General features: G+C 42.9%; 3 protein-coding genes, 1 long non-coding RNA gene and 2 pseudogenes across 10 annotated transcripts; 2 read left to right on the top strand and 4 right to left on the bottom strand.

Annotated features, from left to right (window-relative positions):
• The first annotated feature begins 9527 nt into the window (after positions 1-9527).
• LOC120847417 lies at positions 9528-10346 on the top strand. Its single transcript, XM_042291355.1, has one exon. It carries the CDS (start codon positions 9528-9530, stop codon positions 10344-10346), a length of 819 nt encoding a protein of 272 aa, XP_042147289.1.
• Positions 10347-21367: 11021 nt separating this feature from the next.
• LOC120847421 lies at positions 21368-21899 on the top strand (annotated as a pseudogene).
• A 10778-nt stretch (positions 21900-32677) lies between these two features.
• LOC121836728 lies at positions 32678-37747 on the bottom strand. The gene is made up of 3 exons (XR_006077960.1): positions 37600-37747; positions 36299-36392; positions 32678-35433 (listed from the first exon to the last, which is right to left on the bottom strand). It is a non-coding gene; the product is annotated as an uncharacterized LOC121836728 (long non-coding RNA).
• Positions 37748-37828: 81 nt separating this feature from the next.
• Positions 37829-58205, bottom strand: LOC121832923. Of its 6 annotated transcripts, none has more exons than XR_006077957.1 (7): positions 57902-58205; positions 50720-50815; positions 50575-50648; positions 42272-42340; positions 42034-42184; positions 40551-40649; positions 37829-39587 (listed from the first exon to the last, which is right to left on the bottom strand). XR_006077957.1 is itself a non-coding variant. In XM_042291833.1 (4 exons), exons 1-4 carry the CDS (start codon positions 58115-58117, stop codon positions 40625-40627), a joined length of 411 nt encoding a protein of 136 aa, XP_042147767.1. In that variant the 5' UTR covers positions 58118-58205; the 3' UTR covers positions 40385-40624. The 6 variants fall into 6 exon arrangements, 1 of the variants encoding a protein (XP_042147767.1); XR_006077958.1 differs by having other exon boundaries at positions 37837-37921; XR_006077955.1 differs by lacking the exon at positions 37829-39587 and having other exon boundaries at positions 40385-40649.
• Positions 58206-58915: 710 nt separating this feature from the next.
• LOC115330235 (MFS-type transporter SLC18B1) lies at positions 58916-108660 on the bottom strand. 2 transcript variants are annotated; one of them, XM_040504095.2, is made up of 14 exons: positions 108492-108636; positions 88059-88381; positions 84628-84723; positions 82719-82792; positions 82250-82397; positions 81619-81687; positions 81440-81539; positions 81113-81279; positions 80889-80987; positions 79053-79141; positions 75936-76031; positions 72188-72265; positions 72008-72101; positions 58916-59131 (listed from the first exon to the last, which is right to left on the bottom strand). In XM_040504095.2, exons 2-14 carry the CDS (start codon positions 88344-88346, stop codon positions 59126-59128), a joined length of 1404 nt encoding a protein of 467 aa, XP_040360029.2. In that variant the 5' UTR covers positions 88347-88381; positions 108492-108636; the 3' UTR covers positions 58916-59125. The 2 variants fall into 2 exon arrangements, with proteins under 2 accessions (XP_040360029.2, XP_029847860.3); XM_029992000.4 differs by lacking the exon at positions 58916-59131 and adding an exon at positions 69087-71309 and having other exon boundaries at positions 108492-108660.
• On the bottom strand, positions 96194-117501 carry LOC121836455 (annotated as a pseudogene).
• Positions 117502-118052: the final 551 nt, after the last annotated feature.

Genomic DNA, 118052 nt, shown 5'->3' on the forward strand with positions numbered 1-118052 from the left:
TTATGGATAAGCATAACTATTTATGAAGGACCGGTGGTATCAGTATAATTATACGAATGACCCTTTTCAGAGTGCTACTCACCGATTATGTTTCCTCTCGAATATCTAACTCGCAATATTTTTCCGCAACCGTGCCCAAGCGCAGCATATGACGACACAACATCAAGCCGTGTTCGTTTTCAAGGAGGATTGCGCGTTGCCAGCTCAGCACCTGTTTCGCTAACTATATACTCACATTGGCGGTTGCTCAGGGGGGCTCATTTTTTGTTGTCGTTGTTTTGTGTCTAATGTAACGTTGCTATGCGTCATTCCGAAGCTGCGCACTGGTGCGTTTCCCGCTCGGAGTAGAACAGGAGCACTCTAATGATGATTTCGTCGGCGGCCTTGTCTTCTGGTTTGGCGTGCGTACTGCATGCTATAGAGGTAGAGGTACGAACGATGACGCATGCTTGTAGAACGCAGCCTGTGAATAAGATTGCTGTCGATGTCTGCGGCTTGGCACGGGGTGGCGCGACTCTTCTACCCATACTCGCAAAAATAATCGCACCGTAGATACTGATCTCTGGTCTGGTTGACGTACTGCCTAGCGATTTCAAGAGTTCGCGCCACCGCGAAGTAACCCTACGCGCGAAGGTTTAAGATAATGCAGCGGAAGATCCCCAGGGAGACTGTACAGGGAGACTTCACAAGAGCACCAGACTGCGAGGATTGTTCCTCGTCTTCGGCCCTATCTTAACGAAATACAAAGTTAGTGTTCTTAGCAACCGTTTCAGACCAGTTTAACTCGGAGTTTGGAACAAACCCAGATGCTATAGGGTGTTCTATCGTCGCTGACAGCTTAATGCACACGGTGCGGGACTGGTCTGCGTTGTGATATCAGCCGATAGAACACCGAAGAATGAATCCTAAAGCTAAATACGTGAACATAGTCGCACATAAACACACGACGTGAACATAAGGTCAGGCCCTGCGCTTCTTAAACTGTCAAAGTATAACACCACATTTCTTTTTTTGATACCGGGGCTTTATTGTTTCCGGCACGCTATGAAGTACCTCTACATTCTGCACCTGCCATGGCCCACATCTCTAAGCCACAATTTCTTTAAAAAAAATGCAAGCGATTGATAAAAACGGCAAATAAATAAAAGGCCAAAACCAGTATCGAAATTTCCCCACACATTCCGGTGTCGGGACCTGTCAACTTGTTGGAAAATTTGCAGGTCGAACAGGCAGCCGAAAAAGGAGACAATATAGTCGGTGAGAGTTAAGAGTTCAAGGAAAGCTTCTCCCATCGTTTTTCACTTGCTAAGGGAGAAGGAGGTGGGTGGAACTTCTCCAGAACTCTTAACCTGTGATCGACTGTTATCCCACTTAAGGCGCGTTCATACTTGCGAGTCGCAGCGGTCGCGTGAGAACTTTGATGCCACCGAGTGACGGTTGCAACTGCGACCTCTTCGGAGTGTGGCTCTCACACCTATTTTTTGAATTGGTCACTCACTTGCGGAATGGCTGAGGCAATCAGCGGCACCTCAGAGGTGACGTCTGGCGTGTCAAGTTCGTTTACATTCGTCATTGCCGCATTTCTGCGGGAGATACAGCCAACATGTCCACCGATCGCCCCGGTTCGCGGTAGCGGCCATGAAGGTCTCCGCGGTGGCTTGGATCAATGCAATTAAAAAGATAACTGCCCAGTTTTTAAAATATTTATTAGCGCACCGATTTCAATGAATTTCCGAAAAGAACTCAGCCTGGCACGAAATTTGTTCCACTTTTGGCTTTACAGGTGCACTTCGCGACAAAGCTATAGTGCGAACACGACTTTTGTGCCTTTTTGCATTTTACTTCGAAAGCTCACTTGCGGGCATCCCAACTTACAGCTTAGTCTAGTACCCCAAATGAGCACTTTCCACCGCTATAGTAGTTTTGATGACAGTCCTAGATACTGAGAGAACAGAGAAAACCTGCGACGGCTTGTTTGCGCTAACAGTGTTGCGGAGTGTACGCAACATATCACGGATGTTCGAGTGATCGCACGTCGATGTAGCGATTGTGATTTTATTGTATTGTTCCGAAAGACCCAGTTCAATACTACGAGTTTTCCTCTTACGGCTATAGCAACAGATGCGTAACTGTGCAAAAAAAAAACAAAAAAAGAAACGAGAAAGCATCAAAATGCGAACCCTTACTAACGCGGAGAGAACGGAATCGACGGCGGCTCCCGAGAGGTTTGCCTTTGGAGACACGACTTAGCGCTGTTGGCGGTCGCGAGCTATATGGACATGGGTTGTCGCTCGTCGGTTGTTGCATGTTGCTATCGCTGCTAGACCTCGGGCGACTGCTACGAGTGGAAAGTGTGAAGTAGCCTCCTTTTTTTGAGTCACAGGTGTGAATGATGCTTTATTGTTTCGTGCTGTTGAGCCAGTGATGGAATGAAATTTTACATACTTCATTTCACATCGGAGAGCTTTTTGTAATCCCATAAGAACAAGTTATACCGCACAAAGAGCGAACCTGTACCCAAAGGTTTTCGTCACTTTTTTTGTGTTGACCGCAGAGATTTTTGGTTAGGAAAACCGGGAAGATTACAGGTGCCTTATGTGGATTTTGCTTAAGATAATGACATCAGACTAGTCTAGAAGAGGTGTTGTCGTTTATGTTTTGCTCAAGAATGGGTGAAAGGGGTCACCCGGCATGAAGTCTTCGCATTACGCAGTTTTAGCTTGGCGTTTCTGCGAGCTCCTGGCCACTCTTCGGCTCCTGTATAACTTTGTATTTTTCCACTGAGCGCGTGCAGTCAGATTTTATCGATGATTCCCCAACACGTATACAGGCTTCCATAGATGTATCTATAGGAAGCCAGAGCCGTATATAGGCAGAGTTTTGTCAATGCGAGGGGCGGGTAGAGCCAGAGCGCGCACGAGACGCAGATAGAGGGCTGATATGCTCTCTTGGCCAACCAGAAGCCGAAAATAATTAGCTAGCGGTGATAGCGAGAAACAGTTTTAATACGTGCGTAAGAGTTAATTATAGTAACTGCTCATGGTTGAAAATATGATACACGTGATATTTCGATTATGCTCATGCAAAAACTTTTAAAAAACGAATGGGCCGCTCGAACTCGGTTTTGATCGGAAAGAGTCTGACCGGTCGTACGACAAATTCTCGGCCCTCGGCGCCTGGCTTACGAATTACGTCGATCTTGCTGCTAGTCGCGCAAGCTTTTTATATCTTTTATATTTATATATATATCTTCCACCGTGATTTTGCACGACTCTGATGGAAGCATCACCTGCACCTTGTTTTCAGTCACCGAGGGTTACTCCGACGCACTTATTATTTTGTTTCCCGCGAAGAATAATACCCGCCAGGGTATTATTCACGTCTTCTGGTTGGCCACATTCGAATTTGTGAAGACGCTTTGGAAAGTGCCTAGCCGGCTTTCGGCCAATGGTGCCTCCTCATTCGCCTCCTGTACTTCCCAATGAATGGCCAAACACTCTATATATACGGCTCTGCTGGACGCGGCGACCAGACCCGTCGATACTGGGAGAGTATGGCATTATTTTGAACCTGCCGACAGTCTAGAAACCATGACCAGATATCCGGCAACCAAGAGTTTCCCCAGCCATACTGAATCACGAACCACACTGGAGCAGCCACCCCATGTCTTCAGTGTCGTGTCATTGCACTGAAAGGGTCTCTCGTTAACGTAAGCGCCTTTGGCTCTTTCCACGCACTCAATGCGAAGGGCAAGTTCGTCTGCTTCTTGCGCAGGGGGTAGCGGTGACGTCAGAACGCCGAGCCCTGATTGGCTGATCGCGACCCCCTATCTGAGCGTCGTCTGCTCTTTTGCAACGTCGTCTGCTCGCAGCGTCGTCTGCGTCTGCCGTACCTTTCCTGCGACTTTCGGAAGTGCAGAGGCCAGATTCACGAAACGATCTTACGCCAGAAATGTGCGTAAGACAAAACTTAAGAACAAATTCGTATTCACGAAACGAAATTTTCGTAAGTTTTGCGCAGGTTACGACGAAATCCTACGACAGCTCCGAAGCTGTCTTACGCACTTCTTACGATAAAATCAGCATGGCCGACAGTGTCTCGGTCGCGACGACCCACGGACGTTTATTTTTCTACGTGTGCTTCTCACGCGTCCCGACTTCAAGCAGCAAGAAAAAAAGTACTTGAAACAGACCACGACGAACAAGAACGCTGGATCCACAAACAGCCGGGAAATGCTCGAACGGCCACGATTCCACTGAACGTGACCAAGCGAGATCAGAAGTTAGGCCTAGCAGGCACTCCGCGACTCAGCGACCGTCTGCCCACGAACGGCTGGCGTACTAAATGGAATATGCCCGCGCGACCCCTGTGAACCCTTCCCGTGTTATACTTTGATCGCTGACCTCAATTTTAGATTAAGAGGTCAATTTCTTCCTCTTGTTATCTCCTTGTTTCCCGAGGCAACGGTGACTCTCGCCGGTGAAATAGGGGTGAATCTCCGACAGACGCAAGAAAGGTAAAGCAGCCATCGCTTTGACTAACTGACTTAAAGCAGACGACGTTAACTGCGCCAACCCGCCGACGCCGTTAAAGAGTGAAGGATCTCGCCGCACACGAAAAGAGGGAAAAATTATTGGGGAGGGAACTTGCGGACACTAACACGGTCACCTCTCGGTTCTTAGCAAATAAACCTCGGCGCTTCGGGACACCTCGCCAGTGAGTCCTTTGACTTCCCTCATTGATGCGCGTCTGCTAGTTGTTAGACAAAAACAACGTACCGCTCGAGTTATTTCATTTGCCATTCCTGAAAGGCGAAGTCGAGCTCGCTCGTAAAGACCTGCACTTCCGAAAGTCGCAGGAAAGGTAAGACAGACGCAGACGACGTTGCGAGCAGACGACATTGCAAAGGAGCAGACAACGCTCAGATAGGGGGTCGCGATCAGCCAATCAGGGCTCGGCGTTCTGACGTCACCGCTACTTCCTTTCTTATGCGCAGAAGACAAAAATGAGCCCACTTGCCGAATTACGCAAGCATCAAAAATAATACCAAGAACGTAGGTGGACGCGCAGCGCATGCTGGCGTCTTCAGCGCTAACTGTTCTAAAACATAAAATCTAAAATAATTGGCACTTTGCACGTGCGTTCCACGGGCGCTTTTTTTTTGGTTATTTACTTCGTATCCTTTTCTATGGGGAAGGCGAGCATGATCAGCGCGTGTAACTACGTTCCCAAAATTCTTTTTTTATGTTTGGGTAATTTAGCGAAAGGTCTATGGGCCTCCTGCGTTGGCCAGGGGGTGCTGCGAAAAGAGACTTGTTATGACTTGTTTTGGGTAGTACAAACTTTAACGTCTCAAACTGTCACGCATGCCGAAGCGTGCCTGCTCTGGTGCGGTGATCATGATGCAAATAGAAAGAAACAACAAAAAATCAAACGCTCTAAGAGCGTGAGCCAAGAGATTCCCATTCACGCGTTCCAAAGTAGACATGAAAAAGAAAGAACAATGAAAGCGTCGCGACACAGGTGTCCTGACGTCACCACCCAGAGAGAAGAGACGCGTACCCTAGCGGTGGTATCATGAATTCGGCACTTTGATTATCTTGCGGCGTTGAGTCTGGCCGATTTCTGGCGTCCAAAGGTTTTTTTTTTTTTTTTTTTTTGTTCTTCAGCACCACGCAGAATTAAAAAAATACTCAACTGACGGGCCATAAGTAGTGCGAGGGTCAATCAGGTGAACTTGTACTACCCAAAATGAGGGCGCTGCAGTTTGTTCAAAGCTTCAGCGCAGGAGGCCTATTGTTTAATTCCCTTTCCTTCTCTAGAAAATTACTTTTCTATATTCCCTATATGGAGAGGTCCCGGGTTCGATACCCGGACCAGGCGGAATTTTTCGGTCGCGAACCAGTCACCTAGCTGTGTTTGGAGATTGGTGTTTGTCCTTTGTCCCTCTTGTTCCCCTTCTCCAGGGATTATTTTCGTCATTCTTGTCCAGCTCGCTTGCACCTTTGCATTTAATTGCATTATGATCATAACTATATTCCCATTACCACTACAGTTCAACACTGTGGATGATTGCATGCACGCACGCAATCATCAATGGATGAGCGATTGAAGGAACAAATGCATTAACGGGTACTCCACCGGTTTTTTCATTGTCTCCGATTTGCTTGAAATTTCGCTAAACTAACCAACAAACATTACTAAAATATTATCCCAAATATTAGGTCAAAATATTGTTTTTTCGCGAAGTTATTGAATTTACAGTTTTGGTCTTCACCATGTTTTTCAAACTGAAAGTCTCTACTGGCAACAACAACAAAGTGTCGTCAGTGGAAGGCAGGGGTTAACTTTTTGGACTACAGAAGTTGTTCCCAACGGATTTGAAGCAGTTTCTTGATGTCAAATGAGTGCTTTGGAAGCTCGCTCCCGTATCCGCGCTCCAGCGCGGAAGAAATGATTGGCATATTTATTTTTGACTACTCGCTCGACTGGCAAGCCTGCCTGCCACTGACGTCACGGCACTGAAAAGTGCGCGAATATTTGAATATTGGTTTTTGCTCCATTTTCATTTCCCGATTTCACAATACCTATTATGAATTTCGCGATGCTAAATAGCATACCGGAAAGGCTAAAGGTCGGGGAGTCAGAAAATATCGTTAGTTGAGGTAGCTCAAAAAATCGGTGGAGTACACCTTTAATGCCAGCAATATCAAAGGGTACGGTCGTGCCGGCGACGTCTTTTGCGTATGTGAGTGTGTTTGTAACCCCTTTTTGCCCCCTCTACCCTCCAGCCACTCCACATCCCCCAATCTGCCACAACCGGAGTAAGCTACGCCTCTCTGCTCTGAGAGAGCCATTTTGGTATTCCCCGCCTTCTTTTACGACACCCGTCTTTTTTTTTGTGATGCAAACACGCGTCACAAATCAGCAAAGAATGCACGATAAGCGTGTCACCTCACCTCACACCGGAGAGATGTGTCTTGGCGCTCTTTTTGGAATCATTGTCAGAATATACGGCTGTTTGTAGGAGCTGCGCCGAACAGCGTGCAGTCCGCGAAAAACCCAAAACGACTTCTCTCCATAACGGCCGCCGCGAGCGGACGGAAAACCGGTCGACGCTGGTCGACGTACATGTAGGCTCTCCGGGTACGCAACAGCACACCGAGGCGGCCTTCACGTCCCGTGATATCACGTCGTCGTCCACGCCTCCTGTGAGAGCTTTGAGGCGAGAGAAGGAACTGTCGCGGCGCTTTCTCCGTGGCTATACATACGATCGGTGCCAGCTCAGTCAACGACTCTAGTCGTTTAAATATATATGTTTAAAATTAAGGTTAAAACGACCCTTCCTCGGCATGGGGGCAGATATAGAGAAGAGGAAGAAGTCGAAGTAAACCATTTACCAAAGCTGGGTCGTCCTGTTCCTTTCCCCTACGAGCGCTCTCAGGGGTATGCTCCCCACCATATAGACAATGTTGTCGTAGACAAACTCGGTGAATGCGTGCATTTTTGACGTAGAACTACCTCTTTCTCCGCGCTTGGTAGGGTCTGCAAAGCTAGGAGGTTGATCTTACAAAAGCGTGGTCGCGGAAGTGACGTCACAGGAATAACATCGCCCAGAAGCGCGCACGGCGCACGCGAGTCTTTTCTTCTGCTGCCTTGCTCTTTTGCTCGCTTCAACGCGACGCACTCCTGTCTTATTGAAACGGCGATAGACGCCTCTCTGGCAGCCGCTATACCACAATATTCGCTCATCGCTCAGGTAAGAGGCCGAGCTCGCATAATCTGCGGCACGGTCAGTTCACGGGACTCTCTCGCGCGACTCGACGAAGCCTTAACCCCCCTGTCATTTTATGTGTCACCTAAAGTCACAGGATCCTGGGAAAGTAGCGAAAAGCTCCCCGTATGGTCGCCATCTTCGCTCATGAAATACAGAAAGTTCGTCAATCTCTCTGTCCTTGGGAAGCCAGTCTAAATTCGTGATGGGCAGCTTTAAACACCCATTTACAAGGTAGACAACAACAAACAAGATGGCGGATTCCTGTTGCCATATCCGTTTGCGGTTGCCGGGTGTTGTCTGCGTTTTCATATATGGGTCTCCCGCAGTGATGAGCGCGTATTATTCAAGTTTATTTATGATTAGTAAAGCTCGTTGCGAGCAAACATTGACGTGTCCACGTTCATCGGCCCGCTTGAAACGTTCTACCCAACGAATTCAGGAGTGTTGAATGAACAGCGACGTTTGTACCCGTAAGTGTCCTGACTCGAGACGAGTTATCACGCTGTGAGGAACTACGTCCATACGACCGCAAGGGAACACCCATTCATACAGTTTCTCCTGCAATAGTTACGATAGGAACTTACAGGCACATCCGTGCATCGTATATCGCACGCAAGGCTGCTCCTCGATATATTTGCCACGCAGCAAGGACGTCCCGGTGACGCGCAGTTGTAACCGCTACTACGTATACGTCAGTGGACCTTTACTCGAGCTTGGTACATAAAGCACGGCTACGAGGTAACGAATTTGGTGATTACTATAGAACGAGACATATGAAGCACGGATGTCTCTGTAGTGTCTCGACGTAACGTCAACGGGCGCACTCAAACTTCAGGCACCCTGCTGTGTGAATCTAGGTGTGCCATCAATCCCCACCCCTGCCCGTTTCGATCTGGATGAACATGGTACCGGCGTGCGGTCGTGTGCACGTTGAAGACACCACGCTAGGGGTTGTACTCCACTGGCTAAAATTCTCATCTACAGCTGGGAGACAAGTCGCCCGTTGAGGCATACTAAGTGTTAGGCTGTATAAACATACACACACCCCAATTATTTTTTCTAGATGTGCCAGCCGAGAAACAGATCGAGCGTGGGAGTTCTGTCACGTAACTGCAAAACAGAAAGTTAGCAAGACGTAGGATGTTTGGATTCTTGCGGAACACTGGCCAGTTGCACTCTCCTTTCCGGCCACTACGTATTGCGTGGGCGTTGCACAATTAGTTACTTTCGTATAGTATATTTTTGTTGAAAGTTACAAATGCCTGGGATTATAAAGCGCACATATTCCCGCATTAATAGACCCAATTAAAAATTTAAAAAAACTACAAAGCCGTCATTACTTGATAACCTCATACGCTGAAGAAGGAGAGGGCTCGGCGTCCACGCAGCGAGCAAGATCCTCAAATTCACCTTGTTCATCACGTAGATGCTGCCGTGGCTCTTCTGCCAGTCTGAAACCGCAAGGCAGTTCTACGTGCCACGACATGACGCAGCTGACACGGCTCCCATCCTACTCGGCAGCCAAGATTGGCTACCGACCATTTCGCCCACATCGACGTCATCAGCGGCTGGGCTATTTAACCATCAACGGGACCTGCACGATCTGAGAGGGCTCGGCGTCCACGCAGCGAGCAAGATGCTCAAATTCACCTTGTTCATCACGCAGGTTAGTTATACAACGAACCTACATGAGTTCCGTAGCGATTGTAGTTTTTTGTTAGTCCTGCCGAGCCCTCAAAAGTTTCGTGAAATGCTGTATTATTATTGGTACGTTGTAACGTTGGGCTGTAAATTGCGACTGTTACTCTCAGGAGACGTAGAGGAAAACCCTGGGCCTGACGAAAATGTCGAAGAAATGCTTCGTCAGATATTGTCTAATCAAAGTGGCATTGCCGAGGACATTAAGGAAATTAGATCAGACCAAGAGAATATGAAAGCTAACCAGTCACGTCTCGAGAATAGCATAAAGGAGATTAACAATAAAATCAATACACTTGAAAACACAATGAAAACAGTACAAGGATTGAATGGAAACGTGATAACAATTAACAAGAAGATTCAAAGTTTAGAAGAAACGATTAAACATCAGAACGATCGACTGATTGACTTCAAAAATCGATGCCGTAGAAACAACCTGATAATATACGGACTGCCAGAAGAAGATAAAGAGAGCGAAGATGATTTGAAACAGAAGGTGATAAAAGAATTGTTTGACGTTAAGCTTGGTGTTCAAGTCATGTCTCTCGAGCGGATCCACAGATTAGGATACAAACGAAACGAATCATGCCGGCCAGTTATCACGAAGCTGTTTAACTTCAACGAAAAGCTGTCCGTGTTGAAGAACTGCAAAAAGTTGAAAGGAACGACTATCAGCGTCAGCAGCGATTATGCCAAGGAAACCAGAGAAAAAAGAAAAAAGCTATGGAACAGCGCCTCAACGAACAGGGTGGATGGGGATGACGTGTTTCTAGTCCACGATAAACTTAAAATCAATAATCAGACATATGAATGGGACCCGAAGCAGGATCAAGGCGTAGTTGTAAGAAACCGCGGTGAACGGGGTAAGTGACAAAAAAAAAAAAAAAAGCAAGAATACGCACCGGTCGAACTCTGAGTAATCAATTTAAACGCACGAAGTATATTAAACAAAGTCACTGACCTAGAAAGCGTATTTCTCTGTCACGCACCACATATACTCATTATAACAGAAACATGGCTTACTCCCGACGTAACGAGCGACTGTGTCATCTCACCTAATTACAAATTAATAAGAAAGGATAGGGGCTCTTGGGGAGGAGGTGTCGCTACTGCTGTTAAGAGTGATTTACATTGTATTGTCTTAGAACATTGTTTGGATGAGGGGTTTTTTTGTAAAATAAAGTATTGTGACTTATCTTTTCTTGTTGTTGCGGCATATCGTACCCCGAACAGCCCCGTTAATTTTCAAGAAGATCTCGATCTGATACTCCATAAATACGTTAATGACAACACGAGAGTACTTTTGGCGGGTGATTTTAATTTGCCTTCTGTTAATTGGGAACTTTTGCAAGCTAGAAGTGTGGACAAAGTGAATGGCGAAAAGATGCTCGAGATTGCCTTCAGCCACAGCATTACCCAAATAGTAAAAGAATTCACTCGAGTAACTGACACTAGTCAATCAGTGTTGGACTTAGCTTTGTAAGTGATAATATTAGTGAATATAAAGTGTTTGTGGCTGATGGCATATCTAATCATAAGATGGTTTTGTTTTTTTATAAATTGTGACAAAAAAATCTACGACTTCAGTACCAAGCAAGTTTACGTACAAGGACTATGAAGGGGCCGACGACACAAGCATTCTTGATCATTTGGAAATATCATTCAACTCCTTCGAGTTATTGTGTATTGTGGTGATGTTCAGCGTGCATGGAATTACTTCAAGGACACAGTTTCTCCTTGCATCGATAAATACGTACCCAATAGAGTGAAAAAGCCGAGGAGAAATAATCCTTGGATCACAAGAAACATAATACACATTAAACGAAAATTGAAAAGATGTAGAAAAAAGAAGAATTTAAGTGTTAGCATACGGCAGCTAAGCCAACAACTTAAAGAAATGGTAAAACAGTCAAAACATAATTACCTTTCAGTAGCTGTTCATAACTTCCTAAGTAACTACCCCCCAAAATTCTGGCGATACCTGAACCCCAAAAAAGAAAATATTGAACGAATCACCCTGGACGGAAAGGTAGTAACAGATACCACCGTTCTTGCAAATAGTTTTAACCTGTTTCTTCAGTCAGTATTTACACGCGAGACACCACAGGGTAACTTGTAAAACATGACTAAAACAAAGGCAGGACAGAATGTCGGTGATAGAGAAACAGGGCCAGGGATAGATCGAATAAGTGATACCGTACCCCCCCCCCCCCCCCCATGCCGCAACTGACAACAACAAAAGAAGGAATTCTGTCAAAACTGTTAGACCTCGACACAAAGAGAGCATGTGGTCCAGATAAGATACCGACTACTTTTTTCAAGAGGTATGCCGAATGGATTTTGTTTCATTTACATTGTTTATTTGTAAGTTCCTTACAGTCATCCCAGCTTCCCTCTGATTGGCGGTGTGCACGTGTTGTCCCGATCTTTAAAACGGGCGATAGACTGGCCATCGGCAACTACCCAAGCAGCACGTTGTGAATGGGCTATCGCTGGCAAGTGTACTATGGCCAACCAGATTTTCGATGGCCCAAGCTTGGCCAAAGTGCTCGGCAATAGAAGTGTTTTCGTCCTCGTCTGGTGACTTGCCATTCACTTTATGCCAGTCGCTGGCCATTCACTTTAGGCCAGTGACTGGCCATTCACCCTTGTCCAGTGGCTGGCCATTCACCTTTGGCCAGTGACTGGCCATTCACATTAGGCCAGTGACTAGCCATTCACTTTAGGCCAGTGACTTGCCATTCACCTTTGGCCAGTCACTTTCGGCCAGCCACTGGCCACTGACTTCCGGCCAGTCACTAGCCGAAAGTGGCTGTAGTTATACACTTAATACATAATTTATCACAGACTGCCTCAGTGTTCCTCAGAAGACTGTCAAGAGTTTCAGGAGGTCATGTTTTATAACTCAACCCCAGAAACTCTTACATAGTAATGACACGCGAAGCTGCTGCAAGGCTGCTCAATATGTATTGGACTTTTTGAGTACTAAGTCTTACGACGCTGGTTGCGACCACCATTCCAGTCGTCGTAGGTTCAGGGATGGTATGTTGTCCCACCTTAAGATCCCCCGGTAGTGCAGCAGTAAAAAAAAATAAAAAGAAGTAACTTTAGGTGAAGGGACAGTGCAACAATAGAGAGTTTTATTAGATCGTTCCGATGCCTCCGATAGTCCCGATAACGATACCATACAGGTGCAAGGGAGGCGGTGGCGGAGTATCGGGTATCGTTATCGGAGTCATGGGAGCGATCTACTAAAACTCTCTACTGTTCAGTTACAATATTTTTCACTTTACACACGCTTACTGGCACTAATGGGAAAGAGAAGCCTTGAGTACACAGTAAAGGTTTTTACACACTTAAGGGTGTAAATCACTTTGTCCCTGGGCTAACACCCTTATGGCGTTCAGGCAAGCACCCTTCACAAAGGGTGCTTGCTGACACCCTTGGTGAAGGGTGCTTGGCATGAAATGGGCACCTGCTGGGGTGGCCCAGTGGATGCTGGGCCACCCCAGCCAATCTGGCGCCGGGAGAGTATCATGCGACGTTTTGGTTACGTGGAGTTCAAGGTCACATGACGCTCTCTCGACGCTGGATTGGCTGGTAGCGTCCGCCGCGCTCGGACGAAGGGTGAAATGAAGTATAGACCCCAGTGAACATTTCATTGGAATGTGTCCAATACACATGTCAAGACTTGTAAATTGTACGAAAACCATATATGGTGTTGCATATTCTTATATTATTCTTATATGATTTATAGCTTATCATGTTTACTGAACACATTTAAACTTTTTTCACTTAGAGGGATTGCCACATCACCACATGATAAAGAAATAATGAGTCACACTAAACACAACTCACTTCATGAAAAAGTAATACAAAAGAGCTCCTTGCAAGCCACATCATAACCCCGTGGGCACTTGGGAAGTGTTACGGCACCCCCTTTCTCGAACTCTAAGTGAGCAAGCAGTGGCCCCAAGCATCGCACTGCACGGCTGAACCATTGTGAACATCATGGTCTGCCACAAACGAAGCATGTAAAGCTTTCCTGCTTGGAGATCAAGTGACATGTTTTGTTCGTCTCAGAGGATTGCAGGCAACACACTTCGCTTATCACTTGTCTCCTACGCGCATATGTTTACTAATTGGAAGCAGGGTAGAGGGGGTTGGTTTAGCCCTTGACTGAACCACAGCAGTATTTCATTATGACATCAATTAGAATGTGTTAAATTGAAAATTTATTGAACCTTGAGAAATGGAAAATACAATGTACGCCATTCCATGAAATAAAGAATGCTATCTGCAAACATGTAATGAAAAATATTACAGAATGAACTTGCACTCTAGGGCAAAAAGCAAACGTTTCATAGAAGACGCTATCCTCTTGCTCACGTACAAAGAAAATTATAAAGTTCTGGAAGACGACTATGGATAATGAACTCGTACAGCTAAATTCTAAGTACCTCGTCTACAGGAGGTCAGCATTAGTTATCACAGAAAGTGCCCAACATTTAAATAAATAAAAAGAAAACATGCCTCCAGAAAACCTTCTATCATTTGTTCTGGAAGCAAAATAAAAATCAACCTGATAATACTGGCGAGAAAAGTGGATTATACACTTTTAAAACGGCTCACAAAACATCTCTTCAACCACATACCTTTCTGCAAACTTTGTTCAAAAATTTAATTACGACTGTCCTTGGATTGGTGTCGCTCAAGCCAAGGAAAATCCTCTCCAGAGCAACCAGTGTGTTGGAGGCCTTGCATTCGTACTGGATGCTGAAAAGCCAATATGCTGCCAACAACATGCACAGCCCCTCTTCTGCATTAAAAACGGAGAACAAGCGCTCACGATCCTCAAGAAGGTGAAGAAAGTCTGCATCGTCCAGCTCTTGCTTGTTGTAGAGGACACATGGTGCCGGTGGGGTGTTCTCGTCCTGCGTTAGGTAAAAGGATAAAGCAAAACATATTTTAATGTAGAAGGCCAAAACATGTTTGCTCTTGTCAACTGCTATTGTTCACTGCAGTTAAGGCCATGAGCATCAGCCTCCACACAGGCATACAGTGCTTATGTTGGAACAAGTAACCGGCATCTGCAGCAATGTAAAACGAATGAAGAATTACAATCGGGGCAACATCACAACATGCAAGCATTGCGATGTAATCTTAGGGGCACTTGTGAGTATCTCTATTTCTGTACCGAAATGCATTTCCGAAACCTATTTGTGTTTCAGCAGCAAAATACTTTTGCGATGTATTATGATACGCTGCTAGACTTATGTATCTTGTTACATTTATTGTTAGAAATGAGCTGACAGGTTTGGAGATAAAAAAAAAGCCACTGAAAAATCCGACGCATCACTGGTTCATTTTGGCAATGAGTGATTTTTTGCTTTGCTCTCACTTTTAACTTCTACAGCGGCCGGTTTTCTTTCTGCTGACAGCAGTCTTCCTGTGTACATTTGCGGTTATTGTATGGGTAAGAGGCCACCAACAAATGCACAGATGAGAAACAATATGTCTAAAAGAAGAAGGCAAAAAGCAGGGACGTTTGGGCAGACACGTTTTGTCAGGCGGTGTCATCGGTCGCCAGCGTTCATTGGGTGCGATGGTGGGTTCTTTTCGGTATCAGCGAACATAGCCAAGGGAAGTCAAGTTGCGAAAAAAAGGGACAAACACCGACAGAAGGCGGGGAGCTTAGGTGCTACAATCTATGTTTGCCACAGACGCGCCCTTCTCACCTCGCCACCCTGCATTTATGACCCGTAGAGAGCTGCCGACTGACCATAACGGTACATGCTAATATTTGTCCCTTGGACAATATTAATTTTTTTTTTTGCCTCCTCCTCTACACTGAAAAACCCAAAGGTAAAGGTTACAGAAAACAGCCAACATAAAAATGTTTCGCATGTAACTGTAGAAATCAATTTTCAAGAGCTACATTTTAAGTACAGTCGCCGGCCATATGAACTCCCCCGTCCAAACACCAACCGGTGCAGCAAAAATCCAGCATGCAGCGTGTCGATGTTGACGGCTGCGGTTTTCAACGGTGGAGGGGGTGATTACACATTAAAAGGTGCTCGTGATAATATATTTCTACAGCTATCTATGATACATTGTTGCGTCTGCACCTCAATGCACCCCTCGAATCCGTGACAGACAAAAGTGTTCTGACAAAATCTACAATGAGCTGTCTGCGTCAAGAGAAGAGTAATCTCGGTGGCCCAAAAGGTAACCTGCGGCTGCTGGATGACTTTATGTAAACGGACCCAGAATTCACGGGCTTGGAGAGAGGTGCAGAAACTATGTGACATTCAACTGAAAAGTTAATAAGCTCAAATTATTATCCATTTTAAGCCAAAATTCATGATTCGCACATGCCTATTATTTTCACAATGAAGCCAAAGGCGAACCAAGTAGTAATCCGTTGATTTATTGCCGAATAGAATACACTTTGAGTACCAAACTGGATGCTTTGCTTATGTTTAGAAGGTTGCATAGACAAATGCAATACTTAATTATGTGAAAAGCAAAGTTTTGTAACAATTATGTGCATGATTACATTCTACAAGTCGTTTTACGTGTATACACTCTGCACAGCATTCTATTTGAAAGCTAACAAAATTTAAAAAAAAAAGGCCGTGAGAGTTCTGTCGATGTCTTCACTGCGTGTTCGTGGGACTCGGCGGACATTAGTAAAGGGGATAACTGTCACAGTACGTTGACTAATTGACCAAAATCTGTTAGCTTTGCAATTCATGGCTTTATGGACCATGTTACAACTGCAGTGTTAAAAGCCAGTCAATATTAAAGGCTATCCCTATTTAAACCATTCACAAAAAGCCAAGCGGCTTGAAGGTATTCATTGTCCAACTTTTGCGTTTTTAATGTCGGATGCCAAAACCGTGCTCAGCTTGAGCTCAAGTTTTCGTGCCGTTAATAATGGGCAGAAGAGTCCCCAGTCATACCAGGTACGTCGTCACTATCTCGACAGTGTGTCCTTGGCGGAAGCATCGGCGTCATACTTCCAGGATAGTGAAGGTGCGTTCGAAGCAACCAGGTCCGCACGACATCCTGAGGCCTTCTGAGCGCAAGATTTTGGAATTGGGCGACGAAAAGGCAGATTTTTATCACTGAATATTTCGAAACTTGTTGCCATTCGCAAATTGTGTCAATTGTGTTAGTCTTTAATATTCACTGCCTTTGAAACTAGAATTGAAACATACCCCATAAAACCATTATTAAAAATGTTGGTTAATTAATTTTGAGTAACATACTGCTAAGGGTTTTCCCCTTATGTAATGTCCTCTGAGCCCCACAAACACACATTGAAGTCAACATCCAAGTAACACTCACGCCGTTTTCTTTTTTTTGTTTTTTACTTTGTTTGAATCAAAATAGAAAGCTTTGTATTTATGTATATATAAATATAATAAATACCGGGTGCATGTGCATGCAGCCGAGCACCATCGCACTATAGAGGTCCACTTCTTTCTGAAGTAAAACTGGGTCAAACGGACAAGGCCAGTTTTACATAAACCCCCAGCACTGCATGTACCAATGACTGCCAAACATGATTGCTCACCTCATAGAACACTCTGCGCGGCTTGAAGATAGCGGCTTGCGGTCTTTGACGGTGAGTCTACTCGCTTGGTGCAGCAATAAATTCAATACCGCTTGCCATATCCCACAATTAACTAAGAAAAGCCAGTAATACATAAGTCTACAGCACGACATGTCCCAAGGACCGCTAGAAATTCTCGTTCGACTCATAGAACACTTCACGCGACAAAACCATGCGTTAAGGACCGATTGAACTTAGTATAAATGTTGCAGAAAAATAAGGATATGTATTCAGCTGTGTCAAAACACGTGATCTAATGTAATAATTGTGTGGCCTTAAAGGGGTAGGGAAACGAAATTTCAGCGCTCATTTCCTAGCTTGAATGTGTTGCATGTTGCACCCTAACCTCAAAATGACCAGTCTTCCGTTGAAAGGCACAAGAAAACTAATTTTAAAGCTAAATAAACAATCTCTCAATGTGCACCCGGTGGATGCATGCGGAGCCTATTTGGGAGGTAATCTAGCAACACTGAGGAACTTGCTACGTAGTCGTGACGTAGCAGATTCCTTCGGAGCAGCGCCGCTCTTTGGAATTTCAACATTTTCTTTCTTAGCTTTCCTTCTGGCTCAACTCACAAATCGCGCATTGTACCAGACGGTCCAAGAAGACGGAAAAGAAACATTCCCCTCATTCTCGGACCTTCGTTCGTGCAACCGGAAACAGCCATTCTCCCCCTAGAAGATTAGCCCGTTGCTCAAAACTCGAACAAAAGTTGCTTTCCCCAACCCATTCAGCTCTAAGCTGACAGTGCCGAGGAAGCTACGTGCTCCTTGGGCCAACCCACGTGTGCCAGCCACACGCTTGTAACGCCACACGTACTTCGAACGGCTCGGTTGTAACGCGCTGATGCTATTGACACCACCACAACGCTTGCAACGCCACCAAGGGTAAAGCTCATAACCACGCCTGCCTTGCTACTCCACGAACGCGGAAAATCTTTTCTTTCTGTTTTTGTTTGCGCCGGATATCCCATGACGCATCGCGCTCTCCGTTCGCTTCTCTTCGAGCGCTTGCTCGAGTGCACCGTTTGGAACGAAAAATATAGCCAGTCGTTCAAAATACAAACGTGCGATTATCATTTACGGTTATTATCCGTCATGCTTGACTAACTTCCGAACGAAATTTGAATATTTAGATTTTTGTTTCCGTACCCCTTTAAAGAACACAACTGTGATGATGAATGAATGAATGATGATGATGAAATAATTTTGACGAAAGAGAGTGACCACAAGTGTATACTGAAAGAATCACTAACAATGATCAAACCTAGAAATCTATTAGTGTTTTCCCTGTGTTTTGCCATCGAGTGGAAGAAGTTTCTTGGCCTATATTTTTGTTCGAAACAGGTGTGATGCGTCCGTCTGTTTTTTTAAATCTTGATGTTGTGCATATTTTTTATTTCCTAGGTTGAAAGCTCAAGGCATTCCCTGTTGTTTGTTCAATCACATTTACCCAAATGTTAGTAGGTTGCTTTTTTATGTTTGCTGTCCTTGGGTATGTCAGGGGTTGTGAACAGTAAAACGCTGTAAGGCCCAGGAAGGAATTTCCTTTGTAAAGTGGTGGCAAGCAGAAGAGAAATTGTAAAGACTGACTTCATGTCTTCCCCTACGTTTTCTTTTTTGGGTCGCCTATTCATTTTTTGCCCATTAATATTCAGCTGTGTTTGATACTTCTCTGCGTTTGTGCCATCCTTCAGAGAATCTGTATTTAATAAATTATGTGTTTAGCCTGTTTAGCTAGCTTACACCCTCGTTTTTGTTTATTAATAAATGACTAGGATTCAACTGCAAGCACGGTGTTGATTCATACTAATAAATAGCAGCATACTATTATTGACTAGTGCTGATGATTGGACTAGTTAGTAGCCAATTATTGAAAAGAAATCATGAAGAATATGGGAACGGAGGATATGAACACAACACAGCGCTGTGTTGATCTCCTCCTTCTTGTCGGTGCCATTCACATTCCATTTTTTTAATAACACATTTATTAATATTTTTCTGCTTGGTATCATCTGCATTTGGGTTTACTGGAACGACCCACCTGCTATTGCGTTCACTTTAGGGCAGCTCCCCCCTCCTCATGGTGCCATCGTTCAGGAAGTGCAAGGCGGGTGTCACTCTCACTCTTGTGGTTCAGTTCCCCAGGTTCCCATGTGTTTCAAGCTGCTAGCCAAACTGAGTCAGGCTCTCCAGCCCTGCTGGAAATGTCAATTCCACCCTTTTAGACGTAGACACCCATATTTTGCATGTACGTGAAAGAAGCTCTAACAGAGAGGAAACAAAATGATTGGCCTTTTTTTAATGCATCCTTTTCTTTTGCTGAGAACATACATAAACGTTACACGCTATTGTACATACAGTGGTGCGGCTTAATTTAGGAAGAGCACTTTTTTTCACATAACTTTTATATAAAGAAAAAACTCAATATAATAGGTCGGGCATAAATGGTTGCTATGAACTGCCCTATACGTTTACACATTACCTGATATCATCAAAAGAGTAGAGTAGCATATGGCTGCACTGCACTAATTACGACTTCGTAACCGATTAATAGTTGGCATTTATTTGTTTATTACTATTGGCTATTATTCTTTGACAGGAACAATAACCGGGCGAGTTGGTACGGTGGTAGTCTTAGAACTCCATCAAATATTCAGGTTTGACGTTAGTTAATTTTTTCCGCCTTTTTTTCATGTTTTTGCTTTTTCTAGCTGCTCTGATTTTTGTAAGGGCTTTCGCCACTACTAAAAAACGTGACATCTAAACTCCTTTTATTTTTTGCATCACACAATCGTAAACGTAAAAAGTGTGCCAGTTCGGTAAACGCGAAGAGACCTAATTTCCGAGGGTAAAAGCTCTAAAAACAACGGACAAGTAAAAGAAACGAACAACACAGGGCGTTGTTTGTCTGTTGTTTTCAGCGCTTTTACCCTCGAAAATATGACGAAGAGACCGCGCGTCTCTACGTCACAGGCATTAGCTTATGCAAAAAATCATGCTGCATGCTCGCTCTTGTAACGTTTTTCTTGCTCCCACTTTATGAAACAAATCGGTGGCGAGCGGCTGTTAGGACAAGACGTCAGAACTAGCATGACCTGTGATTAACACTTTGGGACGGCGACTGAATGCTTGAACTGCCGTCAGACGGCACCTGAACGCTCCGCACAAGCGTCGTCGGACGAGCGCCGCACGACGGCGCCCAGAACATGCCCACGGTTCCGCCGCACGGGAATCTTTCTCACACTGCGGAGCGAGCCACAGGTTTTGAAGAGGTTACGCTCTTTTCAAATAACGAAATAACACAGGGCAGATGCATAGTTAGAATCAAGCATAGCTTAGCAAGCACACGGTACACGACAAAGTTTGAAACAGCAGCCCACTTCGCAGAAACAAAAGAAAGTTGCTTACCGGCGTTTGCACGAGTCGTGCATGGGCGGTTCTGAACTTACGGGCGTTGGCAAGACGCAGCGTCTCCCAGCTCTCAATCGTCGATTGCTATTCTTGAACACGGTATTCGTGAGGAAGATATCTAAAATATCCACTAAAACGGTTAAAACGTAAAAAAAAGGAGATTTCCGAAACCTCTTAAATTCAACGACCATTCAACCGAGCCCAACGGAAGCTGATTGCAATAGCGATTGCCTTGCGCAGTCTTCAAGAGTTTCTTTTCATTTTTATTTATTGCTATTTTTTTAGAACGATGCTAAGCGAATTATTATTATATTAGTAACAATAAAAATGTCCTTAGAATAATAATGTAAAACATTACAAAAATTGAGTAAATCTTAGGTTTTGTTTATACTTTAGGTTGTTTCTTTTTTGTGTAAACCGAAACCGAAACTAACTTAAGCAACGTTTCCTTCGTCGTAATTGTTTGCGTGTGTGTGCGTGTATGGCGCGTGCGTGCTTGTGCGCGCGCGTGTGGATGCGTCCGCGTGCATGCGTGTGTGCGTCTCTGGTTGAGCGTGCGTGTGCGTCTGCGCGCGGGCGTGGGTTTGCGCGTGTGCATGCGTGTGTACGTGCGTGCGCGCGTATATGAGTGCGACTGCGAGCGCGCAAGAGTCTGTTTGTGCGTTCTATTGCACTGCGCCCGCAAGAAGAACAATTGGATGTCCCTGGACACTGTTAAAACACTAACATATTATTAGTATTATTATTACGGGTGCTCTCAGCCTTTTTACGGCAAACAAAAGTATCTCCGATGTAAAGAGTGCGGAAAACGCTGGCACAAGAAGTGTGTCATGCTTCCAGACAGCGAGGTTGGACGAATGATGACTGGGGTAAGCCCATTTATATGCAACGACTGCATCACCGTCGAGCACACGCATAGTCCTAGCTCGGACGGAGCTAGGCCTGACGACGAGCAGGACTCACCCTGCCCGGACCGGCTCGGCGAGGTCGCCGCGACTTCGGTGGCTGTTCTCCGAGACCTGCTGGCCGACGCCTTGAACGGCATCTCTTTCCTGACGGACCAGATGACGGCTGTGAGGGAGGAGAATGCTCGCCTTCGCAGCGAGCTGACGAGGAGCTCCGAAATTCACTCGGTCATGTTGCGCAACATCCAGACGGAGCTACGAGACCTCCGGCATCGCCCGAGCTACGTCGGGGTACCCCCGCCTTCCGCTGCCGTGGCGGGCCGCCATGATCTGAATGCTTCCGTGCTGGGAGGAGGGGGAGCCGCCCCATTCCCCAAGGGGAAATCGACCTCGACGGTGTCTGAAGAACCTGTTTCCTTCAGCGAGGCGTGCGCCGTGACTCCTCGTTCGCCCCCCGAGCATCAACGTGACCAGAGCCGGTTAACCTTGAGCGGCAGAGCCTTCCGCGAGACGACGACGGAGTTGCTGACGGGCGTTCCCTCCGTTGCCGCTTCGGCGACGCGGGCAGAGGGGGCCGAGGGGGCCGGTGGCTCAGCTGCTCACAGCAACCGAGACGAGGGAGGAGATAGGGGAGAGACCGGTCCACTGGCCCGTGGCCGCTCAGCGGCTCAGCCTGGCTTACCGGAATACAGTGCGAGAAAGGTCCCTGGACTTCGTTCCCCCGGCTCCATTCCCCAGCGGCCATTCTTTAAGGGAAGTTCTAAGAATGGAGGAATTACCGCCGTATCGGTGTCTGTGCGACATTCCAGAGCTGTCTTCGTGACACGTCTGGACGCCAACTGTTCTTCGGCGGACGTCAGAGAACATCTCGGACGATTCCTTGGCCCAAAGGAGCTTCGATGCACAAAGCTGAAGACACGCTATGGTGGGTACTCTTCATTCCACGTCGCTGCTGTGGACGACGACATTGAGGCATTGTTTGACCCGAACATCTGGCCGGAGGGCTGCCTCTTCAGGGAATTTCAGGGTCGGCTGACGGGAAGCCGCGTGCATGATGAGAATGAACATATAGAGTGATCCCCAACCATCTTGCCTGGAAATGACTAGCACGCACATTTACTATCAAAACGTTCGCGGCCTTCGTACTAAGGCCAGTGACTTCTTTTCTAATGCTATATGTACTGACTTTTCTATATTTTGTATAACGGAAACCTGGTTATGCCCAGAAATACTGTCTGGGGAGTATTTTTCGTCGGATTTCCTTGTGCATCGCAGTGACCGTGATTTATCTCGCGGAAAGAAAACGGGAGGCGGTGTCTTGATGGCAATCGATGGGTCTTTGAAGTGCACCAGGCGCGCCGATTTAGAGACTTATTCGGAATCTGTGTGGGTAGAGCTGGAGTGTGATAATCGAGAACGCGTTCTGATAGGTACTTTTTATTTTCCTCCATACATTGAACCCGAGGAGTTTAATGATTGTCTCCTTGGAATTGAGGATATAGCAGACAAACTGGGTGAATGCAAACTATTAGTAATTGGCGATTTTAATGTACCAGGTGTGTGCTGGGAAACTCACAGTGCTGTTTCAAGTAATTATTACGGTGCAAAGAAGGCCGGTCATCTTGTTGACTTTGCCTCTTTCATGGCCCTGAATCAGTTCAGCAGGGTTAAAAATAGTAAAGGCGCTATGCTTGACCTTTGTTTCTCAAACATTGATAACGTTTCTGTAACAAAGAGTGAATTTCCTTTAGTACCGACAGACAAATATCACCCTGCACTTGAGGTGGCTATAACCTTGAATGTACCTGTCAGCCGTATACCGGCTGCTAGTCTCACTTACCTAGACAAACTGCATAACTTCGCTGCTGGTGACTATGTGGGATTATATAACCACTTTTCTACGTTCGACTGGTCCCCTATCCTGCAATCATCTGACGTCAATTACCAGGTTCTTCAATTCACCACGGCGGTGCAGGAGGGAATGGATCATTACATTCCTCTAAAGAAGCATACCAATTCAAAATTTCCCTCGTGGTTTTCTCCGTATTTAAAAAAGTTGCTGAAGAAAAAAGCTTCTCTCATCGCAAATTTAAAAAGACTGGCAGTCTCAGGTGGGAGGCTGAGTTCGTTCATTATAGACGCCTATGTAAGCAACATCAGAGGATTGATCATAAGATATATGTGGAGTCAGTGGAGTCCGAATTGAGGAGAAACCCAAGAAAACTCTACCGACATGTTCGTTCTCGAGGAGGAAAATTGATACATCCTGATATTATACTTAATGAGGAGAATGTGACCACATCCAGTGTATGCGATATATTCGCGCGTCATTTCAGTTCTGTATATAAACACAATAGGAGTGGGTACCAACAGCCGCCATCCCCTAGCGTGAACGAATCCATTTCCTCCCTGCCTGTGGATGAGGGAATGATTCAGGAATGCATAAAAAAACTGAGGCCTACCATGTCCACAGGTCACGATGGTATTCCAGCAACACTTGTAAAAGCATTTCACGAAATTTTTACGCCCATCCTTTATGATACTTTCAACAACTCCTTAAGAGCAGGAGTGTTCCCTGATATGTGGAGGAAGTCAGTCGTAGTCCCAGTCTACAAGTCTGGAAGTCGTACCACTGCATCAAACTACAGGCCAGTGTCTCTGCTGTGTACATTTTCGAAGCTTTTCGAAATGGTGGTCCACAAAACATTGTCCTTTCGTTTAAAAAATGTATTAAGTTCCAACCAACACGGATTTGTAGCAGGACGCTCGACAACAACAAATTTGATTTCATTTATGTCCATTGCATCCAAAGTTGTGTGCCAAAGAGGCCAGCTCGACGTGGTCTACTTTGATCTGAGTAAGGCGTTTGATGTGGTTGACCATGACATTCTTTTATCAAAACTTTGTGGTATTGGTGTCTGTGGAAAGCTACACAACTGGTTTCAGAATTATTTGTCTAATAGAACATGTGTTGCTCGTGCGAACGGCGCGTATTCTTTTACGTACACGGCCACGTCTGGGGTACCTCAGGGATCAGTTCTGGGCCCGCTTCTTTTTTCTATTTTTGTGAACGATGTGTGTAGGCAGATTGTAAACTCGTCTTTTTTGCAATATGCTGATGATATTAAGATATTTAAGGAGATTAGAACTATCTCAGATTGCAAGTTTCTACAAGAGGACATAAACTCATTTAGCAAATGGTGTTCACTGAACGGTCTCCTACTAAACAGCTCGAAAACCAAGGTCATGTCCTATAGTCGCAAAACGCAAACGACGTGTTTCCCTTACAGTGTTCGCTCAGACGTATTGTGCCGTTCTAGTGAAGTGCGGGACTTGGGAGTGCTTTTTGACTCCTCCTTGAGATTTGATAGCCATGTGGCTCGTATAAGTACCTGCGCCTTGCGCGCGCTCGGTATCGTTTGTCGAACGACTAGAGTATTTAAAAACCCCACAACGTTTGTAACCCTGTACCGCTCTTTGACAAGGTCTCAACTCGAATATGCATCTCCTGTATGGAATGGCAGTTGTAAGACTATCCTCCTAAGGCTGGAGCGAGTGCAAAACAAATTTTTATCTATTTATCGATATCGATATCTGCGAGATGAAACATCTCTATCAAAGGGTAACAATGTATTGGACGTCCTACAAATGAACAGCTTATATCACCGTCGAGAAAAGGCAGATCTGGTTTTCCTTTTCAAAGTCCTTCATGGTATGGCCGACTGTTCAGAACTGCTTTCACAGATATCTTTGCGAGTTCCTCGGACAGCGACCCGTTTGACAACGTCTTTTTACTCTCCTCGAACGTTAAATATCTTGGACCCGATGTTTCGTATGTGTCGGGCATATAATGGCATTGGAAGTGATCTTGATATTTTTTGTGTGACTGAATTTGTCAGATCTCTCAGATTCTTGTATGGGTCTCTCTGAACCTGTCGGTGATTGTGATGTTATTATATATTATTTTAAGAAGGTATATTCGTTGTTGTGGTAGTCTTCCTACTCTGCGTTCGGACCCTGTGTTCCGTTCTTTCCTTGTTGTGTATATCGTATCTTTGTGTCAGCATGCGTTATACGTATCATATCATTTACTCAATGTTTTGAGTTTTTTATGTTTTTTTCCTACTTTTTTGTAGTGTGTAAGTTTCGGTGTGCCAGCACCAAGACCGCGTGGTCGTTCCTGGACACCTAATAAAAATTATTCTTGATTCTTGATTCTTGATTATTTTTATTATTATTATTGTTGTTGTTGTTGTTGTTATTGAAACATAGCCCTGAGTCTTTAGACACAGGGCCCTAAACTTTTCTATAGCTGGCTGTAGCTGTATCTATAAATTTCTAAGGCCGACCATGCAAAGCTACAGGGGGTGATAGCCTGCCATTGAATTTCCCATAGACGACCATAGACCATTTTTGTATGGGATGTCTCGGACTGATTTATTATGGGATTTGCCTCTTTATGTGCGTGAGTTTTTTGCATGTCACCATATTCTCAAATGAATATTTTACTCAGGTTGACATGGTCATGTGACAGGTTGTAGCAGCATGTCATGAATATTTGTCGCACATTTTCACTATATTTTGATTTCATGTTGCCAGATATAAACTCGAGACTAACTGATTTTTTTACTGTACACTTCCATCAATAAATATTTGTAAAAAATGCTAGTATAGAGCATTTCACCCTACTTTGCAATTTCTGAGCATGGAGTGATTTGTAAGAAAATGAAATATGAACTGATATATAAAATTTTGATTGCAAAGATAAAAAATGTACGCAAAAGAGGCACTTTATTATCAGCTATTTGCATGAATTACAACTGACATTATAAAAAACTAGACTGCTAACAACTGTTGCTTTTCAAGCAGAAATCTTACCTGTACATTATGGATAGAGCCATATATAAGCTTTGCAAAACCATTTCACATTATTTATTTAGCACCCTCTTCTACACCCTTCTCACATTCTTCACTAAATGTAGGGTGTAACACGAAACAGCACCCTTTTCGTTAAAATTATGAGGTTGTATTCCTAGTTTTTAGGGTGTTAAAAGGGTGTAGCCGAGGATGTAAGTTGCTACCACACCCCTTTTACACCCTTAAAGGTGTAAAAAAATTTACTGTGTAGTACGGCCGAGCATCACTGGCGCCAATCACCACGATAGCGTCAATAGCGTCAGGGCGTTGCCCACCACCCGCCAACAACCACGTTGTTAACAACAAAACCAGCGTTCTGCACATCTAGGTCGAGATGTTCATTTTCTTTTTTCTTTTACGTGTGGTTCAATTTTGAACGTTTCCGTCGCGGTTTTAACCGAAGCTGTTGGCTTTCGTTGGCTCAGGAAATCAGTATCCTAGCACCTATATAAAACATTACTGAGACTAGCTTAAGTTTAATCAATGAGAGACGTCTTGTTTAGGCTCTTCCAAAACACAAAGCCTGAAATATCCAATCTTATCCGATTCAAGCACAAGCTGATCGGGAAGCGTGGCTAGCGTGGCAGTTTACTAAGCTGAGTGCATTGATACACCTATAGGTTTTTAAGGTAGAGAAGGGGGCTTATGGTCGGTGTACAAGTATACACTGGCTGGGTAACGGAGGGCGCGTCTTCCAGGAAAGGGGAGCATGCGCGCCCGATACCGCTGTGCCGCGCCCAATACCGCTGTGCCGCGCAGCGACACAGCGGTATTGTTAGCGCGAAAATGACGTGGGCGCTGTTTTCGTATTTTATTTTCATAGAACAACGACAGGCACAATATCTTTCCACTTCTGGCAATGTTCCAAATGAACATATCACACGACAGTGCTAGTCTAACGAAAAAAAAACTAAATAAAACGGTGGTCGTTTGCTTGCGCTAACAGTGTTCGCGCGATGCGCGCACTAATATCCAGCCAACCACTCGCTCATGATGCTTCTCTCGCTGCCCGTCGTTATGCCAAAGTTTCGTCAATGCGATGAAAGTTTAGATTATGGGTGTCCCTGCGGCGAAACTGAAAATCAGCCCTTTTGGCCAAACACTTGCTGGCCGTGTTCATGTCCCCGGCGGCCAAGTTGAAAATCAGTACTTCTGGCCAAACACTCGCCGGCCGTGTTTATATTTCCGGCGGCCAAGCTGAAAATCAGCAGTGCTGGCCAAACACTTGCCGGCCGTGTTTATGTCTCCGGTAGCCAAGCTGAAAATCAGCACTGCTGGCCAAACACTCGCCGGCCATGTTTATGTTTCCGGCGGCCAAGCTGAAAATCAGCACTACTGGCCAAACACTTGCCGGCCGTGTTTATGTCTCCGGCGGCCAAACTGAAAATCAGCACTTCTGGCCAAACACTTGCCAGCCGTGTTTATGTTCCCGGCGGCCGCGTTGAAAATCAGCACTGCTGGCCAAACACTTGCCGGCCGTGTTTATGTCTCCGGCGGCCAGGCTGAAAATCAGCACTTCTGGCCAGGCGCTTGCCGGCAGTGTTTATGTCTCCGGCGGACAAGCTAAAAACAACTAGTTTGTGGCCGGACTCTTGCCGGCCTTGTTTATGTCTCCGGTGGCCAAGCACTTAAAGTGGCCAAGCTGTCCAGACACTGGCCAACCGTCGGCCGATCGAAATTCACTTTCTTGTGCTGCTTGGGTACAGGCCAATTTTTAACAGCTGTAGCATGTAAAGTCATGGAGCGTATAATAGCAAAACACATATTTCATCGCCTTGAAACTAACAAGTTGCTTTATTCCGATCAGCATGGGTTCCGGTCTGGACTTTCGACAATAACACAGCTGTTTGAGGTAACCTATGACATAGCTTCCACACTTAATGTTAAACAACAGGTTGATGTTGTTTGTATAGACTTTTCTAAAGCTTTTGATCGCGTGCCTCACAGGAAACTAATATTAAAGCTTAAAACAATCGGAATTCACTACACGATTACCGGATGAATAGAGTCATATCTAACTAATAGAAGCCCAGTATGTAGAAATTAACGGCCACGCCTCAAACCTTCTTCCAGTTTACTCGGGCGTGCCCCAAGGTTCTGTCTTGGGGCCGTTGCTGTTCTTAATATATATAAATGACATAGTACATGGCACTCCATCAGACATTCATATAAAGCTCTTCGCCGATGACTGTAATATTTACTCAGCTGTTAATTACTCCGATCGACAAACTTCCCTAAATGAATATCGTAAACGCATTAAAGAATGGTGTGACAAATGGGATATGAAAATAAACTACACAAAGTCCGTGTATTGCCATATCACTAAGAAACGAAGCGTTTTGCCATTTAAATACTGCATTGGAGACATAGAATTGAGCAATGTAGAGCACTTTAAGTACCTTGGTGTCTCGTTTTCCAAAGACCTAACTTGGACCAAGCATATTGACACCGTCTGCACATCGGCATATAAAAAGCTTTGTTTTTGAGACACAAGTTAAAACATACAACTATAGAGATCAAGACGGTTGCTTATAAAACATACGTTAGGCCCATCTTGGAATGTGGTAGTGTCGTCTGGGATCCTTATACAAAAAAAGACATTGATAGGCTAGAAAAGGTCCAGCGACAAGCTGCGCGCTTTATTCACTCTAACTACAGACAGACAGCATCCCCAACGGAAATGCTCAGAGCTAGTACTATAGAACCTCTGCATATAAGGCGAGAAGTCGCACGTCTGAAATTGCTTTATTTAATGATCAACGACAAACTAAATTTAAGCCCGAATAAGTACGTTCTCCCATCCAGCTCAAAACGATCAAGTAGATTGAATCATACAAAAACATGTCAAACTTATAAAAGCCGAATAGATACCTTTAGAGAGTCTTCCTTTGTAAAAACTATTGAGGCTTGGAATTCCTTGCCCAATGATGTAAATTTGGAAACTGTGTCCTCCTTTGAAGATTCCAGTGCAAAGCTGTTAACATAATGAGAGCTTAAAGTGATGTCCTTTAAGTGTGCAATTTGTAATAATTATGTGGGTTAATTTGTTCAATTTGTTTATTTGTTTAGAGGGCCAAGGTTGTGCATTGTTGTCCCTGCTTGTTCGAACAGCAGTGTCTGCTAGATTGACAATTTCATATGCTTGCGTTTTTTGTTTTTTTTATGTGTCATCACAACGATGGATACTCTCCCTGTAATAGCCCTGAAGAGAGGGCTGACAGTATTTTCAAATGAATAAATAAATAAATAATACCTTTGATGTGCATATGAAAATTTCTTGGCCAGCCAGACTCCGCGTCCCATTTCGTCGATGAAATGATAATTCATTTCGCACTTTACGTTTCGTTGTAACGGCTGCGTTCTGTCAATAAAACAGGCTCGCATAGCCGTCCACGTTCCACGGGCACGACGACGATGTTCATCACGCGGGAAAGAAAACAAAATTACTTTCGGGGTTTGGTTCACAACTTCTCACGATCTGATGGTGCATCGGTAAGCACATTGAAAGGCGTTTAGGTGGAATTCCCCTACGCACAGCAACACCGAAAGCACTCTGACACAAGAGAAAAATCTTATAAACAAGAACACGTTCATTCCGAAACCGGAAATCATTTAGGCAACAGGGTGCTCGGATGAGACACAACCGGAAGTCGGCAAAAATAGGTGTATGGAGATGTTTCTTGTATGCCGAGGTTTTGCTATCCTCACACCGGCGAAACAAGCGTACATCTTCCCAGACTTGTACACTTTACTAAAAACTAGTAAGGAATTACATTTACAATTACTCAAGGCTAAATTGTAATTTATTACAATTACAATTACCCTTCCACGAAAGTAAGTGACCGTTACCCCAAAGCGTTATCCGTTACTTTGGTGGCGTTACTTTCAACAATATTGCCTTCAATTAAGAAACAAAGGGAAGGGGGTTATTCAAGTTCTTATTGTTGCAACCGGTTCCATTTGCGCACAGGCGGCGGCGGAGTATCGGGTATCGTTAATGGAGTCATCGGACCGATCGACTAAAATTCTCCATTTTCGAAATCGCAAAGCTGTAGAAGTCATCATACATATAGCCAAAACTAGAATAAGAATTGATTTATGTCCATCTTACTATACCGGCATATATTGCCAGACAATAGCAAAACATAGCTGTAACAGTAAGGTGATAATTAAATTGTAAGTAAGCTTTAGCTCGATATTCTTCTTCCTTTGGTTCTGAACAGGTCGAGCCTCGGTTGAGACGTTGGTGAATAAAAAAGTTTTCAGTAAATAAACATAAGTAATCGAAAAAAGGGACACTCATAACAACAATTAATTAGAAGGTCGGTTAAAAAAATGCAATGTAAACGCACGTTTGCCGTGTGCACCTTTCTTGGTGCCGCCCAAAAACGAACGGAGCACGAATCGACTGCAGTTTACTCCGGTGTTCTCCAGATAGACGTCCGCTGATGCCACGGGCAGCGAAGGGCAGAGTACTAAATGAGCCGCGCTATGGCCCCACTCTCGAGTTTCACTCTCTCCTCAAGCCCAGGATATCAAGTCTACGTCAGCCACTATTGTGTTTATTTGTAAAAATATCTGCTTTATATAAGATGCGTCCTGCTGGGGAGAAAACAGGAAGAGGAAGAAAGGAAGACTATTACCATTGTCGAAGTGCTCTCAAAAAGGTGACTCACAAAAATGGTGACTGAGACGCAGATAACCTAGCTGGAATTCACAAATAAAGCGGGCAAACTCTAGATTTTTGGACTACAAAAAAAGTAAGCAGCTTTTAAAACCGGGTAAAAAAAGGTGAAAGAAACAGAAAAAAAAAAGACATCTTGTTTTCGAGAAGATGATAAATGTGCAGGGGGGGGGGGGGGGGGGGGGGCAACGAACGAGGATGCTTCTGGCAATAGCACCTTCACATCTTAGGGAGTTTTCGTAGATCGTTTTCGCCGTCCCGCAACCTCCTCCGCAACCCGCTACGATACCCGGAACTCTACAGTTAAGGCTATCGGCGCGCAGGCGCAGTAGGAACTTCTTGGTCGCGGCGGGCTTAGTGGAGGGGGAAACATAGTCTACGAAAACTCCCTAGTATCACAGCTCTTTCCGTGGATTTTAGGGTATACGGAGCGTTGTCTGGTGTTGTGACATAATGAAAATAGTTGTAGTCATTATAAACGAGAAGAACATCTTGTCTGTGCAGTTACCGTCTGGAGCTTTTCGAAGAGGTACACAATCACTTCGCGTCCTTCTCTCCCCGTTTTCGATCACAAAAAAAAAAGGACTAAAAAAACCGGATATAACTTGCCGCCCCCTCCCCCTTCTTTTCGTGTTTTTTTTTTGTAGAAATGTTTAATTGTTTTCTTTTTTTTACATTGTTGTTACGGTCTACAAAAAATAGATTCAGGGGCTTGGTGTCGCAAACAAAAAAGGCTTTGCGGAACTCAAGGGTGCCAAGCCTCCCTTTGCGCCTGAGTGTCACTGCGCTCGACTTTACCGAAAAACAAAAAAAAACAACCCTTCCTTTAGAACGGGAAGGGGGGGGGGGGGGTCGCTCCTAAAAAAAAAGGTAACGGATTACAAGGAATCAGTTACGTAAAAAATGTAACGGTATTACATTAAAATTACTCTAGAAAATATGTAATTATTCCGTTACTAAATTACTGATAAAAGTAAGGGATTACAAGTAATTTCGTTACTTGTAACGGATTACCTACAAGTCTGCATCTTCCTATAAGGAGCATTCACTGGGCGCCATATTTGTGGGTGCTGTCTAGAGCGCACGCTCAGAACGAGCCCACAATTATAGGCTGCTAAGACCGGCAATCTTGAGGGTGCGGAATGCACGTTTCAAAAGAACTGTGGAAGCTCGCCATCAGCACGCACTCAGCAGTCGCCCACACAGCTATGGCCGCCAGTGAATACTTCCTATACGCACCACATGCAGTGAGTTTAAAGATAATTTTCTTTTCTTCCTATACGCAAGAAGAACAATGCCAGTGTAAGAAATCTGTAAAGATATGAGTGATTGATAAGTTGAATGCATACACAGTGCCAAAGAAGAGTATAATGGCTAGGAACGCCTTCAGTACGATGATGCTCCATGGCGATCTTGGTGCGACTTATTTAGAACAACCTTCTCTAAATAGAATTAAGAGAGCGTGTTGGTTAAACATCTTGGTATGCGAACGCAAAAAGAGACAAGGGACACAGAAAAACACGTCAGACAGGGACAGCGTTCAAATATCAACAACTTTATTCTCTCTTCCGGTGTGCATAGCACGCTTGATCTTGACAGCGCCACTGCCGGCTCAAGGCCACGCTCATCTCTCCTCCCCCCCCCCCCCCCCCCCCCCCGACGCTCCCTATCTCGTTCTCGAGAAACCCTTCCTCCTTTCTGCTCAAATTAAGGGATTTGTGGCTCACATTGTTGTCGCTTCTCAGTGTGAAGAAGGCCTCGACCACTTCCCGTCCCGACCGGTCAGGGTGTTTTTTGGCAGCTGCCGCATCGTTGAAGGTGAGCCTGCATCCCTTCTTCGAAGATACTAAGGAGCCTAAATGGCAACTGCCATGGCAACGGACACCGATCAGCCTATGACCTTGCGAGGATTTAGTAGACTGAATCTGTTTGTGTCCAGCTAGCAGGCAGGGAAGACAATGGCGCTACTTTTCCAGGATCCTGTGACTTTAGTGCCACCCCCACGTAGTTCTATAGAAATTTATGCTACATAGTACACCTATGCACCTACAATAATTTTTCTCGTTATTAAATCACGTTATGCACAACTTGAGGGTGATCGGAGATGTCCAAATTAACGAGATATCACTTACATTATGGACAACTCAGTGGGAGGGGAGGGGGGGGGGCAGGGGCAAAGGAGTGGGAGGTGACGGAGAAGTCCTTATTAACAAGACGTCACTGTATGCACTTGCTTGTGAATTTAAAGTAATTATTATGCTGCTTTTACCAGGACCTGCACCGTTTACAGCTGTTGGCTATGAGATTACCATAGACGACACGCGACCTCTGTGACCAAACAGATGTAGGGAACGTACAAGCGTGGTCCGCTACGCACCGAAATGTGTTACAGCATGATTGCTTTGTGAAAAACCGAAGCGCTTAAATACATTAAAAAAGAAATAAACACGTCGCAGAATTTTGTGTTCATTTTTGTACGATCTCTACGACATATGGGAGACGTGAAATGACAAGTGACGAGGGGTGACTGTTGGAATAAACTTGAACGAAGACGGCGTACACATATGGTGCCCTGGTTTCCAGAAAGAACCATCTAGAGACTGCTTGCAACCTTTTTACTTCAATATGGCTAGAATATTTCAAGATCTGTCGTGATCATTCTTGACATGTTCGAAAGCGTACATTCTTTGCACGAAACATGAACATATATCCTAGCCCATGTACTGTCGCAACGTTAAAGCGGCAATAAATCCGGGTTCCAGTGGACCAACTTTTAGAAGGTAAAAGGCTAGATGCGTAAAAAAAAGGACTCAGCGCGATATATTTTTGCATCATATGGGCTCTATCTTAAAGAAGTCTAGTATGCAAAAGTAAATTTAGAAAATAATAAAAAATGTGGGATTGGCTATTAGCTACCAACAGAGGTACCTATAGAGTAGCCAAAGGGTTATCTCAACAGCGTCGGCGTTCTCAAAGAGGCGCCAAACCTAGTAGCGCGGTACCCACATCCCCGCGGCAATCTCGACGTCGTTTAGGGCTACATTACCGCGGGTCGGTTCGATAATTTTCCTCTTTCGGTGCCAATGATTGACTACTTTGTCTCACTCTCTCGAATATAGCGGAAGAGAGGGCACACGTACCAGAGTAAGAACAGAGTCCAAGAGCATACTACAATGTTCTTATCCAAAATGCCCCCCGCGTCGGCAAGGTAAGAAAAGGTCCATACCTGCCACACACGGGGTTCTGGAGAGCCAAGATCGGGGAAGCATCGGAGAAAGCGCCGATACACGTCCTATCTCTTTCGCGGTCACCGGACGAGTCCCCCTCCCGAAAGCGGGAAAACAAGAGACGAAAACTCTTCGCCTGTCAGCAGTGCTCCACATCCGAGTGGGGGAACGGAAAGCGGTCCCCCCGGGAAAGAGTGATAGGAGGGCCGTCCAAGACAGGATTCTGCGCTTCACGAACAGGTCGGAGCTCACGGCGAATGAGTCCGAGCGTTCCAAGCCGCGGCAGTTATCGCAGCCATTGGGGAAGGGAGATCACAAGAATCCCCACAAAGATTCCGCTAAATCGGTTGGAGGATCTGCACTGCAGCTTCTAACAAGCACTAACCTGAACAGGGAAGGAGTTCGAGAAAGTTCAATATCTGTAATTTAAACTAAATTAATAAATCAGGTTCTCTGGTGTAGCTTCATAATAGAATAGCCGAGACTGAAGAAAAACCAAAGAAACAAACAGACAAACATCTCAAAACTCAAGTCTCAGTCACCGGAATACGGTCATGAACAAGTTATGGATGTTAAGCTTGAGGTCTTTAGTTAATCTGGATATGAATTCAAATGTTTTTAGATATGATTTCGGCTCTCAGAAATGATTACCATTACTCAGGGATAATGGTTTATTTGGGAGTAAGGAAGAGTCCGCGTTCAGTGTCCACGCCAAACACGGTCGATTTATTTTCTTTTCATGTGTAACTTCTAGTCACGTATGCAGTTCACGTTACAACTGGGCACCTGTCACATATGACAAGGGCCGTCATTCACGCGACGCAATTTCTCTAGGTCTAATCGTAGGAAACAAAAGATGCGCGAAAAGATGAGCTTTCATTTGCTAGTTCAAGGCATGATGTGAACAGGTTTTAGAGCGAATCTTCAGCGTGTGTCTTCATTGTTAATAACTTGTATGCCTTTTCGTATTCATATCTGCAATGTACACGCAGAGCGCCCTTAGTTTATTTGTTTTATTCAGAAATTGATAAATATGTCGGTGACTCGATGGCGGACGTTGCCGTATTTTGGATCACCCCGGGAATTTCATTATACCCGGCTAACAACCGTTCGTTTTCAGGGTCGTTTCCGATTGCTGCTTTTGATGCGAGGATTGCACAACTGATCAGAAGAACCGCTTGAACAAGAGTCTGAAAATAAAGTAATTAATTTGATAAACCATTTCGCCCTGAGCGTTATGTAGGTTTCAAATAGAGCAGACGTAAACAAAGCGTCGTCGTGGGAATAAAACGCACAACAGCATGTTTCCAAATATTATCCTGCGATCGCAGCTTACTGTTCTGCAGAAGCTCAAAACGTGCGTGCGTCCGTATTCCCACACACTACTTGAAATTAGTTACTGGAATGTGCAATAAACAATTTTTTTTTAATAATGGCACCGAAAACGAACGTCTCCCTGGAAAGTAAAATTTCGGCTTTACCAGGAAGCATGACATGATAACATCATGCTCTGTGTCACATATGATTTAAGTTTTAATCCCAATGGTGACTCCGAGCTCATGATTTTTCAAGCTCCCTGTATGTATTTCAGTGATTAGTTCTGTGCTTGCTCTATGAAAACAAATATCAGCGTGTGTTTTTGAGGTATATTTTCTACTTAAATTGCGTTCTTGCTGTGCTTTCTACATTCCCTGGGCTGTAATATCCAACTGTCCAATTTCGTTCCTTGAACAAGATTAGCTAATAGAAAGCATTTGCCGCAGCATTAATACAATATTGCGGAGTATTAATAAGACGCGGCGCTTTGGCAGCGCGAAAAGATACCCCATACGTTTCTAATTCATCTTTGGTTCCCCAACAGAGCAAGCTAAAATGCCGCAGCACTAACGGTACATATTGCAATATTAATATATATATATATATTAAACAGGTGATGTCACCCGTCATTATACAAAGAACTGACAAGGACTCAAACAGGACTGAAACAAGTTGAGCAGCGCCTGCAATTTTGAACTTAATCTCCAAATGGTTATATCAGATGGAAAAAAATCTTACCCAAAGCGAAAGGAGTGCGAACATGAACGTAGATCCATTTCGGTAGCCGTAAGCTGTCACAAGGTATCCAGCAATGGGAGGTGTTATTGTGCCACTGTGAATTATCCAAAAACAGGTATTAAGTTCATACTACCATAGCAAGGTACATTAACTGCTATTAATTCACCCAATATATCATGCAGACATGAAAAAGAACGAATTTCTCGAAAATTTATAATGTTAATTTTGTCTCATAGCGAACTTCGTAATCTTTGTATACATCAAACATTATTTTTATAACTTAATGGTTTTTTTTCCATAAAAATATGGTACATTTTTGTCAAATACAGTACGTGTATTCGGATGCGTTTGTCAACAATTCAGACATGCTTAGTGTTTAATGGAACGTTGGTCAAACATTTCCTTGTAAAAACTAATCGTCGGAAAAGGGGAAAAAATGGCGCCGGGTTTGTTATTGCCGAGTGTTCACGCTAGTAGAAAACATCACGGTTTGGATTATGATTTTACTTTGTTTTGCACAAATAACTTTTTTTTTCAGCGAAATTAAAAAATACATATAATTAGAGATTTTCTGAACATCATCGCAATATTTGGAGCGCGTAGAAAGCCTGGGGAAGCGCGAATTACCGTTCGTGCAATATGCGCGAAGATCACGGGGCGAAAATGTGGGTGGTAAGAAACAAAGAAACATACCAAAAACCGAGCGGGAGCGTCGAAGTCGGATGCATTCTCAAGACCCCCAAAAGTGAAGCCCGTTCTCCAAACTGTTCTCAAATTGACTTATTTAGTTATTTCTCATGATGCCAAGCAAGTTCGCAATTGAAAGTATGCTTTGTACTAACTAAAAAGGTAATTGTTATAAACTAATTAGTAACCTAATTACCCTGAACACTGTGTACAGAGTACAGACTACGTACAGACACGGCTAGCGTGATCATGCAAGCAATCGCCGTGTTTTTAAATTTTATTTTCGTGGAATTGAAATGCTATAATCAACCCGTGTATGGAAAAGTACCCGCTCCGGGCACCCCATTTATCTGGTTAAATATTAAGCTCGCCAATACTCTAGATGAATAAAATACGAAAACAAAAGTGAAAGGAACAAACGCTGATGTCGTGTAGTGCTGTGCCGAGCAGTGTAGATAATTAGGCCCTTTGCAGTCACTAAACCGGTAACAATTATATTCTACAGCGATGCGTAGTTTTCACACAAAGATGCTTGACCCGACACCGGTGTTTGGTAAAACATCCTGTGTAATTCTCCAGGTTTCGGTTCTGAAAGTTAGTGAAAACTACTTTACCCTATGAGCAAAAATACGCTGACGAAACTGTAGACAAATACTTTGGTCCTGTCATTGTCTGGGTAGCCTGCCCTCTCTCTGTAAAAGAGAAAAACCGTGTAAACGTTTGAGAGGACGCCGGCACAGGTTCTTTTTCTAGCACGATGTAGCAAGGAGCGGTCAAATTAAACAGAAAGAAGAGATTAACACGGTTTTAGCCTGTAAACCGTATAGGAACGATACTTGCATGACATCTTTGAGTGAGAGTGTGAAGAATCCGACAAATATAAATGCCATGCCGCTTCCCATCAGCAACTGTCCAGCGCTGATAAGTGCCACGCTTCTAAAATATATAAAACAAAGCTGTAATCTTACCCTATGCGGAAGATTCAAGTTTTACTTTAACATTATTACTCTTTTTTTTTTTTTAGAGCACAGCTCTTAGGTGCCCGTTTTCGGCTTGAGCGGCGTCACCGTCGGAGTTGGCGTCGGCGTAAACGCGCGGTGTATTATGGGTAACGTCCCAAAGTGCACCGTGCTGAAACGGCGCGTGACGACGCGCATTTCACGCTTGAAAGGGGGAGGGGAGGAGGGGAGGGTACGGATGAAGAAGAGGGTCATACGCTCCCATCAGTACCCTCTCCTCCTCCTCCTCAAAAACTGCGCTCTAAATTGGCGTTACTGGAAGTTGTAAACTTTTTTAATTTTTTCATTGTGTTTTCATAAGCAGTGTGAGGAAGAGAAAGTTTATTATTAATAAAAGTTCTGATTGCATGTATTTTTTACATACACTTATTTTTGTTGGCCGGAGAACTATACGCTTATGGGGCCTCGTGGAACTATGCATCACAGTAGTCTAGCGATGAAACATTTAGAACCGTTATCTTAGAATAGAAAGTAGGTAAGGCGCTACCTACGATAGGTTGTCCTCACACGTGTACTATTTAATAAAGCTTCCGTCGTACAGGCTCCTCTACCACAATGGGCAATTTACCTTACTAGAATTTATGTTTGGGCAAGTATTTTTAGGGTCCACGGTGAAAACAGCGCAAAAAAGAAAGAACAGAAAGGAAAAAAGAAGGGGCAAGACCAAGCGCCGAAAATGTATGTCAGATTGAATCTTAGGAGACAACTTTACTCTGGTGAACACAAAACGGCGCGCCTTTTTGCATAAATATATCGCAGTGTTTCATGTAAATACCCTGTGTATTCTTGTCAATAATCTGTTGCTGTGAGTTGTAATTAATTTGTTGTTTTGGCCGGCCAAAAGAGAAGAGTAATACGTTATTATTCCTTTATCCTCGTTATTACTTTATATCAAGTACTTGCAATCTGGAATATTCTGCTTTGAAGTTTAAAATTCAGACCACACTTTATGTAATATTTTTATCAAAGGAGGATGAGCGGTTAGATAAGCGAATTTGTAGAAGTTGGCGTGTATCGAGTTTCATTGCGTCATGCCCATAATTACGTAGTAGACGTTCAAGAAAGGAGAAAAGGTGATGCTAGTGGCAAGATACATTCTGCCGTTTATTTAACAAGTGCTTAAGTTGTTAGTACCACCAGGATAATCCACAAACCCCTAGTATTAAATACATTTACACAACAAAATAACCTGTGCCTGCCTATCTCAAAGATTACTTTAATTTATCGTTTAAAAACCGATAAAAGTCGCTTTTGCGGACACCACAGAGTCGGTTATATACTATATTGAATATGCGACTGCTAAAGTGGTCATTCCGACAGAGCACTAAATATTAAAAAAAAGTTTTCAAATAATGATAAAGTACTAGCATTCTAAATATTGCATTAGTATTTCTTCGCTTTTATTTATCGAAGTACCATTGTGGTTTATGATTTAAATAAAATTTGTAAGTGTTTAATATAATCAAATATTACGCATTTTGCTTGGACACCTACGGTTGGAATGGCAGAAACGGTGCAGGCCCTACGAGCAAGAATGCCAGGGCACTCAGGATATAGCCCGCAAATATGGTTGTTGTCTCCATCTGTTTTTGCGCCCAATAAAAGAAAACTAACTTAATTGAATACATGTTTGCAACACAGTTGATTTTATACACAAAATTTTGCTTATATTCCCCTAGTTTACCTCATGGGAAGTATGGGAAGAAATCATCCGCCTATGCAGATTTGAGTCCCCATTCGTTTGCTGCTGATATGCCGTAATGTCTGTCATGTGTATGAAAAAGGCTGAAATTTGATCAGCAACTTAACTTAATTCAGCTTATTAAATACCGGACATTCTGAGACAATTTTAAAAGTCGAACTACAGTCCCTGTATGATAAAGGGAAGGGAATGAGTTTAAATAACCGAGTGTCGACAGGCAGGGGAAACGTCATCTTTTACATCTCTGCTTCAATGGTCAGTAGAATGGAAAAACAAAATCGTTTAACCTGCGGCGTCGGCGACGGCCACTTGATCACTGCCGGTATACTACGACCTCAATACCATTGGCGTTAAAGATTGTTCACTTAAGAAACTTTGAAGATTGTGGTCGTAACGGGCGTTAGATTGTTGGACGTCAGTACGATTTGTGTATCAAACGAGACTCTTACAACATTTCATCGTAAAACAGGGAATGAATCTCACGCTGACGTTTAATTGCAGGGTGAAACATTCGCTTAGAATTGGGAGCAACAATGTCAAATTTAATACATTAACGAACCAGCACAATTATGTGCCAAAGTAAATTTAATATTTCATTTAGAGGTTTCCGTGTTTTTGTTTTTTTATAATTGAGCGAAAGTCAAGCGTTCCCTTGCGCTCCAAATTTTTTTTCTTCTGGAATATTTAGGCAGTAAAACTACCTGGACAATGAACGACGTCTTCTTTTTATGAGATATATTTATTTTTACTTTTTCTTAAATATGTTTAATGGCAACGAAGCACTAGCAGTGTGGACATAATTATTAAGAAAAAAGTAATTGCTTAAAATTAGAAGTGGGCTTACCTCGTGTGATGCCAAGAATCCTGCAAGCAAGGACGCTAGAGAATACCCACCTGAATTACAGGTAAATACGGCTCCTACGTTTTCATTCGTTGAATTGAACTGAAAGAAATAGATATACCGTTTTGAACAAGAGTGAAGTTTTTGAACGAACAGGAAAGCTGTCAAAGCTGGTAGGAATATTTTGCAAGAAAACTTTTGGAAAGCATCAAAGTGGCAGAAAAAGTTCTACTAAAATACAGTTTCTTGGTAAGTTTTTTTTATCTAAAATATAAGTTACCAATTGACCTTTTCAAAAGCTTCGTTCGCAAGAAGAAAATTTGCGATATTTTGAATATAACTTTTTTGCGTTACCGGTGTGTTTAGGATTTAATATATACATAACATTCAGTACCTGAGAAAGATAGGGTTCTAGAGTGGTGTCGTTGTAGCTGTCGATGACCCAAACCAGTGAAATATTTGCCATGTTCACGAGAAACATGGGGTCAATCAGAAGCTTGTAATAATTGATGCTGTCTCCGATGTTGGGAAGCGAAGAGTCGTTTTCTGAATTTGGCATGGAGTTTATAAAATAAAAAAATGACACATGTTTGTATCACAGTTTTAAACTTTAAGTAGTGATATTTATGACAATAAATTACCTGACGCTTCAAACTTTAACCACTTAAATAAGTTAAACGCATGTCAGCGTTGTGCGTGAAGCTTCCTTCGTCCAGGCTATTTTTTTTTAATTCCCAATGACCCAGCAATCTTTAACCAAGCATTTATATACCCCCTACCCTGCTGTAAAGGATCGCTGTCAGTCATAGTTTAGTATTATGTAGTTTGGGGTGGTTCAATGGGATGTCAGGCGCAAAAAATGCCTTGATCATTTTGATACGCAGTAGTGAGGCCTGAAGCACGCAACGAAATGGCGTGTAAGTCTTGGCTTCATATTCTTTGATTTCCGCCTTTTGTGCAGACTAAACGTTTCTGAGATTTATTTTACATGGAAATTTTATAGGTATTCTAGGTTAACGTAAATCTCCTGTGAACCAGTGTGGGCACATCAAGGCAGACTTACCTCATACTGTTTAACCATTTTAAGTCTAGGATTGAAACACTTAAAGACCGGGTTGACTTACGGGACCACCGTATTATAACTGTTTTTCGTTCTATGTATCGCTGACACTCAATAACTGACAAGCTGTTTATTTTATTTTAATTTAGCACCCTCGCAAGTCGCACGCAGCACAGATAAAACGAGACGCGTTTAAAACACACACCGTTTATTTATTTTGTTTTTAATTGGCTGACCTTTAACACGAACGAGTCAGTACTCAATCTTCAATTAAGTGCCTCTGGCAGCAGCTCCGCGACATGTTAATTTGAATTTTTTTTTTTTGTCATTGGTAGAACCCCCCTTTATGAGTGATAATCCCAACTCACATGTAAGTAGTAACTTTTACGTAAAACGAAACGAAAAATATTAGGCTACCCTTATTACCTTCGTGACGCCCTTGGTCGCTGCTGTCAATAGATGAGGCAGGGGATTCGACATTGTTCCGTTCAGTGACTTCATGCGGTTCCGTTATAAATGGCAGTGCTAAGAGGAGACCTATACCGCACGCGTAGTAGGACGTTGGTAATTTCCACAACTGTGAAAGCAAAGATATCAAGTTTACGTAAAGATGTGTCTTGGCCAAAAAAAAAAAAAACGAATATCGTTATTTTGTTAGACCTACATCAGTGACGACACCGCCAGCGAGCTGACCGCAAATGTTTCCTAATCCTGACGCCGCTTCGAGCAAGCCCTAAGAAATTTGAAAGGAAAGTGTCAGTGCAAAAACAGACCGGTTTGAAAACCCTTTGTTGCATAGTGTCCAGTGGACAAAGTTATTTAATTTTTAAATAAAATGCCAGGCCGTATAATACCTGTACGGATGATGTCCACTTCAGTGGACGTATGTGTTTTCGATACTCATACATGGCGCCACCATTCCACTGGTGTTGATATATTCAGCGGCCAAGGCGGCTACTTCCACAAATTCCTGGTAAGGCACGCGCATCCTAGCAAAAGCGTCGTAAACTGTTGCAAAAGCTTATTACTCCTCTGTTAAACATTTCCATGCCTTCGAGGAAGTCTTGAGGTGTAATCTATATAAATATGACTGTTAAATAAGTCTCCATTGATCAGTAATTTATCTATTTGTGGCTTGTCCACTCTTGTGGACACCATGAACAGCAGTATTATGGGGCTGTGTGCTACGCACAAATTGTTTTTCTTTTTGGTCAGCAGCGCTGTAAATACACTGGAATGGTCCAAGTTTCTGTTGGAATGAATAAGGTGCCATAATTCTACATATTCCAAAAAATAAATACTATATTATTTTTTTTATGGGCAAACACTCTGCTACTAAATTGCCCTTGAGGGGAACAGACATCGACGCTTTATTGGATATTCCACTATCTGACTCAGAAATCAATGTCCTACTTAAAGACGGTCTGCCGTCAAGAAGTGGTGATGATCTTTAGAGAGCGAGTTGATGACATCAATTATGCCGTAAAGGATAATGATCAAGGCAGGTGTGATAATAGCTCAGAAGATGCCAGCGGATGCCAGCCAAAGTGATGACAGTGATGAAGATGATCGCTACATATAAACCTGCCCTTACAAGAACGGGTCTCAACATTCTTGTTAATTTCTTTGGACTTCTTATTGACTTTCCGCGATCCTACTGAATTTCTTTATAAACGCACTCTGTTTCGACTATTGTCAAAAAACTTTCAAAAGAAAAAATATCGAATTTTTTGTAGACTTATTTATAAAAAAATTAAAAAGAACTTGTAAAGACGTTTTTCCGTAGGTTATTTTCTAAAAAAAATTCAAAAGGAAAAACAATAGATTTTGTTTTGTAGACTTATTTATCGTGTTTTTGTAGGTTATTTTCTAGAAAATAAAAAGAAAGCTTATTGACATTATTTATTTATATTATTTTATAAAAAGAGACATTTTTTTATTATTTTATTTGGTCTGCGGTCGTGTGCGGGGTCCGATATGACGGATGTTTTTTTTTTTTTACTTTTTATTGAAATGTGTTGATTTCTTGTTCACTCTGATTACTTTCTTTTGACTGACTTCCTGTTGACATAGTCAACAGAAAGTTTGTTGATTCTGTGCTGAAACTTGTTTTATGATTTTCTTCTGCCTGAGTCAAAAGAAAAGCTATTGACTTTCTATTAACTCTACGTTGGATCTTTTTCTGTTGACTTCCTGTTGAAAGTGTTATCAGAAATACCACAGACGTTCTGTTTACTTCGTGTTCAAATTATTCAGTTGACTTTCTGTAGCCAGTGTCAAAAGAAAAGCTACAGACTTTCTGCTGACTTTTTATTGAACATAATACATCTTGACTAAATGTCAAAAGTCACTAAGTTTCTCAATAGTCTCTGACAAGTTGAGAACCGTAGGGAGGAGCTTCCGTTCTACTGCCTCCAGCGCGAGCCTTCTATCCTTGACAACTCTTCGACGTCTCGCGCCCCTCGAGCTCGACTGCGCAGTCAATGCACGACGGAAGGCATGGGGCGCGTGCTGGAGGCCAGGCGTTCGACAAACATGCCCAGCCGTTCTCACTTTGTAAATGACTATCATGGCATGATTGACCCTATTCAAGGAAGAGCAAAATAACTATTTTAAACTGGAGCGACCGCCTTGACTGGCTTCGTCCTGATTGGTGCTATGCAGAGAAGCGATAACATTCGTTCTATGAGCCGTTTTTGTGGATGTTGTTTTAGCGACTACGCGAAATTATTATTAGTTGTACCAATGCTTTTTAGTAAGAGATAGAGTCTACGAACTTCGAAACACTGTTTTCCCTTTGACAGACTTTCGAGAAGGAGACCGGAGACTTGGAAACTTAGTAAGTGCTGAGGTGGTCACCGGCCAAATGATTATCTTCAATATGTAGGCTATATAAGGCTCTGGTGCTGTCAACAGGACTGTGTTTCTGGTGTTGAGTGCTTAACGTTGTTTGTGCTTGTTTACATTCCTTATTTGTGGGATGTGTATGTGCCAAAAAGGACAATTTCCTAACGAAAGTCAAAAATATATCTAGAAGATTGAGTGTTTTTTTTAACGTTAATCTGCGGTTCCGTCAAAGGGAATTCAACAAAATTTATGTAAGAAGGAATTCTAAAGAATGTATGTAAGAAGGAATTCTAAGAACTTTAAGTGGCCAATTTTAACTAGGAGTTAAATGAGTTGTCAAAACAAAGTCTAAAAAACATTAAAAAAAAGTTTAAAAAGAAATTCAATACAACTCCAGAAAATTTTCAACAAAAATTCAAAAGAATTTAACTACAGATTTTTTTCGCCACCAAGATAAAGACGTCGAGTTCAAAAAGAAAACCCAAAGTTATGGTCATTTGACGAAAGGGATCTTGTTCCCCCAGTGCATGCTGTCCACTGTAGTGGATGTTCTGTAATTAATAAACCAAATTCCTGAAAGTTAAGAAAAAGAAATCCTCGGTCTCAACTCAATACCAATGGTTGCAAAAACGCAAAATTTTATGATTTGCAAGGATGTTTTTGAAGTATGCAACAAAGGCTTAATCCTACGCCATACCTCGGCAAACCTCACTCATGAGGGCCCTCACTCACCCTCACTCACCCTCACCTTCACAGCTGAGGTGAGGGTGAGTGAGTTTCTGAATCAGTAAAATTCGTGAGTGTGAGGATGAGTGAGGGCCGTGAGGGCGGTGAGTGCGTGAGGGGCGTGTGGGGTGTGAGAGCCATGAGTGCGTGAGGGGCGTGAGGGCGGTGAGTGGCGTGAGGACGGTGAGTGGCGTGAGGGCCATGAGTGCGTGAAGGTATGAGGGCCGTGAGGGCGGTGAGTGCGTGAGGGTCACGAGTGCGTGCGGGTGTGAGGGCCGTGAGGGCGGTGAGTGTGTGAGTGACGTGAGGGCCATGAATGCGTGAGGGGCGTGAGGGCGGTGAGTGCGTGAGGGTATGAGGGCCGTGAGGGCGGTGAGTGCGTGAGGGGTGTGAGGGTCATGAGTGCGTGAGCGTGTGAGGGCCGTGAGGGCGGTGAGTGTGTGAGTGACGTGAGGGCCATGAATGCGTGTGGAGCGTGAGGGCCATGAGTGCGTGAGGGTATGAGGGCCGTGAGGGCGGTGAGTGCGTGAGGGGTGTGAGGGTCATGAGTGCGTGAGCGTGTGAGGGCCGTGAGGGCGGTGAGTGTGTGAGTGACGTGAGGGCCATGAATGCGTGAGGGGCGTGAGGGCGGTGAGTGCGTGAGGTCCTCTTCAGACGGAGCAACTTTTTCAGCAATTTTGGTGTTGCTGGTGAGTTGTTCCCTAGCTTTTTCTAGGCGGACACGAATTGCTGAGATCGGGTCCGGCTCGAAACAAACGAGCAACTCGGAGCAATTCGAAGACGTCTGAAGCGGCTGTATCCAATCAGGGACGCGATATTTTCACGTGATACCTCGTGCCGGTGATGATGACAACAAAGGACTTGGTTCTGGTTTAAAAATTTTTTTTTTTTGGAAATACACTGTTTCAGAAAGATGCATTAGTATTCTCAACGATATTTAAATGCACAAAAACACGTTTATAGCGCGTAATTGTGTGTCTAAATAGTGCAAGAAAAATAAAATTTCATGATGATGACAGCAAATAATGAGTGAGGGGCGTGAAGGCCGTGAGGTTGAGTGAGGGTGAGTGGCTGAGGGTGAGTGTGAATGTGAGAATGAGGGTGAGTGAGGGGCTGAAGGTGAGTGTAGCTGTGAGGGTGAGGGTGAGCGAGGGGCTTAGGTGAGTGTGGCTGTGGGGGTGAGGGTGAGTGAGGGCGACCTAAAATGCCGACGTCTGTCCTACGCAACCATTTGTATCGTGTGTCTTCTGGACAAAAATTAAAAAAAAATTGCAGCGACCGGTATTTACAAAGTCTCACAATGGATGAAATGCAGTATTTTAGGAGTGATCGTTTAGAATTATTTAGAAGACATTAAAGCACCATTTCGGGGACATTAAAGCGCCGTTTCTTTATTTTAGTCGAATTCCCCAATACTTTGAGTGGAGACGCTAAATTTAGCCGGGAAACTTAGTCGGCACATGGGTTATGTGACGTGACATCAATTTTCGCGCTGAATATAGCGGGGAAACTGAATATATATATATGTATATATATAGATATATATATAGATCACTTGAACGTCAGGAAATGTGACGTCACTTTACCCGCAAAAAATAGCATATACACTGAATTAAACTGAATTTGAGTATTGGTAACGTTTCGGCCGGTAACGCGACATGAATTTTTCTGCTAAATTTAGCGGGGAAACTTAATCTGTGTATAGATCACGGGATGTCGGCTCAAGTGACATCAATTTACGTCGTATTCCCTAAACACAAATTTAGTTTCCCGCTAAATTTAACAGAAAAAGCACGGATGGACGGACGGACATTCAAAATATTGCAATTGGGGGTTCCGTAAAAAAACATCTAATGCTTAAAAAAAAGTGAGGGAAGCAGGATTTGCCTGAATAGCATATCTCCAAATACACATAAATACACAAAACGTCCGTAAAAAACAAAAAAGAAAAAGCGAACTACTTTTGTTTTGTTTTTGTTTTGCAGAGGTACATTTAAAACCTCAGAAAACTGAGCTTCCCCTTGAACGTAGCGCTAGGGGTTGAGAAATGATGGCACCTTCTAACAATATTCGCATCTACTGGTTGATCTTAAAATATATAGCTCATTTTGGGCAAATGTTGAAGAAAATAAATACCATGCAAAGCCTGCGAATATACAAATGCGAATATCGTCTCCTGCAAAAAAAAAAAGTAAAAGAAAACGAATGTTATTTTTTAGTTAAACATTTTATGAAAAAAAAAAAAAAAAAGTGTTCTGCCTTTGAGCTAGGTGCGGTAGAGCTTCGAAGCTTCGGCATCTTTCTCAGCCGTATTGTCCCGGAAACGAAACCGGTGTTGTGAATCGGCAAACTAGAAATATATGCGAAAGCACACCGGTGTTTTTAATATGCTGTACTGCGCGCAAGTTCGTGTGCTCTTCGCGTACCTCGTGCGCTTGTTTAACCTCCACATGCGCCCACGTACTTTTCTTTCCCCCGACCTCAACCAATGACGGCGCGCGCTTGACTGCCTCGTCGTCGAGCGTTCTCTAGGCGCTTTCTAAAGGGTGTCTGAAATACTGAGGCTGAACCTAAAATAGATCGTAATAATCGGCACCTGCACGTAGCATGATAAAATTTTCGCCGAAGGTAAATTTCGCAGGTGGGCTTTACCCTGTAAAATTGCAAAGCGTAGCTCCCTTTCTGTAAAAAATAGGTCCAAAAAGCTTTCCAGGGTCAATGGCAGACAGCGACGCAGACGACCGTGGTCTATTAAAATGAACATAATTCTCTTGCAATGTACAAGTTTGTTTAGGAAAGAAATCAGGACAATGATAGCAAAATTGGAAGTAACAGAAAATAAAAGAAAACGCTGGTGCATAACGACGGCGCTCTTGCTGCCGACGGGTTTCGTTTACGCACCTTCTGCTTTCTTTCGCTGGTCGGCTACACCTTCCTACTCTGATCCCGACGCCATCTATCAATACGTGCGCTAAACGCGCCCCACCACTCAACTCGGTCGTCTGCGTCGCCGTCCGCCGTTGACCCTAGCAAGTTATTTGGCCCTATTTTCTTCAGAAAGGAAGCTACGCTTTGTAATATTTTAAGGTAAAACCAAGTTGTTAAATTCCAACTTTAACAAAAAGTTTAGATTGCTACGTGCAGGCGACAATTTTTATGGCCCGTTTTAGATGCAGCCTCGGTAATTCAGACGCCCTATATTTGCCCTTTGATTGGAGTGACCATGCTTACTTTCCGATGCGCTAAATATGCGTTTTTGAAACACTTGCTCTCCGTATAGTCACTGATATCTTAAGAAGCAAAGGGCGTAACGAGTCCCGATCATCGATAATTGCCACTTCGCAGCCAGTGAGAGTCTGTCATTAGCCGATAAGAATGCCGAAGAACGTGTCAAAAAGCAGCAAGGGTGACCATACTAAGTCACACGCTGAGTTTTCTAAGGTGTCAGTGGCGAAAGCTATCTGCTAAAATAAATTTCTGGGACTTCACTATCCGGCAAAACGCGGAGAAAGCGAATTACAGTGAGTAATAGTATATGATACCATGAAATCATAAAGCTCAGAATTTGAAAATATATGAAAATAAAAACATGTGCGCAGAGAACAACGAGCATGGGAAACATTATGCCGAACAACATCACATGTTTTCAAATCTAATCGTATTATAATCATTGTCAATCGTTAGGGTTCTTGTTTTGTTCACCGCGATTAGCTGTCTCCGTGTACTACTGAGAAATAAATTCATAGTTTTTTTTCTTTCAGAGCGGGGCCTTCAGACATTGAACAGTATTCGTAAGGTACATATAGAAATCAACTTACAACAAAAAGGCTTCGGTTTTTGTGGCTCGTGGAGGTAAGAATCGTTCGACTAGTTGTGACGAAAATTGCCTTCATTCCTCCACCAAAAGCGGAAATGAGTATGGCGAGTCCCAGAAAGAGTTTGGCAGAATTCACCCAGTACAACGATCTAAAACATTTAAAATGTTTTGGAGGCATAGCTAGATTGAACAGTGATCTAATTAAAACATAAAACTAGATACATGTTGGACTCAACGCGAACATAGCTTGTAAGTTTAACAAACACGTTCAGGAAACGAGAAGTTATAATGAGTATAGTAAACTTCAGAAGCAATACATAGAGAGTAGGGTTCAAGAATAAAATGTATTCCAGTGATATAATTCTAAAATCAGGCACGTAGACAAAATGTTGATTCGGAGGGGCCCGCCCATGACAAAATGCTGTATGAAGGGGAGGGTGGAGAGGAGGACCCCAGCAAAATTAAAGATTTCAAAGAGGGGGGGGGGGCATGCCCCCCCCCCTCCCCCTGGCTACGTGCCTCTCTACAATATCGTTTAGTCGATATTTAGTCAAAGAGTCATATTTAAAGAAATTATTGTCAGAGACAGCATATGGGAAAGATAAAATAATGCAGGCATTATACAGTCGTTTAAGTGTAATCGACGAAGATGTTCAAGTCGATGTATTGATGGTACTCTAAACAAGAGGTCTAGAAGGGATACAGAATGCGGCCACAAAAACTAACATATTTAGCTTGCCTTGCAAAACTGAAATTCCAAATGTAAATACCTAAAATTGGTAACACGAACGCAGTTTCTCAAGAAGATTTATGTCTATTTTTTCAGAGCTCAAGTCGGGCTCGCAACCGAAATGTCGTGGGTTCAATCCCGCTCCACCCAATATTCCTTTTTTTCCCTTGAGGCAAATAAATTGTTTATGGACCAATCAGGAATATTCCGGCCCACCAACGGCGACATCGACACCAACGCCGACACCGACGCCGATACCGGATTTTCTGCACAACGAGCTTCTTAAACTTATGGCTTCAAAAATGGCGGCTGTGCAGTTTTTATGCCCCATACCGATGTTCGTTGTCTGCACAGTGGTTTGTGAGCTTGCTCCCAAGTGGTCATTGTTCATATTTTTGGTGAAAAGTATTAATTATGGCGATTATCTCGCTCATCGCCAGCCCCTGCCATTGGTGTTTAGCGTTTTTGCATTCAGCAAGTAACCCGGGAGCGAGCTTATAAGCCAGTGTGTCCAGACGGCTAGTGGGTTGGTATAAGACATAGTAAATACACGGCCTCCTATTTTGCTTTAGTTTTAATATTTCACCTCAGAATTAAGCCTTAAAAATAGATACACAATTTCTTGCGAAACTGTTTTCGCGTGGCGAATTTCAGGCATGTACTTTTGAAATTCGAATTTTCCAAGGCGCGCCAACTGTGTTTGTCCTTACGGCCGCAGCTTGCATGTGAATGAAGACACAAATTCGATGAGATCAAATTCCCCCCATATAGCTTAAAAACGAAATCTTAATGGGAAAGTATACTAAGAAAACGATGTACATAAGGGTTGTCTCACTCGGTTTCTCACCCAAATAAGAGGCAGAACACGCTCATGCTTGTCACAGAAGTCACATACGCCGCTCTGGGTGACGTTCCTGTAATCTGCAAAAGACCACAATCACTGCATTCGCCTAAGCGAGAAACGTTGAATGCAAAGCTCTCTCTGTGCGTACAAATTTTTCACCAAGCAAACTTCCCGGTAGAATGGCTAGCTTGAAGGCCGACAACACCATGCCGTACTCCCAGATTTTGACGCCTCTTGAAGTGGCCTGAAATCCAAGGTACGGCTTACTGAGAATTGTTTAAAAAAATATTCACAAACTTGTGCGAGGAAAGAAAACGTTTTTTTTTTATCCTCGGGATGGCAGCCTATGTTGTTTGCGAAGTCTGTTTCCGACACTTCGGCTGCCAGACTCAAGGTTCGCCAGATGTTTCTCGTCAAGTTTTTGCATCGTCTTAGCTAGTCACGATTTTTGCTTTTAAAGCTCAGGCGTTTGGAAACTTCGCTTAAATTGTTGCAGGTCCAAATTATTTCGAAGCAGAAATTCGCTGTCATTTCGGGCCAAAACATATATATTTGATCCCGTAAAAAGTTTGCCTCTTTGTTTTTTTGTTCTTTTTTTGTGGTGTCCTTTTGTTTTGAGCTGTCCAACGGATTAATAACTGGCTAAGAGGGTGTGTCTTTCTTCGTGCGTCTAAAGAGGCTCCGAAGGTTTTTCCTCTCTTATATTCACAACATTGTAAAGATTATGTTACAATTGTCCCCCAAAGTTGTCAATATAGTGTTTTTGTTTCAGGCCCCTACCCGAAAATACCAGAGAAAATAATAATCCGTAAAGCCGTTAGAGATACATGATCATGCAAGCGAAAACGGACAAAAATATTCGGGTGTCTGCTTTCAGAGCGTCTTTTCATTCTTGCTGCTGAATCATGTCGTAGACGGCTAGCCAATTTCATTGGCGAACGCGTCTACAGTGCTAACATAGTCATGGCGTCAACAAGGGCGCAGATACTGGAATGACCATAAAGGTAGGACGGAAGTCCAAGACTGAAGATCACAAGAAATCTATTTTGTTATATCTGTAGCAGACACTCGGAACCTAATTTACGTAAAAAAAAACAAAAAAACTTTTTTTATTGTACTTAGTTGAGCAAATGAACGCTTGGAGGAGGCCACAGAGCCTCATATAATCAGAACCCACAAAGTCATTCGATAGGACGTTGAAGAGGTTCTAAAAAAAAATTAGTCTGACTACTCTAAAGCGAAGTTTCAATTAGTGATGGTGCGAATAATGATTTAAATCAAATACCGCTGCGTCATTCAGAAATTTCACAGGGCAAAAAAAAAAAAAAAGAACACACGAAAACCAGCAGTGTTGGTGCTGCTGCTGCTGCTGCTGCTGCTGCTGCTGCTGCTGGATTCGAATCCCTATTTGCACACCTCTGGTCTAAAATAGTCAGTGGAAACGCGTCAAATCTTAACGAAATGTATCTTTTAACGACTGGACATTTAAAATGTCGTAACCGTTATGCCTTAAAGGACACATGCAAAGGAAAAAAACATTTTTTTTAAACGGCTTAGATGGAAAAAGGACGCCATAAAACGATTTTACAACGAAGAAAAAAAAATTTTAGAGCTATATTTACGGCGCAAAACGAATTTGTAGTTGGCGCCCGCGGGCACCGCGGAAAAGTGGTCCGTATTTATCACGTGACTGGTCTTTATTTATCACGTGGTGCTTGCGCTCTTTCGGAAGCTTCCTATGGCCTCTAAAAGTAACTTATTCATCTTTTTTTCGAGTATAACAAAAAACCAAGACGAATAAGTAACTTTTAGAGCCCAAAGGAAACTCCTGAAAAAGCGCAAGCAGACGTGATAGACCTGTGCGCCGGTCAGACGACGGCGGCGGCGCCCCGAAGCAGACGAACTTGTGCGGCGGGGGCGACGGCGGCGTGGAGAAACGCGTTGAAGCGGCGTTCGCACAACGCTCAGCGTGCGGCGGCGACGCAGCGCGGCGGCGCGCGGGCCTACCACGTGACCAGCGGCGGCTCCCGCGAGCGCCAACTACAAATTCGTATAGCGCCGTAAATATAGCTCTAAAAAATTTTTTCTTCGTTGTAAAATCATTTTATGACATCCTTTTTCCATCTAAGCTGTCAAAAAAAAATGTTTTTTTCCTTTGCATGTGTCCTTTAACTTATGCGTTCAATGAAGCAGTCACAAAAGTAAAAAAAATATCGTAAGAACAGCTCATATACTTTTGTTAAGTTATGTTATCTATATGTTTCAATGATGCCTACATAAATACAATCGGGATCGCGGTTGTAATGAACCATTAAACTCGGCTTTTCAGGTAGACTAGGTACGCTTTCTCTCACCTTGTGATGCACTGAAAATAATGCTACGGGCCTCCATGGTCAAATTACGAGCCAGTAAGAAAACACGTGATATATTGTTTTGACGTGCGTTTGCTACTCCGTGACGTCCACCTTCATTGTAATTGTACCTGATTGCCGTAGCTTCGAACGTAAACATCATACGGCGAGGAAAAGTATAGAGGCCATAATAAACGCTTCACGTTTCGTCATGGAACTGAAATATGCTTTTATTTACGCGCCTTGTCTTAACCACTGTATGTGTTGGTTATAAAACTAGGACTTGTTTGCTGCTTATACATATCCCCCCACTTTTACCGAAAGGTCTCGGCACCGTTTTTAATTGCTCGGATAGGACCAGTATATTGCCGCGCGCATTACCGAGCATGCAGCGCAGGGTCACGGAACTCTACGGGATTCGAGTTTATTCCTACTCGGGGCGTAACTTAAATCATTTTGTCCGAGTTCCTTTTTCTCGAAAGTGCCTATTCCTACTCACCTCGAACGCTCTATGCTCTAACCTTCTGGGTTGAATTTTTGCGATGGCGACGCACACTAGATAAGGAGCTGCACGCGACCTTGTCCAAGTCAGTCTCGCTCTCACTTGCTGTTACGGCGCCAAATCGCCGCTCGCTTTTCTGCTGTCCCGACGCTCGTTCTTTATTTTGTTTGAAACAAGTTCACCGATGAATCCTTTATTTTCAGTTCACTGTTTATTTATTTATTTATTTAAAAGTTCCCTCAAGGCCCGAAGGCATTACAGAGGGGAGCGGGTTACATCAATAGAATTCAACAACATACAAGGAATAACAACCTATGAATGTAAAACAATATGTACATATTAGTGAAACGCTGAAATGTGAACATTGTTAAGGCAATTTTTGAAAGCAACGCTGTCAGATATTGATACCACAGACGCTGGAAGGTGGTTCCACAACACTGTAGTTCGGGGTATGAATGAATTGTGAAAAGTAGTAGTGTTACATGAAGGTACGCCCATCTTGTGTCGGTGATCAAGACGCTGTGATATGTAAAAAGGAGGTGCTAATAACTTGTCACGCAAAGTATGATTGTGGTAGTAGATTTTGTGAAACAGGCACAAACGAAAAACTTCTCTACGCGATGCAAGATTAGGCAGGTTCAAACTTGATTTCATGGATGTTACGCTGGCAGTGCGGTGATAATTAGTAAGTATGAATCGGGCGGATCTATTTTGAATTGCTTCAACTGCAGATGTTAATACGTCAGTACCGGGGTCCCAAATTGAAGAGGCATATTCTAGTTTGGTGCGAACAAGTGTTTTGTAAAGAAGTAGTTTAAGTGATAAGGGAGCTGCTGAAAAATTTCGTTTTATGAAACCCAGCATACGATTGGCGTTACTTGTTACGTATTGAATATGAGTTTCCCAGGACAGATTGGATGAAATATGAACCCCCAAATATTTGTAGGTTGTTACTTGTTGTAAAGGAGTGTGGTTTAGGTAATAACAAGAGACATCACTCTGAAGCCGAGAAACCCTTATTACCTTACATTTGTTAGTGTTAAGCTGCATATGCCATAAGTCACACCATTCAGATACACGGTCAAGGTCACACTGAAGAGAAGAAACATCGGATTTGTTAGTCACTTCACGATATATAACACAGTCGTCAGCAAACAAGCTAATCGAAGATGAAACACAGGAGGGTAAGTCATTGACATATATAAGGAAAAGAAGAGGACCCAGTACAGACCCCTGCGGCACTCCGGACGTCACAGAAGCTGAAGGAGAAGACGTGTCATTCGCAAATACAAACTGAGACCGGTTAGTTAGGAAGGCGTGAATCCAAGATAGTGTAGCGGAATCAATGCTGAGTTTGCTTAGCTTATGAAGTAGTAGACTATGTGATACCTTATCAAATGCTTTAGCGAAATCGAGGAATATGCAGTCAGCTTGGGAACTTCGATCAAGAATAAGGTGAAGGTCGTTAGTGAAGGTTAGTAGCTGGGTTTCACACGAAAATGACTTACGAAAACCGTGTTGGGCGGGAGAAAAGAAGTTATTAGACTCCAAAAAGTTTACTAAATGTGAAAAAATGACGTGCTCAAGAATTTTGCATGGGATGCTTGTTAGCGATATGGGACGGTAATTAGAAGGAGAATGTTGATCACCCGTTTTGTGTATCGGCACCACCTTTCCCACCTTCCAGTCGTCCGGCAAATACCCACAATTAAGAGACTGATTAAATAGTTTAGAAAGTATTATTGAAGAATATTCTTTGGTACTTTTTAGGAATTTTGAATTAATATCATCTACTCCCGCGGAACACGATATTTTTAAATTATCGATTACATTAACAATTCCACAAGCATCAATAGCGACCGGGTACATAGGAACAAATCCAGTATGTTGAAATGGAGGTAAAGATGACACGTTAACGTCTGAAAATGAAGCCACAAAGGCGGAGTTCAAAACAAGGGCACACTCACTAAAAGGCACAGCATTTCCAGAGGAACTAAACAATGATATTGACGATTTTTCATTTCGATTAATTACATTCCAAAACTGCTTTGGGTTGCTTGTTAAAAGTGATGGTAGAGTTACATTAAAATAAGTAGCCTTCGCATTTTCAATAGCACTTTTATAATTATTGGCTGCAATATGGTATGCAGACCATTTAGAATCAACATTTGAAAATTTAGCTGCTCGAAATTTTTGTTTTTTCTTGTTAGAAAGCCTTTTTAATGTGGTGTTAAACCATGGTGATTGCGGGTTAACGGAAATATTGCGCAAAGGTATATATGTATTAGTAAGATGCACAACCTGCGTTTTAAATAAATCCCAATTTTCCTGAATTGAGCGTTCCGAAAAGAGCGGCAAGTAATCATCAAGAAAAAAAGAAAGTTCACTGTTAATGGCCTCGAAGTTACCTTTAGCATAGTCGCGTATTTTTTTCTGAATCTTTGGAGCATTTCTAACAGGAACATCGATGACAAAATGTATTAATGAATGATCACTTATGCCCTGCATGGTGCTAATTGAAGATATTAAAGAAGATGACGTTGTTAAAATTAGATCCAATATGTTGGCTGTTGTATGGGTAATTCTAGTAGGAAGAGTCATCAATTGACTGAAGCTGAAATCGCTACACATGTTTATGAAGTCAGTCGCGTCTGATGAAAATGGGTGACTGTAAGCATGCAAGCCAGTCCAGACTATATTTGGGTAGTTGAAGTCACCTAAAAGAATGATCGGAACGGAAGGAAAGCGTATTATTAATGAGTTTATTGCGTCATGAAGACTGGTAACGAAGGAATGATTGTTAGATGGCGGGCGATAGCATACACCCAAAATAAGTTTCTGGTTATTCAAATGCAAACAAACCCATGTTATTTCCAATTCGCTATTCAGGCGCACGCAAAACGATTCAATATGACTTGCAATTGCGATTAACACACCGCCACCAGTCCTTTCACCTCTATCGCAACGATAAACCTTGAAACTTTTTTCACAACAAAATATTTCGGAATTTTTAACAGAAGAGGAAAGCCACGTTTCGGTTAAAACCACAATATCAGCACTGGATGAGTCTATAGCAGAGCACAAGTCATCCCTATGACGCAACACACTCCTTATATTACAAAAAAGTACTGACAAATGTTTGTTTTTATCAGTACGACCCTCACCCCTCGCAACTCGTTATGATGATGCAGATGTTAGGTTAGTTGGAACAATCTCTGTGTTATCTCTCGCGCGCACATCGGGGGCGGAACCGAACTCAAAAACATTATCAGTAGTCGCGTTGTACATGTAGCACTTTTTGTTGACATGCAGCTTGTTATACCGCAGCTGATATATGCAATTCGTAGCTTTACCAAATTCAATTAGTTTTTTTCTGGCAATTCGAGTAGCTGGAGAAAAATCTTCGGTGATATACGTCGTGCTTCCTTTTAATTTTAGTCGCGAGAAAAGTACCTTGTCCTTGACCTTAAAGGAAGAAAACTTTATAACTAGCGGGCGACATCTGGTAGGATTGAAGGAGCCGATTCGATGTGCGCGCTCAATGCAATCTGGGGTAACCTGGAGCTGAAGGGAACGGGAAATAAGCTCGAGAACTTTTGTTTCACTTTCCGCCCATGTTTCTGACGCAACATCGGGAAGACCATGAATAATGAGGTTATCACGTCTTGAACGATCTTCAATGTTAATCCTCTTGTTACCTTCATTCGTGACAATATTCTAAAATAAACTTTCTGCGATAAAAGAAGATTTTAGCGCTATATTTACGTCGAGGTACATTTGATTAAGGAGCGATTCCGAAACATGCTTCTATTTTCATACATCGATCGCAGTGTCCAGGATGCCGGAGTTCGCATCAACGTTCAACACTAAAGGCGACTTTAAGCTCCAAAGTAGTAAAACAGAAAACAGAAACGCTGCCTAGCAGCCTCTTAAACCGTAGATACGTCACGCGATTTAACTTTTGACCTTCTGTCAAAAACATTTACAGGAGTACACTTAAGGCTGACTGCTGGTAGGGATGCAAAAGCCAGTCAAGGACGACGTTTAGGACGACGTCGAGAAGGACGCCTTGAGGACGACGTCTGGGATGGCTTCAAAAACGACGTCTAGGACGACTTCTAAGATGACGTTTAGAACAACGTCGAGAACGACGCCTTATGGACGACGTCTACGAATTTACTTTGATTTTTCTTAATTCGCTTTGTCATCCTTCTGAATTTCATTGCCTCTAAATCGCCTGACTGTTCACGTAAACTATTTGCCACTTTTCATGTCGCCGACGTGTTTTCACTCAAGGAATTTGAAGGTCGACTGAGCAATGAGACATATAAGGCTTTCTCCTTAATAATAGCACGCGGAAGAAAAGAATCAGCCGGTTTTCCACTGCCAGCCTCTGTCTCATAATCGCGCTAATTACTGGTAGTTGATATGAACCGCTTTATCTCGCAATGAAATAAGTTGAAAATAATTCACTCACAAGCGACGGGAAAAACGGAGCCATCAGACAAACCAGGGCCGACATCCAGATGAGTTGATATAAGTAAGGAACGCACCAAACCGCCCGCTGAAATTTCGCAGAAATTGAGGGCTTCAAGACCACTTCCGTGTCGTTGACGACGTGCCCCGGCCGGGCTTCCCATGACCCTTCTATGGACCCCACAGAGCGTTCGGTGTCTTCATCTTGTCCTGTCATGTCCTTTTGAATCGATGTTATGTTTTCGCTGGAGTGAGGTGGACGTGGATCGGCTCGCCAGCACGGAGCTGTCACAGTAACTCCTTCCTGAAAATCAGTTTTATCTCAGGTACCATGATAAGGCGAACGTCTATAGATTAAAACGTAACAACGTCTTGAAAAGAAAGAAAAAACTGTGGCTCTTTCAATTTATAATCGTTTGTACGATTTTTGTGCGAAGCAAACAAAGGTGGTGGGTATTTTATCCTGATTAGAAAAATATAATCCCTTTCACTCGCTGTCGTTTCAAAGGCAGTGGGGACACAGGATGCGTTATGTGTGACTTTGCGCTAATGTAGCATGGGATGAAGTTGGTGCGAACATGGTGCCTCGACGGAGGGAACATCGTCGTGCGTAGCGTCTCTGAAAGAAAGCCCTGCCAATATTAACGGACCAGCAGCGGTAGTAGGCGAAGTTCGCGTCTCTTGCGGTCACACACCTCAGCTTTTATCGCGCTATTTTGCGTCTCCCTGTTTCCTCCGAAACACGTGCTTGTTCATTTTACCCTCGCCTCTTGCACACTTTTCTACCGCAGCGGCGCGCGCTCTCGCTCAGCATTTTTCTGTGAACAAATCTGGAGTACTAGATTTTCCATGTCACGTACTGGAAGTCAGCTCAGTGGGACACCAATTGTAAACGAGCGCTGCTTCATGTGTCTGGGTAGGATGCGTTCTCAATCAGTTATGAGTCCAAAGCGAACGAGCTGACACAGCGTTTGTGTCCAATCATTCTTTGTTAAAGGAAGTGTGTTACAGCGCACTGCTATAAGAGCCAGCCATATAGCACATTCAGTGCTCAAATACACGAAAAGATCCGGAAAATCACGGTCCTCAATCGGACTCACCTGCAAAGACCACGGCTTTGAAACTTTCTCTTTCTCTATACTGCTCACCCTCCTGTTGTGCGGCGAGTCCTAGCCCGCTTGCACTTTTGCGCAGCGCTGCCATGGTAACCTAGGTACCGGTGCTATTACGTCTGTAAAAAAAGATAAAAATAACTAAAGAACGCACAAATCGTGGCGTTCACATTGCTGTGATGTCTGCGCTTGGCGTGGCTTCCCGGGCAAGCTGCGCTCCACTTGTATATATAAAAGCTGCAGTCGCAGAAGGCCTCATAATTGCAACAACAACACACACACACATATATATATATATATATATATATATATATATATATATATATATATATATATATATATATATATATATATTCATTATAACTGTTGCAGTATTCTAAAGCCTTACATCAAGAATTATCCACGTGCCTTAACACTTTCGCCGTGTTACCACCAGCAACAACGCGCCGTTGAAACTCATGCCTACCACTTTTCACCTTAGCGTAAATGTTCACTCAGAACGCTCGAGCCACATCTAGCAATCAATGCATTTAACAATCGGTGAACTGTCACACAAATAACAGCGAAAAACAAGAAGAAAGTTGTAAATATTTGTTTAAAGATTATTTTGTACTTTAGGAAGCATTGGGAGTATTAATAGGAATTTGAAACGCGGCGATACATATCTACAAACATAATTAGAAGAAACTTTCATTGCGCCTAAGTACTGAGGCAGCATGTTATTCATGAAAGCATTCCATTAATCAGTAAATGAATCGTTGAACACGTTACTTAAAGTGCAGTACGATAATATTTTACAAGATATGTTTTTGTGGCTGCTTGGCGTTCTTTCATAGGCCAGTGAGACTCGAAACCTGCAGCTTTTTTAGCTCTTCCATTTCACAATTTTTGACTACAATGACAAAAAAAAATAAAAAAAATAAAAAAGCTTGTTTTTGCTTTTATCTAATTTCGCCTTTTCGGGACATCCTTCAATCTCATTTTCTCAGCTTTAATAAAGGAATTAAGGTGGAAATGGTGGTGGTGATGGCGAAACGGTGCATGTAGGAGAGGTTGGAAATCCTCTCCTACGTTGCTGAATCGCACATTTAAAATTCAGCTCTATCCAATATTGCTCACTTGCATATTTACTAAAGCTAACTGCGGTTTAGCCTTGAAATGTGAAGCGTGCCACGGTCAAAGGGAATTGACCGGCTGCCAAACACTTGCATCGAATTCTCCGGTGGCCAAACAACTCAACGCAAATGGTAATAAAAGAATGACCAAAAAAAAGGAAAGCTAGGGGAGAGGACTTCGAGACGCTTCAACAGGGTTTTGCTAGTGTCGAAAACTTAAAAAAATAAATAAAAAAAACCTAAAAGAAAGCGGTACAGATGGAGAACGCGGCGACGCTAGACATGGTGTGGCTCGCCTGGAAGTCTGGAAGGACGAGACTGGAGTGAACGTGTCGGTTGCATAATAGAACACAGTTATCCATATGGCGAATTGTTCGATATATTAAAATACCACACAATTATGTTTTTCTATCTGCGCTGTGGCATTGAGCATATTAAAACATCATGCCCAGTGCCGATGCGCAGAATGTTTATCGAGGTCTAGCCATATTTTTGGCATCGTTCTCCGCAGAGCTCTCTCCGAAGGTTGCAGCGACTGGATCCCTCGCTGCTTCGAGGGAAAGCAGACGCTCAAGATACTTTTTTTATTGTGACACTCTAACTCTGGCTTAAAATATGTCATGCGACGAGAAAATGAGCGGAGGATGAGACGAGAGCTCGTGGGGGCGTCAGAACGCCAAGCTCTTGTTGGAATGATTCGTGGGATGTAAAGCTAACTGCCTTCGTCTCTGCTCACTTCGAAGGCGTTCGATTGATAAACGCAGGCGTTCAGCGTTCCACGTTCGAGGTCGAGCGCCTTCGAAGAGACAAATGCAGCTAGCTTTACGTCTACCCACTAATCATTCCATTCAGAGCTCGGCGGTCTGACGTCTCCTTGCGCACTCGTCTTCTCTCCCTCACTTTCTCGGCGGATAGGTTTGCAATGGGATATAAACTGCATCCGCAGACCTCGGTAGGCACGGGTACTAAGAAAATTGCGCTTTTTAAGATAGCTTGATACCAGTGTCATTCGGTGTCCTCCTTGTCTATTCTTTGTTGGTATCTTTACCGTGCGTGAGAAGTTTCAAAGCACCAGAAGAAGGGACGCCGTTACTTTTTTTACAGGCCTTCTGGGCTTGGTTTATCTGACTTACTTTCGACACAACAAAATTAGTATCGCCCCACAAGGATGCGAACATTTTTTTACTGCACCAGTAAAAAAAAAATGTTCGCATTCTTGCGGGGCGATACTATTTTTTTTTTATTTTGTGAGGAAATTAACCTGCTTGTATGTTAGTTTAATGGTAATTTGTTTGATATTTTGTAAGGGCGTTTCTGGGGACGGCGCCATCTTCATCATCATTATCGTTATTGCTGCGTGAACTGCCCAGCGGGGAGTGCGTGCTCCAAGACCAGGGCAGTTGAGCTCTGGGCCTGGGACAGTAAACATCACGCCCGGCAGCACGACATTGTTTTCTTTATATATGGTGGAGGTGCGGCGTACAGCTTAGCAGTCAACCCCCGATCTATTGACCTTCCTGATCACCCTGGAACTACGAAGCCGTCCTCTCATCACGACTTCCGCGCCACCATCTCCTTCATTTCGCAAGCCAAGGCCCAGAATGGTCTCAACATCGAGCCAGACCTGCAGCGGTCCATCGTCATCGACCGTTACGTCCCGTCAATGTAAACCCAACGTTTTCGCTGGCGAAAGAGAAGACGACGTAAACGACTGAATCGAGTCGTTCGAAAGGGCGAGCCGCCACAACCGGTGGGACGACACCATAACACTGGCTAACGTCGTTTTCTACTTAACGGACGTCGTGCGAACTTGGTTCATTAACCACGAAACGAAGTTCACTCGTGGCCAACATTCAAGAACCGCGCCTTGAAAGTTTCTGGTAAACCAACAAGCCCAGAGCACGTTACGGAAAGAAAATTACCACTTCAAATCCAGCAGACAGGTGAGACATACACTTCATACATCGATAATATCCTCCATCTGTGGACCCTGAATAACAAAGACAAGACGGAATGCGACAAGCTTCAACACCTGCTCAAAGGCATCAACGAAGAAGCCTCCAGAATACCTGTTGTTGTTTAACAAGAAACAGTAGCCCGCTTCTCAGAGGAATGTCTGAGGCCCCAGGAAGACGAAACGCGCCGGGTTGAACGTGCATTGCAACCAGAAGCTTCCGACATTACTACCGTGGCAACATTGATGGCATCTGCTGGTGTTAACAACATGCGCCAAATTATACGCGAAATAGTACACGAGGAACTGGCCCTCTGTTCGGCTCGAACCTAACTTGGGAACATCAAACCACCAGGCTTACAGGATATCATCCGCGAAGAAATCGTCGCAGCAATGCGCGTAGTCCAACCTTCTCCGTCAACTAACGCTGAGGTTGTGTCACGCTGCCCTCCCCAACGCCTGCAGAATGAAAGGCCTATAGCCACGCCCCAAAAAGTCGTCGCAGCAATTCGCGTAGTAGAGACTTCTCGGCCAACGTACGCTGAGATTAGGGGGTTTTAGAATAACGTACGGAATTTTAGCGCACGCTAGCGCTAAGCTTAACGCTTGTATTAGCGCACGTGACGCAAGAGAGTTTTAGAATAGCGTTTCTCCGTCGCGACGCAAAAGCCCAAGCAGCTGGCGCTTGCGACGTTACTAAGATACAGTCCCAATTTTTATTTCACACACGAAACGCTGTAACTTTAGAAAAAACAAGTTTTTAGGTTCAACGTACTATTTTAGATATGTTTAAACATGATAACGCGTCGCGAGCGGTTCATCGGTCGTGTCCGCTTGCGTCGCCTCGGCAAGAGAAGTCTCGAGTACTGACCTCTGCACATCGTACCTTCGCCGAGAAATGTTCGCGCGTCGCAAGTATCAAGTGGCCGGTGATCGTTGCCAAACCGAGAACAATGTCGTCCCGTATTTAAAATCGCAGTCGCGAGGATGCCGCCCACGTCGCACTTACGACACCGCCAAGCAACCGCCGACATAATCCTGGAAGCCGCCATTTTTTTAACTCTGCTCGTCTTGGCTTTAGCCAACTTCTCATCACGAATCCTCCTTGAAGAAGCGCAAAAACTCATTGCGTACGCACGCTATTTCCGAGAAATAGCGCACGCTAAAATTGCGCACGCAAAGCGCAAAACCTGGTTTGCTTTCGGAGCATGCGCAGTGACGACGACGCTATTTTTTGGGTACGCAAAGCTTTAGCGTGTGCTATTCTAAAACTCCCTATTGTGTTACGCCGTTTTCCCTAACGCCTGCGAGAGGAAAGGCCTATAGCCACGCCCGTTCAGTGCCCGTTTTTCCACAATGTAGTGTCTTCCACCGGCCTGCTGTCCAGTCTCCTGTGTTCTACTATTGTGGCATATCTGGCCGCATCGTTCGCAATTTTTGTCGCTGCCGGGATGACCTGATGCAGCGAAGAGCAGCGTACAGTCCAACGTTGGGCAGAGCGTGTCCCTTTCGAAGGCCAACGAGGCTCCAGGTCCCTCCATCGCATTCTGACCCCTATTTCGTCCGTCACTCTTCACTGCTGCCTCGTCGTAGTCACTATCTTCGCGAGGACGCTCCTCATCTCCGAGGATTCCCGCTCGTTCCGGCGATCCGAGGCGGCCGAGGGGAAACTGGTAAGCGCATTTTCCGGAGGCACAACTGCGACACCTCCTCCAGCTACACGGAATTTGATCGAGGCTAAAAGGGAATGTTTACCTTATAGGTGCTCTCATCGACAATGGCGCTCCGTTTCGGTCATCGGACAAGGTATTCGTCGCACTATAAACAAGGTTATAACTCCTTATAACGGTACTCGCTCAAGAAACGCGTCTAGAGCTATCATTCATCCCTTGGCCATATGTAGCGCACGCGTAGAAATTCAAGGCCGAGACCATCGCATTGAATGTCTTGTACTTCTTGATTGCAGTCATTGCATGACTCTTGAATGGGATTTTCTTTCCTCGACAGATGCTCTAATCGACTGCAGTAATTGCGAACTAATGATAGATTACGATACAAATAAACCCTTATAAACATGTTATATATAGGCCACATATCTTTCATTTACGGCTATATATATATTCATATAAGAAAAATATATCAGACAGTATATTGCCAGGTAAAGGAGCGAATAGAGGTATATATGGCAAGGGGGCGCCATATATGTCTAGGTATGGTAAACAGATATATCCGTATATGGTGCCAATTATTGCTATATATGGATATACGTAGTTCCTTTTATGGCGACCTTTTCACATGTTTATCCTTATGTGGAAATCATGTTTAATATACAACACGGACAGTGAATTTATTTAACGAGAGAGCATACTGAATCTGTACATATCTATATATGCAGTAGAAAGGGTGCTATACTGGATGTATACTCATAAATTTGAAACTAGCACATTCACTTAAACTGTAGCCAGATAATAATGCAACAGTACTCAAATCGTACTAATAACGTTCACTTATAATATACCTCGGTAAGTGTTCTCGAGCACACTTTTTAGTAGTCCAGAAAGATACTCGTTAATACATTTAAAGTGTACGACTAAGAACTAACAAATTATTGTTCGCTACTTAGCTTTTGATGAGTTAGATACCGTGACGGAAATTTATGACAAATATGCATAGAAATGCACGAGCCGTGTACCCGATTACGGAGGCATCTTGTTACATTAACGTCTGGTGGCAACTGCCGTTAGCGAAATAATCATGACACTGTATGTGAGACAAGAAAAGAAATCTGGTGGGATTCGGCTTTGTCAAACGTCAGCGAAACTGTTTTATACGCACAGGTTCGGGCAACATTTTGTTCATTTATCCTACCCTTATTGTTCATCATACCCTTATGAAAACGAATATTGAATTTCTAGTTTTATTTCTTTCTAATGAGTCAGAACAAATTAACAACAGCATAGGCGTGTAATGACATCCGTTTCACAATAGGAACTCATTTGAGATTAGACGTCAAATTTTGAGAATACTACGAAGCTTGCAATTTTAATGTTTTACGTTAACCTCATTATGTGCCTAAAGGCTCAAAGAGCTTTCTTGGCAACTCGCAGAGTATCTTTAAATGCGATACCGTGCGCGCAGATACGCAATTTACAAACTTTTCTCTTTTTTTTTCGGTAATTAGTGTTAATGTAGAGAGACGCCCCTGGGTGCAGTCGCTGCATTTCGACCTGTTGCCGACGAAAGCCTTTGACGAGCGTGTTTGAAATTTTAATGGAGGAGCTATTCGGTGCTGAGCAAAACAAGGGACTCTCCGCTGGGCTACCGGCCGGCTCGTAATGGTGGATCGTTACGGGCCGACTTTCTGTCAACGGCTGCACTTTGCTTTAATCTCTCGTCGAGTTTCCGATCGGCGAATCGGATAGTTACTGCGTGCGTCAAGGCGTTGACATCCCCTGCGTCCGCCCAGCGGAAAAGAACCCTGCTTTGCCGAAGCGCCAAAGGCGCAGGTTTGGCGTAGACCAGCGGGCTCGGTGATAGAGGGCATGTATGACAGAGAGTTCCCATCTGCTCGATCAGGGTCACGTGATCTATGGGCCGCACCGGGCAGCATTTGCAATACGAGCCTACGAGTTGCGATGAGGTGTTGAGTGCTCTATCGCCAGACTTGACTCGACATGTCTAGAGGTATTTGCCTATAATTCAACAGAGATCCACACCATCATTCCCGAGGGAATGTTTCTTGCTACCGCAACTTTTTTAACGGACCATAACGCTCTGTTCTTTTTCGACGCTCGTTAACTCTAATTCATTTGAATGCTCGATTGACGACGGTCTCTTAATTGGGATGGTAGACTCCTATCTTTCTTACATCAGTATCACAGCGCTTTGACTGCAAAACAGGACTCATCGGAAAAACGCACATTGTGTAGCACGAGGTTGACACCGGGGATTCGCTTCCCACACGGCATCGCCCTGATCGGTCTTCATCCATGGAGAGACACATAATAGACACCATGGTAAATGATATGCAAGAACAAAACGTGATCCGTCCTTCTGTGAGTTCCTGGTCGTCTCCAGTAGTTCTAATGTGAAAGAAGAACGGAGCTGTACATTTCTGCGTCGATTACAGGAAGTTGAATGACGCCACTAGTAAAAATAGCTACCTCACGCCCCGTATCAAAAATGCCCTGTACACACTTCAAGGAGGTCGATAAGCGTCCTGCGATACATAGCAATTTTTTATTCATTTTGTTGTAGTGAGTACAACTTTTTTCTTCTCTCTTTAACATTGTATATAGGATTCTTGCTCCTGTCGTTCCTTCCAGACAAAATACCGAGCACGAAGCGTGCTAAAAAAAAAACAGCTACGGAATTCAGCGTCAAACAACCGTCTGCGGCCGTGCCGGTCTAGTCTTCCACTATTTTCCTTATTCGCAGGCACGTTATCGTTTCTTTGTTAGCGTCGTCCTTTGCGTTTTAAAATGCAGAAGCAAGCAAACCGCTCAGCCTATGACGGAACTCAAGAAGTACAATCCGGGACATATTTATTTGGGACGCGTAAACTCAAGCTCACTCTATTTTGTTCCTTTGAAGCCCTCTCGGCGGCGTCTGTCGGGACCATCTTGCTCAACGACGAGCCTATATCTTGAGCTCGGGCTAGTTTGAAGTCGGAATAAAGACCAGTATGTATAAAAATGGAGTACTCCTTTACGTTCCCGACCACTTTTATTTGTTGAAGCCAATCACGATGCGAGAGAACTCGGGCGATCAGGAAAACACCACTTTATGCACATAGAAACGCATGCGGACGTAAGGCGAAAGGAGAGAAAAATCGCCTACATAGATCCCGGCAAAAAAAAAACTTCGAACCAGAAACACGGCTGTGTGCTCCCTGCATCCGGCGCTCTTTTTCATAAAACTCCGAACAAAGACGGGACACGAAGAGAACAGCTGACGCGAACGAGCGGATGACGCGACCCCAAGCGCGTGAGTCAGAGCAAGCGTTCATACCCTGACTCACGTGGGAAACGGAGCTGGCTTTTCAAAAGGGTGGATTGGCTTCGGACGGCCGCGTCTGTCGAACTTAAGGAGCCTAGGTTTGAGAGAGGGGGCAACTCGAAGCAAGAAGAGCATTTGCAGTTTAATGGCGGACGCCTCCCACGCAGATTGGGTGCTCGTGCGCATGCGTGCTTTGTCCTGTGGAGAGAAGGATGGCGGTCGAAGAAGCTGAGCCAAGGCAAGAGACGCTCGCAGAAGCTGGACGCTCCGGCCTCCTTCTCGCAGCTCGTATTTTATTTATTTTTATTTTATTTTTACTTATTTAACAACACTGCAGGCCCCGCTATGGCCCCGGCAGGGGTGAACATATAATACATACGTACAAGACACAATAAAAAAGGGAAAACTGCAATACAACAAAACAACACTCTAGCACTAAAAATAGCAACAAAAAATAAAAATTAAATAAAACCGTAAGGCTTCTTGAGCTCGTAGCTTTTCAAGAAAGTCATCCGGCGATGAGCTCTCAACGATATCTTTTGGGCAGTCCGTTCCAATCAGTTATCGTTTTCGAAAAAAATTAGTTCTTGAAAATGTTATTGCGGTATGGCTCCAGTAATGTACCGTGATTGAATCGCGTGTCACGATGTAAAACAGGTGCTAGGTAGGGGGAAATGTTAACCTTCAGATATCCATGGTAAAACAAGTATAACAACTTGAGTCTCAGGTGTTTTCGACATAAGTCAAGATAATCAAATTGAAGTGTGTTTAACATCTGTGATGGACTGTCTAATAGCCGGATCTATTGCGGGCCAACGTGGCCTGTAAATTCCGTAACCCCGATGCAGCAGTTCGAAACGCTCTCACATTTAGGCACACTATAGCACTATATATAGTCAAACGCAAAGAACGCGCAAGGATACTTGCTTAGTGCTGAGCTGAGCGACCCTGGCCAACGTCATTCTTCATGTAAATTAGCGATCGCTGCATTTTCACAGTGCGCGTTTGCGCAACGGTACGATTCCTTGTGCGCGCGCTGGTTTTGCGCCTTTGTGCACGTATTATGGCCGTCGTCCGAACGACAGTTCGATCCTCATCGTAGGCGTAATGGTGACGGCTTTTGTCATCTCCACACAACTCCTGGACTGTATATACCGGGTGTTTCGAAAAACGCGGGCCTGTATGACATAAATCGCAAAAATGAGATTCGCACCCTTGCGTCGACGCTGCAGTTTAGCAATGTTCCCGCTATAACTGGTGCATTTTGCAAACAGGGCACAGAGAAAAATGATACTCCGCTTACTTATGGTTCAATATGCGAAAAAACTAAAGGTATAAGAGTTTAGTTATGTGCGTGATTGAGCTGAAATTCCCCACAAAACACCACCCTCCCACCACAAAAAAAAAAACAGAAAAAAGAAACTTGCGATTTACGTTAGCATGTCAAGGCTATGAGCCCAATGCAGTCACTGACACACTGCAAAGAAAGTATATGTGTCTACTTCCACGCACAACACTCGGAGAGCCAATCAGCCTAACTTACGGAGGCAGCTCAGCGAATGACAATGCCGAAACATATGTTTAGACCAAAAAACGCAGTCTGAGTTGTGACATTAAGCAATGCAAGCGTGACGTTTCGCATTGCTTAATGTCACAACTCAGTCTGCGTTTTTTGGTCTAAACATATGTTTCGGCATCGTCATTCGCTGAGCTGCCTCCGTGAGTTGCGCTGATTGGCTCTCCGAGTGTTGTGCGTGAAAGTAGACGCACAGACATTTTTAGAGTGCAGCCTAAGCAAGTCAGGGCGTTGTTAGTTCAAACCATCTTATTATCCCCCCTCCCCTTTTCCGCAGCCAATGCGATGGGGGCGTTATCCGATAAGAACACCGAAGAACAAATCGCGAGACGTGCACATCATCAATCACGCTCTGTGTTTTGTAGGCTTCCAGAGGATATGCGAAGGTGTTCACGAAGTGGATATAAAATAAATAATGCCGAATCGGGGAATCAGGATGTAATAAATAACTTTATTGCCGTCGGTGGGTCAACATTAGATAGTTTGTCCCCTTCCAGATAAAAAGTTCCAGTTACAGTTCCACTGCACACTCTACGTCCCTCTAACTTGCACGTACGAGAAAAGCCTACTGCCAAATAGACGCGTCAAATCTCAAAGTCAAATCAAAAGTTACACAGTCGCGGCGAAATAAGCTAATATGTCCGGAGCAGCAAAATCTCAGGGTCAAAAACGACACATCGGTGGATGGGCTCGAACAACTTGAAAATCGTGCCATAAGGCTATGCACTCTACGAAACTCTTACTCGAATCGCGCTTCGCGATTTAATGGCAATAACCAAACTACTGTTTTCCTTTAATCGGATAGACAGGGCGATCAGTATCACATTCAAAGTGTCTTAGAATCTCGGTGACCGAGTAGGTGGTAATTGTGTTGCATGTATGTTCATATTATCACTGGTAGCTTAAGAAACACAGGGCGTAGCGAGTCCGGATAATTTTATTTTTGTCCCAGAGCAAATGAGGTTGCGCCATGAACCGTTAAGTATGCCAAAAAACGAATCACGGAAAAATATTTCTGTACGCAAAAAGCCAGGCTCCGTGTTTATTAAGCTGTCAGATACGGCGGGATGTTCATCTTCCTCAAGGAGAGTCCGTGTCTCCGCTCCAGCCGAGAAGTTGAACCAATGCATCTTACAAAGGTAGCGAGTGCTTTTTGTCATGAAGGTTGCATCCGATTTAATTATCATTCGATGGCTTTTTTCACTCACCTAACTTGATTACGGGAAGACCAACAATTGGTGTTGCGAGTCTAGTTTGACTCAGCATAATCTCAGGGACTTGTGAGCATACGATCAATTCAGTCCTAATTTTGAATGCATGAAGAGAAACCGACCAAAACACCGATGGGTGTTATTACTCAGTAGCGTATAGTACGAAACAAAGGACATTCGTTGATACTGTACACACATTTTTATATATTTTATTTGGGCGATAATGATTACTGTCTTTTATACTCTGTCTAAAAGTGACACAAACATCACTCCTGCTGTTTTTTTTTTTTTTTTTTTTTTTTTTTTTTTTTTTTAGGTACGCCGTTGCGATTGCTGCGTCTGCACCGCATTTTAAGCTTAGCGGTCACCCGATCTGACAACGCAGCTCTGTCACTGCTGTTTCGTATTCGTATTATAAACACGATGTTGCTATGCTTAATTTAACGTTGCACTGATGTTTTTTAGTCAGAAAATGCATAAAGCGAGCACTGGAAGCTGTAAGTATGCGCGTGATGAGCTCGCAAAAAGTCGGTCGCTGCCTTCTCATTGTTTATGTACAAGCAAACGACACTGACGTTACTCCGCTGCGGTGGCGCTGCTGTCGGCATGGTCCATACGGGGGCGCTTAACCTCATGCGTATCGCGTTTCTGCGCAGGCGCAGTGCTGTGGGAAATCTCGGGCTTGTTCGTAAGTAGTGCGCTGGTTTACAAGCAACCTCCTGGAAGCTTTAAGAGTGACAGCCGACGATTGGCTACGGTGCCCGGAAGGCGTCTTCGATTGGTCTGTTTAGCGCTTTATAGTGCCCATACGTCCGAAGTAGCCTCCAAACGGCAACCAATTACGTCACGCGACCCGGCATGTCATGTTGTCGGATTTCGCGATCCTTGAAGTTGGTCATAGAAGTTCCGGCAAAACGCTACGAGCAAATATGAGTGTCGCTGTCGTCACAACGTCCCAACTCCTGACTGAAGAGCCATCCATGGACTGTCAAGCTGGAGAGTGACCTCATGCAGAACAGGCGTCTGCCATGTCCAGCTCTGCTGCTGTGCCAACACCGGAATCATGGCAGGCAACACAGCTGGCCAGTTCTAAGACGTCATCATGCGAACATTAAAGTCATTTGAGAACGCGGTTTGACTTTCGCGAATGGACGCAGCGTCTTGAAGCGTCGGCGCTCCTAGTGCCAGGGGCAGTAGCACAAAGATGCATATACACAATGGAACGTTGATAATCACGTTATTGTAAGACTAGATTGAAAAAAAAGGACGTTCCGGTTTTGCGGCTCATCGAGTGCCTTAGTATCAGGAAACACTTGGTGCCGAAAGAAGAGATGGCGAGTACGAATGCTGGGTGTCATTAACAAGAAGCTGCTGATCTTCTTCCCGTTTTCTTCGGAATAAAACGAATTCCGATTGAAGCCACACCAGGAAGGTTACCACGGTCTGAAAATAAAAAGAAAGATATACAACACATATAATAAAGAAAACAAAGATGGAAAAAACGCCCCTAATTGATTTATGCATATATTCCACTGCGAGAGTTTTTACTTATTGGGGGAGCGGTTGCACGCTCGGTGAATCCCTTTCATAAAACCTAATCCACACTGCACTCAGTACGTACGTTGTTGGTCTTCTTTCAGTCAGTCCAACTAACGATCAAGGCGAACGGAATCAACCCTTTAATCTCATCCCTGTGACTTTCAGTAGCAACAGGGATGAAAGTCATTCTCCCACTGTGACTGGGTAACCGTTTATTAGGGATAGCACTCGCTTGTCTTTTTGGCTAAAACTATCAAAAGAAGATAAATGATTGGTAAGGGAAGGACAAATTCTCCGAGAAATTTTCGAAGGTTTCTAAAATGCAGATACTAACAACGCAAGAGACTTGAGTGGTTCGTTTCGCCTCAACAGCGTTGTGATTAAGGGACGCAGTTGTAAATTATGTTCAAGCAGTTTTATCAAAGAAATAAAACGTAACCCAATGGACAAGTTTTCGGTGTAATTATTGAAGCCTCCTTTCTGACCTCGTCGATTTATTTCCAGCCGAATCTCAGGTTTAGTCTCACCATGCATTCTGCCAGGCTCGGTCTGCGCATGCTACTTAGGTGCGTAAATTATTATAATTAATGCACGAAACTCACCCAGAAAGCTAGGAGCCAGAACATGAGCATTGATCCCTGCCTGTACCCGTACTTTTCTACCAGGTATCCGGCAAGTGGTGATGTAATCACGGCTCTGGAAGTTCATGGAACAAAGCAGCTATAATCTTTCGCGCGTGCAATGACTCGAATGAAAATCACAATATAGGAATCGCGTTTTACCCGGAGATCATGAATTGGTAAGTTGCGCTTGATACGACGCCGTTTGTCTTGAGGGTATCGGGATAGCCAACTCTTTCACTGCAGAATAGAGAAAAAAAAAAAACGCGTACGGAAATTGCAGTAGTGTTAGCCATTCACATATGTTTATTTTTGCCCGAGATGTCCACTCTGCACTCTCTGAGGGGAGGCCTGAAAGGGGAACGTGCAGACGGAATTGGGTATATAGCTATTAGCTTCTAGAGCTAGGTGGTTCCATTTGTGTCATAATAAATCTTGTAACTTGCGTTTAGAGGGAAAAAACGTGATTAACGCGCATAATACCGGGTCTTCTGAAAGTGGAATGTATTATAATAGATGTAGACATTTAGCAACTAAAATTTGGGGACGCTATTGTCTCGTTTCATTGTTTGAAACATATTTATGAGTACATGTTTCACGCTATCAGGACCATAACAAAAGTAAGAATAATTATTTTAGAGAATTGTCATAGTACATGGCCACGTGCACACCTTTTCCTCCGATAGGAGGCACAAGGGCGAACAAGAACTCGGTCTAATCCGGTCTTCAAAATTATTCAAGGTGTGCCACGGAAATAAAGTTTACTGAAACCATAATTTCCCTAGGCTATCAGAAGTTACGACATGTATACTGCACTGCAATGCCCCCGCAACACCATCCGTGGTCTTCTCTCAACAAGTTCCACATATGGGATAAAGATCGGAATTCTGCTTTAATGTGTGAATGGACTCGGAGGAAAAAGATGCGGACGCCATTTTGCCACGGTAGGGTGCGACTATAATAGTATTACGCAATTCCTTCCTTTATCAGATGCACTCAAAAGACAAAAATAATATTTTTGAATTCAAGGTGAATCGCGGAAATTTACGCAGTTTAGATTGGTATTTCTCTAAAAAAATGAAAAGGAATGGCAGTGACAAGTGATTAAAGAACCCTTTTAATAAAATTTGTTTGAGTAACCAATCAAGAATCAAGAATTAATTGTATTGGGTGCCCAGGGACAACCGTGCAGAGTTGGTGCTGGCACACCGGAACTTACATACACTAAATTACGCATACACTGAACACACCAATACAAAACACATCGTATAATAATAATAATAATAATAATAATATTAATAATAATTGTTTATTGCTACCAGCGACGAAAAGTTTGGTATTGCGGATGCATCAAAGCCAACAGCTTGTGCGACGCCATCCTCCAATAAAAAAAAAACGATATGTAGCATGGGTAGTTACGGAAAATACAATCATATAAAACAGACAAAAAAGAGAACTGTATACATAATTCCATGAAGTTAGTCACTCTAGTTATAACTTGAAGATTTTACGCGAAAAGATATTACGCACAGACTAAAACGGAAATCAATAGCAATGTCAAAGCAAAATGAAATACCACAAGACTGGAAAATATGCGGAAAAAAAAAATAATTCACGGAAGGTGTCTTCTGTTAAAATGTCCTACAAACAGCAGAATATTCATTAATGATCCAGAAAGGCAGGCGCTTAATAGTGGCACACATTACTAAGCAAAATGAGTCTACAATAGTTCGCTACTAAAACGAAACCAATAGTTCGCTATTAAATCGAAATACCTCTAAGCATCTTTTTAACTTTGTTCAGGGATGTTTGGTTTAGAAGTTCAGGTGGTAAGTGAGAAAAAATACATGGCACATAAAACGCACGCGTACCTTCGCCATAACGAGTGCGGGAAGGAGGTATGTGAAAAGGGTGCGTATGTCGAAGATCACGTGATTTTCGACATACGATTTTGAAATCAGAATTCCAAAAGTGCCGCAATACCACTGAATGAACATAAAGGGTTTGGAAGTTGGGTAGTTGCAAATAATCGAAAAGATTAGCGTTGTCAGGTATTTTAAGTTTATAAGAGATACTTTTCAGGATAGCTTTCAGGATGCAGTCCACTTTGGTTTTCCAATAGTCAGAAGAATGGCCGAAAACGGTGATGGAGTAGCGAAGGACGCTATATGCAAGCGAATGCGCAATCATTCTTCGAATAGATACGGGAAAAAAATATTTTGTATTATATACAAGGAAACTAATGCTTCTCAATTTCTTACAGGTGTATGTAAAATGAACATTCCATTTCAGACCACTATCAAAATATATGCCTAGATACTTCACGCTATCTGTATACTCAACCGGAATGCAGTTGCATTGATGGCAGAAAGAAGAGTGTAGAACTAATGGAATGTTGAGAGTGACTGTTTGGAGTGGATTATAGAAGCATACTAGTTTTGTCTTTTTAACATTAATATCAAGAAGGTTTTTTTTAACCAGTCCATAATTGCTATTGCTTGAGATTGCAACTGGCTGATGGAATTGGCATAGTTGATGTGTCGGGTCATAATTACAGTGTCGTCCGCGTATTGATAGAGCTTACATCCCGGTAATAATAATAATAATAATAATAATAAAAATAATAATAATAATAATATTCTTTAATGACTAATTCTTAGAGTCAGGATGAAGTCCCAGGTCTTGTCAAAGGTCCATGCAAAGGAAAAAAACATTTTTTTTAGACAGCTTAGATTGAAAAAGGATGTCATAAAACGATTTTACAACGAAGAAAAAAATTTTTTAGAGCTATATTTACGGCGCTATACGAATTTGTAGTTGGCGCTCGCGGGAGCCGCCGCTGGTCACGTGGTAGGCCCGCGCGCCGCCGCGCTGCGTCGCCGCCGCACGCTCAGCGTTGTGCGAACGCCGCTTCAACGCGTTTCTCCACGCCGCCGTCGCCGCCGCCGCACAAGTTCGTCTGCTTCGGGGTGCCGCCGCCGTCGTCTGACCGGCGCACAGGTCTATCATGTCTGCTTGCGCTTTTTCAGGAGTTTCCTTTGGGCTCTAAAAGTTATTCATCTTAGTTTTTTTTGTTATACTTCAAACAAAGATGAATAAGTTACTTTTAGAGGCCATAGGAAGCTTCCGAAAGAACGCAAGCACCACGTGATAAATAAGGACCAGTCACGTGATAAAGACGGACCACTTTTCCGCGGTGCCCGCGGGCGTCCACTACAAATTCGTTTTGCGCCGTAAATATAGCTCTAAAATATTTTTTTCTTCGTTGTAAAATCGTTTTATGGCGTCCTTTTTCCATCTAAGCCGTTTAAAAAAATGTTTTTTTTCCTTTGCATGTGTCCTTTAAGGGCTTGTGGGGCTAGACCCAGCAGTAGCAGCAAGCATAATAAAAATGCTCACATTGTCACGTACACACACGTACAGACACGAATCGCACACCGATGATATCTTCTCCTCAACGCCAATAATAATAATAATAATAATAATAAATAATAATAATAATAATAATAATAATATAATAAAAAAAATAATAGTAATAATAATAATAAAAATTATAATAGTATTTCAAGGAAAATTATAGTTATCTATATAATTACTTGACATAGAATGCCAGCCGCCTGAGGTCAAGTCAGGAGGATGGGTTCGTAAAATGTAAAGGCATCCTAAAACAATGCACAGCTCCTTGTATGTAGGCCCTTACCAACGAAAGAGTTCTTCAAACAGCCTGTTAAACTAATCAAAAACTTGTTTTGTCAAGTTACAGATGCTGGTTTAGGATTTTGCATTTGTCACATATTTCGTTATGTCTAAAAGGCGACGAACGCATGTCCAGTGAAAAAAAGTGTGTGCAAGTCGTCATTATGTTAGCAGAAATAGAAAAAGGCTTGGATCGGATATATTAGAGACTCACACGACGTCTCGCAGTGCGTGCATGTAGGGGCAAATGAACATGAGAGACATGCCGATCCCCATAAATATTTGGGCCAAGTAAATGAAGACGAGATTACTGGAAGAAAATGGAAATAAATGTGTTAGCTCAGAGCAGCTGAAAACAGGGTACCAAAACACTTTCTCAGAATTCCCGAAGTGTGTACCGTTCCAGGGTACACTCGAAACACCAAACATCGAGTTTCGTTTACTCAGTTCGATCAATGACGAAGAAGGTCGACATCATTCCTCTAATTGTCACGCAGCCTCAGCTGCATAAAGGGTCCAGGTCCATAACTTTTGCAACTGAGAGCACATGGCAATGAAGGTGTAATACCGATCGTGGTCCCACTGACTAAAAAGATAGCAGTGATTGAGCTCGCAACGCATCCTATACAGTATAAACGCCAGAGATTCCGAATGCATACATTTTACCACCTGCGACTGCTTTTGGGAACACTGGTTAGTGCAAAACGCTTGTAAACATACAACACATTTTCGGATAAAAGCGACACTTACTAAACTAAGCAATTTAAGTGCCTCACTTACATATTACCGTATTTACTCGAGTAATAGCCGCACTGTTTACGAAGAAATCTTGAGGGTTCGCTTCTCCGCGGTGCACGCAGATTGCCAATCACCGCGATCGACTGCATGGCTCCAGCTGTTTACAGGACAGAGATAACGTCTTCGTGCGAAGATACCATCTGTGAAGATTGAATTTGTATGGAGAATCGTATTCGCGATCATGTTATTCGCTATGTCATTTATGCGCAACGCAATGATTGGCTTTATATGTGTTCTGTGGGAAAGTAGACACAAGGGCCTTGATCATAAATAGTGCGGCTATTACTCGAGTAAATAAGTAGTCAGTGGCATACCGACTTGTTTTTGAGTCGGGGGGCAAACCAAACCCCCCCCCCCCCCCCCCCCCCCCCGGGCCGGGGGGCGGTGCCCTTGGTATCCCTCGGTCGCCAGCGGCCACTGTATGCCCTGCCCAGTGGCGGCTGTTTCAGAGGGGGGGGGGGCACATGCTTTGCTTTTTTCCCTCACTCTCTGAAAACTGGGCCCCCCCCCCCCCCTCGCCTCCCCGGTTGGTACGCCCATGTACGTAGTTAATTGACTAGCTTGATGGAAGGCTTACTAAGCAAAGTAAGTCATTTAGATAAAACAAAATACTGATCGAAAAACAATTTAAAGCGTGACTTTTAATAGTAATTTTCTTATTTCGTGGTTTGTCAAACTTTTCTCGTAGTAACCACAAAAAGATTTAGACATACGAGTCGGTCCGTAGATATTTTGAGTTGCTTGGGGTTGTTGTCAATAAATTGAAACAAAGCCTAATGTTACTAGAGACAATCATGAATGTAAACTGTCTCCTCTTAGCACAAGTTTTTTTTTTGTCGTTATTTACGAAAACAATCGAATTGAAGGGAGGGGACATAAACTGTTCTATGCCAGAACTTAATCGATACATGACATAAATAAAATGAAGAAAAAAAAAACACCTAAACACACGGCCTTTAGTGCAATGGAAAGCTTGCGGTAATTGCTGCATTAGTTTCAGTTCTATAGTCCCTGAGAACTTAACGAACAAAGGGCCTGACTTCTTACGTTCATGCACCTCACTTCGTGATTGTTTTTTTGACGTCCTTATCGACTAATAGCGTTCTCTCATTGGCTGCGGAGCGATGAAAAGCTGGTTGGCGGGACTCGCCACCCTCTTCATTTCTTAAGCTCTCGTCAGTGGCTGTAATAATTTACAGTAAAGCGGCTCTGCATTGTCTTATGTCTGAAATGTAAGGTCGCTGCCAAAGTAAATTTATAGAAAAAAGGAAATGGCAGCGATTACACGGGACACATTGCCAAGCTCGGCTTTAGAACAAGACTTATGTTTGGACATTAAAAAAAAAAAAAATTCAGTGCGGTCACAGTTTGCGTCTTTTTTCGCGCGCTAACGCCAAGCACAATTTTATGGCGCAAACATTTTTTCTAGGTCTGGCCGCGTATAATATAATAGGCCTCGTCGTTCGCTGCGCTCTCCGTCCGTAGTTCTGCAGCGATTGGATCTCTCTCAAGTGCTTCGTGGGGAAGTTGACGCTCCATGGTTTTTAAGGGACGATATCCAAATATTAAAGTTCCCACAACCTAAGGAACCTGGCGCGTCTACTTTCCTGCGTAACACTTGGAAGAGCCAATCGCTGAGGCCTACGGAGATCTCGGAGAATTACGAAGCTCATAATACGTTTAGACCGAAACGAAAAAAGGGTCTGCGTAGTGCGCTGTCACACTGAGCAAGACGCTTCACCATGGTCAATGTAACAATGCAGACAGGTTTCTTTAGGCCTAAATGTACTATTAGCCTCGTCATTGGCCTATACCTCTAAGTAGATTGCAGTGATTGACCCTCCGGAGTGGTTCGCAGAACGAAATGCTCCAGATATATATATATATATATATATAACGGGCATGGTGGCGGGAGGCCGAAGGCGTGGGTATAAAACTGAGAAGAAAAAAACCCTTAGTGAAAAACAGCAACAACGGACGATTTAATCCTCGACGTTTCGACCGGAGTCCGGCCTTCGTCTTCCTGACGAAGGCCGGACTCCGGCCGAAACGTTGAAGATTAAATCGTCCGTTGTTGCTGTCTTTCACTAAGGGTTTTTTTCTTCTCAGTTTTATATATATATATATATATATATATATATTAGGTTGCAGCTGGGACATTGACTGGACGTATATACTGAGGTAGTTGGTTGATCTTAGAACAGTGCTTTAGTCGCCAAAAGCAAAAACAACAAAATCAATCGTTTGCCAGCACAAACTATACTGCGTCTAGTAGTTTATACATCTAGCCCAACCGAATATACCAACGTAAAACAACACTGCAATCGGTGTTTTTAGTAGGGGTCTGCGAATACCAGTTTGAATCGAATAGCGCTGCGTCATTCATAACATTAACAGGGAAAGGGAAATCCATGCAATCAGTTTTCTTAACAGCGTTAAAGCTGGGGATGACATTGCGCTATTTGGTTCGAACAGGCATTCGCACATTTTTATTTTTTAACCGTCTAAAAAGCAAATATAACCCCCTACGTACGGCCGAATAGGAAGAAATGGCGCCGGTCCCATTATGAGAAAGCCCAGGGTTGAGAGCAGCAGACTAAAAAATGTGAAAAATGTCTCCATCTGGAAACGAATAACGAGAACACAAATTAGCGCACATTGTAGCACGTTTGCTTTTATTCTTGTTAAGATATATGTGCTTTGTATTCCTGACTTTGTAAAGCTACGTTTTCAACCATTCCTGAAGCCTACTTGTTTGGTTACCACGTAGAACTCAAATTATGTGATTGTTAAGCCTGGCTTTTGCATGCAAACGCAAAAAATATAATCACCTCATTGATGTTTCAAAAACCTCATTAAAAGAAATTCAATTAAACAATTAACACCAGTAAAATAAAATGAAGCCACTCCGCTAAAACCATACAAAAAGTAGATTAATGATATCACGCAGTCTGCAGACACTTGTATACATTCATTAAGAGTTTGATCACATGAGTTACACTGGGCATTTCTTATCACATCGTCCAGCAAGGACGCGTAAGCTGTCCTTTTTGGTATTAAGTCAAGTTCCTCTTCAATCACTGTCGTGTGCTTTTCGACAATTCACACCTCGTTTACAAGATCATAACAGTACCAATTCGGCGACTTTAAGTATAACAGATGCCTGTTAAACTACAGAAAACGGCTACTTGAACTACTATACTGGCCACTTTTATTTATTATTCTAGCTACTTGAGTGAGCATCACAGTGCATATTGCTCAAAATGTTATCGTATTGTTTAAAAAAATAAATAGCATCAGCCTGTCGTTGTAGCATAACACTTCCAGAGGCCTAGGCATAGATGTATTATGACCTACAAAGCATTCTAAAAGTTAAGCTAGAAAACTGGGCGAGGAGGTGACCGTTCTACCTCCACCGACAATAGGAGCTGAAACTCGTGATTTGGTCCTTTTTTTTTCTATCATCAGTCCTCACGATCTTTATAATCTCTAAATTTTTCAAATGGTTCAAAATATGGGACCTCAACTTCGCATTCCATACGAAGTTCGGACCACAGCTCTCTCAAAACCTAGCAGGTGCGCCAAAGAAGCACGAAGGACTGTTTCGGCGCATATGGTACGCGATATTGCACGATGGGAAATGAGCAGCTCACTTTACGCAGACGAAGAAAAGGCAGATCCACAACAACAAATAACTGTACTCGCGGCGAAAGCTTAATAGACCAAAAGGACGCAAAGAAAGCAATACAAGTAAGTTAACTAAATTGAAAACACATAAACGGATAGGTTAGCCAAGAAACACGCCTTCACTGAGATTATGCGACGAAATTCCTTCTTGACTGCTCGAACGAAACTTCCTAACAAGAAGGCAATGCAAAAACTGTTAATGTAGGCCCAACTTTGACAGGAACACTATCCCTGCTAAATTCAAACCACGATCGTCCAGGCTGGTAAATCGTTTTTCGATGCACCAAAAGGATTAGGGTGCTTCACTTTATTTGAGTTTAGAAATGATGTATGCAAAGTGAACGTTGTACACTTTTTATAAATCCTTATATGTATACGTGTATACCGCAAAACTATGCACTCAGAATCGCGATTATAATTCTTCCTTATGAGTTCGACCACAAAAACTAGCGATACCTATCATGCTCGAATTGCATTGAGGTGCCGTGGTTAGAGGAGTGAACGCAATCTTGCCGTTGATACTGCGCTACTATTTTAGCCTGACACCTACCATTTCCAACGTTCACGATCTAATTAAGGGAGAACCAATGTTTGGGCTTTGGACTGCATCAAGATACAGTACACATAAGGGAGCTTCTGAGCGCGAATATAAGATGAGAAAATACGTATAGATGCTACTTGCCCGGTACTTGGACACGACGCCTCCGAGGACTGCACCAACGGAGTAGCCGATGAATTGGACCGTGAATACGCTTCCGACTTGCGTGCTTGTAAAACTGAACTTGAAAGACGCAAGCAGAAATATTACGTCTTGTTGTTTAATCAATACTATTTTTTTAAAGATATTGGCATCGCCTGGTGCAGTACAGACGTTTGAAGGACACATGAGAATTTGTATTGTTCTACCTGGCGTAGGTAAGGTTCCAGTGTTGGTTCGTTGAAGCTTGTTATCGCCCAGCTGAGCATCACGCTAAATAAGTTGACTAGAAACATGGGGTCGAGTAAAAGCTTGTAGTACTTTTTCCCTCCAGGGCCGTCTGCCTCCCGTGCCCGTATCACAACAACTGGAGTAACTGGAACGAATGTTTGAAATTTGACGTCTTTATATTCTAGCACATTTGAGAGCGTTATTCGACATTTTCATTTATACTACTGTAAATGCCAGTGTGAAATTTTTACAAGATATCATTTAAACTAAACAATTATTAAAAATAAGCTGCGGCTAATATTCACCTTTTTGTTTTGTGCTCTTTGGATCAATAACAGCCATTGCAGGAAAGGAGAAAATAAGTAAGGTTCCCATGACAAAAAAAGGAAGTGGATATGCCCAGAGCTGCAAAGATAAGGTGGTGCTTGGATCAACTGATATAGTTCCAGCTGAGGTTTGAATGACTGGGGAGACATACACTTACGTCTATGAGGGCTCCACCTATAATTGATCCAACAAGAGTGCCTAATCCCCAGAGGCACTCCATGATTCCCTAAAAAAAAGAAAAAAAAAGAATGGAATGGTTTTATTGCCACTCTAAATTTTATTTGACATATTAACCTTTCGAAATACACATATATGTAAGGTAGTTGAAACAAAAGAAAAACAACTGTTATTTAAGCAACCTTTAAAGAGGTGTAGGCACCGATCTAATAGCCATTGCCAGCGTTGCATGTTTGCGGATGTTGAGAGGTGCATTTGGTTAAAGACGTCCTGAAGGCATATAGTCCTGTCCGACGAACAAACAACCTCAAAATTACTGCGAGAGTTGGAAACAGTCTGATACGTGTGAACCCATTGATATCAACTAAATTAACTGAGATAGCAGTGTTTTGCAAGGGTAATTGTTGTTATACTAGTTACGTTCACGAGTCGCTGTCCGGCTTAATAAAACTGACCTTTTCAAAGTTCTTAAACTCTTTCACATAAGCACATTACTATGCTTGTGGTACGCAATTGAAACACTTAATCTAATTGTAAATTACTAGCTTTTATGACTTTTAATGGAGTATCCAGAAAACCGAAGCCTAGGAACTTTGTTCTCAAACACTTACGATTAAGATGCCTCCATCTTCATGAAACCTATTGCTCAGGAGGCTGTAGAGACAGATACTGTACGTTGTGTACATGCAGCCACCAAATGCTATGCACGTAATTGCCAGAGCCAAGAGTGTATTGCCATCTTGTACCCAGTACAATGTCCTGCAGAAATAATAAAAAAAAACATTTCATGATTTTCCTTTAAAAATGAATGTTGTGGCCGGTACTGACTGTTCAATGGGTGTCGCCGTTCTTTTTTCTATGGATAAACACTATTTGTATATCTCCCTTTGGCCGATGAGGCAAGAGTTTGGAACAATTATCAAATATCTGATGCTCTAATCAAGTCACCCTCCTGTTACAAGAAAAAGCTAGTTCTTCAACTTACTTGACTGATATTTCGCTACATTTCTATTAGTTCCCTTAAACGCACTATTTTTTCCAAACTTTTGTTTGCGTTACAAAGCATTCATAAATTCTTACCCAAAAAGAATGCTAAACAAGGAGACCGATGCCTGGCCCCCAAGATAGCCTACTCTTGGCGAAACATTTGCAATCTGCAAGTGAGAAAAAAAGTGGAACCTTAGCTGAAAAGGAAGCATACAATATTGGTGCCAGCTTAGACATATTAGGCACAGAGGTGGCATATAAACACGATTGAAGAACGTATAAACATATGAGACGAAGACGACACAATCACTTCCTTCACCATGAAAGATATGGCAGCGTCGTATTCACCTTACATGTTTATTCTTTTTTCAATCTTAATCCGGGCCAACACGCTTCATGGTCCTGATATGCATTGGACAAGAAATTTATGTTTAGTTTAAGTTTCACCACAAGAAAACATCTCACAATGAAACATTTCTTGGAAATACAGTATACGGTTACAAATACGCGGTAACATAAGGGCACGTGCGAAAACCACGTGAAAACAACATATGAGCTATCTTGATGGCGTAGAGTTGAAACAGAATTCCTACAAGCTTAAATTTTAATTAAGATAGAAAAAATTTGAAGGAAATAAATACGACCAAATCAAAATAATAAGTGACAGCGAAAGTGACACAAAGTGCGGATTATTATATTCGCACTAAATTATAGCTTCGCGGTTTATACTTTTCCGTTCTTATCGGCTTATATACCATAATCTCACTGACCACGGAAAATTGTTAAGATGCTCATTCTCTACATCTTGGGTTTCTAAGACTGTCAGTTTCTTGGTTTCTTAGACGGACAGTGATCACAGCTTACTTAAAAGTATATATTCATTTGGTTTGAATACCACTAAATTGTCTTAAGAGTGCATTCAAGCAAACCGACGTCAGATTTTGTTTTCGTTTATATTGAGTTTAGTACCTGCTATAGTCGAATGCAATTTAATGATGATCTGGAAGCCCCTCACACGCTCTCATTACTTAAAGTCACCATTCTCACGCTATGCGCAAATAGGTCGCTACCAGAATGCGCGTCGCGCTGGTGGCAAACACTTTTTCATGATTACCGGATTGTACCGTTGGTCCACAGAGTATGATGGTGTCTGGTGGTGTTTCTTTCGCGTATTCTTTACTTTATCTGAATTTAGTATACGTACCAATGTGTACCATATGTGTGCATTGTGCAGATAATCACAAATGTACATTAAGGGAATGTGTTTTACGTGATCGATTTTAGTGGATGTACGGTGCAGCTTAAGCGACGCTCAACTTTGTCCAGCACTTTTAGCTTCGACTTAACTTTAGGTCAGTTACTCTCCGTGATATTGTTACTCAAGCGTCGTACTTTTGGCAGACGAATATATTTGACAGTCGAATATATTTGACTCTTAAAAACAGCAACAAAAACCTTAGAAAAAATATGTTTGTACAAGCGGGTCATATTTCATGATCCTGAAAGCTTGTCATAACTCAAAAGGTGTTTGGAAATAAAACCGCGTTTGCGTTGCTCTTTCTCGCTCTGTGGCTTAACTTAGCTGATTTGTGTGCAATATTTTGGGAAAGGAATGTCCACGCAAGAAGGTGAAAACATTTCATGCCATTTTACTATCTTGGTTCAAGTGTAAGTAACCTTTCACTGCCAACACAAAGGTTACAAAATCATACTTTTATTATCGCTATTTTTGTTGCGCGTAGGAAGGCTGCAGAATCTGTCTGTAATATTTTGTGATAAGGCGGAATCTTTCAGGAAGAACGCTCCGATAGACATTTCCGTGAATTATATTTAATTTATAGCTACAATGCTTTACCTTATCTGCACTCGAGAATGGGCCGAAGACAGATGTTACATACGCCTATGTGGATTAGCTCTGACGTTCGTCACAAAAACAAAGGTCTTTGTTTTCGCGAAACGAAGTTGAGAGTTTTTGTAAATTATCTTAGAAAAGGAGCAGTACCAGTTTTTCTGCTATCACGGATCCCGGCAGCATCGAAAGTTTGACTGCTGAGAAGACAAAGCCGTATTTCCAGGCCGGTACACCTCTTGACGAAGCCTGAAGAAAATAATATACGTTAGACATCCTCTTTTTTTGCTACATTTAACAATATCGCCGATCCTGGGAGCGAAACCTGGGAGGAAGGGGAAATGGGGACCTGCAATGGAGGCACTTTAGACAAGAAAACGTTTGTTTTCCGCCACAAAACCCCTTTAATCATAGGTATAATTTGTACTTTTATATTGAGGTTTAAGTTACCTATTTAAAAAAAAAAAATCAGCTTTATTTTAGGCGCCCGCTTTGGGAAACGACCTGGATGATCTTACTCGCTCACTTACGGGAAACGAAACTTTAATGATACGGTGCCCGTTTAGGAATCCCGCTATGAAAGATCGGAAAAAAAAATAGCAATGCATGCTGCCTCGAGGAGCAGCTACGAGGTCTCGTTATTGTCGTCTCCTTCGATATATTGAAACTTTTCAACAAGCTGCCGAATCAGGGGAACAAAGATCCACCTCGATTAGGTCGTCATATGACTTGTTTTGATGGCTGTTGGATATTTTCAACAGCTGTCGAAGAAGATGGCGATCACGAGACCTCCCGAGGGCTGTTCCTCGAGGCAGCTCGTTACTTGCTTTTTTTCCCATCTGCAACTAAGAACGTTCAGTTATTTCACATGTGCAGCAGAAGATACTGGAATAGTCATCAAATCAAATAGTAAAAAAAATTATACTCGTAGCAAAGAGGAAAAACCCACATCTTCGAAAAAAGCCAACCTCTACGGCGTTCTCCGTGTTGTATCCAAACAAAAAAAAAGACGCCTTAGTCTCTTTTCAATTTACTGTTTGATTGTGATCGCATGTTTCAACTACAATTACTTAATTGAATTCATTGGGTTCGTTTGCAGCTGCAATGCTTAGTTTTGAACATAACGAAATGCCCAATCTCTGAAATCTGCGGGACGAGCTGATTTTCTCATAACATGCGGATTTCCACCTCTTGAGCCAACAGTACATTGTTACCTCTACGGGCGCCGAGAAATTGAGTTCCAGTATTCCGTCTTAGCGCTAAACCTAAGTTTACGTGGGCGTATGCTTTTTTTCTATTAGGCCTTTTTAGTTCAGACTTCTGCGGCTCCTTTGATTGTAAAAGTCTCAGATCAGTAGTAAGTATCTTAATATAAGGCATTATGTTCGCAAAACAATCGGTGAACTATTCCTTGTACTGCCTTACGTTGTAGTTTTGCTCATGGATGAGCCAACGGTGCTTCTGCTTTCTTAACAGCCTGACGTTTAGAGTCTCTTGTTCTCTCGCAGGTCTTACATAGGCTCCGACTAAAATGGTTATAACAGTTTTTTTTTGTATATCTTGAAGACCTTTAAAAAGTCCGTGTTACTCAACCATTCTAAAGGCCTGGCATTTCATCTCACAGAAAGTTTCAAGAATAAGGCGTCGCGCTCATTGTGACAGCGCGGAGTCTGTTTTTCAGCTGTAAACACATTTTCAGCCTCCATATTCAGTGAACTAGATGCAGCGATTTGCTCTTCCAACTGCTTTGCGGCAAAGCAGACGCTACAGACGATTTCGTTTTCAATCGGTAGTCTACGACAACTTCAGTAACGCGTTGTGTGGCATGTTATGTTCACGCTTCTCTCTTCGTACGTGCTTGGCTCTTCTGGCAGTCTTATCGGCTCATGTCGCAACCCCATTGGCTACGAAGCAATAATTAGATGCCTGGGCTCGCTGCACCTTGCATGTCGTATACACCTTTTCCACAAGGGCGAAGTCATCTTGAATCTCGTCCAATAAGGTATGCGGTATAACATTGTATTGATTTCTCTACGCCACTGGAAAGTGTTTACGAAAAATGCGTGATTGTCACAGATTATTGTTTTGCCTCACCTATATTCTCTCGCATATTCGAGGTTCAAATATTTGATTATATTCAAATATATTTTTGAATATCATCAAATACTGTAAACGACTAAACTTTCGCGAGGACCTAACTTTCTCGAATATCGCGAATCGCCTACAAACGCAAAAAATACGTCCCGCGAACAATTCGGGCAATATGTGAACGACACGGAAGCTACACTCGATTCACAAAAATTAGAATCCGCGAATAATTTCAAATTTTCAGCTTTGGCCCGATTCGCGAAAATTTGAGCCCGCGAAAATTAAGTCGTTTACAGTATTCAAAAATTTCCTGTCGTTCTCACGTGACTGAGAACGACAGGAAACAGAAAAAGTCTATACTCTGTCAGTGACTCGAGCTCGTTCGGCGAAAGCAACTTCCGAACCTGAAGAGATAACGCATCAAACGTTTTCCACTTTTCTTATCAGCATTGTAAAGGTTTTGCCTTCGCTTGCCGTGTCGTCGCAATAAGGAGACTCGCCACGTGGGCTTTAGTAAACAAGACGCAAGATAAGGGACATGCTCGTATAATAGACATTTTCAAAATGACGCCACCTGGCTGAAAACTGGGTCTGAAGGTTCCCAGGAAGAAACAATATGCGCCATTAGTAGAAAAAGAAGAAACAGGTCTCCTTTAAACGAAATTAGGGGCAGAGGGTAAGCCAGCGATTTCCGTACACGCCTTCCCCCCCCCCCCCCCCCCCCCCCCTGTTCTTCTAAAGGCACCCTTAATTCGCAACGACTCCTCTATTATCAATGCCCCGCTCTCCCCCTACTTCCCTCCCCCCTAAGAATTTAGACACCCCTAATTTCAATTCCTGGGGAAACCCCTGGACTAAGCCACACTAGGCATTAAATGGACATTGAAGAAGGGAGGGGGGAGGGTTTAAACTTGGTCGGTGCAGCTCACTGAAGCCTGCAGAATCTACACTCCAAAAAACGCCTGCGCGTGTACTTTCCCGCAAAACATTCAAAAAGCCAATCTCTGCGGTCCAGGAAATCAGCTCAGCGAATAATGAGGCGGAACATTTGTTTAGACCTTAAAATGAAGTCTGCGCTGTGGAATTACTCAAAACAAAGCGTTATGCTCGCGTTGCGCAATGCCACAGACCAGACTTAATTTAGAGGACTAAACAGATGTTCCGCCTTATTATAAGATGAGCTCATTTTGTGGATTGCAGAGATTGTCTCTTCGAGTGTTTTACGGGTGAGTAGATGCACAGGAATTTTTAAGAGAGTAGCTTCCTTGGTTGGGGCAGTTCCCGCGTTCGTTTCAGCACGCTTTTCGCATTTTTATCAGAGCCTCTTGCACCAGCGATGCTTGAAAATGGCAGATTCATTTGGGTTCTCCAGATCAATAGGTGCAGCCCTTGTTTATCAAAATTATCTAGATATAACGTGCGTTATGCGAAACTTTGAGTAATACATAGCACAATACGGAATCCGCTCAAGACAGATATGCGGTTTTAAAACTTACAAGAGGTGGAAAGTAAGGCGCCAGTAGTGAGATCACGGCTGCGAGCCAGAAGTGAGTGTAGACGACAGGAATGATCCAGGCCAGAGCCTTGACCTTCAGCCATTGAGGTGATGATTTGAGGCTAGACACTTTGGTGCCGTTGTGAGCGTCAATGTTCGCGTCCCGCTCAAGGGACTCATTGAGGATGGGAAGACCACCAGAGTATCCAGAGTCCAAACTTCCTGGGCAGTCCTTGTTGAAGAACTCGTGGGTGGATCCGTAATCGGGATCTCGAGTCAGCGTTCCCATTTGTACACTTTCAGAGTGCGGTCCCTTGTCGTGGGCTACGAGAGAAACATGAAAAACAAATGTCTCGGCAGTCCACAGAAACAATACACTGTAAAAAAAGTATGCGAGTTTACCTTCCTAAAGAACACGGAGATAGCCAATCACGGCAAAAATAAAAGGCTCCAAGCAAATGCCAAAGCTCAGAAAAAGAAAAGCGATGTGGGCAAGGACGATGAGCATCATGTCTTACATGCTAATTTGTCCTTGCGCACTTCGTCGTTTGCTGGCATCCTCGCATTGTTCGCCATTATCAGTATTTCCCGTGTTACGTAGGAAATTTCATCTCTGAACGTATGCTGTATGCTGCACCACGAAGCATAAGGAACGCTTATCATTGGTGTGTCTTTAATCCGTAAAACCAATGAAAAGGGCGATTGATATCAGGAGCCAATAGCAATTCGATCTTAGTGGAAAAAAGAGGGCGAATGCCTTGTTGCCGTTGAAAACGTGTGCTCATTAGGTTATGGTATAGATCACATTGGTTGAACCCATTCAAGGCCAGGGATAGTTGTTCTGAGTGCACGGTGGTGAAGTATACAGGCGACCGCTGCTGATAGTGTATATATTAGGTTTATCATAAAATTCCGAAAAGAAGGGCAGGCGAGCGTAATGTTCAGAAACATCTATGTAGCAGAACAGAATTATTGTTATATTTCTTCATACAACCAGCGTAGACAGGCATACGTATATGTTATTCGGGGCATTCGCTAATATGGCAAAACGAGCCTCGTAGGGCAAACGTTCTGGCTCATTTGTTATTCTCCTGAATATTTCGTTTTGGACATATACGATATATAGTGTACCGTAGTAAGTGGCAGGCTAAGAAATCTATAGAGTCTCGATGCCGAAACATCTTATTAACACTTCAGAACACAGTGTGTGATACATATCTTATATATCGTGCTGCAGAACCAGCGAGATTACAACACCAGCCAATAAGAACGCCGGATAACGAACCACCGAAGTAAAACACGGGGACATAAAAACCTTTATCTCCCAAGTTCTAATATACTCGAAATGCAGTGTTTAAAGGGCGATCTTTTGCATTTACTTGGAATAAATATAAAATGACTTTGGGAGAGAGAAGGACGTATTGTTTATTCATTTTCCTACTATATAGAGCAGAAAAATATTCGTCACTATTTCAAGTCGTGGTGACACGTGATACTATGGCGTCACGCTACGTCAATTCTTCAACCATATTTATCGAGGGGATGCAAAAATGAATCCCCTCGATATTATGGAGTTCCGTTAAAAAAAAATCCAATGTTTTATTAAGTCGCGCCTAAGGTCCCTGAAGCTGTGAATCAATATAGATAGAGCAGAAAATAACCTATGAAGCCTACCCTCGAAGAAATGCCTGCGCGTCCACTTATCCGCAAAACCCTCGAAGAGCCAATCCCTGCGATCTATGAGATCAGCTCGGCGAATGATGAGGCGGAACATATGTCTATTCCTTCAAATTAAGCCTGCGCTGTGGCATTACGCAATGCAAACATGACGCTTTGGGCGTCTTGCTTGTATTATAGGCGTCAAGTTTCCCACAAAGCTTTTGGGAGAGACAGTCGCTGCAGTCTACGTAGGGAACTTGACCAATTACGATAACAAAATTATGCTTAAGGCTGAAAAAAAAAATCTGCTCTGTGCCACTGAGCAGCGTGTTTCTCGTGCTTGCGATGCAGGCTCAAAAAGATAGCAAAGGCTTTTTTTTTTTTTTTGTGCGGGAAGGGGGGTGGGGGGGGGGGGGGGGGGGGGGCGGAAGGGGAATTATATTGCAAGCCTCATCGTTCTCTAAGCTCCCTCCGTAGGTATACTAGAGCGATTGGCACACCCAAGCAGGGTGTCAAACCGTAACCGAACTGAACCGAAAACCGGAACCGAACCGTATTTTTACAGCGAAGCTTTATATGACTCACAGGTCGGATTTCGGGGATTTCTTCGTGTAGTCGTCCTCACGAAAAACAAAAAAAAAAAGCTTTAGGGATTCAGACGAAAAGTGCACATCATGCATACAACACGCACCATTTGTCTCATTAAAGAACAAAAACAGAGAACGTGCATCTGAGCCACAGAATTCATGACAGGCGCTCCTGATAGCAATGCGAATCAGGTAACGCTCACCGCATACGTTTGTTCGGTAAAGATTACTGTTGCACAAGCTACCGCGGTGACGGCAGCTTACGACGTGGGAAGTGACGTCACTAGCCTTTCATATATAAAAAAAGTTTTGGTACAGTGCATATACTTTTCTTTCGTCAATCGTTTAGAATACACCCTTTTGCTGTTAATAAACAGGAACTGCGACTTGCGTCCCAAGCGACTTCCGGTCGCACCGTCTTGCAAGCCTATTGAGCTTGCTTATGTCACCAGTGCTAGAAAGCATAAATGCTATACGTTCAATAAAGTTTGAGATTTAACGAGGGCCTTCGGCTGTTCAATATTACATAATGGAGGACGCACGCTAATTTACAAGAATACTCGAAACATTTTAACAGATCTCGGAATCGGTCGTTCTTTAGGCGTTCACCTGGAGAATTGGTGGTTAGACGCTTCATGTACATTTCAAGCAGCGGTGTTAAGGTGGCCTTTGTCCATTATTTTTATAAATGGGAAGTTCTCTGGGACGTCAAACACTGGAGCACCACCTGGTGGCGTTTGCCATAAAAAGGGTTTATAGTGCAGTGGGCAATTGTTGCAGGTGATACTACAGCTTCGCTGTCCAACCCCCTTCACAACGTGGATTGGAGCCCCTACTTTTTAGCCGAACCGGAACTGAACCGAACTAAAGTCTTCGCCGCCATCTCGAAACTGAATCGGAACTGAACCGGAAAAAAATATAACGGTAACCGGTTCAAAATGGTTCAAGCCATTTTTTTGTTTGTTTTTTGGTTAGTATTACGAAATAAAGATTTCGGAATAAAAAGTTGGCACCTGTATTTCTATGTAGTGATCAAATCGTCATATACAAAATTGCAATGTGTAATAAATGGTGGATTTTCGTGACGCTTTCGTATTGGCACCATAATTAACCATGTGTCACGTGGTTACGTTACGTCATGGTGTCAAGACATCCTGTCATGTAATGTCACGTCACGTGGCCCCGTGACGTCACGTGACTCACTGCGTTAAGTCGATTTGGATTAGAACGTCACTAGATTTATTAACGTTGTTGACATTTTGACGTAACATAACATCGCGACTTCGCACTGAGAGCCACGCGACATCATGCCGTATGCGATTTTCATGACCTCGAGTTGAACTCTCGGGTTCATGACAATCAGCATCGGCAAACATTCGGGTAACGGCCCGTGCTCAATTAAAGATGATTATAGTCCAACTATAACAATATCTGAAGCTCAGCCCATGCTTGCTTAGCCAACCCTGCGTATGACTTGCGCAGAGCGGAAAACTAATTGATGTTTCTGCAAGTTATCAACGTCAGAGATTACTTCTTAAAAGTATTTACTGAAGGCAAAAAAAAAAAAAAAAAATGTGGCACGACCATTATTAAGTGTGCAGATCATTGAGGCAGCCAACATGTTTTCGTTGTTGCTGAAGCCTCAGGAAGCTGTCCTTGAGAATTGAAGTATTGAAAGGACTAAATATGACTTATTAATGCGACTTTACATAAAACTATAAGTGTGCACTGGAGGAATACCTGAAAAAAAAGACCCTAGTGGCCTTAGGGGTACACCCGAACCAGTGTTGTACGGAACGGCGTTCCAAGGAACGTCGTTCCTGGAACGTGTTCCTTTTAGGAGGAACGAAGGAACGCCGCCGTTCCATTTCCAATTGGTGGAACTGGAAGGGGAACTCTTTACATTTTTATGGGAACTGAAAAAGGAACGGCATTTTTTTTTGTCCGGTGGGGTCATTTTTATTTTATTTGGAAAAGAGGAATTTTGAAGAAAAAAAAGTATAAAAACAATATATTTACGAAGAGGAGGATCTCGTTCAGTTTTTTTTTGTTACTTTGGGTTTATTTTGTGGGGTCCTCGCTTGGTAACAGTAGGGTACAGGAGAGCTAGTGAACATTGAATATTTTTTTCAGCGCCCGAGACTGCGGCACAGAAATCAGAATATTTGGTCGAAGGAGAAGACAGAAAAAGGGACGTCTCGAACTACTTTCTTTGCTTCCAAGAATCCTCATACACCCAGAAATTTAACGCCGACTGCAGCCATCACTGAACTTCTACAAAGAAACCAATTACACCAAAAGAACAGGTTAGTATACATTAAGCGCACCCTTGTATCCCAAGCATTGGCCAGATGCACAGGAATTAACCTTGTTTCTATGTCCTCTTCTCCCACCTTCAAAATGAACAACGAGTCCAACCTTCACGAAAAAAGACTGGTAGTTTTCAAGACTGATCTTCAAAAAGCCCTACCTTCTCCATTTGCTCGTCTTGCGGACAGCAGCATCGAGAAGCAACTGTTGTTAAGTGCGAACACGGGACTTTGTTAGATTGAAACGTGTGAGGTTGTTGAAAAACGCTCGTGCAATGGGAGTAACAGTATATTTGGCTCGTCTGAACTGTCCACCACAAACGTGACTATGGCAAAACGCTGAGAATTTTTAGAAGTTAATATATCAACAAATGAAACCTTGCTTCCGCTTGTTTTCTTCTAGCGTCCTTCCATCACAGCATTCAAGTTCGTATGTTGCTATTTAATGGGATAAATAAAATAAAAATGTTGGTTTCATCTAACTAAATATTTTAATCAGCAAAATACAAATGTAACGTACATGTAACCACACGTTCTTTTTTTCATTTCATTTTCATTTTATTATACCTCAAAGGCACTTCTACCGAAGTGCATTACATGAGGGGGGATAAGAATACAAACTCACATAAAAACAAACAAAAGCAAAAGTAGATTCACAAACAAATACAAATAGTAATATTTGCCGAAAAATGGCTAGGGTTAAATCGCATCAGGAAAAAAAAACTAATGACTAGCTACCGACATAAACATTTAGACTAACGAAAAACACTTTTGAGGTGTGCCTTGCAAAGATCGCGGAATTTAGCTGGATTATTTTCGAGAGCAATAGCCTCAGGAAGAGAATTCCAGTTATTGATGGCTAGAGAGAGCGGGGAATTTTGAAATTTATTAGTTCTCGCAAATAGAGGGTTTATTTTCTGGCTGTGGTCACGACGTAAGGAGATGTGAGATGGAGGTTGGCAGTAATGGTTTCGGAATGACGAAGAGGAATAGTAGATTTTGTGGAACATGACAAGACGAGCAAGTTTAGTTCTTTCGGCCAGTGGGCAAAGGTCTAGATTTGTTTTAAGTGCGGTTACGCTTGATGTCCGTGAGTAGTCATGAGATATGAAGCGAGATGCTTTATTCTGAACTGATTCAAGTTTGTTAATAAGGTAAGCTTGATGCGGCCACCAAATAAAGTTGGCATAGTCCAATTTAGCCCTCACAAAGGATTTATAGGCTGTTAGTTTAACACAATGCGGGGTACTGTGAAGGTTACGTTTGATATATCCTAGAGATTTACAAGCACTAGAAACTACAGTGTTAATGTGGGTATTCCAGGTTAGGTCGTCTGAAAATGTTACACCTAAATATTTGTAGCTGGACACTTTTTCGAGAGGCAGAGTTTGTAATGTATAATTTCGTATTGCAGGCGTTCGTTGGCCAGTGAATGTTAATAGTTTACTCTTGGTGACATTAACTTTCATCTGCCATGTGTTACACCATAGTGAAAACATATTTAAATCCTGCTGCAATATTAAAGACTCTTCAGGTTTAGTAATACGACGATAAATAACACAATCATCTGCGAAAAGCCTTATGGAAGATGTTATATGGAGAGGAAGGTCATTAATATAGATAAGAAATAAAAGCGGACCCAAAACGCTGCCCTGCGGAACACCTGATATTACGGGAAGGCTAGGTGATTTGTCCTGCCCCAGGTGGACAGCCTGGTTACGGTTACTTAAGAATTGAGCGATCCAGTGGATAATAGAAGGGTGAATGTTTAGTTTTGAAAGTTTATATAGGAGACGTTGGTGAGGAACCGTGTCGAATGCTTTTGAGAAATCAATGAAGATGGCGTCAGTAGGGTGAGACGAGTGGAAGTTGTTATGTAGATCAGTAACGAACTCAAAAAGTTGGGATTCGCATGAATATCCCTTCCTGAAGCCATGCTGACTATTACATATTAATTGATGTTCTGACATATAGTTCATAATGTGGGAGTAGATGACATGTTCCATAATCTTGCAAGGCACACTAGTTAGTGATATGGGTCTATAATTTGATGAGTCGTTTTTATTGCCGGTCTTAAAAATGGGTAAAACTCTCCCGAATCTCCAGTATGCGGGAAGGGAAGTTAAGTCGAGCGATTGTTGGAACAAGCGACACAAAAGGCGACAGGATATGTTCTTTGTTAATTTGAGAAGTTTAGGACAGATTTCGTCATCACCAGGACCTGAACTTCGGGAGAGCCTTTCTATCGCACTCAAAATGCCATAGGGGTTAAAAGTGATAGGTTCACAGTAGACGTTAATTGGTTTACATATTTGATCACTGGGTACAGGTAATTGTTCTAAGGTAAATACGGATGCAAAGCAGTTATTAAAGACGGTAGCTGATTCAAGGTTCGTTAGCACTTCATTGTGTTCGTTGCACAATTTAGGAAGCGAATCATCTTTTCTCGGACATATACTTTTCCAAAATTTTTGGGGATTGTTTATTAATAAGTTAAGTAGGTCTTGCTTGTAATATTTATCCTTTGCCTTCTTGATGTTACTTTTAAACTCTTTACAGCAGTCATTATACTTAGTGAAGTCAGACGCAAGGTTTGTAATTTTTGCTTTGACATAAAGACGTTTCTTTTTGTTATTTATTTTCCTAAGGATATTTGTAAACCATGGTTGATCAGCACTCGTCCTTAAAACCATCTGAGGTACAAAATCAGACTTTATACGCCTAAATTCATTTTTGAGCATTTCCCAGTTGCGCTCGACTGTTCTTTCGCTAAAATGCAGCTCGTATTCCGAAGCAAACAGCTCAAAGGACTCGTTTAGAGCGTTTTCATTAACTCTACTGTAGACGTTTATGGTTTTAGGGGTTATTTTTTTACCTATTACTGGCAGAGACATTTCTACTAGGACTGTGTTATGGTCGCTGATTTTCTCAAGAATACGAACCGATTTTACATTTTCTGCACTCGAGGTAAAAACAAGATCCAAAACAGAATTATTTCTTGTGGGTTCCAATACAGTTTGAGTTAAACCGTAGCTATTCATCAAGTCAACAAAACTGGACACTTCTGAATGGGCCACCCAAGAGTTTATTTCTTCCTCTTTCCAGTTGACCCCGGGGTAATTAAAATCGCCGCCAAAAATAACAGTACTACTGGGAAATAAAGAAAAAATTTGCTCCATGCAAGCGTGCAGCTTCGTAACAAAAGTACTATCTCGGCCTGGAGGGCGATAGCAGGCGCCAACAATGATGGGCAACGAAGGGTGACTCAAGCGTACCCACAAAATTTCTAGTTCACTATCTAAAGATATAAGGGAAGCATCCATCATTTTGCTGATAGCGATAAGAATGCCGCCACCACGGGAATGTGTGCGGTCTTTTCGAAATAGATGAAATGATTGATCAAAAAATAATTCGCCATCGTTTATCTCCGGATATAGCCACGTTTCTGTCCCGATAACAATTTTTGCGTCCGTGTCATTCACAGTTGACAAAAAAATATCTTATTTAGGTAAAAAACTACGAAAATTCGCCACGAGCACTCCGAGATCAACACACTCATGTCTAGATGTTTTATCAGGTTGTCAAGTAGTCGCCAAATTTGTGGTTTGGAAGTTGTTAAGCAAAATAATCTCGTCACTGTCGGAACAGTATGAATATTGCTTGCCATCAGCATAAAGTTTGTCGTTCACGAGTTTCACTTTAATGTTTTTTTCTCTGAACTGCTTACTAAAGTGCCACAATTTGCTCCGGTGGAGGCAAACCCTAGCAGTAAAGTCCTCCGAGATAGACACCTTCAATGAAGTTAAATGCTTCAGTTTACTGGCGTTATTCAGCACGTTTTGTCTATTCCTGTAGTCTAAGAAGCGCACTACAATCGGTCGAGCAGTTACCCCGCGCTTTTGGCCGACGCGATGTGCACGTTCTATCTCCCCAGTCTCTATACCCAGGTGGTTATTAACGAATTCTTTTATGAGGCAAGCCGTTTCTTCCCACGTCTCCTTTTGTTTCTCTGGGATGCCCCTTTTTTAAACTGTAACGGGAAGTTTCTCTGGGATTCCATTTTTTAAACTGTAACGGGAACGAGTTCCTTTCTCGTAGATGGAACTTGCAACGGGAACGCGTTCCAAATATCAAGAGGAACGAAGAGCGACCTTCCGTTCCTCTTTTTGAAGAACGTGTACAACACTGAGCCGAACGAACGTTGGCGGCCGCTGTAGGTCTCACAGGAGTGTCGTTCTCAAGTCCTTCTCCGAATTTCGATCGCATCTGTACTCTGTTTATACTTCGCAGTTGGGTGTAAAGTAAAAGTAATGGAGGGTGACTGTTGACACGTGACACAATTACGAATGCACATTTGCATTTGCATTTAATTCCATTATATTTGCATCTGCAAATTACATTTGCACTTAATTGCATTATAATCATAACGCAATTATAATTGTCGAATACACACCTTTCCAAATGGAGGAGGCGGTCCCTCAGAAATAATAAGTATTCACTGGAGGCGCAACGAAAAAAGAAAAGGGGAGGGAGGGGCCTAATTTAAGAAAAAAAACATACTGTGCCGTAAAGGTTCCTCCGCAACGCAACTTCGGCCCGGCCCAGAAACCGTCGCCCCAGAAATTGTAGTAACAGTTGGTTCAGTCGATACTCCTTTGTTTCCAAAACTATTTTGTTTTCAAAAACACCCTTGCCAGAAAGCGCGTTTTCTTCGTGCCAGACGCTCGCGCCGTTCCCAACGGCGAGGCACCAAGAATAATAATCTGTGCCTCTAAAATACATGGCTTGAACTGAGCGCGAACCTTCTGCAGCGTGCATTTTGCCCCACAAGGTTTCATTTTTTCAGCAAGAATAAATCGCAATTAACGTCAGCATATAGTGTGAAGGCGTGACGTGCAAGCCACGTTAAACCGTGCAGCTTTTTGGGAAAATTCAATGTTCGCAACAATTGCAATAGATGTCTAAATTTTAAAGTTGTGCAGAGTTTGTAGCAGCCTCGCGATTATATACGGGAGCCTAATGAAATTTTAGAGCGCATGACTAACAAAGCACAGCTAGAGTTGTAAAGTGACGGCCCAAAATAAGTGCACGTAAAACCGACTATAACTTTAGCCGCCCGAACCAGTTACTCGTGAATTTTCGAGCTCATGTAAGCTGATGAAATGTTATCTCTAATAGGATTTTAAGAATCTTGGTCTGCCCTTCACGCTATTTATTTATGAATATAAATGCACGCACCTCTATGCATATATTTTTGTAGTAAAGCGTTGTGTAAGGGATTCCGTAGAAAAATACCAATTGTTATCTCCCTCCTTGTGCATATTTTGTGAATTTGCCTTACGATCAATCATGTGAGCATGAAGTCATTTTTGGCATACCTTGCAACCCGGTGTTTTGCACACTCCTGAGTGTTTTGCACTCCGGTGCAACCCGGAGTGTTTTGCAGGCAAGTAAATGCGCAGTCATTTATTAGAGTGTAGAACTAAACGCTTATACGGAGCTCCAGGAATTACAAGAGTTCGGCTATTCTCATCACCGCAGTGTGTCTGCCGAGCATGGGATGTTACGAGTCGAAATTGGGGGCTCACGCGGGTCCAGTCCATGAGCCGCGCTCTACTGCCGTCAAGCGGGTGGTTTCGATTCCACAATTACGTTATCAAGCTTTGCAAAGGCAAGACTGAAATAGTCCCCTTTCATCCTCGAACTTTCACCGCGACAAAGAAGCTTCTGAATCAGTGGCAGTCTGTGCGAGTATACTTGGGCCAGTCTAGGACCAGTACGCCTCTGCAGAGTCACGAACATACCAACACGATATTGTTTCACGGCCCCTTCAGTGTGTATTTTCGTCCACTGTTGGGTCAAAATTAAATAACGTAATTTTATATTTTTGGTACCTGAAAATAAAAGTGGATTGTACAAACGATAGAAAAAAAAAAACTATAGAGTTAAAGGAATCACGAGACGCTTTTCCAACTTTTCCTGTTTAGCTTTCGTGCGACGTGCGTTTGGGTTTGGTGACGCACTGCGGGGGCCCGGTGACGTGCTGCGGGGACCGCGGATGCATTACAGTGAAAAGGCAGAGCTTTCAAAGGGAAGGAGGTACGAAATAGTCCGCTGTGTTTTCAAATTATGTTACCGAAAGTCAGGCTTTTGACTTTCTACCTTTTTTCTTTTGGCCCACTGAACGATATGCTATTAGTAAAATCCCTATATAAATGGATTTATTCCAGCCCAATATTCGTTTCATGTGCCCTTTTACCGTTTCACGGTGTATGTCTTAATTTAGCGGTTCGAACCGTTATTTATGCTACCAGGAACGGAACCGGAACTGAACCGAAAGCCGTAAGCTCGAACCCGAACCGAACCGATAAAAGTTTAGGTTGGGCACTCTGCTAGCAAGTGGTTTTGCAGGAAAGTAGACGCAGCAGATTTCTTAGAGTTAGAAAATTTCACTTCTTGAAGGTTATGCGTAAGAGTGTATGTAACATTACTTCGACTGGAAAACAATTTCCCTGCCCTGTTGACGAGTAATTTCTATATTCCGACCAAAAATAAACCCGGTCCTCTGGATAAATACTTCAGGTTTGAGAGTAGATGTATCAATATTTTTATGCATCCAGTTTTGAGTATATGCGTTGATGACAAGCCGGCTTGGAAATTGGGGCGTCAAGAACTTTCGCAGAACCGTGTTTTTTTTTTTCTTTACAGATATAGACTTCACAACAACAAAAAAGTTAAATAAAAAAGAGTTTTGTTATTTTTTAGTTGAAACATTTTGTCCCATCCCATGGAAATACATAAAAAGGCTCGTTATAAAATTAAAACAAAACTCGTACATAAATCTTTAGAAGAACGCGAGGCACGTGAGTGTCGATAAAGAGGGCATTATGTTTTCCTATGACACATGCATGCAAATGTGGAGGAAGCGACACACCCCAACTTGATACTTATAACGTTTAGTTTAATTCATCGCGGCCACGCACGCCTGATGCATACTGCGAGAAGATGGGAAGTTGCATACTGTTTTTCATTCCAGACTCGTTCATTCATGAAGCAAGATTAAAAATGGTGTGCGCTCTTTGGCATGTCACAAATATTCATATACATTTAGAAAAAAAAAAAAAAAAAAAACTCGCAACAGGTTTTGTGTTTATAAATTCATATTTTTGTGCAGATATGATGAAAAAACCGCAGCACTTAAGTTTCTACTCTTTTCATTGGCACCTGTGAGCTTGCCGATTGGCATAATCAACCAGGAAAAACAATTTTACAGAATGCAGATGCAAAGTATGTCCGAACAAGGAAATTAGCACTTCTGAAATTGTGGGATGAGATATACAAGTCGAAATTGTTTCAGACTTTTGTTTCGAAACCGTCTCATCGAAACCTAAAACGCCGTACGCAAAAAAGCGCTCAGTGACTGACATGACAGCTTAATCAAGTCTTACACTAAGGATAAACCGAAAACGTTCATTTAAAGGGCAACAATCATTGCTTTTCCATTTGCTTTAGTATAGACATGATAGAGTCCAGGCAAACGCATTAACCAGAAAGTTATTTTTTTTATTACGCGTGTATACTAGTTTTTGATGCACTGGGGACATTCAGGAACTGCTGAGCCTACCGTCGCATGGGCAAAACGTGGAGTTTATTGATATCTTCATGTCTAGATTGGCAACTTTCTCTTCGGATCCACTATGCTGCCGCCTCGTATATCATATCATAAAAAAATACATTGCGCACTCGTTAAATGCGCCCGGAGATACTTGTGTTTCTATCAGGAAGATATATCTACAGTACATGCATGGATTCAAAAGAGGGCAGAGATAGCGCTGGACCAAGATTTGCGATCGCCCGTACCTATAGATATGGTCCCAGATATGCAGCTGTCACGCGAGTACAATCAAACTATAGAAAAAAGCAGGCTAGATAACGGCTGTCAAGGCTAGGCAAGCTGATACGCAAAGGGCCAATATCACGAACGCTTTCTCCGACTTTTACTCTGCCACTGCCACTAAAGCTACTTGTGACCTCGCATTTTTAAAGCTCTTAAGTGATTCACGAAACATCAAGACTGCAAAATTATCCCAAGTAAGCTTTTGCTTGCGAATGAAATGTGAAAACAAAGTTACACTCGTCTTTTTTCTTTTTTTTTTGTCAGGAGAGGCAAAGTGAGGATTGGGCGGCTTCCATTTTTCCGGTGATAAAGAATAAAAAAGCCGTGAGTCATCGTTTGCGTCTTTCAAATACAAAACGAGATGCGTATGGACATCCGCTTGAGACAATAAACGTCGCGTAATGGGAGGAGATCACGTCCCATACAAGTGAAGTGCGAAAACCACCTCAGTGTGCATCAATAGCCAAAAAGGCCCATCAAAGCAACAAACTTGAACCTGTTCACCTGTTTTGTGAACGCAATACTGTGGGGAACAAGTAACCTTGGAAATAAACAATCTAAGCATCTTCAGTAGTTTGCAGCTGCTTATAAAATTGTAGGAAGCAAGAGAACATAATCTACATATGTTATTTATACGACTACCGTATTTGGTGGAGTAAAGCGTAAGCTCGCTTTACAAAACGCAGTGGTTCTGGGTTTTACAGCGCGTTTTGATTGCCATTTTTGATCTGGTCGAGCTTTGTACCGGTGTGCTTCTGCTTCACTAACTTAACTAATGCGTGATGCCCGTTACCGAGGCAGCACGCCAGAGAAACGGCTTAATTGGCCCACGTTTGGTATCGGCCTGGGTTGGGCCTATTACGGTTTCGCTCCAAGGTGCTAGTTAGCGAGATAAAGCGCTTCTTTGGTATTTCTATGGCTCCTCCTGGCTCGTCACACAATTGTCAAGGTGACAGACTGAGCCAATGGTGCCAGGTGTGAACCGAAGAACCAGCAGTGAATCCTAAATTTGGTATTTGTTTGGTTACTTAGGCTTAAAAGTGCCACATGACAACCCAAAAAGTGAAGCCTAACTCTGGCATTTTTTTGACGATTTAGGCCCAAAGATGCCTGCTGGCAACCAAACTATTACCAGTGAAGCCTAACTTAGGCCTTTGTTTGGCGATTTAGGGCCCAGATACCCAGAATTTTGGCCAAAGTAGCGCAGGTTTGTCTCTACCCTGGTTTCTTCGGGATTTTTCCGGCCATCAAATGCCAGACAAAAAACAAATTTTGGCACAAAAGAGCGGCCGTATTACACTGGCTAATTTTCTCATATACAGCCGAAATGTTGTTGTTCTGTGTACTGACTGGGTCCCAGCCCCTGTAACAACACTCAACAGCAGGGCACAAATTCAGAGAGAAATATAAAATAAAAACCCAGCTCACAGCACAAGTTAAGAAAGCAGTTATTTCACCCCAGTTAAAGACTCTTCAGCTTACAAATAAGATTTTAAAAAAATCACACTGATTAATAACATAACCCACAAATTATGTGCACTACCAACATTATATTATTCCCCTAAGGATTTTTTTAAAATGAAACATGGAAGTGATGTCCTGGGACATTTCATACAGGCACTAATGTTTGTTTAGAATATCTGTAATCTAATTGAATAATTCTTGAGTACCATAATTAATTCCCCTTTTGGTTTTGGAAACTGCTGTTGCCTCAGGCTGTAATTTGCTTGCTTGTGTAGGTACGTCTCATGAAAGATGTCAGGGTCAGTGTTAATGTAGTATAAATTAAAATCTACACCTTTAGGCAAAAATGTTATCTACCGTAAGTATTTTATTATTTTATTTTATCTACCGTAAGTATTCAGCCCCAAGGAGCACCTCCTCGGGGTTGAATATCTGCCCTCTGTCTGCACTTCCGTACAACAGATTACATTATTACTTAAGGCGGTAAGTTCATGCTCTTTACATTGACTTGACTAAGTAGTACACATCAATAAAACACATGCTCTTGCTACTGCTTTTGTGACTTGGGCCTTTCGCATGAACCTCTCGCGTTACTGATTTCGACCAGCCGATGGCTAATTTAGGTAGGCAGTCAAACTCGTTTAAAAAAAAAATTGTAAAAAAAAAAACTGTTTTATGTACTGGAAATGGAAAGGCCAAGGACCGACATGTCCTATTTGAGAGCAGTTATACACGAGCAGCCGGTGGCGCTGACGTACGACCAGAGTCAGCACTCCGGCAACGGAAATACTGCCTCCTTTTTTTGACAAAACAATTCCACAGATCCCCAGGACGCAAATTTCGCAAATACACGCCTACGTCCAATAATGCACCTTTGCAGTTCCTTTATCTCTGAACACCCCTCCCCCTTCCCCGGAAATAGGCTGGCAGCTTGAGCAGGATACGAGGTCGTCGAAGGCATTTTGATTGTACAGAGTTCTGTCAACACCACTTGAAATATTAAAGGCCTGTGAACGACCTCATTTTCCTCCATGAAGCGTCATCACATTCAGTTGAATGGCACCAACTCATCAATTCGACCCAATTCCGACACCGAGCGTCGGAACCGTTTTTGCATGCCCAATACGGTACAATAGACCCTTCGCTACGAACTGCGCATGTTCTACCGCAGAAGACTCCTATATTCGCAGTTCGTACCGGTGGGCCCATTGTACCAGCACTCGTTTCCAGCCTGTCTTCGCTTAAGTTATGACGTCAAAAATTCTAGTACGCAGGTTTCGATTATTCCATGTGGTGTTGGTTCGTGCTGCTCACATCTAGGCTCTGTTATCCGCAAGGTCGGGACTGACGTCGCCCTTCGCCAATAGAGAGTTTTAGTAATACGTATAGGAGCAAACGCAGACCCCATACGTTAACGTTAACGTTGCGTCCTCCACACTGCGCACGCGCCATACGTACCTACTACGGCGAGCCTTGCGTACGTACGCTCGCTATTGATTTTTACGAACGTACGTAGCGGTCCCCTGCGTGCCATCTCGTTGCTCTCGTCGCGCACGAGACAGCGCGAGACTAGTCCAGTTTGAAAAATGGCGGCGGTGAGGCAAACCAGCGGAAGTGCTACGCGCATTGTACGGGTTCGCTTTACCATTGAAGATGACATCAACCTCCTCAAAGAAGTCAACGCGACGAACACTTTCGAGCACCCACAAAGATGGGTGTCGATAGCCAAGAACGTTGGCGACGTCGTCGAACCCAAAAAAAGTGCTTACCGTGCAGTCGGTACAAAAAAAAAAAAAAAAAGTAGACAAAATATTTACACAACAGGCACACGGAAACTCGCACTTCCGTAACAAAGTGAGGATAATCGGGGCTTTGGATTGGTTTGACCAAATACCCGCCTTGGATTGCTTGAAGAAGTTTACAGGAGCACTTCTAGATGGCGCTACAAGTCTTTACGTATGCGTTCTTCTTCCGCTGTACTAAAAGTGCGTATTCGACGCGCTCCGTAACGTTCCGTCGACGCAACGTTAACGCTAACGTAGGGGGTTTGCGTTTGCCCCTATACGTATTACTAAAACTCACTAATAGCGGAAACGCTTAAGCATCAACGGAAGAAGAAGTGTGAGTAGCGTCCCGTTGCCGATGGCGCTTCCCAAAGGAAGAACCTCCGGCTGCTGGGATTATACTTAAAGTGCTGATCGCCGATCGTAACAGTGACAGGAACCTAAGTGCGTGAAACGCTGTCGAAATTGTCTACATTCTAATTTGTCTGTCTCAGTGTTTTCACAACGTTAGTGCATAGTCAAAAGTGGAAACAGCGCAAAAACATTAACAAAGAACGAGTACAAGAAGTTCACGGACACAGCGCTGAACTATCAATTGAAAGTTCCATTTTCAAGCGAATCAGAAAATAAACACCGGAAGCAGAGAGGAACGAACCAAACAATACACACAAAAAAATACAACCCGATAACGAGACTTCTACTACGTCATATCTCTTTCACACGTGCTTGCCACTATTCTTGATAAAAACGACTTCGTCAACCCCCAAGTGCACCGACGGTTCGCTAACATATTACCCTTCCCCTTTTGATAAAATAAGAAAAGGCCTCTTAAATCCCTCTGGCGGTCTTATTTTTGTTACGCGCCAGGATCGTCAAGTCATTGAATAAAGGCACGCAGCCTAACCTACTGCAATGTACCGCTAAGTGACCAGCGGGGGAGGAACGGAGAGCAAGGGAATGCTTCCTCGCCCTCACGTTCACGCACCTCCCTGTTTGTTGAATGTATACCCTTTCACATGTGAAGGGGACCTTTTTTGACACAATTGTCAAGGGGGTTGGTACAAAAGGCGAATACAATCACCTGACTGGGTCCCAACCCCTGTAACAACACTGAACAGCAGGGTACAAATTCAGAGAGAAATATAAAATAAAAAGCCAGCTCACAGCACAAGTTAAGAAAGCAGTTATTTCACCCCAGCTAAAGACTCTTCAGCTTAAAAATAAGATTTTAAAAAATCACACTGATTAATAACATAACCCACAAAGTATGTGCACTACCAACATTATATTATTCCCCTAAGGATTTTTTTTAAAATGAAACATGGAAGTGATGTTTTGGGACATTTCATAGAGGCACTAATGTTTGTTTAGAATATCTGTATTCTGGTTGGATAATTCTTGAGTACCATAATTAGTTCCCCTTTTGGTTTTGGAAACTGCTGTATACTCAGGCTGTAATTTGCTTGCTCGTGTAGGTACGTCTCATGAAAGATGTCAGGGTCAGTGTTAATGTAGTATAAATTGAAACCTCCACCTTTAGGCAAAAATGTTATCTACCGTAAGTATTTTATGCTTATTAAGACTATAGGAAGTCGATTGAAACCGGGGCAAATCATCAATTAGCCGAACCGCGCGTTTTTGTAATGTAAGTAATTGCTAAACATTATTTCCTGTGGTCTTCCACCACACCAATAAACAGTAATAAAGCGGATCGAGTGAATCATAGATGTATTGATTTGTCATTTTAACCAGTTTGTAAGAAATTGTCGGCACCTAAAAAGTAAGCCCATGGATTTAGAAATCTCTTTTCGGAGAACGATTACTAGCTTGGGCAGTCCAATAGAAATTTTTGTGGGAACGAACACCAAGAAATTTATAATTCCAAGCGTTCAATTATGGAGTTTTGGAAGGATATAATATTTGTGTCAGTAATGGGTTTGTTTTTTGCTCTAAAAATGATATGCTTAGTTTTCGATGTAAATTTAGTTCTAACTGATTTGCAACTAACCACAAGTGAAATTGGTCCAGTCAAGTGTTTGTCTCATTTTATTTTTATACTTAGCAATGCCATCTCCGTTGATTTACCTTTCTGAAATCCATATCGATTGTTTGTAATAATATCACATTTAACACAGAATTCACTAAACGTTTGTAAACAATGCGTTCGACTATTCTTGAGAAAATCGGAAGTACCTGGGATTGGTCTATAGTTACTCAGGTTATTCTTAGGACCGCCATTATGAATTCCACAAGCCTTTGTTATTTTCAATTTTTCTGGAATGGTACCAGTGCTTAAAATTGGGTTAAAAATGTGGGAAAGGTGTGTACAGATTAAAGAGCAAGACTTCTTTCATTGGCTTAGAACACAACCCATCTTTACCACAGGCGGCACTGTTCCCTAAGGATTTAATAATCATGTTTACTTACATTTCACTATACTTTGTCTCATCCTACGATGGACGAAATGCCAAAGCCACGGGCCACCAGGTCCGATCACGTTCCACGCTACACTATGACATGGCTAGCATTGATTAGGAGTGGACGAATAATGCTCCGAAACTAAAAACGCTGCAACATTTCTATAGCTTCAACACTGCAAACAGCCTCTTTTTTGCAATGTAAAATTGCTGAGTCACTCAGTGCTATTTCGATTCGAACCACTGTCCGCCCATCCCCATCGGTGATCCGAGACGCGAGGACTGATACGTGCATCAAAGCGCAATACGCAATTTCAAAGTGGCTCGTGATTGGATCTGGAGGTCCGTAGCTTTTGCCAGTCCATCGTAGGGTGAGACGAAGCATAGGGGGTGCTAGCAAACTTGAATTATCTAAATTTAACACGTAACACAAGATTCCCAGCTAGGCATACTCGTGGTAGGTAACATTGAGGAATCCGATACTAAAACCTGAGAGTTAAATATATTTGCAAGAGATTGGCCGGAGTAGGTCACCTGCTCGATTGTAAGTTGTTTTTGGACAGCAGCACGGGGTTTGTAAGTTCATTTACAGCCTGCCATATGTTCCTTGGATTATCATAATCGAACAAAAGTTATTTTTGTAGCTGCGAGCTTTCGCGTTTTTAATATCCGCTTTTAGTTTGTTTCTCACCTTCTTGAATTATTATAGTATACCAATATCTCATGTTGTAATGAAGTTTTCGTACAATTTATTACGTTTCCTTAAGCGTTTATATATCGTACATGAAATCCAAGGTTTTCTTGATTTTTATATTCTTGCCACGGAAATTCCTGTTTATAACACCTCTGTATAAGGCCTAGAAATACATTATATGATTTATCGGAGTCTGTCTCGATTACTACGGTTTCCCAGTTTACATTCGGTACCAAAGAACAGACGAGCCCAATCGAGGTATTATCAATTTCCCTATATAGGACATGAGTGATATTAATAGAATTACTCTTTAAATTTGTTGGGTCGACAATAAAGCTAAATATTCGTAAGTGGCCACTTGGATTACAAGGTAAGACCAGCAGCCTCCCTATGACAGACTGGTACACAACCTCCAGTGCGCTTCGGACAAAATGAGTACGGTGGTTAACAACACAGTGGAAATCACTGCTCCTCCCTCGGTTAACAGCAGAGCACAGTCGTGACAACTTCGGGGGTGCTGAAAAAAACAGTGGCACGTTATAATTGTCAGCCCTCGCTAGACCTGATAGGAGAAGGCGTTGACATAAGGCACCACCACCGGTCTGGTTGTCGGGTTTTGTCTAACCTTGGGGCTGAGTCGACCCCCAGACACCTTTATCAGGGACTCTTCTAGAAACACCCACAATCAAGGTCATAGGGTATATCGCCGATGTCAGACTAGACACCTGTAACAATAGAACGTCCTCACACCTATGGTGACATGACTTCAACACAAAAGCCCGCATACGCGACGTAGTTATCGCCTGCTTCACAAGTTTAGAGTGCGATGAATCGTTAGACAAAACACCCTTTTTTGAACGCGGCTCAGAGGATCAACATCGGATTGTATTTTTTGTGTCTTGTTTTGTTCTTTCCTCTCTGCCTCCGGTGTTTATTTCCTGGTCCACTTGAAAATTAAACTTTCAGTTGATCGTCTGCACCTTTTCACATACCGCGCGGTCGGTCATGAGGAAGCCTTAAAAGACGGTTCGGTACGAAAAAGCAATGCGTGCTAAGACAATCAGGGTGTGGTTTGGCCTGCACATTGTCGCTACGTATAACGCAATTTTGATCCAAACCGCCTTTTCAGATCACATCTTTTTTTTTCGTCTACTGCCTGCGCCGCGGAAAAGGGCACGCGCGCACGTTTTGCCCTTTTAAATGACATGCGAATATCAGTTGCTTTGGTTTAGCCATGAAACGACACCGAGTTCTATAAACGTTCCAAAAAACGGGTTCCTATTCTGAAGCGCGCAGCGCGATAAGCTCATTTGGTAGCATCGTTGTGGAGGTCAGTTTAAACTGGAACTTAGGGTTCGAACAGAGGGCGGCTTATTTATCCGGTTCTGGAAAACAAGCAGTGCGCGCTCTACTAGAGAGAATCCACGGTATTTTCTGTGTATGAGATGGGAAGGCGAAAATTATCGGAAGGTGTACATACGTGTCATGTCGCTTACTTGGACCGAAAGGGGTTTTCTGCAATAAAGCTTTCTAGAATGCCAATGCTGTTTGGCAGGATAACTGACGCACAATCGGAGCAAACAATGCAAACTGCACAACGGGAGCGAACAATACACACGTTACCTCATATCGGTGGAGCGATCCGTGCCGGCGCCGCTTTGAGTCTTATTCTTGTAGTATGCGCACCTGTTTTCAGAACGCCGACGAAAGGCCAGCTGCCGAAAGAAAAACGGAGCTGACTTCCCTCGACAACAGCCGCGACTGGACTGAAAGATCTCTCTCCGCGAATGCCGTCCGGCAACCTTCGACGCCGACATTTTTTTTTTTTTTTTTCATTCTTTGTTCGTTTGTTTGGGAAGGCCTTGAGTACGCCTCCACGTCAGGTGATCTGACGTCCTCGTTGACGGCGATCACGAGTGCTTCCAGGTCTCCGGGAAAGCGATAGCGCGGCGCGTTTGTATGTTCTAAGCGTTGAAGTGAAATTAAGGAGAAAAAAAAAAGAGTCAATCGTGCACGCGCGCTAGGCGCATTTGTTGCTGACTCTTAACGTATAGGTGAGGGGAGAAAAGTGGGGGTGAGTCGCCCGCGTTTGCAACCGTTTTGACGGTCGGCAGCGTGCCAGCTCGGTCAATGACTCTTTGTTTCGTCAACAACGGTGTGCTGCTGTCCGGCTGGATGACACCTTTGAAGCGCCGGTATAAGAACGACTATGGACTTCCCAAATGATGCAGGTCTTTGAAACAGTCTTTTTTTTTCTTTTTTGAATTTAATTTGTTAAAAGCGCGCGCACACACACACACAAAAGAAGGTACATGCTAAAACAAAAGACGAGATGATTGAGGAATGGAAGAGAGACCAATTTTCCACCCTGTCGCCAACGCAAAGGGACGGAATTTCTCCCGTCTCCATAGACATCTTCGATGAACTGGCACCGGAACTGCCCTGAAGCCGGAAAATGCACAGCGCTGCTAGGTCATAGAGCGCGAAGTTGGTGCAACATCCAGGTCAAACTGCGCCGTGCCGGCGCACCGCGGCGGCCGCCACTATGCGTCACCTCGTGTTTCGTTCGTTTTTTCTTGCGTACGTCCGCGCGCGGTGCCCGTCTCCTGTCGATTTCTCCTACTTTTTTACTCGCAGATTTAGCGGTCACACAAAAACGAACATTGCGGCCGTGATTGTCGATGGGGTCACGAAGCGGCTGACAATTCTAAGAGTATATTTCGCCCATAATTGTTGGTTCAAGAAAGAGGACTGCCAGAAAATAACCGCACCTTAGGTGTTATCCAAACGCCTCATAACGCTTTCCGCGAAGTTTATAACTTTCGGGCGTCTCTTGCCAACGCAGCGATCACCGGTAGAATCGCGGCGATGGTAAGAAGCTCGTCGCCCTCGCTGCCAGAAGAGCTGAGAAATTCATCGCGTGCCGCAAGGTCGCCATCTTGATAGACTGCGCGTCTACTATTCCCGCCGTCTCCTCAATTCCCACTCGTGGCCGCAATGCCCCATGGGACTGCACCCCGGCGCACCGTCGATTTTTTCGGTGCGCGTTGGTGCCATAGAGATTTTACAATAAACGCTACAGGTTCAGGTGGCGCTAGTGCGCTTTTGCATTTTGAAGCAGACAGCAAACAGTCTAAATTTGACTTTCGGTAATGCATTCCTATGGGAAAACGCAAATGCGTTTTCCCTTTCCGCTCGATTATATGACCAGATTTTGCTTAGTGTTGTGACAGAATAAAAAGTTTGGAACGTTTTACAATCGGATGTACAAAATACGTGTCAGAGCGTTTTTCTTTAAAATTCATGGCGTTGAACACTGCGCTGAAATAGCCCAATACACATGTATATTACTTGTTGACGTTTTAGACTGCTATTATAGCGCACGTATTTACGCATACAGTCAGTGCTACGAAGCACACAGAGTGAATCAGCGTGACGAAACAAAATAACGAGGCTAATATATGCCAAATCAAACAATCCAAACAGACAATAAGAACGAAGCATAGAGTTATGGAACGGAGAACACGTACTGGATTAGTAACAAACTATGCATTAGTAACAAACTGCGTTTCCTTCAGCTTAAATAAACCCTACGCACTTTTTAATTGCTCTTTTAGAGCGCAGCTTTTAGGCGCCCGTTTGTGGGCTGAGCGGCGTCTGCGTAACCGCGTGTTGCATTATGCGACGTTTGACATCACATGTGACGTCACAAAGGTAACGCTTACGAGGGTAACCCTCACGAGGGGAGGGTAACCCACACGGGGTAACCCTCACGGGGGCTACCCTCACGAGTGTAACCCTCATGAGGGTAACCGTCGCGAGGGTAACCCCCGCGAGGGTAACCCCCGTGAAAGTCACCCTCGTGAGGGACACGAGAGTAACATCAAAATGTTACCTTCGTGAAGCCAGGTGTGACGTCATTATCGGAAACACGTGACGTGTTACGTCATTTGGCGTACGCCGTCACACGTGACGTCACGCGCGTCTAACATTGCCAATATTCTCACTAAGTTTAGCGGGGAAGGAGGAGGCGCATATTCTTCCCTCCGTACCCTCCCCTGCTCCTTCTCAGGAGCTGCGCTCTTGTAAACGTCTTTCATGTTTCTTGCTTGAATTGATAGCTTGTATTGACATATCACGCTGTACAACATAAACCTGGCCCTAAATTTTCGTTAACTTAAACATCGCTGAGTAATAAAAAAAAAAACATTAACTAGATAAAATACACTTTTATAATGTGAATAAAGCAACATAGTACCCATTACGAGCAAAGAAACTACGTTTATTTCTATTCCTGGCGAAGAGAAAACATATCACGTACGTTTTCCCATAGGAATACACAGGAAGACTGCAAAAGTAGACTGCTTGCTATCTGCTTCACTTTGCAACCGGAAGTAGCGTAGACACTATGGCCAGCTGAGCCTCTAGCGTTCATTGTAATAAATCTATGGTTGGGACAGCGAAAAGTCCCACAGGGAGGGTGCGCTCGATTGATCGAGGACGTCGGTTGCGCACTTGTGTACTTGATTGAGGACGAAGAGGCGCACCTCGGGGACCGGGTGTGCACCGGTACGGATGATCGAGGATGCTATAAATTTCACCGACTCACATGCAGCGCCGCCTGGTGGCGCGTGAAAAATAAAAAAAAAAGTATAAAACTTTCTCCTGTATGTTCACGGTGGCGGTCGAACCGGTGACGAATAAAATCTAATAATTAATTGGTATAGCATATTACAGGAATCAGCGTCAATACTACATTTTAACAGAATTTATTCATCAAATCAATTTTAAAATATAATCAACATATTTTAGCCAAAGCCCAGTATACAGAGAGTTTGGTCAATGAGAGGCGCGGGGGGAGGCAGGGCTGCACCAGACGCAGAAAGTGGGCTTGGCATGCTCTCTTGGCCAACCAGCGCAGGCCCTCGCGCCTTCCTCGAGGAAGTGGAGGGGCCCTTCAGATTCAGTGTAGTTTGAGTGAGGTTTCAGAAATCGGCGGTAAAAGAATCCCCTAAGGGTGGTAGCGAGAAACTGTTTTAATTAAAGGTATATGTTGGTATATGGCTTTAATAAGCATGTACGAGTGAAGTGTAGTAACCCTTCGTGGTTGAAAACAGGGTGCCCGTGATGATTCGATCATGATCATGCAGAAAGATGTAAGAAACGAATCCGCCGCTCAACTGTGTTTGGCTCGGACAGTGTGTGACCGCTCGGACAGCAGATTCCCGGTCCTCGGCGCTCGGCATGGGGATTATTTCGATCGTTCCGCTAGTCGCACTATTCCACCATGGTTTTGGATAACCGTGATTGAAACATCACGTGCACCGTATTTTCAGTCACCGAGAGTTACTCCGACGCACTTGTCAAGTTTTTTTTCTCGCGACCACCGCCTGGGTATTATTTCCGGCTTCTGATTTGCCACATCCGAATTTCCGAAAACGCCCTGGAACACGCCCAGCCTGCTTTCGGCCAGTGGCGCCTCCTTATTTGTCTCCTACACTTCCAAGCGAATGGCCAAACTCTCTACATATGGAGCTCTGATTTTAGCTAATTAATCTACTGTGGCTTTTCTGAAGGCGCTGAATTAGGAGATATAAACTATTCACTCGGAAAATTTAATATTCATGTTAGCAAATACAATATGGCTTCGCCGATACTGTAAACTCCTCCGGAAAGCCATGGGAGCGCGGTCGAACGCGAGAGTGGCGCCTCTAGAGGACTCGGAGTCTACGGAAGCAGACGTGGCGACGGATAGGTACAGGCTCCGCGACGTCCTCAAGCTTTGCGAGTCCCGTTTCGTCACCCCAACAGCTGAAACAATTAAATATGGTCAGTCCGCTTGCAAAGTGGAATCTACTCATCGCAACAGCAACGACAATCATGTAACAACGCGCGCAGAAACAAAGATCGAGCAGTTTATTTAGCGGTATCAAACGCCACTCAGGGGATCACACGCGTTTGAAGCGCGTCTGAGAAGCGGAAAAAGTGGTTAGCTACTTGAACTACGTCGTAAGGGTTTACTTACTGCTGATCCGTAACAAGCTGAGTTGTCGCAATGTCTTACTTGAATAGGTGATCCTCAAAACGTGCGCAAACAACATGCTACTATTACCGGAGCTAGCGCACCAGCCGTTGCAGCATAAAAACAAAACAAAAAGTAACGATAAAAAGGACCATGCAATCACTTTCGCACTTTGCAGGAAAGATTGGGTCACCATCCCAGACGAAAATAAAAATAAATGGGGCACAGTCGCGAACAACGGCGAATAAAACAATAAAGTTAGCAGACGACACAAAGATACAAATCACCCAGCAAAGAAACTCCCTCAACGACGACGATCGTTGCGCAGGTGGTGTTCGCCGTCGGCGTTGAGTCCACAACAAAGGGGAAATAACGCGATAAAACTAATAAAAAAAATCATAACTTTTTTTTTTAGCTGCTGTTACACGTTTTGGAAGGAACTAAAACAAAAAAAAGGGGGAAGGAATAACAGTCCAGCTCTCACTGCCCGTAAGTCGCACGCTGCAATTTGGGAGGTGCGAGCAGTGTGTGACCTTTTTTGCTTTCGTATTTCCTTTCGCAGTGACTTTGGCAGGTTTTTCGTTTGCTCGCTTGACGAACCAGTTCGAAAGTACATTCAAGTACTTGTTGACGTACGTGTCCAGGCAATCTTTTCACACCCCGCCTTTGTTTCGAGTGTCGATCAGCGGCCTCAAGTACGCCTTCAGCTGAACTTTTGTTTGGTGCAATATAGGATGGTTCAAGTCACCAGGCTTGATCTAAAATGGACCGTAAAAATCAACGCCTGAATGTAGCAATCTAAACTTTTCGTCAAAGGTGTATTTCGCAGGTCAGTTTTTTCTTGTGAAATTACAAAGCGTAGTTCTCTTTCTGTAAAAAATAAGGCCAGGAAGCTTGCCCGGGCCAACGGCGGGCGGCGACGCAGACGACCAAGTCGAGGTGCGGGGTGGGTTTGACGCTTTTATTGATAGATGGCGCTGCCTCCTTGTTTCGGTCAGAGGTCTGGTTTCGGTTTGCTTTCACAGAAATATCGAAAGTGCCCGCGTCGACCGTGGTTTATTGACACGAACATAATCTTTTTTTTTTTTTTTGAAATCTGTTTTTGGCTTGAAAATAAATGCAGACAGTGATAGCAGAACTTCAAGTAACAAAAATAAAAGAAAACGCGGTTGCATAACGACAACGCAAACGGCGCTCTTGCTGCCGGCGGATTTCGCCTGCGTGCCGTCTGCTTTCTTTCGCTAATCGGTTGCATCCTCGGACGCTGCTTCCGAGACCTTTTTTTTGTCGCGGTTAGTGGTAAAACAGCCACAATGCGTCACTTTGGACGTTATTTAGTCCGCACTTTAGAGACACGGGAGGCTGCCAAATCATACTCCAGATAAAGAGCAATTAATGGCTCTGAAAAGAGCCTGTCCACAGAAGCCCACGGTTTTCGCGGTTGTCAAAGCCGCTGGTCATATGTGCAAACTGGATAGATATGTGTTTTTCAGTTCTTGTTGTCTTCAGTCCAGATGTCCGCCTCGAACTTGGGGGCACTTGTGCAGTCTTTACTCATAATCTCTGAAGGCTGCCTCCCGTATGTCAATCAATCGATTTTATTTACATCATCATCAAATAGTGATGTGGGCTGCAGAGGCAAGAACTCAAAACAGTTTTGACTTGACAAGGCGTCTGCAGCCTTACAATTGGCATACGGTAACAAACAGCAATCAGGGGAAAAGAAGCAGAGAGCGACATCGGAAAAAAGAAAAAAAAAAGAAGAAAACACCTTTATACTATATTTGCTGCTAGAGGAAGGATTTGACCTCTTACACAAAAACGAAGAACGACAGCATCTAGTGACTGGATATATACAGGAAAGAAAAATATATAAAACGGATGTATTTACAGCTCACAAAGACAATTTATTTTTATTTGTGAAAAAAATGTTCTCGAATTTCATTTATATGTAGCTTTTCAATGTTTTGACAAATTTTGTTTTTCAACTTTATTTAAGACAAGCAGACAATTACAGCTTAACATTTGAAACCCATAGGTCGTGCGATTTAACGGAATTTTCTAGCGCTCCCTTTCCCTAACGTCATAAGGTTTAGAAATGGGAGTTAAATGTGAAATACAAGTAAAAAGTGGTTCATTACATCGGAGGGTGGATCTATATCGTGTGAGGAGATTAAACTCATTTGACTCAAGAATGGATGTTAGATGCAGCTCTTTAAACAGACGAGGAGTGTGTGTGTCAAAAGACACATATCGTATAATGCGGACAGCCTTTTTTTGAACAATATGTAATTTATTTAGGTTGAACTGGCTTGTAGTGCTCCACACCAAGCTACAGTAATTTAAAAGAGGTTCAAAAAGAGCTTTATATATGAGCAATTTTAAACGAAAAGGCCGTATATTTTTAAACTGGTACAATTATTTTCCCAGCACTTTTGAAAGGTTTTTAGCTATATTGATGATATGATCATTCCAAGACATGTGGTTGTTAAAATAAACTCCAAGCGTTTTCACTTTTTGAACGAGTTCAATTTGAGAGAGGCCAAGAACAATATTAAAATTGAAACTAACATTTCTATTATTAGATCGGAAAAGGACCGCCTTGCTTTTGCTCATATTAATTTCTAACGAGTTTACTACACTCCATTCATATAGCTTCTGTAGTGTGGTGTTAGTTTCATACACCAGTTCCTGTATTTCAGTGCCTGAAAAAAATAAGCTAGCATCATCAGCATAAATGATGAAAGAGGGGGTTCTACTGATGTTAACGATATCATTTATATACAAGTTAAATAAAAGAGGACCTAAGATGCTACCTTATGGTACTCCGGGTCTGATAGGTTGAACGGTAGAATTTTGACCATTGATTACAACACATTGCCGCCGAAAATTAAGATATGATTTTATAATATCGAGTGTTACACCACGGACTCCATAACATTCGAGTTTCTTTATGAGAGTAATATGATCGATACGATCAAGTGCTTTAGAATAATCTATAAAAAGACCTAAAACTATTTTTTTCGAAAGACTTGGAAATTAGCTCCTTCTGTTGTAACAATGCCAATTCCGTTGAACGGCCTTTGCGAAAACCGAACTGAGAGTCTGTAATTATTGCAAATTTTTTACAGAAACTTGTTAATCTATTATGAATGATTTTTTCAAGGCATTTAGAAAACACAGGTAATATTGATATTGGTCTATAATTTGAAAATTCGTTTTTGTTTCCACCTTTAAACAAAACAATAACTTTTGCAATCTGCATTTTTGTAGAAAATACACCACTATACAATGAGGCTTTCACAATATGTGTTAAAACTTCTGCCAAGACATCTAATACATACTTAATTGGTTTGATCTGGAAATCATCTGTATCAGAGGAGTTACTGTTTTTAAATGATAACATTGTGGAAAGTATTTCTTGTTCGTCTGTTGGAAAGAAAAAGGCATTGTGTTGATTTCTAGGTTTCATAAAGGCCATTGATAACAGACTCGGTATGCTACTTAAAATATTTATTAGATACGTATTAAAAGCATCTGCGAGAGCTTTTCCTCGTAATGTTTCACCTTCTTTGGTTATTTCTAGTACAGCTGACTCAAAGGGTCCATGTTTTAACACTTGGTTTAACTGTTTCCATACAAAATCTGTTCTCTTCATACATGTCTCATTAAATAAACTGTGAACATATGTTTATTTAAACTGGCGAAGAACCTTATTCACTGCATTTCTGCATTTTTTGAAAAGAGCAAGATCTTCTGGAGTTCTTGTTTTAAGAAACGCACAATAGAGTTTATTTGTTTTTTTTAATCGATTTTCAGCATTTTCTAGTTACCTATGGCTTGCGGTTCTTTTTAGCTTGTTTTAATTGCCTATAAGGAAAAGAGTGTTCGTATATCTTCTTAAAAATAACTAAAAATTCATTATACGCTTCATCAGCAGATGTAGCGGAAAAACCGAGTCCCAATTTGTATGTGAAATAGTTTCTCGAAATTTTTCTAAAGTGGCGGAATTTACGCTTCAGATCCTTATAGTCCTATTTTCATTCTCACTCTCAATTTTCTGGTTTGTTATATTATTTATCAACATGAATATGGGTAGGTGATCACTTTAACTATATTCCAGAACGCCAGCACTAACCGAGCTTACTTCTTGATTCGTCACAAAAGCATCAAGCAATGTGGACTATGAGGATGTGACACGAGTGGGAGAATTTATAAAATTACAAAAGTTATTTGATGTAAGTTGAATAAGAAAGTCGTTTTTGACACGCGATTCTTCGAGTAAGTTTATATTTAGGTCTCCACCAAGAAACAAGTTTACATCTCTCCTCATTTGCAAAACAAAAAAGTTCTAAAAAGTTAAAAAAGATTAAAACACTTTCATCTGGTGGACTATAAAAATCCGAGTAAATGCATTTTTTTCTTTTGAAGCAGAGTATCTCATAGTCGCGGGTCATGATGGTGTAATCCGGAACAACCTCAAGGTCAGAAAAATTCCTTTGTAACGAGACACCTCCACCTCTTCCGTAATCTCGATTTAAATAAAAATGATTATATCCAGGTAGTACAAAAAAAATCACAGTCATCTATATACCATGTTTCCGTTAGCATAATAATAAATGAAGTTCGAAAAGAATCAAAAAGCAACATTAGGCAGTCTCCATTATTCCTAGCAGATTGCACGTTTAGATGAAAAAAACTTATCTCAGTTCTGTGACCCTCACTCAAAAAAAGATTAAACTGATCAAGCGTTACAGCACCAAGGTCTTCTGCCATGAGAAGGCATACACAGAAAAAAAAAAAAAAATAGAAAAACAACGATGTTTAACAAGTCAGCCTCAAGTCATCCTCATGTGATAGTGAAATAAGAGGAGTGTCAACCGATTTTTTCGCCAGTATCTTGCCGTTTCGGACCCACACAAACCGCCCAAGATGTTCACGTTTCTTAGACACCGCCATTCCGAGCAGTTTTTATCAAATACGGGCACAAGTGCTCGTTCACAAATACTGGAGCATCCGATTGCAGATCTAGGTCGCGGCACGAAATTCGCGTTTTCTTAGCCTTATCAAGGACACTGTCTCGCTTATTTCGGTGCATGAAATGGACAATGATGTTGCTTTTGCCGCTATCTTTAGTCGGCACCCAGTGACATGCTTCGACG

Source organism: Ixodes scapularis, unplaced genomic scaffold (genome assembly GCF_016920785.2).
Source record: "Ixodes scapularis isolate PalLabHiFi unplaced genomic scaffold, ASM1692078v2 PGA_scaffold2__306_contigs__length_199485367, whole genome shotgun sequence".
Lineage (NCBI taxonomy): Eukaryota > Metazoa > Arthropoda > Arachnida > Ixodida > Ixodidae > Ixodes > Ixodes scapularis.

Excerpts from the sequence above, each read along its gene's own strand:
- LOC120847417 (XM_042291355.1), top strand. The coding sequence starts at position 9,528 with ATGCTGTATTATTATTGGTACGTTGTAACGTTGGGCTGTAAATTGCGA.
- LOC121832923 (XM_042291833.1), bottom strand. The coding sequence starts at position 58,117 with ATGACAGGACAAGATGAAGACACCGAACGCTCTGTGGGGTCCATAGAA. Across the intron at positions 50,816-57,901 it reads CTCCGTTTTTCCCGTCGCTT|GCCACTTCAAGAGGCGTCAA; the intron begins GTGAGTGAATTA and ends CTTGGATTTCAG. Across the intron at positions 50,649-50,719 it reads GTTTGCTTGGTGAAAAATTT|ATTACAGGAACGTCACCCAG; the intron begins GTACGCACAGAG and ends GGTCTTTTGCAG.
- LOC115330235 (XM_029992000.4), bottom strand. The coding sequence starts at position 88,346 with ATGGGAACGCTGACTCGAGATCCCGATTACGGATCCACCCACGAGTTC. Across the intron at positions 82,793-84,627 it reads CCGTGATAGCAGAAAAACTG|ATTGCAAATGTTTCGCCAAG; the intron begins GTACTGCTCCTT and ends TCTCACTTGCAG. Across the intron at positions 82,398-82,718 it reads TTGTTTAGCATTCTTTTTGG|GACATTGTACTGGGTACAAG; the intron begins GTAAGAATTTAT and ends TTATTTCTGCAG.